At 42.6% G+C, this 141153-nt stretch overlaps 1 protein-coding gene and 1 long non-coding RNA gene across 4 annotated transcripts; one reads left to right on the top strand and one right to left on the bottom strand.

The window, feature by feature from the left end:
* Positions 1-1218: 1218 nt before the first annotated feature.
* LOC141992992 (uncharacterized) lies at positions 1219-69836 on the bottom strand. The gene is made up of 5 exons (XR_012640720.1): positions 69731-69836; positions 68284-68334; positions 63189-63283; positions 60787-60862; positions 1219-1327 (listed from the first exon to the last, which is right to left on the bottom strand). It is a non-coding gene; the product is annotated as an uncharacterized LOC141992992 (long non-coding RNA).
* Positions 5481-73455, top strand: SLAIN1 (SLAIN motif family member 1). 3 transcript variants are annotated; one of them, XR_012640695.1, is made up of 9 exons: positions 5481-6419; positions 10327-10466; positions 52772-52921; positions 54744-54893; positions 58856-59194; positions 62497-62652; positions 64327-64609; positions 69759-69953; positions 73405-73455. XR_012640695.1 is itself a non-coding variant. In XM_074962280.1 (8 exons), exons 1-8 carry the CDS (start codon positions 5914-5916, stop codon positions 69832-69834), a joined length of 1800 nt encoding a protein of 599 aa, XP_074818381.1. In that variant the 5' UTR covers positions 5481-5913; the 3' UTR covers positions 69835-70852. The 3 variants fall into 3 exon arrangements, 2 of the variants coding, with proteins under 2 accessions (XP_074818381.1, XP_074818390.1); XM_074962280.1 differs by lacking the exon at positions 73405-73455 and having other exon boundaries at positions 69759-70852; XM_074962289.1 differs by lacking the exons at positions 52772-52921; positions 73405-73455 and having other exon boundaries at positions 69759-70855.
* Positions 73456-141153: the final 67698 nt, after the last annotated feature.

Consider the following 141153-nt stretch of genomic DNA (forward strand, 5'->3'; position numbering starts at 1 on the left):
ATTCCAGAGAGGGTGCGTGCCTGAGTAGCTGGGAAGTTCCCTAGCTGGAGCCTTCCCATGCAGGGCTGATCACAGTGTCTGCATGTAACTGCAGCTGGGTGTATCCCTGCCTGTATGGGTGCTGGTGAAAATGCAGGCTGGAACCTGGAGAGAGTTTGTCACAGCAATAGAGTGTAAAGGGAGCCCAACCCGGTGGGGTGGGGGGGTGGGGGCTCAGTGGTAACCCAGTTCCAGATGGCACCCCAGAAGGAACTCGTCACATCTTGATGCATCATGTGGCCAATGCTAAATACAGGGTTCTTTTTCACAGCCTAAGTTTTAATTTCTAAATACATGAAGGTTAGTTAGCATTCAATTCTATTACCCTAAATTCACAGGAAAACTGCAAATTATAAAACTAGGTATATTTATCTGAATGGAGGAGGTGCTGACATAATTGCTATCAAAATTGTTCTCAGCTTAATAACAAATATGTTGATTTTATTAAATCAGCTTCCCTAACCAAACACAGACAAAGAAATAAAAAGGAAGACAGAAAAGGAGAAAACAGGGAAGAAAAACGATCACCGTGAGTTGTATGTAGTGAGTTGTATTTTACATCATGATGAAGCAGGGAGCACGTCTTTTGGTTAAGCAGAGGCTGTGGTGTAGGGTTAAGTCAGGCTGAAATCTGGTTTAAAGGCAAAATGCATGGGCTTTAAATCTCTCTCTTTAAGTCTCTCTGTCCAGAGGTAGGCTGTATGGGTTGGTTCATTGTCATGACAGATCATGCATAATCTTAAACATGGATACTCTAACAGTATCAGGTAATTAATGATAAGCTGTAACCCCATCTGTCCCCAAAAGGCACACCTGGAGGATTGTGTTCTTTACTTTTCATGCATCTGTGATACAGGCTCTGTGGGTCAAATTATGCCCTCATTTACAGGTGTACATGAAGGAAAATGCAGCTGCACAAGTGGCCCTGAGAGCGTAATTTGGCTTGTACAGTCTTTATTATTGGTGATGATGATGATGCATGAGAAGGAAACAACCCTCTATGAATTTTAGAATTTTGGTTTTCAGTTGTAGCATTTAGGGGGCGGGTGGGAGGCTAAAGAAATTATTTTAAAATTTGATATGGAATTGATGAGACAAACTAGAACCCCCGATAATCCATTATTGCAATAACTTTTCACAGTGGAACTGTACTTTAAGAATATCAGCAGACCTTGGTCTTACCTTCTATGTTCTGTCTTTAATGCAACACATCCCTTTGTGTAATTAAGACTGGATTACTGCTGTGCCTTCTATCTTGGGTTGCCTAAGAAGCAGCTTCAGCCTGCAGCTATTATGGAAGAGAGCAACATGCTTATTATCAGGGATGGGCAGATGGGACTCAGTCCCCCTGCTGCTTTGTTCTCTGCAGTGGGTGTCTATTGGCATGTGTTTTGATTTAAAGATTTGTACAATTCTACATGAAGACCTAAGTAGTTTAACTCGACCAATGTTTTGACACCCTTTGGGCTAGCTTACTCTTTCAGGATTGGGAGTAGCAGGTGGCACGCACATGTTACAATATTATAAGTTTGAATCAGACAGATTGATCAATAAATTAAAAGGGAGGAAATATGAAATGACAAGGACTTCATTGTGGTATGTAAACTAGCTGGTAACGTTTTTTCTTTTGCCCAACCTTGTTGGCAAATATTGAGTCGATGACCAAAGCTGTTGATCCCTGTTGAGACATTAGTCACGTGAACACTGAAAAAATGTGCCAGGGTAGAAAATGTGTTAACTGCACTGTTAAAGAACATGACGGTAAATATGATTTTGTCATGAGTGTAGACAAGGACATGCGTAGACAAGCACTGAAGCCACCATAACCCCTGCTCTAGCACATGCATTTATTTTTGTTAATAAAAATGTGCCCATCCAGAGCTCTGAGTGCATGCACAATATTATTAAAAATACATGCAAATTTAAAAGAATGGTCACAAAAGAGAAGAACCTCTTTCTTACTCAATGCACCCCTTTAAGGAATGCCTGGGAAAATAAATAGGCTGGCTCTGTAATATTCCTTAATGGTCAACAAATTCAAGCTCCGTCCAAGAAAGGGGAAAGGGTAGGACAATGAATTCCAAACTTGAGGACCCTTCCTGGAAAAGAACCTGCCACAACGCTCCTTCTGTTTAAACTTGGGGGCTTTTACCTCCATTGCCTCTCGCTGTGGTGTCACATGAGGAGGCATCTCCGAGGCTCTATCTGCAATGGTGACAGCATTAGTCCAGTCCAAGGGGGACAATTGGTGTCAGGGCCATACTAGTACCTCTCCTTGTAGCTGAACTAGTGGTAAAAATGGTTGGAAAATTTAGAAAAAGTCTAGTGCAGAAAAGAGCTAAGGTAGTCAGGTATTCAATAACCTATTCTCACTAATTGACTAAATTGCTTTGGTTGTCTGGTTCAAGGAGCAAAGTTCATTTTCTATTTCAGTATCTCTATCCACACACACACACACCTTCCTGTGTGTGCACCGCTGATGTTAACACTGACATTTAGTGTTCGCCATTGACTCACATACACTTCTGGTTGTCTTGTGATAAATCCTACTGGGTTAACACATGCATACTTCTGAATGTTAGTGCTTACTGCTTTTGTTAGTGGTTAAATACCTAATGGCAATTGGTGCGTTCCTTTGTCCTTGAATATATTTCCATTTCTGCTTCTCATAGAAGTGCATGCATAACTGAACAATTTTAATGTTACTTTTTGAGTTAGTGTAGGACAAAGAATAATAGCAAGTATTATAAACAAAGAGGTGCTTGCTTTGGTTCTCATACTAAAAATGGCTAGTTAACACTTTTAGCAAATTTATGAAAATGTGTTGATAATTTCTTAGTAATTTAGTAAATTACTTTGACATTCTGGCCTTAGTAATATTAACACCTGCTTTTCCAGATAGGATTGTGTTTTCACTGATATTGATTTTATGATTTGGACCCTAAATGCTGCAGGGATTTTATTAAAGCAATTCAGTCTTTGAAGAATTGGTTTAAACTCCCTACCTCTCCAACCTCAAGCTTTAAGATGATGAAATTTGTTAACTGTCAGACCAGTTCAAAAGTATCTAAAAGTTAGGAGCAAAGTTCATGACAGTATAAAGTGGATGAGAAAGAAAGACCGTCATATGTGAGATTTCAGAAAAAATAAAACAATATACAATTTGCCTTTTAGAATTAGATAGCAACCGCTGGATAGATTACTTGAAGATAAATGAGAAAATCAACAATAAAATCTATTGCAGTATAATGAGAGATCAGCAATTTGCCTGGGGCTTGCATCTATGCATAGGCAGATATGTAGGAGCTTATTCTTCTTCACCTAACTGGAATAATGATTGTACCTGTTAGTAGCTAAGAAAACTGGAATGTATTATTCACTGTGAGTAAAGATGGCAGAATTGGGGCCTCAGTAATTTTTTATTCTATTAATATTTTGAAATGTCCTTTATGTAATGGGTAGAGAGTACAGGAAAAAAAAACCCTTTTCATTTGCTTGTTTTAAAGGGGATCTTGGTACTGTCCCCTACATTGGGCATTGTATTAATCCTACAGTGAGAAAACTTACAGTATCTGGAAGTCAAAAACGTTCAGAACCTGTCATATCTTCCCTTCCACCCAATTACAGTTACTGTTATTGTGATGCAAATAACAATTGTGCCTAGGAGCCCAAAACAAGATCTGAGGCCAATTGTGCTAGGCGCTGTACAAGCATAAATTAAGACAGTCTGGCTCCAAAGAATCTAAATAGACAAGACAAAATGGTGCTGGACTGAATGAGTCCAATGTCTACTTGGATTTTGGACAGGGAAATTAGGGTTAATCTTCTCTTCAGGTCAAATCCCAGGTAGGGAGTTGGCACTGTGAATATGCAGATTAAAATAAAAATATCATAGTAGTGTATCTGGTGTAAACTGGATTACATAAAGCATGGTTTTGGACATATTTGGCTCTATAATTAACTCCTTAAGAGACCTTGGGCATATAACATCACTACTCTTGCTTTCTCATTCTATAAAATGGGGACAGTAGTCCTAATTTACCTAAGAGGGATGTTATGCTGATTAGTTAGTTTAATGTTTGTTCAGTGATTTGAATGGGTCAAGTGCCATTTAAGTGCAAAGTGTTATTCATTTAACTACTGCTTAATTGGCTATGCACCAGTACTGTTATCTTCACTGTTAAGAGTGAATAACTTGGAGTTAGTTTACTGTTGCATCTGTGTGCTCTTTAAATTTCTGTTATTAGACTCACTATATGATCCTTACCTTCCATCTTGGAAGGGCAACATGCAAACAGACACACTACATTTTCTGAGCGCCAGCATTCAAGTAAAAACAACAAGGAGTCCGGTGGCACCTTAAAGACTAACAGATTTTTTTGAGCATAAGCTTTCCTGGGTAACCCCCCACTTCTTCAGATGTAAACTCCCATGTGGAACAGACATAAGCTTTCAGTCTCACTGCCAGTCGGAAGTGAGTAAAGCAACAATAGTGTTGTTTAAACACTGAACAAATTCAGCTCTATAAAAATTATTAATCATTCCATTATTAAACCAAGACTCAAACTGTAGTACAAGATAATCGAAATGTTTTGAGCAAAGAAAGGAAATCTATCTCGCGGCGAGGGGAGTTAAAATCAGTGACTCTGAAATGTATAAACAGTTGTTTGATTATCTAGTATTTCACTCAGTTTCGATTAAATTTCTTTCCAGCTTCATCTATGGCTCCTGTATTTTCTCGACCACATATTTGCACATTCCTTATTACCAACTCAAAGACCGCAACGCACTACAGGCGCACAAATACATATATTCTCCCACTCACCCACACACATATACATGGCTATAGTGTGACAAATGAACATCTGGTTAACGCATTTATTTCAGAATAAAGGCTTCTATGTGTGATTTTTTCATCCCTACCAAGCTAAATCTGCATAATTATAACCCCCCACGCTACCAGACTCTAATTATATAGTTTATAAAAAAGGAAATGCCAGCATAGGAGCCACCCTATGTAACAGTACTGGTGCATAGCCAATTAGTTCAGAATCAGACTCGGGCAGTAGCTATCACAGCTGGGTAGACAGGCTATTTTTTGAAAGACTCGGGTTTTAATACTTCCCCATGGCCGCGGGGATTAACTGTATTTGAAACTACCAGGTAGTTTGGCCCGAGTGAAGGCTGCAGGCTCAGCGTGTTAAAATAAATAATCATTTAAAAAAAGTGGTGTCCTTCTTCACCAGGCCCATTGAAGGTGGAAGTTTCAGAGGCGAGATACGAGGGAACGGGGGCGTGGCGGGTCAGAAGCTGGGTCACGGACAAATCTCCCCTTCTCCTCACGATATTGTTTTGTGCCCAGGAGTCAGCAGCTGATGTCAGTGTCTGGTGTGTGACTAGGGACGGGGGTGGGGATATAGGAGCCCCCCCCCACAAGGCACCCACCTAGGCTTTAATGGGGCTGCAGCCAGCGCCTTGAGGGCGAGGATGCTGCCGGGCGTGGCTCCCGCTCCCCTGCGCGGCAAGGGGGGGCGCGCCTCTCACTAGCCCCGCTCCCCCTCAGGCGCTCGCTTTGTATCATCCCCCGCCCGCCCCCGGCTCATGGCTGTGGAGCCGGGCCGCTCTTTGTTCCCATTGTGCGGGTGCCTCTCCCGTGCCAGAGTGGGAGGGGAGCCCCCGGGCTGTGTTGTCGCGGCTGACAGGAGGCGCAGGAGCAGCAGAGGCGGCTACCGCCGAGCAGGCTGAGCGCGAGCTGCAAGGGGGAGACGCCAAAGCCGCCGCCGCCAGGAGCGGGACCAGGGCAGGAGGCGAGCGGCCGAGGGAGCCCGGCTGGCCGCGGCCTTACGGCGAGCAGGTGCCGGCGGGGCGGGGCGGATGGAGGCTGCCTGGCTGCAGCCGCCGGCGATGGCGGAGGTGCAGGCGGCTGGGCCAGGGGCGGGCTCGGTGGTGAGCGCCGAGCTGGAGGTGAAGAAGCTGCAGGAGCTGGTGAGGAAGCTGGAGAAGCAGAACGAGCAGCTGCGGAGCCGCGCGGCGGCGGCGGCCGCCGTCCCCCCGGCCCCGGCCCCGGCCAGCCCACACCTGCTGTTGCTGCCGCCGCCAGCCCCGGCCTTCGGCTCCCCCGCAGCGGCCGGGCTGGCCCCGAGCGGCAGCCCCGGGGCCCTATGCATGCCCAGCCCGGCGCCCACTCTCCTGTGCACCGCTAGCCTGGGCCCGCCGGAGCCCTTCGTCTATTTCAAGCCCGCCCTGGCTGGTTTGGCCCCGGCAGCAGGAGGCGGGCACGAGGCCGGGAGCATTCCCGCGGCCGGGGCAGCCACGGTGCTGGACGAGGTGGAGGTGCTGGACCTGGAGGACGGTGACTGCAGCCAGGACGAAGACACATGGTACGTAACCCCCGTATTGTCTGAGCGCCCCAGTCCCGGAGCTGACCGCCCCTGTGCCCCAGGGCAAATCCCCCTCGCCGGGAGCACCAGGGGCCTTGGGAGGGACGGGACGGCAACGGGATCCTCGCCCCCCGTTAGGCATGGAGAACCCGGCTGTAGTAATGCAGCCTGGCTCATCCCCCCCCCCCCAGTCTTCCCTAATTCTTACACAGCTGGTCCTTTCAAGTCACTGATTAGCATTAACCCTAAAATCCACTTGATCTTGTTTTGCTGAATCTTAAATCTGCTTTTTTTAAACGTGTCATCTGGTTTGTGTGATTAACTCTCTCAATGAAAAAGGGCCGTTTCTGAGACCTCTGTTGTCTCCTGCTTCTTAAATCCAGAGTTTATCCCGTAATCGCCCCTTTATGCTCCATGTCCTCTGCATGCCTAATTTCAAGCCTTTCTATATCCCTTGGGAAGAGCAGGACTACAGGCTGTCTTTGCTACTGTATGTACTCAGTAATGATCCAAAAAACAGGGAGCAATATTTTGCACTGAATTTTATTGTTCTTACTAAGCACATTTATCTTCTGTGCTCATCTCTCAGGCTTGACTGAGCTTCTAAGATTTGGTGACTTCACTAGCCATTCATTCAGGACATTACATTAACACTGTCATAAATGTGGCAATTATGAAGTGGTAGATGTCAGGAAGGAAGATTTAAGGTGAAAAATCTGGTTTAGGTTAAAACGTAATTGGGTAAAGAATAATGAAAAGATGTTACTGAAGAGCAACATGACTGATAAGTATATTGGCTTTTAGTCTTGATACTGAGGCTTTTGTTGCTTCCTTTAGAATAGATTTACTACAGTCATTTTTAGGAAGGACTAACAAAGAGATTACAGCCTTCTTTAAAAAATAAGGAATGCTTTCAGTTCTCCTTGTACTGGCTATACTCTCCTTAAAATGCTACCCTCTCTCAAGTTGAAATTCAGCCCTCAGCAATATAGGAGCGCTTTGGACTTTTGGGCATTGTTGCTCAGTTATATTGTTTAAATACGTACATGGTTCCAGAGTAATGTATGAACATGTCAATAAACTGGAAGAAGCAGAAAATAAAATTGAACTAGGGGAATATTTGTGGCTGTTTCTTTATGCCCAGGAAAGGAAAATGATAGACAAAGATATGCTGTGTTGTTGCAGCTGTGTTGGTCCCGGTATATTAGAGAGACAGTGTGGGTGAGATAATATCAAAGAAGAGCCCAGTGTAAGCTCCAAAGATGCGCGCGCTCTCTCTCTCTCTCTCTCTCTCACCAGCATAAGTTGGCCTGGAAAAAGATACTACTTCACCCACTTTGTCAGACCAAACATACTCAGAATTGTCTAGCGTCTTGTAACTTGTATATCTCAACAGCTTCTATAAGAATCCTCAAGTGAGCTAATAAATACTACGGAAAATGACCCGGGAGGCCTATCTGTACTACAGAACTAACCACATTTAAATGTGGTTGTGGCTCAACTGTATTAAAATATGTCAGTGAGAAAAAGAATGTTATAATTATGCTAAAGAGCCATATTTTAGCCTGGGTGTCTATCCAGGTGATGATGTTTCCTTAACATGTTCTAATATAGTTTTAAAATCCATGCTGATAAGAGCATATCATGATATAATGCAGCTGAGCCAGAACCATGTTTAAACATGGTTATTGTGGTAGTATAGGTAGGGTCTTAAGACTCATCAAAATTGATTCTCTCTCTAAAGATTTTTTAGATAACTGGCCTAAGTTTTGAAACTCTTCTCTTGGAAATCACTAACAATTGTAGATAGTTAGTTTATTAGTGATTATCATACTTGACTTATCAGTACCAGGTGATTCTGCAGATGATTAGATTGTGCTGGACAGTTTTGGGAACATGACTGGGATGAATCAGTTTTATAATTTCAAACTTCCTTCATTGCTCATGACAGATAATGTGGTAAGGTGTTGTTTCTCTGGTCTCATTTAGTTGATTGGGGTGACCACTTTGCTTGGTCAGTTGCATTTAATAATGTTTTGTACATGCTTACATTTTAGGGCTGTATTGGATCAGTATTATTGCAAGTCTTGCAGTACAAATGTCAGTCGTGAGTATTTATCAGGTTTGGTTTGCTCTTTGGAAAGAATCTTGCTATTTGGGGGCAAATTCCACCTACGTATGGTATCACTGGGGACTGAACGTATGTATTGAGGTGCGGAATTTGGCCCTTGGTGTTCATCTGAAGGACAGTTACTTTCTTAAAATTAATAAAACTAAGATGCGTTACATATTTCCTTCAGGGATGAATCTCTAATGAACTGCATTGCTGGTCAGTGGTAGTTTGTCTGCTAGCTGCTGTGGGGTTATTGTTAATCTTATGATGCTTTTGATGATTTGTTAAATCTTTTTTTAAATAATGTGTCAAATCTAGAAAGCCAAAGGCCAATGCAGTCCTAATTGTTGACATTTTAATATTGGGGCCCTAACTGCTTTTGTAATATTGTTCTAAAAAATTGCAGTTCAAAAAATAAAAAAAAACCCATGTTACAAAAAAAAGTAAAAACTTTCCCTTGGTTGTCATCTTTCTGCATAAACATCAAATTATTTAGAACTCGTCAGTCACATATTTTACTTTCAAAATACTGCTGAAAGTTAACAGTGGATCTGAGACGTTATTTTCAGTACATATGCGGCTCATCATGTTTTTTAATTCTGAGCATTAATTGTGTAGCCAACCACTCTATTAAGTGAGAGGAGGTCAGCCCTATTGTCAGACAAATTCAGTCCTGGAACTCTGCTGGGATTGCAAACAAGGGTACCAGTTGTGATGAGGACACTTGTCCATTCGGAGCTGGATCGCAAGTACCAATATATCTCCCAAACAATAGACTGTTAAGCAGGCATTACATAGCAATAGCTCGCTATTGAGCAGAGCAGGTTTTGCACAATAACTTAAATGTGAAGAGCTCTGTCTCTAATTAGTAATCATCTGAGACTTAGTCCCTTTGTCTTTACTTTAGCCTTTTTGTATCTGCTAGTCGCATTCCGCTTCCTGGCCAGTGTGACTTTTTGCCCAGCTTCTGATATCCTACTTAAGAGTTTGTTTAACCGGACTGTGCTTTAGAAACAAACAGGGTATGATGTTCAGTGAGGAAGCTGAGAGCTAATGATAGTTCATCCAGGAAGATGTGTGCTTTCCCAGGTGAACCTATGTCTACATGCATGTCAAAATCCGTGAGGACTCCAATAACAATGGACACCGGCTTAGAGAATTTAGCTGTGAAAGCCATCAAGCCCCCTACCATGAGGTGGTTTAAACACCCGTGGAAAAGTAAACTCTACCCCAGGGGCACAGGAGATGACCAGATACTCAAATATTCTTGTCTCTGTGGTCAGCTGCTTATTGTATTCCAAGCCTAGACAAAATAGAATAGCTTCTCCTACACTTCTTTTTCTGCACGTTGGTTCATTTGGCTAGAACCAGGAGTGTAAAAATCATCATCATCCAGCAAACTTTTTAAATTTCCAAAATCTGTACATAATGTACAGTATAATATATAAAGTCTTTGTATCATGTGGGAGAGAGACTGCCTGTGAAAACTGTAATATTATATCAATTCTGACATGATTGGGTAAATCACAGAAGGTAAGAATGTAAAAGATGTTACTATGAGGTTCTTAAATACAAAGTTAAGCACTGCAATGATTTAATCTACAGTGAGTATTAAATATTAACAGAAAATATTATAAAATCTGTCTCTGGGGTATGTGTACTGTCTATGAAAACTGTAGTATTACATTACTTTAGTGTTAGAAACAAATTCTTAATACGCAGTCAATCAAGTATCCAAAAATATAAAGCTTATGTACTGTGTACATGCTAATATTTCTGCATATTTTAATTGAGGTTGTATGTCTCGCCTACTAAGACCCTCACACGGCAAGAGAAATCACTGAGTCCTCTGCAGTGGTGTAGACATATTCTGGATCATCCAACTCCTGAGATAGAAGCTGCAAAACGTTCCCTATGCTTTAGACTGGAACAAGGTAATCCTATGATCTTTTTACTTGTTATATTTCTTTGAATTTCATAACTAATCAGTTAGCATCTGTGCTTGGCATTCAAGTTTGAAGTTCTATATGCTGATCGGTTTCAGCAGCTTTCTGTGTTTAGCAAATGGTAGATTCATAGTTTTGTAATATAAGTATGTACAACTCCCTCTGTTATATGAGTGGCAGCTATATTTTTAGGTTTTGCTTAGTGTGCATTTTTAAGCAATCTCTGTTTCCTTCTCCTCTTCTTTTTCCTCCACTCTCCCAAACCCTAATTTTTAACTATCTTATTAATTTTCAGATGTCCCCATTTCCTCTAAATAAGGGCCCATAGACTTTACTGGGAGAAATCTTGGGCCCTAACTTAGAGTATCAATCCTCCAATGAGATGTGCACAAAGCACCTCTGTAATTGCACAGAGCCTCATACATTGCAGTGGGACTCTACACAGGGGATGGGTTCTAACTGCACACATCTCATTGTAGGTTCAGGGCTTTATTATTTATAGGAAATACAACAAGAAATCTAACTTGATCACGGATAATACTGTGTAGGACTTTCTGTTGCTCGAATATTGGGGGGCTGAGTTCATTGCTGGCATAAAGTTGTTCAATTCCAATTAACTTTGTATGGAGTTATGTCTAACAGTGACAGGTTTCAGAGTAACAGCCGTGTTAGTCTGAATCCGCAAAAAGAAAAGGAGTACTTGTGGCACCTTAGAGACTAACCAATTTATTTGAGCATGAGCTTTCATGAGCATCCGATGAAGTGAGTTGTAGCTCACGAAAGCTTATGCTCAAATAAATTGGTTAGTCTCTAAGGTGCCACAAGTACTCCTTTTCTTTTTATGTCTAACAGCGGTGAGTCTAGCTCCCTGGGTATATTGCAGTTCTAAATAGAAATCAGCTACATTATTATTTAATTATTTTATTCATTTGTTGTATCACCCCCAGGCCCCAGTTAAGATTCCAGTGTGTTAGATGCTGTACAGTTGTGTGGTTCCTGCCCCAAAGAGTCGATAATCCAGTTTCAAGCAAGACTTGACATGAGAGTTCAGAAAACAATTGGGGGGAAGCAGGGAGGAGAGGAGAAATAAGACCAGTTTAATGTTAATATAGCCATATAGTTGTGTAAACAAGCTATGGCCACGCACTTATAAAGCACTTAAGCACATGCTTAAGATTAAGCATGTACTTGTGTGCTTTGCTGAACTGGAGTCTGAGAGTCTGATCCTGTACCACTGAAGTCCCATTGAGTTTTATTTATTCACTTCAGTGGGAACAGGCTAGAGACTCATATTTACAACTTGGCATTTTCCAGTTTGTTTGAAAATATATACTTCTTAAAATTAAATATTGGCTATTCCTGACTATCTTTCAACCTAGCCATACTTAGTTGCTGATTGAATGTGTGTGTGCGCACACGTGTGTGTACCAAAGCAGTAATAAGTCTTGGGGAAGTATTTGAAATAGGAGAGGGTAGTGTTCTAATGGATTAGTTCAGGAAGTTTGTACCCTGTCCAACAGTTTACTTAACAATTCTATTGATGATGTATGAGCTGGAAAGGAATCCAATTTAGACTGCAGTTTTGGGAAAAAAGCATAACAGCAAATTTTAGTAATAGTTTTATTTTTTTAAAAAAATTCAAAATACAGATGCAATACAAACTGTCTTCTGCTGCCATTCTCAATTTTAAATAATAATGTGCAACAGAGGCGGCGCTCAAAGGCAAGACTGCAAATTTATAAGAATGTCATTCACTAAATGGGTAATTTATTTATTTTTTTCCTCCAAGGTATTGTTTACATTTACTAGGAAAGCAATTTGCTTTCACATTTTCCTGTATATTTAAAATTTAAGTAAATTGCTATCTCTCTGGTTTTAGTTTGTACATTTTTCAACATCTGAGAGATCATAGAAAATTTTAATGTATAATGTAATAATTTAGTCAAGGCTACCTGTGACAGTAATTTTTACTACATAATCTAATTATCGTTATTGCTCCATGAAGTTCCATTATTTTAAAAATAATTTGAAGATTTATATTCTCTTCAAAGGCCACGTGTAAATCTCATCTTGGGAGCTATGTGTTAAAGGAGAGAATTGTCTCAAATGTTTTTATTGCAACAGTTTTTATAATAGAATTGTTTTGTTGTTACTAATTAACTACCTTTGCTCAGATATGAATTTTTTTAATTGGGCCATTCCCCTATAAGTAATAGTTAATCAACAAATGTCAGGTATTAAATATTAACATTCATTTCTAATTGTAATAAGGTTGGATTAGGTTTTATAGGAGTCTTCCCCCTGTTTTGGAGCAGGATGGGACAATTGGAACAATTTAGTAAATCTATTTTATAAAGTAAAACTAACTTTCTGTAATGTGTCCTTTCTCATTTTATTTTGTATCCCCGTCTATTGATGATCCCTTTTATTTATATATTACAATTTGATTCTTCCTTAAAAAGTGACTATAAAAATGGCATTATGGATTTCCATAATAGTTGTATTTCAAGTGATGACATATACAGTTTACTCAGTTTAAAGGTAAAAAGTCTTTCCCCCTCAGCTACCAGCCCTTCAAATTCACCGGGTACCAGAAAATCTAGTTGTGCTCTTTCTAGCTTGTGCGTCACCACCAGTAACCCTGATTCAGCTGATGAATATTATTGTGTACTCCATGTGCAGTAACAATGTACAAATCTGTACTCTGAGATAAAGTTTGCTGTTGGAGTTTACTTAGTAATTTTGTTGTTGATCCATGAGCTAGAAAGGAATCCAGTGTAGCCACTCCTAGCTATCTTAGCATTATAGTGGTAACAGGAATGCAAAGCAGCAAAAACTTATTTTTGCCTTGGCTCAGTTGTTCCTTCTGCTCTTCATACAGGCCCCAGTACAGCAAGTTACTTAAGGAAATGCCCAATTTTAAGTGCATGAGTAGTTTCACTGAAGCAAAAACTACCCAGACTGGTGTACCTTGGTGAATACAATGCACAAGATCCAACTGCAGCTCCTGGCTTCGCATCTCACTCAGGCTTGGTAGCAGTGTCTCTTCTATTCTGGGTGCAATGGTTGCAGCTCCTCCTTATAACTTTATATTGAGGGGAAATAATGCTCATGACATTTTATAGGCACTTGGGCTTGAATGCACAAAAGGAGTTAGGACTGGTGATGCTGAGTGTCCTAATGTCTAACTTTCAGGCACCTAGAATATCACTGTGATTCACAAAGCCTGAGTTAGGTGTCTAGGCTCCCATACAATGAATGGGGAGATTGTGATTCACAAACGCCAGCATGCTAGGAAGGGAGCTGCCTACACTAGCCAATGGGAGATGCCAATGAGAGGGATGCATGCTAAACCCTCCTGCCCACAACAGGTGCCTAAGTTTGGGCTGCAGAAAGATGCTTCTCTTCCGAGGATTCTCGGCTGCAAACGCTCTCTTGGCGGTAAGCACCTATGCTGTTAGCAAGAAGCTAGGGGAGAGGAAAGGAGAGGAGGAAGACTCGTAAGAAGCCATTTGGGTGAGAGAGAGAGAGAGAGAGACTGACTCTATAATCTGGGGGTTAGAGTGCTCACTTGGGAGGTGGAAGACCAGATCCATTTTCCCTTTGACAGTAACTCTCTAATTATTTATCCAGAATGCATCAGCTTCAACAGGGGAGATTGAGGGAGCAGCATATCAGAATGGCCCATAGCCCAGTGGTTAGAGCACTCTCTGGAGAGGTGGCAGATCCCTGTTTAAATCCCTTCTTCCCCTGGGGGAACTTGAACCCATATTCCACGTGAATAACTTATAGCACAGTGGTTAGGGTAAGAGGAAAGTCCTCTTCCCCACTTCAGCTATTTTGTGTGAACTCACCTTTGGGGCCTACTCTGTTTGATGCCCTCTGAGCATGCCTACTGGATTGGGCCCTAAATGTGATTTAGATGGAAGAATGTCTGTATTCCCCTGGTTTGTGAATCGCTCTGGGGCTTCTGAGGGGTAGGTGGTTGGACGCCTACAGTGAGATAGCAGTTGGCATGCCCAGAGGCAAAAGTTAGGCCACCAGGGAACTTTTACTGCAAAGATTTAGGCTCTGAGTGAGTTTAGACAGCTCCAGGGATCAGTGGGAGTTTTGTGCATCACAGTTGTCCCAAAACTGATTCTTAGGTGCCTAAAACAGAGGCTTAGGCACCTAACTCCTTTTGTGCTTCCAAGCCTTGCTACCTTTTCACATTTCATAAATTTGATTTATCAGTCAGAAAATTGTACCACGTGGGTGGAGTGGGTCGAACAATACCTTTCCAGGTGAGATTTGCCACTGCGATGCTGTAGCCAAAGTACAACTAAAAAACAAATGCCCCAATTCTGTAGTGTGTAAGAGTGAGGGAAATGTACGGTTCGGAAGACACTAAGGCCAGTAGTGCAGTCATGACATAGGATGTATTCTAGAGTATTTGCTGATGTTTCATATCTTCCCTGATTGCAGTTTGAGGGCTTAAAAAAAAAAATCAATCTTTTGGAGGCCTAAACTTAAGAATTGGCAGTAGATCAAAGAATTTTCAAGCTATGCAGATAAGACTGCTGAGCCTCACTCATGTCATCAAATGTTTATGCTCTATTTGTCTGAGATATGCTTAGCAATGGAAGACTTCCAACCGAAGACTGTTAGAATTTGGGGCCAGATTTCTAGTGGAAGTTTACATGTGGAGCAGAATTATAAGAATCCTGTATTTTCCCCTTCACCTTGCTTTTTCTGTTTTGTATGTGTGTTTGTTTCCTAATTGGGAGAATCCTGAAGTGTTCTTTCTAACCTAGATAGTGGCATACAACACAGAAAGAGCAATAACATGAAACAAATTAGGATTGAACAATTCTAGTGAATTGCATGGTGCTGGTGAAGCAGAGTTTGACTGTCCATTTGCTGCAGTGGGTGGAAAGGATAGATAAGCAAGGAAGAGACATTCAGAGAAACTAGGAAGAGGTAGGGTGAGTGTCATGTTTTCGCAAGAAAACTATTCCTCTTTGATCCTTTGCTTGTCTGAGGGTTTCCTTTTGTCTGGTCTGCAGCAATTTATCTACTTCTAAATTTGTACCCGCATTTTTAACACTGCTCTCCACCTTTTTCATTCTGTTGTTGTATCAATAAAATAAAAACCAGCAGGATCTTATTAAAGGGAAAAGGTAAAATGCCACATTTATTGTGAATACAGAAAGAATCATAGTAAGCAGTTAGTTATAGCTATAACATTCCATTCAATCTCATTTATTCACACATTCATTCATACAAAAACACACACACACACACACAGGTTCTGCAAGGTTGTTATCATAGTTACCAGCCTTAGAGTTGCTCATGCCAAGCCACTGGCCAGGTGGCCTGGACATGAGGAGGGAGCAGGGCCTTGTCAGATGCTCATCTGATGCTCCTGAAAGTTGGTTTGCAGAATCAGACCCCAAAGTTCTCACTTTCTAGAGTCCATTTTTACAGGAATTTCTTCCTATGCCAGTCTATAGGAAGTGCTTCATCATGCTGTTGCTGAATCAATCTGCAGATGGCACATTCCTGACAGCTCCGTGCTGCCAGATGTTATCCTTGAGGCTGTTGGGTGGATTCCAGTCTGCCCTCTGGGGGGGTGGTCCTCTGGTTATTTCCTCTTGGTGCCTTTTTTAGCCGATGGACACTGGATTCTTAGGCTGGCACCTCCCTGATCATTCAGTTATTATCCACACCAAGCATCCATCCATATACATCCTCTATCTCTATTTTAATCGCAATTGTTAACAAAGCGAGATGAATACAACAAAAGGGCAGGGAGTCTCTGGGTGCTGTTTCTGTTGTTACAGAGTATTGCTTTGAGTCTCTCTGTGTGAGTAGTTGTTGTTACAAAGAATTGCTTTGAGAACAGACTCTGTCTTAGAATGTACTAACACAATTAGCAGCTTGCAAGTTTCACACACAGAGGGAGAGAAACAGTACCAAAAACCAAGAGACCTCTTAATTAGTAATACCCTGGAATTTAAACTATGGGGAATCAAACTCATTTGTGATTTTAATACAGAACTTCTTTAATACAATCCAACACTGTCAAGTCAGCAGGACCATGTATTAGCCTTAATAGTGTGATGGAGTCTGTTTTACATTCTGTTAGTAATGATGGGAGGTTTGGAAAACTGCTGTTTAGTACCAAATCCTCTGAGGAGAGAGATCTGATGGGCAAGTTTCCCATTCCCTATGTTGATTTACACCAGCTGAGGATTTGGCATGTAGCTATACTGCAGTAGCATGCCATTGAAGAGCCAAGTAGATAAATTGAGGAACTAAGAGCCATAGCAAGGAGTCCCTCTACAGGAGTTCAGTTAGTTTTCGTGCAGGGCTTGAAACTCAGCCTTCCAGACAGCAGAGCCCACAGGATCTGTGTCATGCCCCAGCTTTTAACAGTCCTTTGGTATAGTGATATGTTTGTGGAAGATTATATTTTGGAGATGCTCCCTCATTGAGCAGGGGGTTGGACTTGATGACCTCCTGAGGTCCCTTCCAACCCTGATATTCTATGATAAGGGACAGTATTATTAATATAGGAGTTCAGAGATGTGCCCTGGAAGCTGGGGTTGAGACCACAGTGTAGCTGTGCACAGCAATTCACCACAGAAATGCTCTTAGTTTGGTTTTTATTAAGTGTTGTTCCTTTCTCCTTCACTGGGTTATTGATTAACCCCAAGATCTTTACACTTGGAGGAACCCCTTCAGTGTGCCAGACCTCCAAGGGGGTCTCACTCTTCCTTAAGGGTAGGCCAGACAGCCTCAGTGCCTCTGAGACTCAGCCTCTAGACTCCAGAACACCTGTTTCTCAACGTGAGTCCAGCTGACAGTGTCTCTGACCAGGAGTCTTTTATACTTCAGGGACCAGTGCACTTCTGCAGTTATTTGTAGTGACATCAGGAGGCTTTTCAAAATACAGTAAGTTTTATTAGTGAACTGGAACATAGCATCAGGAAGTCCTTAGGTTAGCATAGAGAAATAAAGGTTTGGGCCACCTGGCATTGGACACTGTTGGAAGACAGGACACTGGGCGAGATGGACCTTTGGTCTGACCCAGTATGGCTGTTCTTATGTTCTTAAAGGTTAATCCATAGTCCATTGTGGCCAAGCCAGCATTCCACCCAGCCAAGCTGCTGTGGAATCTATTTTTGGCCATCTGTCAGTCCCATGTGAGAGCTCGTCTTTCCAAAAGTTAGCTGTATTCCAGACACTTGACAGCTTTCAGTCCATTGTCCAACTCCTGTAGGTCTGTACAGAGTTCACATGTTCCACTTGCTGAAGTTTCCTTGTTGTTAGAACCCCAAAGATTGAACAATTAACACCTCATTGTCCTTGCCATTTGGATCCTCCATTGATATGGGTCAGTTTCAGCCAGTCCTTTAATGACCCATTCATTCCATCCCAGAGAGTTGTGGCACAACATCTCCTGTCTCCTTCTGTGCTCCAAGTGCAGCTTTTTAACCCACCGCACCCAAGGGAAACAGGCACACATAAGAATAATAAAATTATAGAAAATTCCCACTTTGTCAAAATATAAAATACTGTTTAAAGTACACAGTTCATCCTAGATTTGTTCTCTTTTTGACAAATGTTGTTTCAGCTGTTTAAAAGTAATAGGGTCCAATCTTGGTTCTACTGAAGTCTGTTGTGGAAGTTTTGCCATTGCCCACAGTCTTCTTTTATAGTCTCTGGTTTTTTGTTTTACTTTTTTTAAATGATAGAAACAGTACTTAGTGTATTATAATGAATAATGTGCCTCCAAACTAAAAAAAATACTGCCTGTATGTGATCTTTTGAAGAGAAGGTATGACACTGAAACAACTATTCAGGAGCTTGTTTCCAATGGCTTATGATCTTGCCAGAACCTCTCAATTAAAATTATAGACTTTACATGCATAAATATAGTTAAACACTATGTTGTGTATCAGTTGAGATTGGCCTGAGCATAACATACCTAGCACAAGACTTCAAAAGCAAAGAAATGAAAAAGCTAAGCCGTCTAAGAATATGTAACGTCGTCTACTCCATCCAGCGACAAATATACACCTGACCAGACAATGTACCATGACTAGCACAACCATAATGTACCACAACCATAATTTAGTTGGAATGCCAACCTTTCATCAAATTCATCAAACTTCCTCACACCACAGAAACAGATTCTGCCCCTCCTCTCACCATTATCCCTTCTTTACAGTTTTGGGAAACCACACTCAGGTAATCACACTGCACTTCATATAATTTTGACTCTAAAAAACAAGGCAATATTTGTGAGCTATTAAACCAGTGGTTCCCAAACTAGGGATGCTGCTTGTTCAGGGAAAGCCCCTGGTGGGCCAGGCTGGTTTGTTTACCTGCCGCATCCGCAGGTTCGGCCGATCGTGGCTCCCACTGGCCACGGTTTGCTGCTCCAGGACAATGGGGGCTGCGGGAAGGGTGGCCAGCACATCTCTTGGCCCGCGCCGCTTTCTGCAGCCCCCGTTGGTAGAGAATGGCGAACCGCAGCCAGTGGGAATCGCTGTCGGCTGAACCTGTGGACGTGGCAGGTAAACAAACCAGTCCGGCCTGCCAGGGGCTTTCCCTGAACAAGCGGCACCCCTAGTTTGGGAACTGCTGTATTAAACAGTTTAATGATATAGTTGCTCTTTGACAGCAGAATAGAGCAGAAAATATTGGAAGGGAGCGAGAGTTGTTTTATATGCTTGAACTGAAGCAATGGTGTTTTGAATTGCAAACCATTTTGATATAGATTTAACTGATGTTTTGAGACATCAGGGGTGTAAAATTTTATGGAACTCAGGAATTGATTGAGATTTAATGCCATTTTATCATACATATTTTTCATATGAGATGGGGATTGGAATCCTGCGTAAAAAGTTTTCAGATTATGAAGAGTAGTGTGCTGAAGCATGCAGTTGTCAAGATGGTTGTTTCCATCATAAAGAATACAGAGAATATAATTTGTAAAGCTCTAGAAGCAACTGAAGAAGCTGCAAGACTGATGCAGTTACTTTATTTCTATGGATCTGATACTGAGAGATACCGAGTGCCCTGAACTCAGAACCGGTGCTCAGAGTCTTGCAGAGGCACTCCACATCTTCCAGAACTGGGCCTGTAGTAGTCTCCTGTGTAAATGCAAGGTCTTGTTCTCCAGGCACACATTATATTTTCAAACATCTAAGTTCTCTGTTTAGACTTCATTAATTTGGGAGACCCATTTACTGCATGTGCATAATTGGAGTTTTCACAAAATGCTATATTACTGGATTTTTAAAAGCAACTGTTGAAGCTGTTTTGCTTATTTTATTTATATGAAAAAACTCTATCCTTTGATTTCTACTTAGATGTGTGTTTTTTCCAGTATTTAAAATAGAAATTCTCCAGCAGTAAAACATTTCTACTTTGCAAACATGCTGCAAGATCGAAACATTCTATTGCAAAACCTTACAGCAGTGAATGTGTATAAAATGAGAGATACTGACCTTAAATCTTTCTTCTAGGGCTGTGAAATGATTTAAAAAATTGCAATTAATCACGAGATTTAAAAAGAGTCAATCACATGGTAAAATAACAAATTGAAATTGACTATAAATATTTTGGATGTGTTTCTCCCTTTTCAAATATATTGATTTCAGTTACAACACAGAATACAAAGTGTACATTGCTTACTTCATATTATTACAAATATTTGTACTGTAAAAATTAGTATTTTTCAGTTCCTCATACAGGTAGTGTAGTGCAATCTCTTTTAGGAAAGTGCAGCTTACAAATGTACAGTTTTTTCCCATAACTGCACTCAGACAAAACAATTTAAAGCTTTAGAGCCTACAAGTTGAAGCATGAAGGGGCATACAATTTTTTTTTTTTTTTTTTTTTTTTAAAAAGCATATCCGGCATGTAGATACCTTGCAACACCAGGTACAGCAATGCGATGCGGGCGCCTGTTCTCATTTTCAAGAGATCTTGTAACTAAGAAGCAGGCAACTTGTTTCTTAGCAAGTAGGACTTCATGGACATGTATGAGGTGAATTGGAAAAATACTGTTTCTTTCGTTTATCTTTCTTACTGTGCAAATATTTGTAATCAAAAGTAATATAAAGTGAGTACAGGACACTTTGTATTCTGTGTTGTAATTGAAATCAATATATTTGAAAATGTAGAAACACACCTATTAATAAATTTAAATTGGTATTTTGTTTAACAGTGAGATTAAAACTGCAATCAATCATGAGTTTAATCTAGTTAATTTGTTTTGCATTAATCACATGCATTAACTGCAATTAATTGACAGCCCTACTTTATTCGCAGATACCTTTTCTTCTGATCTTACAATCGTTCTTGCATATCACACCTACTTTTTCATGAAAATTATAAATACAATACACAAACAAATTATTTCTTGTTTTGGAGATTGATAGGTAGGTAATTTGTATGAAAATGTTTTCTTAACCCTACATTTTTCCAACTGAATTTGTGTTTAAAAAAGGTGTTGGATTTGCAGACTAAAGTCTTATATTTACTGGGTGTTACACAAGCAGCATTATAAATTACCTCACACCATGCCCATCCAGTCCTTGAGTGAAGGTGTTTATATAGTGTCCACTGCCAACTGAGCTGAGACTACCTCTTACCATGAGTAGGTCATAGGACAGCCAGAAATTGAAAAGATCTTTGGTATTATCATTGGGTTATGCAGTCACTGTTTTGTTCACCTCATTTAGTTTGAGGACTGTTGCACGCTTTCTTTGAAATAAGAATGTACTCATGCTGTGTATTTTCAAAATGTATAATACGGCAGACAATGGAAAGCAATGGTAATAGGATCAAGCCTATCAATCATCCTGTCTAGGAGTATAGGTAAGATATTATTATACAGTGTAGCACAAACTATGACTTTTGTTTCCAAAATCTACAAATAGCTTTTATGGGGAGAGAGAGAGAGAGAGAGAATACAAATAAAATGGATTTGTATTGGGAGACAGATGCATTTGGTGGCTCATCCCTTTGCAAGAGAAACCATTCAGCTGGTATGGTTCCTTCCAAAACTGAGCTTCATACACTGGGAGCTCATGTTCAGTTAGTTGTCCACTGTGACCGCGAATTCTTTTCAGAGTCATTGCTTTCCAGGATATGGTTCACCATCTTGTGAGACTTGCATTTGTTGCTAGATGTGAGACATTGAATTTGGCCATATTAAATCAATGTTTGCTTGCATCCAGTTTTCCAAGTGATCGAGATCCGGAACATCTGTCATTTTCCTGCTGCTAGAGGGCATGGAAACATTAGTTTCCATAAGGAATTTGGGTTAACCGTGGCATCTGTACTGACGTTGTTAAATGGAGCCCTGAAAGCAATGGGATTCTCTCTTTCACAGTTATAGCAACTTCTTTAAATATTGTTTTGTGTGAAAGTTTCCTGTGCCTGATATTCCAAATGAAACTACTTTAATACAATGTTAAGTTTATTTATTTGTCTGGTCAGTAACTTCTCATCCTGAATATTTTTTGATGGGAGTATACTGAGGCTGGCTTGCATAGCAAGCAAAATAAGTAGGATGAATGAGTGCAGCTGAGTAAGATGTAGGAAATTATTAAAGTCAAGCTTCTTGTTTTTCCATGCATCTCTCAAATGTAATTTTCTTATTTACTTTAAAATGAAAAGCAGTTATAAACATTTCAATTTATAAAACACATTTTACAATGCAAGTATTTACTTTAAACTTTCTCTTCGTTGATGACTTTGTCTGTTGAAAATGTGGCTCTAACATCATTGAATGCCTGAATTAAAAACTTGACACTTGAGATGACTGAGGGGGAGGAGTTAATGTAAATACACCTGTGATACAAAAATTGCTTTTTAGAAGAGAAACCCACATGATTCCTGCTATGAAAAGACAGTTGGAGGCAATTTTAAGGATTAAATTGATATTTAAAATAAACATCCATAAGAAATAGGGTTGCCAACTTTCAGAAAACCGAACGTGTTTGCTTTGCTCCTGCCCTTCCTCAAGGCCCTGCTCCCACTCATTCCATCCCCCCTTCCTCCGTCGCTCCCTGTCCCCCATCCTCACTCGCTTATTTTCACCGGGCTGGGGCAGGAAGTTGGGGGTTGAGGATGAGTGGTTTGGAGTGCAGGAGGGGGCTCTGGGCTGAGGGGTTTGGAGTGTGGGAGGGGGCTCCGGGCTGGGGCAGGAGGTTGCAGTGTGGGAGGGGGCTCCAGACTCTGGGCTGGGGGTGTGGGCTCCAGAGAAGGGCCACAAATGAGGGGTTTGGGGTGCAGGAGGGGACTCAGGGCTGGGGGGGTCAGGGTGCAGGCTCCAGGAGCGAGTTTGGGTGTGGGAGGGGGCTCAGGGCTGGGGCAAGGGCACAGGAGAGAGTGCAGGCTCCCGGAGGGAGTAGGGTGCAGGAGGGGGTCAGGGCTGGGGGCTCAGGAAAGAGGGGGGATTTGGTGTGCAGGCTCCGGACGGCTCACCTCAGGTGGCTCCTGGAAGTGGCGACGTCCCTCCGCCTGCTAGGCTGATGCGCGGCCAGGAGGCTCCACGCACTGCCCCTGCCTGCAGGTGCCGCCCCCACAGCTCCTGTTGGTTGCAGCTCTCGGCCAATGGGAGCTGCAGAGCCAGCACTCAGGTAGGGGCAGCGCGCGGAGCACCCATGGCTGCCCCTCTGCCTAGGAGCCAGAGAGAGATGCTGGCAGCTTCCGAGGAGCCACGCGGAGCTGGGCAGGTACCCTGCCTGCTCTGCTGAGGGCGACCAACCAGACTTCTAATGGCCCAGTCAGTGGTGCTCACTGGAGCCACCAGGGTCCCTTGTTGACCGGATGTTCTGGTCAAAAACTGGACACCTGGCAACCCTAATAAGAAATCAAAAGTTCAAGTTTAAAAGCCTTCTTGGAATCGCTATTTGGGCATTTTGCTGTGGGAGGCCGCAGAAATCTAATACGACTGTCTTACATTGATACAAAGCTGATAGTTTAGATCTTATTTTATTTTGTATTTCCATGATGAAAAGTTGTGCAAAGCCATGTCAGTCAAGACAGTGGGTTAGATTTACTGGTACACTCTGGCCACCTTGACCTCTCCAGGAAAGTAAAGCACCTGTAAACCTAGTTTATCTGGCTTGCAACACCAGTTTAGTTCAAAGCAGGCAGAGTACACTGATGAATCTGATCCATTAATTCTAGTTCTTGTGACAGCAGGGGGTTTTAATCACCTTTTGTAGCTGCAGAAGATTCCACCTTCCTTACCTTGCATAACTAGCTCTGCTTTTGTCTGAAGTTATGTTCTCCTCTGTACAGCCATGGAAGTAGGGTGTTGGGTTGATGATTTAACTATTTGTCCTCTGTCTCAGTATCTTTGTCTGCTACTGGTTTCTTCCTAATCCACTTCACTTTGCCTTTCTGCTAGGCCTTCATTAGTACGCCACATGTTTCTCCAGTCCTTGATAGAACCTTGGTATTCTGTAGTGGGGTGCTAAATAGTGCTACCTTGGGACTATGATTGAATTATTAGAGTACTATAGAACTTTTAGAGAGTGTTAACAATACTACTATAGCATAACTATGCAGAACAGAGATGCTATTGCAGTTTGGAAACTGTATTTGAAATCACTTGAGATAAAGAAATAAAAATATATTTAAAGGCCTTGCTATAAAAAGCACAAAAGTATTTCTAGGCAGATTTAGAAGTTGATTGATGGCTGTTTTATCATTCATTTAAAAAAAAAAGTCATGGCATATAGTTGGCAAAAAGGACACGTATTGTGATAAGTGAAGAGACTTGAACATAGAAGTTTGCATTTACAAAAGCTATCTAACTCAGGATGAATGAGAGATTTTACCATCTCTAGAGGAATTAAAGTTTTCCTAGGGTTCATTTGACCAGTCCTTTTGTGTATTGGCAGTGTTGATTTCCTGCTTTCTATTAGTCTTGCATGCAACCTAGGATTTAACTTGTCAGTACTCTAAGTTCTGATGTGATGTGTTTTGGCAGTGATCATTCATCCAATGATGTGAAAATTCTAAAATATCAAGTGATGGATTTAAAAAAAAAAAAAACCACAGAATCCAGGATTCTCTTGAGACTGTGCAACCTCTAAGCCGAAGGGAAGAGACTTCAAGTTTATTTTGGATTTGATAAAAATAGAATCTCCCACACAGGGGAATTTTGTCTTATGTCCTTTTGGACTATGTTGAGTTCTTAAAGAGCCACAGGAGAAGAGAAGCCAAGGCAGGGAGTGCCTGCAGCACCACACTAGGTCAGGAGAAGGTGCCAAAGGGCACCACGCTCTACGACACTGAGCATTTTAAATGTCATATTGGGTTTGGCCACTAGAAAATTCTCTTCAGATTTTTGTACTATCAATGTGACTACTTCACCTTGGCACAAGCTAGCCTGTGTCCCATGAATGATCTAAATGATGTGAAATGACTTGTTTCAGTTTTCACCCAAAAAGTTTAGTAGTAGTAGCAGCAATTGGACATCTAACATAGTGAATGCCAGTGAAAATGAGGTAGGATCAGAGGCTAAAATAAGGAAACAACAAGTTAAAAAAAAATCACTTAGACAAGTTAGAGATCTTCAAATGACCAGGGCCTGATGAAATCTCTCCTCAATCAGCTCCTTGAGTATTCTAGGATGTATCTGAGCCATTAGTGCTTATTTTCGAAAAGTCATGGAAGACAGGAGATAGTCCAGAGGACTTGAAAAGGGCAAATAAAGTGCCCACCTATAAAAAGGGAATGACAACAACCCAGTCAGCTTAACTTCAATACCCAGAAAGATAATGGAGAAAATAATTAAGCATTCAGTTTGCAAACACCTAGAAGATAATAAGGTGATAAGTAAGTTAGCATGGGTTTCTTAAGAACAAATCATGTCAAACCAACCCAATAGCTTTCTTTGATAGGGTAACAAGCTAGTGGTGGTGTGGGGGGAAGTGGTAGATGTGGTATATCTTGACTTTATTAAGGCTTTTGATGCTGTGTCACATTATGCATGACCTTCTTGTAAACAAACTAGGGAAATACAACCTAGATGGAGCTACTGTAAGGTGGGTGGAAAACCATTTCCAGAGAGTAGTTACCAGTGGTTTACAGTACAGTTGGAAGGACTTATAACATGGGATCCCACAGGAATTGGTTCTGGGTCCAGTTCTGTTCAATATCTTCCTCAGTGATTTAGATAATGCCACAGAGAGTACACTTATAAAGTTTGTGGATGATACCAAGCTGGGAGGGGTTGCAAGTCCTTTGGAGGATAGGATTAAATTCAACATGATCTGGAGAAATGGTCTAAAGTAAATAGGAGGAAAATCAATAAGGACAAATGCAAAGTATTTCACTTAGGAAGGAACAATCAGTTGCACACATACAAAATGGGAAATGACTGGCTAAGAAGGAGTACTGCGGAAAGGGATCTCAGGGGCATAGTGGATCATGAGCTAAATGTGAGTCAACAGTGCAACACTGTTGCAAAGAACACTGTGATGGGGTATGACTCACCACTCCAGCACCGCCTGCTGGCTGTCCTGGAGATCAGCTCTGTATGCCAGTGCGTCCTCCTCTGGTGGTGCATCTTACTGCTGTCACTTCTGCTCCAGGAACCCACATCACTCCCAGGACTACAGTTTCCTCTTAGTGACACAGACCTCCAGCAGTGCCACACTCTGTGCTTCCCTCTCAGTCCATTTGCAGTCCCTCAGTGGTGGGGGGTGGGGACCCAGGCCTGCCCACACTCCAGTTCCTGGCCCAGGGACCCTGTTGATGGCTGCCACTTGCTGCATCCCTTCTGACTCCTCTGTAGACTTCCCTGGGCCAATTCCCTGTGGCCCCCCAGCACCCTCTTTGCCCTTGCCTCAGGGCCTCAGCCTTCAGATTCCTGAAGCCTGCCAGGAGCAGCCGTTAGCTCCCTGGGTCTTTGCCTGCAGCACTGCTATGTCCAGGGTGCTTGCTACCCTCCAACTGCAAGGCAGCCAGTCTTCCTCCTCAAGCTCCAGGGAGTGACTGAAGGTGCTCTGCTTCCCAGCCCTTCTTATATGGGCAAGTCCAGCCCTGATTGGCTGCTCCTTGCAGCCCCTCTCTAATTGGCTGCCTCCTGCGCAAGCTCCCTAGGGCTCTATTAACTCCTTATGGGCCAGTGTGGGACAGATGCCCCATCACAAACAGGAATAACATTCAGGGATGTATTAGCAGCAGTGTTGTAAGTAAGACATGAGAAGTAATTCTTCCACTCTACTCCAGTCTGATTATGCCTCAACTGGAGTATTGTGTCCAGTTCCGTGTAAGTGGGGGAATAGTCCCGCTCTTGTGGGGAACTTTCCTGGCTTCTGTACTACCCCGGTGAAGTGGGCTAGCGAAAGGATCTGAGTCCTCGCTCCCACTTCCTTTACCCAGTGGCCTCCCTGCCCTTGAGGATCCACTCGCCTGTCTCGCAGAGTCCTCGTAACCTCAACAAGGCTGGGCCCAGGATTCCTCGGGGGCTCAACTCCCAACCCTGCTGTGGTCACCTAGGACAGGGGCTAGGGTGTCCCCACTCAGGGGTACTCTCTCTGCACTGGGCACTTCTCTGACCCACTGACCATTACATACAAGTTAAAGCAAATGCAAGTTATTTAATCGACAATTAATTTTAAAAAGAATAAGGAGAAATGGGAAAGGTTAAAGGAAACACATCAACCCGCTCTGTGGCAGGGAACATCACAAACAGTGTCTCTGGAATGTCAGGGCAGTTCACAGTCTGTTCCTTGTAAGTCCCAGGCCTTCTTCTCAGGCCCTGGCTGTGCTGCAGGGATGCTATGGGTTGGACACTTGCTCTGGTGGTGGCCACACGCTCTCAGGCTTTAAGTGGTAGGACCCTTCTTCCCAGTGTCACCCCTGCCCTGTCGGGGTTAGGATCCAAGCCTGGCCTGCAGAGCCTCTTGGCTGAGGCGTCTCCCTGTGCTGGGCCCGCTGCCCAGGGTCCCTCTCGCTCTCCCCAGCTGCTCACCACACCCAGCTCCGGACTGCTCCAGCCACAGCTCCACCACTCTGTCTCAGCGCTGCTGCTGCTCTGCCTCCAGCTCCCTGGGCTGCTTTTCTGGCCCCTCTGCCTCTGGTTGCTGCAGCTCTGCTCCCAGGACAGGTCTGCTCTGCAGGCTGCTTCTGTGACTCTGCTCCCAATACTGACCTGCTTCGTGGGCTGCTTTTCTGGCCCCTCTGGCTCTGGTTGCTGTAGCTCTGCTCCCAGGGCAAGTCTGCTCTCTCTGGGCTGTGCCTCTGGCTTTGGGGCTGCAGCTCTGCTCCCAGGACAGGGTCTGCTCTCTCTGGGCTGTGCCTCTGGTCCCTCTGGATCTGGCACAACTCTGCTCCCCAGCTTAGCTTGGGCCCCTGCTTTCTCCTTAGCTCGGCCCCACTCTCTGTCTGACCCAGGCAAATCCAGCTCCAATGGAGGACAGGACCTCCCTGGCCTCCTGACTCTCTGATTAGCCTGCCCACCCTGTCATTCAGGCTGACCTGGAGCATTGGCCTCTCCCCATTGTTCCTGGGGGCTGTCAGTCTCAGGGTCCTGATTCCCCATCGACCCTTCCCCCTTTTAGTACTGGGAGCTAGCAACTAAAACACCCCCACGGAATGTTAGTAAGGGGGTAACAGTCCCCTTACAGCTGGATGCACATTTCAGTAAAGACATGGACAAATTGGAGCAAGTCCAGAGAAGAGCAACAAAAACAATTAAAGGTCTAGAAAACATGACCTATGTTGGAAGATAGGAAAAAATTGGGTATGTTTAGTTTGGAGAAGAGAAGACTGAGAGAGGATTTTTTTGGTTCTGTGCTATAACTTCTCTTGATCAGTGTGTTTTATGGCTGTTGGCAATAAAAATGGTAGGGCTGGGTGAGCTGTGGCACCTTCAGTGTGTGGATGGCACCCAGATCTAAATGTCCATTTATCAGAACCAAATAGTGCTGTTGAGCAATTTACTCCATGTCTGGCTGGAAGCTCCTTGTCCTTGGATGTCATGTGTGTGTTTATGCAAATTCACAGGAGTCTGTATGTGTTTACTATTGCATGCTATAGGGTGCCTTCACTTGAGGGAGTTAGTATATTGATGGAGAAACCTGCTGTAATTTCTCTGACTGGAAAATAATTTTCTTGTCTCTGTGAAAAGCAAATGTCTGTATTTAATTTTTTAATAAGCATTTGAATTTACAATCAAATGTTGAATGAATATGTCTCTGGAATTTAATTGCACTTACACTGCATGTAGCTGTTGAATGCCTCTTCTATTTGTGTGAGTTTAAGGGAAAGCATTTTAAGAGTTTTTGAAGGGAAAGTTGTAATTTTTTCTAATTATTCAGTCCTGGATTTGGTTAAAAGCTCTTTAATTATTAGTACATTGGCATATGGTTGTCAAGATTTTTGTGTACCAGAATTTGACATAAGGCTATGTGTGTATGCGTTTTTTTGTTTTTTTTTTTAAAAAGCCTACATAAAGGGAAGATCTTGGTTGCTTACTTAAAACTTTAATATTATATTATTATTTGTCATAATAGGACCTTAGTTTTGTTGGCCTGTAGGTTGCTACTACAATATAAATGTTAAATGTGCCTGAAATAATATAAAACTTCTACGCAAATCTTTGGTGCATGATTGCAACATGAGCTATTATTTAATTTTTAGAAGTAGTTGGAATTTGTGTATGTATGTGCATATTTGTGAGTTTGACCTAAGATTTCCTACTATTTCCATCAGCCAACTCAGCCTTTTGTGGGAATACTAGTGAATCCTCTCTGCACACACCTATTCTTCACCCACTTAAATCCACTTCCCAGCAAAGTGATTGATCGTTTTCCCTAGTTGGAAGTGGACTTACACTTCTTTTGTCATAGTGGAAAATTAAAAGCACAGCTATTTTCTGTGAAGCAAAAATGTATTGCTATAAAGCACTAGGGATCAGATCCTGAATCCTCCCAAAAGATGCTAAGCACCTCAGTTCCCAAGACAAGGCAAAATAAAGTGAGGAAAGTACAACAAACATTTTTTTCATTTCAGAATGCTTCAAACTATTTTTATACAGTATTGTAAAACTTTATGATTTTTATCATGAGTCTTGTGATATTTGGCTTTTATCCTAAAGTGTCCTGCATACAGTTGAGAAACTCACTTTTTAATGAAAGCTAAGTTCTAGCCCTCATGGTTGGAGAGAGAAGCTTGAAATTGTGACCTAACAGCACATGAAAGGCAAATAAAACGAGTCCCAAATAAATTATTTTAGAAACTTTGGCTTAAAAAAAATCTAGTGACTCTTGTGTTGGGGTGGGGCTGGGGGGCTAACATATGACTTTTGAATGCTTGGGATTGGCAGTACTCCTTTATATAGTCTCCCAAAAGAACTGCAATTACTTTGAATTAGGCTTGCTGGACTCTGTTTCCCACCAACAGGGTCAAAAGCAAGGAAATAAAGAGTTGTGTTACTGAGGATCCTCTCATCTCCACTCATCTGTTCCCATTCTCAGCCTCAGCTATCTCCTTTCCACCACCCTCAGCCCATATCTCCATACTCCTTCTCAATAGCTAACACGCATCCCCAATTTCAACCTTAGTTTAGTTATATGTTCATGTATTTTGGTGAATAATACAGGGTTAGCGCAGCTTTCAGAAATTACAGTGCACATGATTCTTACATGGATTTATACTGAGGTGTGTAAGTAAATGAGGTGTAATGTTGAAAATAGCAGTGGTGAGATGGTTTTCTGTACTATTTAGGAAGTTCTGTGAATGGATGATCTGTGGTGTTAATGATCTAAATTGGGTATTAATTTTTATGCAGCAATTGTAGATATGTATGTTTTGTTATGGCCAGCATTGCTCTACATGTGTGTTTTGTTATAGTCAGCCAGATATATATTAATTTGTCCAGGGATGAGGGTTAAGGTATGTGGGCGTCGGATGTCATAAAAGATGTAGCAGCAGGCTCTAAGTGTAAACTCCAGGGGGGGAAATCCTCTCCTGCTTCACTAGAAAAAGATGATTGGGAAATATAAGTATTAGTTATAATTAAGCACATAAGATAAAAGGACATGCAAAGAGTAAGGAAGAGAATCTTTTTGAGAGTCTGCTTTGATCTGTTCCTGGACAGCTTGTGTTGTCTCATTTGTCACTTCAGCCCTAGGTTGTTCTAGAATTTAGCACATCCAACATTTAAATCTGGTTTCATAGTTGTTTGTTTTTATTTCTTTTTCAGCCATGGGCATGATATACTTTATTGTACTTGAAAGTCAGTCTTTAAATTAAATATATATTTTGAAGACCTGGTTTTCTGTTTGTAATTGGAGAAACATATCTCCACTGTGCTGGATTTAGTTAAGAGTTTTTTATTTAAGACCTGTTTCAAAGTAGCAGCCGTGTTAGTCTTTATGCGCAAAAAGAACAGGAGTACTTGTGGCACCTTATAAATTTGTTCGTCTCTTAGAGCATAAGCTTTCGTGGGCTACAGTCCACTTCATCGGATGCATAGAATGGAACATATAGTAAGAAGACACACACGCACGCGTGCGCGCACACACACACACACATGGTGGAAGTTGCCATACAAACTGTAAGAGGCTAATTAATTAAGATGAGCTATTATCAGCAGGAGAGAAAAAACATTTGTAGTGATAATCAAGATGGCCCATTTAGACAGTTGACAAGAAGGTGTGAGGGTACTTAACATGGGGAAATAGATTCAATTTGTGTAATGACCCAGCCACTCCCAGTCTCTATTCAAAGCCAAGTTAATGGTATCTAGTTTGTATATTAATTCAAGCTCAGCAGTTTCTCATTGGAGTCCGTTTCTGAAGCTTTCCCATTGCAAGATTGCCGCCCTTAAAATCTTTTACTGAGTGGCCAGAGAGGTTGAAGTGTTCTCCTACCAGTTTTTGAATGTTATGATTCCTGATGTCAGATTTGTGTCCATTTATTCTTTTGCGTAGAGACTGTCCGGTTTGGCCAATGTACATGGCAGAGGGGCATTGCTGGCACATGATGGCATATATCACATTGGTAGGTGTGCAGGTGAATGAGCCCCTGATGGCGTGGTTAATGTGATTAGGTCCTGTGGTGGTGTCACTTGAATGAATATGTGGACAGAGCTGGCATTGGACTTTGTTGCAGGGATAGGTTGCTGTTTTTGTTGTGTGGTGTGTGGTTGCTGGAGAGTATTTGCTTCAGGTTGGGCAGCTGTCTGTAAGCGAGGACTGGCCTGTCTCCCAAGATCTGTGAGAGTGAGGGATCATTTTTCATGATAGGTTGTAGATCTTTGATGATGCGCAGGAGAGGTTTTAGTTGGGGGCTGAAGGTGATGGCTAGTGGCATTCTGTTGTTTTCTTTGTTGGGCCTGTCCTGTAGTATGTGACTTCTGGGTACTCTTCTGGCGCTGTCAATCTGTTTTTTCACTTCAGCAGGTGGGTATTTTAGTTTTAAGAATACTTGATAGAGATCTTGTAGGTGTTTGTCTCTGTCTGAGGGGTTGGAGCAAATGCGGTTGTATCTTAGGGCTTGGATGTAGACAATGGATCGTGTGGTGTGTCCTGGATGGAAGCTGGAGGCATGTAGGTAAGTATAGCAGTCAGTAGGTTTCCAGTATAGGCTGGTGGTGATGTCACCATCGCTTATTAGCACAGTAGTTCCAACGAGAAACTGTTGAGCTTGAATTAATTATGCAAACTAGATACCATTAACTCGGGTTTGAATAGAGACTGGGAGTGGCTGAGTCATTACACATATTGAATCTATTTCCCCATGTTAAGTATCCTCACACCTTCTTGTCAACTGTCTAAATGGGCCATCTTGATTATCACTACAAACGTTTTTTTTCCTCCTGCTGATAATAGCTCATCTTAATTAATTAGCCTCTTACAGTTTGTATGAAAACTCTCTCTGTAAAAATCTTCTTACTATATGTTCCATTCTATGCATCTGGTGAAGTGGGCTGTAGCCAACGAAAGCTTGTGCTCTAATAAATTTGTTAGTCTCTAAGGTGCCACAAGTACTCCTTTTATTTAAGACCTGTGTATGTGAGGAAGTTAGATGGTTGTGTGATTGAATGTAAATATCGCTTGATACTTCTGAGATTTTTGTAGAGATGAATTTGAACAAACATTCCATAATGATATAAAAAGAACATGGCATATATTAAATGGATTAAAAGATGGCTTATTTAGTTGGTCCCAAAATGTAATTGTAAGTGGGGAATCATCCTCCTCAAGGGGGTGTTTTTCTAGTGGTGTCCCACAGGGACATTTTCTTGGCCCTATGCTATTTAACATTTTTATCAATGACCTGGAAGAAAATATAAAATCATCACTGATAAAGATTACAGATGACCCCAAAACTGGGGGAGTGGTTAATAATGAAGTAGACCACTGATACAGAGCAATCAGGCTTGCTTGATAGCCTGGATGCAAGCAAACAATGGTGGACCCCTGGTGGTCTGCAGACTATACCTTAGATTTCTATCAGGGTCCACACCTCTATTAAGATTTTTTGAGAGATCCGCAAATGAAAAAAGGTAGAAAACTACTGAATTATTGGAACAACTTACCAAGGCTTATAGTGGATTCTCCATCATTGGCAACTTTTAAATCAAGATTGGATGTTTTTCTAAAAGATCTGCTCTAGGAATTATTTCTGGGGAATTTCCATGGCTTGTGTTATACAGGGGTTAGACTAGATGATCACAATGGTTCCTTCTGGCCTTGGAATCTATGAATCTATAAAGTTTTTAGCTCAGGCCCATCTCTAGTAATATTGGAAATGTCTAGAAAGACTGTGGTGGTGGTAACTTTTACCTTGAAATAAACTGCAGAGTGGCTTTTATCTCAGCAAATGTCACTGGAGTAAGAGGATTTAGCAGCAGTGCATTAACTATATTGATATACTTCAGGAGTTGGACAGCAGAAACAGTAATATGCAAATGTAACTTTATCAAATGCGTACAAAAGAGTTGACAATGTTCAGTAGCTAGTGTGCTGTTACCACTGCTTATTGTGATGCTCTAATGGTCTGGTGATTATGCTGTGCTCCCCAGCTATTTGTTCTATCCACCTCTTGGCTGCCCTATGATTAGACTGCATGCTTTTTGGGGTGGGGACTGTGTCTTTGTTATATGTTTTATGCAGTGCCTAGTATGATGGGCATTTTGGGCATTGCTACAATACAAATCATGATGATGCCATATCTTGTCTCTCTGATCTACTGTTGTCTTTTTTTCCATAAATGCCAACAGATCCATACTTAAGACTTGAAAATGGTGCCTTTCAGAGACGTGTGTGTGTGTGTGTGTGAGAGAGAGAGAGAGAGAGAGAGAGAGAGATTGAAACCTGATTGTACCCACTGGTATTTCAAATACATTCTCACTAACTTTAGTAGTCATTTTAGCCATCAAGGCTTTTCTTTATCCTAGACTTTCATGATTTTTCACTGTTTGGTGTTTAGAAGTATGAAAATCAGATTTTACAGACTTTATTTCTGACATTTCTAGAGCGGATGTGCATTTTATGCACACTGCCCAGTTTGAGTCTTATGAGAAAGTGTTGAGATTTTTTTAAGTGCTTCATTGGGACACCAGTTATATTTAGCCCAGGAGCCCTGAGGGTACCATAGGGCACTGCTGTATGTTAACCTGGATTTGAGTTTAACTTCTAAATTTTGCACTTTGGTTCAGCAGAGACATCAAGTGTTGTGTAGAAAAACAAATTATGTGAGAAATAGGGTGGCAGACTCGAAAACCCTGCATAGAGTATTCAGGACTCTCTTGCTGTCAGGGACTTAATTACCCAGCATCTTTATGCAGGGTTCATTGTTAAGCCATAAGGGCAGCTGGATCTTGTGGTTGGAGTGTGTCTCTTGAAGGTGGAGGGATCTTGGGACTGACCTGCACAGAAGTTCTAGGAACAGCTATGCTAAGGGAGAAAGCTTATGCTGAGATATGATACTTTATTATTGGAATTACCAAGAAAGCTAAACCCCAGCGAAGGGGTGAGTTTGGATTAGATGCAGTATGTGAAAATATTTAGAGAAGGATGGGAATTCCACTTGCTTACAGTATTATATTGGGGTTCATTCTATAATGCAGGAATTTTACCTTGGGCTCCAGATCCTGTACTGTCTCCCATCTCGCTCCTGTGTTTTTGGGGCAAGCAGGTTAGTCTCATCTAAACTTATGCTTCACTACAAGCTAAGTTAGATGGGCTGCCCTCTTAAGTCACAAGAAGTGCAGAACAGAACCAACTTTTATTTGCAGTGCTGTAGCTGTATTGGTCCCAGGATATGAGAGACACGAGGTGGGTGAGGTAATGGCTTTTATTGGACCAACATCTGTTGGTGGAAGGTACAAGCCTTCGAGCTTTGCAGAGCCAAGTTGGTCCAATAAAAAATATTATCTCCCCTACCTTGTATCTTACATTATCTTACATTCTTTTAGGAAGCCAAGGAGCTCTTCAGAGCCAGCGTGGTCTCAGTTTAACTCCCAGATACTCTATTCCCAGTCTGTTTCCTCTGAGTCCTCACCCTCACCCAGTGCATGTCTGGACCCAATTACCATATATCACCTAATAGATTTCGTTATAAGGCCCAGGTGTAATGTCTTCCTTTTGTATCAGACTGTTTTTTCCTAATCAGCCAGGCAGGCCATCTGGGACCTTGCCCCTGTGAGACAGTTAGACTCATTCAGCCTTAATGGCTTGTGATCAGTGGCCTTGTGACAGTATTTACATGTGGGGGAGTGTGTTTGTGTTTGGTCTTTGAGAGTGGAACAGACAATCTCAGAAGTTAGATACATGAACCATATTGAGGTACAGATCAGTGTTAATTATCAAGCAGTCCCACATTCATCACAGTGAGATTTTTGATGTGCATGTTCCCAGATCATTGGCAGGACACATTTATAATCCTAAAATCAATATAATAACCTAAGTTTTCCCAAAAAAAGGGGGGGGGGAGAGAGACATAGAATTAATTCACATGGTTTTAAACAAAACAAAATCTAGGTGGGGTGTTCAGGGGTGGGAAGGGATGGTGAGTACTGAAAATAAAATCCCCAGGCTTTTGCTAATTACAGAATCAAAGAGATTAAAAAAGAGAAGATTAATTTTCTCAGGGGGAAAACAGTTGCCAGAATTCCTGGGGAAAGGTATTAGAAAAGGGCTCTAATACACATTTCATTTACAATGTAAAGTGGGGGCTGTTTCTGTCCTATGGAATATGTGAAAATTGTTTGCCTGGAAAAGAGGCTACAGTAGACTAATGCTTTCTGTAGTATACCCAACACTGTGCTCCAGTCTATGTACTCTTGTTATACAACAGACAGTCATAACTTTTTGAATCTGAACAAGTCTCCTTACAAATTTTCTTTCTGACAAAGGTTTTGGGGGAAAAAAGATTTGCTTTTTTTCCCCATGGCTTAAATGGTGGTTAGAACTTAAGTACTAGAAATTCACCGGGTACTTAGGGTTGCCAGGTATCTGGTTTTTGACTGGAAAGTCCAGTCAAAAGGGGACCTGTCATAAATATAAAGGGAAGGGTAAACACCTTTTAAAATCCCTCCTGGCCAGAGGAAAAACCCTTTCACCTGTAAAGGGTTAAGAAGCTAGGATGACCTCGCTGGCACCTGACCAAAATGACCAGTGAGGAGACAAGATACTTTCAAAAGTTGAAGGGAGGGAGAAACAAAGGATCTGTCTGTGTGATGCTTTTGCCAGGGACAGAACAGGAATGGAGTCTTAGAACTTAGTAAGTAATCTAGTTAGATATGCGTTAGATTCTGTTTTGTTTAAATGGCTGATAAAATAAGTTGTGCTGAATGGAATGGATATTCCTGTCTGTGTGTCTTTTTGTAACTTAAGGTTTTGCCTAGAGGGATTCTCTGTTTTGAATCTGATTACCCTGTAAAGTAGCTACCATCCTGATTTTACAGAGATGGTTCTTTTACTTTTTTCTTCAATTAAAATTCTTCTTTTAAGAACCTGATTGCTTTTTCATTGTTCTTAAGATCCAAGGGTTTGTGTTTGTGTTCACCTATGCAAATTGGTGAGGATTTTTATCAATCCTTCCCCAGGAAAGGGGGTGTGGGGTTTGGGAGGATTTTGGGGGGAAAGACGTTTCCAAGCGGGCTCTTTCCCTCTTATATAATTGTTAGACGCTTGGTGGTGGCAGCAATAAAGTCCAAGGGCAAAAGGTAAAATAGTTTGTACCTTGGGGAAGTTTTAACCTAAGCTGGTAAAAATAAGCTTAGGGGTTTTTTCATGCAGGTCCCCACATCTGTACCCTAGAGTTCAGAGTGGGGAAAGAACCTTGACAGGACCTGTGCAGTGTATGGTCAGCACAGCTGACCAGACAGCAAAAGTACGGTTACTGCAGTAACTGCAATTGGCCTCTGCTGCTGGGAGGGTGGGAAGAGCTGCTGCTGCTGAAGGAGGAGGGATCCTGACAGTACATGGCATTTGAGGAGCAGGGCTGACAGCTGGGTTCACTGCCCGTGACAGCTTGTCCCGCCTTCTCAGCCTCCTGGAACCCCGGCTCTCTCCAGCCCCTTGCTCCAGAGACTGACCCCTGCTCTCCCCATCAGCTCCTCTGAGCCCAGCTTTGCAGGCAGCATGTGAGTCCCAGAAGAGCAAACGACTTTGAGGGGCGTGAGCAACGGGAATGGGTGGAAGCGAGTGATGGGGGGCCATGTAGTGTCTGGTTTTGAAAAACTGGAAAGTCGGCAACCCTACTAGTACTCCCAGTAACAGACATGTTGAGACTGCTAGTTATGCTACTCCTGACTTCTCCTGCTCTCTATTCAATGCCCATGATTAAAGCTGCTGCAAAAAGGACTTCCCCAAATCAATGGTATTGTGACTACTCATGGTTGCATTACAATGCAAAAGGAATAATATGTACTATATAGAAAATTAATGGGAAAATAAGTACTGGTGGCACTGATAACTCTAGAACTAGCACTCTGGGAAAAATATGAATACTCTGGGGATCATGAAGGAACAGTTTCTCAGGGGATGATAAATAATGTAGCCAAAACTATGGAAAAGGCCGCTACAGACAAAGTGCCATCATTGTAGGTCTAAAAACTGTTTCTTTGGCCGACTAAACTAAACCCATCCAATAAACAGACACAAGAGATTAATGAGGCTTCTGTCTGGAAAAAGCAAATGAACAAAAACCCCTAGTATAGATAAGGAAAAGAGGCCACATACTTCTCAAACTATGGCTAATGAAATGTGGGACACTTGATTCTTAGATATAGAAAGCAAACTGATGACAAGATGAAGACCTCTCCTGGCTTGAAGACAAAAGCACATAAATAGGAATGCAGAGAACAATCCCTTCATGCTTTCTTGGTTGACCCACAGGTTATGAGAGCAGCGTAGTGCCTTCAAGTTGAACAGAAGTTGGAGGGTATCCTGCACTTTGCATAACTGGGCCTCATGTAGCTAAAATTCAAATTGGGTGTCAGACCCTTTTGTCGCCCTTACTAGACCCTGGGCTGGAGCCTAGTGGAATGGAAGGATCCTGGCTCCCATACCACAAACACCTCTGCAGGTCAAAGGGCCTATGCCCCCCATGAGCAAAGACTATCAAAACTTGGTGGAGAATGTGGGCAACTTTCCCACCCCTGGAGAGAGGGTGGACTGATGGATCCAAATGGTCAGATAATCCCAGATCAGAAGACCTGGGTTTGGGAGATCAGTTGAAATGACCTAGAGCGTCTGTTTAAGTGGATGACTGAGAACCAGCAGCAGGAACAGGTAGCCCAGCAGCAGGAACAGCTCCTGCAGTAAATGGCTGCCCAGCAGCAACAGCTGGTCTGAGATTTAGGGGCACAACAGCAGGAGCAGCAGCAACGATTGCACAACAAGTCGTGGCCTTAATGCAGCCCCAAGGTCCTGCCGGGGCTTCCCCTCCCCAGGGGCTATAAGCCAGAGCCAGGGGACCCCCTCCCATAACCATGAAACTCACAAAGATGGGCCCTGAGGAAGACCCAGAGGCCTTCTTAGTAACAGTTGAATGGGTGGCAATGGCAGCCCAATGGACACCTAGCCAGCTTGGCCACGTATTGGCACTGTACCTAATGGGACCAGTCCACTTGCAGCGTCTGTCCCTGGGTGAAAGCAGCTATATTGGACTATCTCGACATCATGGAGGAGACCACCTGAAAGAAGTTCTGGGGGAGAAATACCCCAGGGGAGCCAGACCCTGCATGGTTGCCTAGAAACTGAGGGACCTGTGCTGGTGGTGGTTGAAGCGAGAGATGCAGACTGGACTCAAGGTGGCCAAGCTCATTCTGGTGAAGCAGTTTACCTGTCTGTGGGTAGGGGCTGGGTGCTTAAACACCAGCCAGAGTCCCTAGCCAACATAGTATGACTAATGGAGAATTACTTATCAGCAGAGACAGCCCTAACTGCCTTGCCCGAGCAGCTGCTGGAGGCCATGGGATTCCCTTGACTCAAGGGAGAGTCCAACCTTGGGAGCTGGTGAGCAGACAGGGTGGTGCCTGAAGGACCAGTCTCTTAAGGAGCCCAGTTGGCTACCAAGCCTGCCACCCATAGGAAACCCCAGCCTCTCTGACCCAGGCCTGGACAAAGGACCTTGGGACCATTGTGGACTCCCCTGCATGAAGGCCAGAAGGGAGAGATAGACAAGGCAGCTACGGAAGGGTGCCCCCAGATATCAGGCCCCTGGCCAGTGGCTTCTCAGTCAACTGCAGGGGTATGCTTTTCACATGGGTGCCTGGGTCACCAGTATCACAAATGCTTCTATAGGGAGTGTGACTGTGGACAGGTGTGGATGGCAGAAAGCCATGCCCATAAGCCCACCCCAGCGAAAGTAACTGTCCCTGTGCAGATAAATGGATCTGAGGTTATGGGATTTGTGGATTCTAGATGTGGGCATGCCCTAGTCTGTGACAGCTTAGTCTTCCAGGGGCCTTCAGGGTCTGGAACCATCTTCCTGCAATGTATTCATGAGGACGTTAAATCCTATCCCAGTGCATGAGTGCTGTTGACTATTGGGAAGAACACTAAGTCCCTTGTAGTGAAGCTGGCCTCAACACTAGCCTACGCCAATATCTTGGGTCAGGATTGGGAGTATTTCTTTGAAGTACTGACCATCTCCTAAGACCCCAGAGGAAGTAGCCGAGGAGACCTGGGGAGATGGGAGCCCACAGCTGATGACATTGGCTGGCGTAGGTGAGAACTGGACTCTGAAGAAGGGGGATCCAACCACAAGGAAACTCCGCCAGAAGGACGTCTTAATTACGAGGCCCTGTTAACCCTCCTACAGGAGGGGGACATTCTGACCAGAGAGACAGATGTCATAAAGGATCAGAGGGCATGTAACTGACTGCTGGTAGTTAATTGGGAAGTGATGGACTGGATCTCATTATGTTTGAATTTTGTAATAACAGAACGGTTCCAGAAACACCACTGAATGTATTGCTATGCAATACCAAATAAAGGTGCACAAATATAACAATTTAGTCAGACATTCTGATTATGCCTTTCCAGAAATGCTATATTATGCATATTGGGTCAGATCCTCAGTGGGTATATCCAGGGACTTAAATGGAGGTACACCAGCTGAGACTCAGTTAATTCTGAGGCCTTATACAACAATTTTACAAGAAGTTGACTGGTGTGTAATATATGAAATAACAAACTTCTTCAGGTACTCCCATCTCTTATTTGCTCCAGGACAGGCAGTTTTGGGTGGGTGGGTGGGTGTGTGTGTGTGTGTGTGTGTGTTTTTCAAAAAATGTCTTTGTAGAGTTAGAACTGAACTGTTCTTTTGAAAACTTTTTCTCAGGTATCTTCTAACAAATATTCTTTAGCTAAACTAAAGTTGAAAAGTCATTTAATCAAACATGTTCTACTATATTTGAAGTTGTATTTGACTGTTCTTGATTATATTAAACTAATGCGGGAAGAGGATTTAACTCCCCCCCACCTCACCTCCCCCAGCAACCTTTAACTTTACTTTGATAGAAACTACCCTGGGTACTTAGAATTTTGGAGGTAAATTATGTTGTTGCAAATGAGAGGAAACAAATACAGGGATTATTGTATGGTTCCTCAGTAATCAGACGGTCTGAGAGCCTGGGAAGTCACAGTACTTGGGTACCACAGGGATCGGTGCAATATAAAAGTTGGAGAGAGTTTATTCTTAATAGTTTCATTTTTAACAGCTTTCAGTTTGGGGTTTAGGCTACGATAATATTATTTTCATCTGAGTATACAAAAAGTGCGTTGGGAATACAATTATTTTGATAATTACTGCCAAGAATTTTGTTTGATATTTGAGAAAATGTTCTGTAACACTTTGCTTGCCATTATGTCATTATGACCATTGATAACTATGTATTTGTGTATTCAACTGCAGTACAGTTCTGGGAAAAAAACACAACAAAAGCAGGCTTTAAATGTAGGCGAACTTAACCTGTTGTGCGTAACAAAACAACTTTTGACTGAGCAACTATTTTAGACCAGGTCTTTTAATATAGAAAGTACTCTTCAGTGTAAGTTGCACTGACTAAAGATTGTTGCAGTTAAATCTAATGGGAATTACACTGTCTGTTTAAAATAAAATGCAAATGTGTCAGATATTTTCTCACTGTGTTTTACAGGCTGTTTCTTTGACAATGTTTATGGTCATGTTGGATTTTATAGGTGGTATGCAATTGCTAGGTTGTTCTCTCTTTAAAAAAAAAATTAAGGCATAGAAGAGGAAGGATGGTGCAGTAATTAGAACGCTATCCAGGGCCATACAGACATTTATGGGGGCCTGGGACAAAGTATGAAACTGCCCCCCCCCCACTATTGAAGGGAGGTGAGGGGAGTGGGTGGATTGGAGAGTGAGCTCAACCCACACTGACCTGGCAGTGGCAGCTTGGCTTCTGTCTTACAGGGCTGGACCAGGCTCCACACTCTGGGTGTTGTGACCTGGTGTGCAGCGTCGCAGTGCCACTCAGGTTTGGCCAGGCTGCTCCTCCATCGTGAACTCCACTCTGCCCAGGGGTCCCGGAGACCAGAAGATGCCCGCCACCTCCTTTAACAACCCCATGAATTTTTGAAATGCCTTTTCCTGATTGCCTGGCTTGGCAAGCAAACCTAGAAGCTCTCCATTGTTGTGTGCAGCTGCCCAATCGACCATGCCAGCTACACAGTCCAGATGTGATCATGCCTGGAGTAGACAAGAGGTATTGGATTTCCTGGGCTTGTGGAGGGAAAGTGCTGTGCAGGTGCTGTTACACAGCAGTGGTAGAAACATGGACATCTATGAGCAGATTGCCCAGGAGTTGCAGGCAAAGACATACAACAGGGATCAGCAGCAGTGCTGTGTGAAAGCGAAGGAACTGTGGCAGGCATACCAGAATCCAGTGCCAAGATGCAGACCTGGTGCTTTTACAATGAGCTGCATGCTTAACTTGGTGGAGACTCTTCCAGCAGGCCTCAGAGCACTGTGGGTACCTCAGAGGAACCCGAGACACAATGCCACCACCCCCGCACTGCCATGAATAGCAAGGTGGAGGAGGATGGGGGTACATGCCACTGAAAGGGTCCAGCTATGCCGCAAGCCAGGACCTGTTTGGGACCTTAGTCCTGGCAGTTTAACATGGGCAAGCCTGATGCAGGGGAAGGAACCTCGGGTAAGTATGTGTATGCATTTCCCATTACAATGTTTAAATGTAATGATGGGGCACATAGCATGACATACTTATTGATTTTTTTTTCTTCATTAATTTACTTGTACTAGAAGATGTAGTGGTACAACAAAGAAAGGTAGAGCTGTTATCTGCTTTTCATTCCCCTGTAGAGTTAGGCAGGGTGGGGGATACAGGGAAGGTTGTTTATGTATACAGGAATGTCCGTTGAATCATCCTGAGGGAACTTGATGAAACTTTCATGGAGGTACTCTGCAGTCCTTTCCTGAAGGTTTCTGGGGATGGAAGTCTTACTACTTCCTCTGTGGTAGGACACTTTTCCACAACACAACATGATAACTTCGGCAGGCACCATTGCAGTAAACAGGCTAGTGGCATACGGTCTCAAGTGGCTTCAGGACACCAGCAGCAGCTGTGCTCTCTGTGCCTTTGTTACCCTCAAGAGTGAGAGATCTGCTAAAATCATCACTGCCTATGGAAAACAGTGCCAGTATTCAGAACCATTGCCATATACTTGTATTGTTTCATGCAACTGAAGAATTCCCTCCTCATTTTTCCTCCAATTCCTCCCCTTTTGTGGGCCATACTTATGGCTGGTACTGTGAGTTGTGTGGTATGCAAGCGCTCCATAGCTGAACTGTCAATAAGCACAGGGCCGTCCTTACCCATACACAAATTACGCAGCTGCGTAGGGCACCAGGACATTTGGGGCACCAAATTTCCTGGTGCCCTACTGCTGCTCCAGTGGCCAGCCCAATCCCCCCGGCCGGCTGAGCCGTCCAGGAAAGCTGCTTCCTCCCTGTGCCCACTCCACCCCTTCTTCATAGCCCCTGCCCCCACTCCAGCCCTTCCCCTGGGCTGCGTCCCGGGGGACTGCAGCAGGGGTTGGGCACGCCCTGCACTCACTGAGCAGTGGGAAGTGGAGAGACCTGGCCCCAAACCGCTCCGCCGGCTTGTGCTGGGGGCAGTTTCCCCCTGCCCCCCAAGCCTACTCCTGCCCCCCATACGCCCGCAGAGGCCTGGGGACGCCCCTCTGCAGAGGCCTGGGGCCAGCGTAGGGCACCACAATGTCTAGGGATGGCCCTGAATAAGCATCTCTTGTTTAAAACTTACAGGATCAAGGGAACAGAATTCTGCAATGTTAACTTTCACTTTCTGTTATGACTATACTTAAAATGATACCTCTGTTTGTTTGTTTTGTCTATAGCTGATGTTGTTGTGGCCTTGAGGGGTCCCCCCCATACTCGTCGAATGCCTGTGCTAGATTAGGAGGAGAAAGAAGCGGACTCAGGATGACTTGTTCAGTGAGATACTGAACACCACTGCTGAACAGAAGGCCTGGAGGGTGAATATTTCAGACGCTATGGAGAATATTTCAGACACAGGAAAAAGAGAGGGAGGTGCCCCAGGATGTAATGGGGCTTCTTCAGCAGCAAACAGATGCTGTAGACTCTTGTGCATCTACGGTTTCAACAAGCACAGGTTTGATTCCCTTTGTAGTCACTGGAGAACTCCATTTTAGCACCTCCTTACACTCCACCCAATCCCCATCATTTGATGTGGCATCAGGGATCACATCTCTAACTCTACTACTCCACACCAGTGGACAGAAAGGACAATCACAGTTTCACATAACCTGACCACTGAGCGTGAAGATTGGTATATGTATAGCCAAAATGGATTGAAGTGGACATGAATATTCTTTTGTCTTGTTTAGTTCTGTTCCTTTAATTTATTTCTAAGTTTTGATTGTATTTGTTTTTTTTTAATCATACATAGTTTCTGTGCACTGGTTTTGGTACGCAATTAAAAAAAAATCTATTTTTGGGAATGTAATTTATCTTTATTTCACAACATATGATACAGAATGCCTAGCGCTACTGAAATAACCCACTACTTGATATTGTACAGGTCAACAGAACTCATGGGATTAGTGACACACACAGACTAATAATTCTAAAGGTACAGGAAGCACTGCAGAATTAATAGGTGGATGGCCCTTATATAAATCCATGGTACACCCACATCTTGAATACTGCGTACAGATGTGGTCCCCTCATCTCAAAAAAGATATACTGGCATTAGAAAAGGTTCAGAAAAGGGCAATTAAAATGATTGGGGGTTTGGAACGGGTCCCATATGAGGAGAGATTAAAGAGGCTAGGACTTTTCAGCTTGGAAAAGAGGAGACTAAAGAGGAATATGATAGAGGTCTATAAAATCATGAGTGGTGTGGAGAAAGTGAATAAGGAAAAGTTATTTACTTGTTCCCATCATATAAGAACTAGGGGCCACCAAATGAAATTAATGGACAGCAGGTTTAAAACAAATAAAAGGAAGTTCTTCACTCAGCGCACAGTCAACCTGTGGAACTCCTTGCCCTGAGAAGGTTGTGAAGGCTAGGACTGTAACAGGGTTTAAAAGAGAACTGGATAAATTCATGGAGGTTAAGTCCATTAATGGCTATTAGCCAGGATGGGTAAGGAATGGTGTCCCTAGCCTCTGTTTGTCAGAGGGTGGAGATGGATGGCAGGAGAGAGATTGCTTGGTCATTACCTGTTAGGTTCATTCCTTCTGGGGCACCTGGCATTGGCTACTGTCAGAGGACAGGATACTGGGCTAGATGGACCTTTGGTCTGACCCAGTATGACTGTTCTTATAGCCTCACCGCAGTTCTGGAACCCCATTGCTGCTAATCCATCGACTATGTCCTGCACGTGGCTGATAGTCAATATCCTGCATCGCAGGACATCCTGGACATTTGCATGAACAATGGCCCTTGCTGTGGATTTTCCAACTCCAAAACGATTTCCCTCTAACTAGTTGCAATTTGGTGTTGCAGGCTTCCAGAGTGTAATTGCCACTCAATTCTCAATGGTCAGTACAGCTCTCATTCTGGTGTCCCTGCGCTGGAGGTCTGGGGCGAGCTTAGCCCCTAGATCCAGGAGTGTGGCCTTTCACATCCAAAAGTTCTGCAGCTGCTGCTTGTTGTCCCAAACCTTCATTACGATGCAATCCCACCAGTCAGTGCTCGTTTCTCAGGCCCAGAAGTGGCACTCCACTGTCTGCAGCTGCTCCATTAATGCTACCAACAACCTGGAAGTGGTTTTTGCTGTATCCCACAGTGCTCTCTCCTCTGAGAAATTGTCATGTTCCTCGCTGCTGTGGCGGTTCTTGTGGCTCTGCAAATACTGAAGGATCATGCGTCCTTTGTTTGAAACACTCATGAAAAGATGCAGAGCTTTGTGTGATCCATGCTTCTGTCCAGTATGGCAGACAGCGACAAGTGCTTTGTGGGATTTTACAAAAAAGAGCGAAAATTATGGGATTGGGATGGCATTATGAGATGGAGATGGTTGTATGATGCAAATTTGACTTCTCCCTCCCAGTCACCCCTGCACACTTGTTTCTGCCCCACTATGCATTGCCTGTATTTCCCAAAAGACCGTGTGCTGGATTATGGCGAGTGGCCCACTGGGATACCGACCCATGGTGCAGCGCACTGTGCATTGACACGAGCACTCCTGGCAAGCAGGTGCAATGCTTGTGCAAAGAGGCAAGTATGTACCTGCATGAGTGATACACTGACTGTGGTGGCTTTATGCTGATGTAACTTGCATTGACTGAAGCTTGTAATATAGACATGGCCGCAGATTTAGGTGGCACTGAGATCCACAAAACTCACTGCTTGGCTGTTGCCTAAACTCATGTGGCACCTCAGTTTTTGCTGTAAAAGTTCCTGAGGCACCTAAGTTTCTGCCTCAGGGGAAATGCACTGCTGCCTCAGGCAGGGACATGGATGCCTGTTGCACAGGTAAGGCCCTGTGTGATCCTTAAACCGGATGAAGATACACATTTCTCTGCCTAGCTCTCTGGCAGAGCCTGATTCAGTAGGTGTGCTCAGGGGCCACCTAACTCCACACAACATGGGTGAAGGAGGCTGCCTCCCTTATAACCTTTAGCCCAGGGGTTAGGGCACTCACCTGGGATGTGGGAGACCCCAGTTCTCTCCTCCGCTGCCTGATGAGGAGAAGGGATTTGAACAGGCAGTTCTCACTTCTCAAGTGAGTGCCCTAATCACTGGGCTATAAAGTCATTCGCAGTCTCTGCTGACCCAATTAACATTCAGTTATTTAATACAGAGCAGAACAGCTTCACCAAGAGGGATGGAGGGAGACCCACATCAGACTATCAGATAGAGCAGCTGAGATTTATGCTGGGGTTATTTTAGTTGTTAGCTTTGCACTCAGGAAAAAAAAAGGCACTTTGCATCTTCTGAACAAAAAAGTGAAAAGACAGGAACATCAAGGAAGCCGCAAGGGGGTTGTGTGGGGTGGAGAGAGAGTTGGAGACAATGATAGATTCAAAGTGACTGCAAATGTGCATGAAGCAGTTGAAATGTGGCTCTCTGCTGATGGCAAAGTTCCTACTGCTAACTAGATGGCTGAAGAAATTGTTGCTGTGGTTATAAAAGTACTGAATAAACTTCTAAAACAAAGCATAGAGGCTACCTCATCTGATGATAGTTGAGATTATTAATCTGGAAACACCACCGCACTAGCTAGAAAGTCAAGATACTGATTTTGTAAACATATTGCACCTGATGAATTTAGTATATGTAAGTGCCTCTGCCCAACTTCCAATTTTGTAGGTACAATTTGGTGTCTGCAAATAGCAACTCTAATAATTTTTAGCATGAGTTTCATGATGCTTTTTTTTTTTCTTTAAAGCCCCCGCCCATGGAGGCATTTAATTAGTGAGAATCTAAACTTCCATTTAAAAAAAGTTTCTAGCACTCATGGTTGCAGAGAAAAGCTTGAAAACATGGCTTGAGTGTACCCCAAAATTTAAAAAACAAAAAACAAAAAAACCCCAGAAGGTGTTACAGTCCTGGCTGTCCCCCTTGTGGATGGTGAACAGATTGCTATATTGGACCCAACCTTTGAATTCCATGTGATTTCACACTCCCTGGGTCTTACTCCTAGGCATTCTGGCAATACAAATAATAATAATAATTAATAATGATGTTTACGGCTCCTAGCCCTACCTTTCTCAGGTGTGCTTCCCAGGTGCAGACCCCATGTCTTGACACCTCTTTTGGTTGCAAAACAACATAGCCCAGTTGCCTTGACCCTGGAACTAGTGCTCAGCCCTCCCAAGCTCTCCTCCTCCCCCCCACCCCCAATAGTTTATGCATGTTTTTCCAGAGTTCCACCCTCCGTGACCTCTGGTGTGTAGGTTAGCTCTTTGGAGATAAAGTGGCAGAGATACTGTAAGGAACACACATGCTTTGCAGACGAACTTCTTAAACATATTGTGACAAAGTGCCTGCTCTACCTTGGTGGGTCTTGTGCTTATTGGCGGATTTGCTCGCCTTGGAGCTTCACGACAGCCCTCAGCTTGGCCGTTTTTCTGAATTCACAGTCCAGGTCGACTCCTCCTGTGTCTGACCAGGATTTAGGGGGAACCCCGGGCCCGCCCTCTACTCCGGGTTCCAGCCCAGGGCCCTGTGGAATGCAGCTGTCTAGAGTGCCTCCTGGAACAGCTGTGCGACAGCTACAACTCCCTGGGCTACTTCCCCATGGCCTCCTCCCAACACCTTCTTTATCCTCACCACAGGATCTTCCTCCTGGTGTCTGATTAAAGCTTGTACACCTCAGTTCTCACTCTCAGCTCCTAGTGCCTCTTGCTCCCAGCTTCTCACATGCATCCCACAAACTGAATTGAGCTCCTTTTTAAAACCCAGGTGCCCTGATTAGCCTGCCTTAATTGATTCTAGCAGCTTCTTGATTGGCTGCAGGTGTTCTAATCAGCCTGTCTTAATTGTCTCCAGAAGGTTCCTGATTGTTCTGGAACCTTCCCTGTCACCTTATCCAGGGAAAAGGGACCTACTTAGCCTGGGGCTTATATATCTGCCTTCTATTACTCTCCTATAGCCATCTGGCCCAACCCTGTCACAATATATACACTTTAGTCAGACAGCACAACATATTTCTAGATCTATGAAAAAACAATCACCTGGCTACGACCCTTTCTCTGGACTTCTAACCACTCCCTGAAATCTTGGGAGATTTGGTTCGTGTCCTTCAGCAGGGCCCAGTCCCCCTTGTCTAGAGCTGACTGAAATTCAGAATTTCCTGGGCTGCGTGGCTCTCGTGGCAGCTGGCTCATCAGGCTGTGGGAGTCAAGTAGGGCAGGAAAGTAGCTGGCCTGGGAGTCTGGAAGCGCTAAGGACTCTGGCCCTGGGGCAGTTAGGATGGCTGGGCTGCTCAGAGCCACAGACCTTGGAAGCCTGGAGTCCCTAGCAGTCCACCAGACAATCTGACCAAAACCAGACAGTTCTGATGGAATCCTGCTTGTGGTTTGTCATAAGGTCATAGAACCTGGTATGTTTCCACAAAACTTCTTGGGTTTGATGAATTGGAATTTTCTGATGAAACTCCTGCCTGTTCTGCTTCTCTTGTTAGAGAGCCTGTCTCTTTTTTTTAAAACTAGTCTGAGACACCGTTTCTTTTTCTACCCTTCTGCTGGGGTTTTTCCATCCCCACCCCCTCTCCACTGTGGGCTGCTGGCATAGAGGGTTGTTAACAGTCAATGGCTCTGCCCCCATTGTCCCACCAGGGCAAGGCTAGTCAATTGTTGATAGCCCTTGGATGACTCTCTCATTCAGGGTCAGTGACAGCTAGGCACCAGCCTCCTCCACCCCCCCAGCAGAAGAGAGATGATGCAATCCAAGAGGATGGTTACACAGTGTACAGTGAAGGACGAATCAAAATTATATCCAAAATGGAGCCTGAAATACGACATGGTTTTCACAGAATCAAATTGGGGACACAGACATAGCCCCAAACTATCATAGAAGGCAAATATTTGTTTATTTTATTATTTTATTTTATTTTATTTTTAAATCTCATGATATAAGGTAAACTTATGATTTTGGGGGGCTTGACTCATGACATTTGAATTCTTGGGGCTGCCAATACTGTAAATGTACCTTCAATTTTTGGCTCAAATGACATTGCAAATAAGACGTGGGCAGCGGTTCGCTGTTTCAGGCCAATGGGGGCTGCGGGAAGCGGCGCGGGCTGTGGGATGTGCTGGCCGCTGCTTCCTGCAGCCCCCATTGGCCTGGAACGGTGAACCGCGGCCAGTGGGAGCTGTGATTGGCCAAACCTACGGATGCTGCAGGTAAACAAACCGGCCCGACTCGCCAGCGGATTTCCCTCATGGGAAAGGTTGCTGATCCCTGGTATAGACATAGCATACCACAAGTTTTCCATGTACTAAATATAGCCCAAGACCAAAACCTCAAATCCAAAAAATTTGTAAATTCCAATTTGATTTTAACTTTGTTGTTTGAGGCCACCTGAGGTTATTATCTAGTTACAGTACTTAAACTCCTTTTTCTGTGTGCCATGCAAACAGCTTAATCTGTCAGCACATCTTCTGAACCTTTATAGAGTATACTCAGGTCATTTTTTTTTCAAGCTTTTCTCCATAGTTATGAGGGCTGGAAACTTGCTTTCATTTTTTAAAATGGAAGCTGCACTTCTCACATAATTTACTTTACTCTGGGAGCTGGGGCTTTAAGAAAAATACCAAATATAGCGTAAGACTCATGATAAAATAATGTGTTGGCCACACTCTGTCAATGCAGGATCAGGCCTAAGCATTCTTCGTTTCCTTATTTAACATTTTATCTTATATTCTGGGGTGGAAGACTGTCTATTGGCAACAGTTAATGATGTGCGAATCCTTGCATGCTGTAGTAGCTTTTTATTATGTTAATCAGTGCAGCATCAGAATCAGTCTAGGGTAAAATCATTACCTATTCCAGGTTTTTGGTGAGTTTATAAATTTTTACATTAATTTCACATTTTCTCACACATACATACCCCCTTTCTCCAACCCATCTGTTTATGACTTCAGCTTGGTATGTGATTCTCTGAACCTTGCTCTGTTGTCTTTGTGAGTACTGTGGAAATATTTATTTTGTGTGCTTTGTTTTGATTTGTTTTTAAATTCAAGTGTAATGAAAACTTTTTGTAAATTTGATTCTAAACAGTGGTGCTTACTAAATAAATATAACCCTAGTGAAGTTTAAAGGCTATAAAATGATTTTTTAGCATATGGTGCTTAAACCTTTCAAAACAAGCAACATTAGTTTTTGACCCGTTTTCATCTAAAATATATTTGTTCCCCCGCCCAGCTTTTCCTGAGATCACATACTGAAAGAGTAATGTGGAATCATCTTGTTTGCCATAAATACTAATTGTGTTCTTAATGTGAGTTCTACCCTCAGAGTTACAATAACTGTAGCTTTGTCCTTGGTGGGCCTGTTCACAGTAGTTATTGTACAAAGTAATGAATGCTGTTTGTTTGTGCTGTATTGTTGACCGCATCTGTGGGAGAGAACATGCAGGCAGCAAATTGGCCTGGCCAATGATCAAACTCTTACAAAACAGTATCTTTTGTTAGGCAAGAGAATAAAATCACAAGAATTGTTACTATAGTCCTTTGCTATTGAATGATGACTTTTAACTAGAGGTGCTAAATGTTAGAGTTAAAAAATTACACATACGGCTGCCTTGTGCCTTTTTAAAAGATGTACTGCATAGTTTAACTCCTTTTGAGTGAAATTGGTGGGTTTCAGTAACTAACGCTAAGGACTGATAGCACTGACCTATCTAGAGCTAGGAATGATGTTGCTAGGCATTTTTCAGTGGTCTGTGTACGACACTGCCAGTGCACCTATGACCTCAGAACTTTATTTTTATTTTTTTATTTTTGAGGGGTGGAGGAAGTGTATAATCTTGCAAAATGGAGAGAGTAGCGATAATTCCTAGGGGAGAGGGGGGCAGGATTTCACTTTGTATTATTATGCCCTGATCATTCTCCAGTCTAGCTTTCGCTCACTGAGAGAGGGACTCTTGGGCATTGCAAATCCTTCACTTCCATGCCTGACTGCTTTGTTCCTCATTTGGTAATAATGAGCTGTTTCTTTTTTCTCTGTAGCAATGCTGGCGCTGTTCTGTGCAATAGCAGCCCTAGAGGGAACGGTTCAGTACTGGCCCCAGTGGGTGGTGCAAAAGGACCAAAATTCCCTACATGACCCAAGAATACCCTTTGATGGAAGAAGGGAAACCGGGGGTGAGGAGGAAGAGGGAGGGGAATCCTTTTGGACAGCTGACAAGCCACTTGAACCTGTAGAGTTGAGCAGGGGGACTTGGTACACTTTCTTTCCACCCAATGAACCATCCACAATGGTTATGCTGAGAAGGGGGACCTGGTGTTTCATCATACTACTTATCTACCCTGCAAAATAGTTTCCAGCTGCATGGATCTATCAAGGATAATGGGTGGATGGGCTGAATAGTGTGTAAAGACATTACACAATATAGAGCATAGATATATCTCAGACCTTCTGAGTATCAAAAGGCCCTTTTTCCTCAGTGGGTCTGGTAGAGTCACAATAGGAAGAGGCCTGTGAAAACTTAAAAGGCATATGATCATGGTAGTGCCTCCCCTATCCCTGTTATGTGGCCATGGGAGAAAACTGCAGAGAGAAGCCAGCCAGAGACTCCAGCTGGTAGGAGCAGAAACAGCCAAGGCAGGGACCTCTGGCCATTCAGAAACTTTTCTGCAGTTTTGACCGGATTTTCTCTGCCCGGGGCTGATTGCCTGTTTGCTCCAGCCCTCTCCTTCCCCCACCGCTCCTTCACAGTCTCTTCACCTCAGCTTCACTCCAGACCTGCCCCTCGTACTCTCTTTTCCCCTGCTCAGTCCCACTGAGCCTCCCTTCAGTTTCCAACAACCCTGCCCCCAAACCAATTTAATTCAATTTTCCTGATTACGTTTTGTTGTTGTTGTTGTTTTTTTTTAAGTATACTGAATAAGCCTTTTTTGCCTTTGACTATTGTGGGCTCCCTCTTTTGTTGCTGAGCAGACCAGATACAGTACCTTGCCATCTTTGTTAAGAAATCTGTTGAAAAATAGGTGGCCTGTTTTGTAATTTGCTTGATCCTCAAAAAAAAATAAAATAAAATAAAAAAAAAAAGTCATGCTTATGTAACCAGGAATTTAATACAGTAAACGGAAGAAAAATGTCTGACAAGAAGCTTAAAAGCTTGGAAAGGGATTACAGTTGTTTTTAACACTTGATGGGTAAGTGTGGTTTAGTATTCTGTATCTGAACTCTCATAGCTAATAGCTTAGTTGCATGGCAATTACCAGAAGCAATCTCTTGCAGAAACTCCACAAATCTCTTCAGTAAATTTCAGTTGCTTTATTAATTGCAGTGGATTTGATTTTCTCATGCTGTTAGTGTGTTGACATACAGTTGGCTAAATATCTACTAAAAATGGTATATTAGAAAATTTTAATTTGTGATACATTTGTTAAAAAAAACTCTTCAGAAGCCACAATCCTATTATTAGATGTTGAAGGCTTTTGCTAATTCTCTGTTTTGCTACTGAACTTCAGACCATTTTCTCCTCGTACCCTAAACCAAGAAAAGAGAGTGAACAGATTATGGTTTGACAATTTTCTCTCCCGAAAACAATATTCTATTTATAACCTAAAATTGTTCTTTTCTACATCTGTAACAGCTAGCCGATGGCGGAGCCTCTTCTCTACACCTGTTTCCTTGGCCTTTCCCTATAGTCCTGTTGCAAGACTCACTCCATATAGCAATGGCTTTAATACTCCCAGCTTCTCTAAAACCTCCAATAAAGCAATACTAACACCTGAAAGACCAGGTAATCCTTAACTTTTTAGTGATGTATGATGCTTACAAAATTGCTTTACTAAATCTTATCTTGCTGTACTTTAACTGCAATACATTGTACCTGCTTAGGATGTATAAACTATTAGCTTACTGGTGAGATTTCAAGAATTTTAGGCCTAACGTTTAATTTAATTATAAAATGATCATGTAGTGGAGTTCATCCTCTATTTTATACAATGAGGTAGCTTTCCTCATCATAAGCAGAGTGTCACTATAACTAGCGAAGATTTACCTGACCAAAAAATTTGTCCCCGCTTGTCGCTCCCTTGAAAGGGGCATGGATAATTGTGGGTGGCTGGGGAAGAGGAGCTTGGGAAGGACATAATTGCATTTCCAAGTAGCCAAAGGAGCAAGTGGCAAAATGATAGTGTTGTTCCTTTTTCGGTGCAGGGATCAGGAGTTCTTCCTCTGCAAAACTGCAGGGTGGGTGGAGGAGATAATCCCCTTGGAATGAGAAATTTCACATATTACTGGTAGGTGGTGATAGCTGCAGTCCAAGGGGATTAGCACCAGAAAGGTATGTTGATCTGCACTGGCTCCTCTTTCCTAAGATCCCCCAAATCAGGATCCAGCTAGTGCAGAGAGCCAAACTTGGTCATTGTCACAAGGGGACTGGGAGCAGTAGTTCTTTACACTGAATGGAAACATGATGCATTCCAGAGAGTGACCTCGTACTCTTGCTCTTCATGACTGGGCGCTGGAGAACCATGAGTGGGCCCTAGAAAGATAACTGACACCTATGGTTACACAGGGACAGACAGTAGCCCATTCTGTTGCTGTGCAGTTGTAGGCAGATGTCCTGTGGGTGGCTAAGGCACACGTTCAAGCAGAGAGAATTGATTCAGGCACCTCCTTTGCTGCTTCAGCTGTAGTAGGCTCCCCTCTGGCCCTACTACCATCTAGGTCTGCTCCTGTAAGATCTTTTGCGGGGTTTTTTTCTCCTCTGACCTTCATAGTCCATGTAATAGTTTCCTCTGAGGAAACTAGTCAAGAAAATGTGTAAGTTCAAATTCTAATTTTGGTAAGCTGGAACAAGAGAAGCTAGTTTGAGGCTGAGAACATAGTGGTGATGGTTGACTATTGTTGTTACACAGTGGCAAATAAACTAGCTTTCCCCCACAAAATTCATTATGATGTGTAAGCTGTGACTACAAAGAGATTAATAGACCCCCTCACAAACTCCAGCCAGACTGCACGTAGAAGCATTGAGTATACCCCAGCCACCCCATAGAATCCAGAAGAAAAAGAATCCAGCTTCCTCTCCCGTTGTGCAGTGTTTGTGGAAGGGAGTGTCGTCCTATGTGTTTGTACAGTGCACTATGGGTTCCCAGTTCTTATTGTCTTTTGGTGCTACTGTAATTATAAATAATTTAAAAAACAATAAAATTTAAGTACATGAATGTGACTTGGAATCCATACAAGGAGCCGATCTGTTGAAACTGGTGATGTATTCACACGGTTACGTTTCAGGGTAGAACTACACTTTCAATAAGAAGGGCTCAAATGTTCGAAATGTTTGGGGATGAAAGCTAGCCCAGTCAATCAACCTGTGCTGGGTTAATTGTTTGTTGTCTTTGCTGTACCTAATTTGGGAACAAACAGGGATTTGCACTCCAGGATTGTATCTTCACCTTTTCAAGAGCACTAAATTAACTAGCAAAATGTTAGTAGAAAGCTTTTTGTAGTAAATTTCCAAAAGGTTTCCATATGTACGAAAATATTTGGAATGCAGACCCTTTGTGACATAGCTAATGTACATATTTACTGACTAAAGAATCTATTTTATTGCATAGGTTACATTTCCAGAAGTTCTCCTCTCAGCCCCCAGTCATCAATAGACAGTGAACTGAGCACCTCCGAACTGGAGGATGATTCCATCTCCATGGGATATAAACTACAGGACCTCACTGATGTTCAGATCATGGCTCGACTGCAGGAAGAGAGTATGTGGCTTTTTTTCTTAAATTATTTTTTAAAATTTCAGTTACACAACTTTCTCAAGAGAACTTATCATTTGAGTTGAAACTTTTCATGCTTGGTCTAAGAACATAAGAATGGTCATACTAGGTCAGACCAAAGGTCCCTCCAGCCCAGTATCCTGTCTACTGACAGTGGCCAATGCCAGGTGCCCCAGAGGGAGTGAACCTAACAGGTAATGATCAAGCGATCTCTCTCCTGCCATCCATCTCCACCCTCTAACAGACAGAGGCTAGGGACACCATTCCTTACCCATCCTGGCTAATAGCCATTAATGGACTTAACCTCCATGAATGTATCTAGTTCTCTTCTAAACCCTGTTATAGTCCTAGCCTTCACAACCTCTTCAGGCAAGGAGTTCCACAGGTTGACTGTGCGCTGAGTGAAGAACTTCCTTTTATTTGTTTTAAACCTGCTGTCCATTAATTTCATTTGGTGGCCCCTAGTTCTTATATGATGGGAACAAGTAAATAACTTTTCCTTATTCACTTTCTCCACACCACTCATGATTTTATATATCTCTATTACAGTGGTTCCCAAACTCGTTCCGCTGCTTGTGCAAGGAAAGCCCCTGGCGGGCCAGCCGGTTTGTTTACCTGCCGCATCCGCAGGTTCAGCCGATCGCAGCTCCCAGTGACTGCGGTTTGCTGCTCCAGGCCAATGGGAGCTGCTGGAAGTGGCGGCCAGTATGTCCCTCAGCCCGCACCGCTTCCAGCAGCTCCCATTGGCCTGGAGCCGCGATCGGCTGAACTGCGGATGCGGCAGGTAAACAAACCGGCCGGCCCGCCAGGGGCTTTCCCTGCACAAGCGGCAGAACAAGTTTGGGAACCACTGCTCTATCATATCCCCCTTTAGTCTCCTCTTTTCCAAGCTGAAAAGACCTAGTCTCTTTAATCTCTCCTGACATGGGACCCATTCCAAACCCCTAATCATTTTAATTGCCCTTTTCTGAACCTTTTCTAATGCCAGTATATCTTTTTTGAGATGAGACCACATCTGTACGCAGTATTCAAGATGTGGGCGTACCATGGGTTTATATAAGGGCAATAAGATATTCTCCATCTTATTCTCTATCCCTTTTTTAATGATTCCTAACATCCCGTTTGCTTTTTTGACTGCCGCTGCACATTGCATGGACGTCTTCAGAGAACTATCCACGATGACTCCAAGATCTTTCTCCTGATTTGTTGTAGCTAAATTAGCCCCCATCATATTGTGTATATATAGTTGGGGTTATTTTTTCCAATGTGCATTACTTTACATTTATCCACATTAAATTTTATTTGCTGTTTTGTTGCCCAGTCACTGAGTTTTGTGAGATCTTTTTGAAGTTCTTCACAGTCTGCTTTAGTCTTAACTATCTTGAGCAGTTCAGGATTGTCTGCAGACTTTGCCACCTCCCTGTTTACCCCTTTCTCCAGATCATTTATGAATAAGTTGAACAGGATTGGTCCTAGGACTTACCCTTGGGGAACACCACTAGTTACCCCTCTTCATTTTGAAAATTTACCATTTATTCCTACCCTTTGTCCCCTGTCTTTTAACCAGTTCTCAGTCCACAAAAGGATCTTCCCTCTTATCCCATGACAACTTAATTTACGTAAGAGCCTTTGGTGAGGGACCTTGTCAAAGGCTTTCTGGAAATCTAAGTACACTATGTCCACTGGATCCCCCTTGTCCACATGTTTGCTGACTCCTTCAAAGAACTCAAATAGATTAGTAAGACATGATTTCCCTTTACAGAAACCATGTTGACTTTTGTCCAACAATTTATGTTCTTCTATGTGTCTGACAATTTTATTCTTTACTATTGTTTCAACTAATTTGCCCGGTACTGACGTTAGACTTACCGGTCTATAATTGCCAGGATCACCTCTAGAGGCCTTCTTAAATATTGGCGTTACATTAGCTATCTTCCAGTCATTGGGTACAGTAGCTGATTTAAAGGATGGGTTTCAAACCATAGTTCCGCAATTTCACATTTGAGTTCTTTCAGAACTCTTGGGTGAATGCCATCTTGTCCTGGTGACTTGTTACTGTTAAGTTTCTCAATTAATTCCAAAACCTCCTCTAGTGACACTTCAATCTGTGACAATTCCTTAGATTTGTCATCTGTAAAGAACGGCTCAGGTTTGGGAAGCTCCCTAACATCCTCAGCCGTGAAGACTGAAGCAAATAATTCATTTAGTTTCTCCACAATGACTTTGTCATCTTTAAGTGCTCCTTTTGTATCTCCATCCTCCAGGGGCCCCACTGGTTGTTTGGCAGGCTTCCTGCTTCTGATGTACTTAAAAAATATCCAAGTGTAAATTTAATAAAAAGTGTCTTATTTGAATGGCAGGAGGAGAAGTGTTTTTCACCAGTGAGGAAATGGTTTGAATTTTTTGTTGTGCTTGGATAACTGGAAATGAATCTTTTAGAACTTCAAATTTGATCTGTATGTGTTGAGTGGAGGCTGGCATCTCTGTCTCATTGGAAGAAACTTGAATGTAGGTGTTTTACCTTCTCTTTCTGTTAATGCAGCACAGTGTTGGGGTTTTTATGATGGGGGGAGTTGAGGGAGGACTAAATCATCCCCCTCATGCACAAAATCTGTGGAAAGGGGGAAAATACACTTCACGGATTTTTGGTTACCTTGTGAGCTTCTGAAATAGATTCTCCCCTGACCTTAATGTTTGGGGTATTCAGAGCTGAAGTTTTGGGTTGAGTGCACTGTGGTGATTTATGCATAAGCCCCAGAGAACAGCCTGGTAGTTTTAGGCCACGGGTTGAATTACTAGCAGTTTGGAAAATATGTATATTTTTAGTCACAAATAATAATAAATTTTACATGAAAATCATTGAGAGATAATAAACATAGCCTTGCAACACCCCCGTTTTTGTGTCATTCAAGCTGGGTAGATGAGAAAAAGGGAGATAGAAACAGTAAAAGGTAATGAGAGAAAAAAAGGAGACCGTAATATAGGGAAGAGGTGTGTTGAAAGCCAGATGAGAGTAAAGAATGGCTAAATGAGAACACTCATATAACGCAGATGACAACACTCAATTAAATCTGGCTGGAGCAATGAGACCAAACAGGCAAGAATAATCAGAGTGGTGAAAATAGGAGAACACAATCACCCCTCCAAAATCAGGCCACAGGTAAACATACTGGAAAAGGGAAGAATATATTTTCCCTCTACTTCAATTATAATTATCTTAAGTGTTAGTTGTAACAACAGTAGGTACAAAATTTTCAGACAAAGATGATTTTTATATTGATGGCTGTTCCTTTAATCCTTTGGAGACAGGAGATGTTATGCGCATGCACAAACACACACACTCACTTTCTCACACTCTCTTTCATATTCATTTACAGAGTTCCCATTTGAGGAAGAATGCTCGAGTTGTTGTGATATCAAAGTCAGATGTCAAATCTGAGAGCTCTTCATAAATCTAGGAAAAAGTACTTTTCAATTCCTAATAATCTAAGGAGCATTTACATCCAGCCATTCTCAGAACTTCTTGACTTCCAAAATTGTATTATGATATGTTCTCCACAGCCGGGGTTCTCAACCTGACACTTGCAAAAAAGTGTCAAGGGCTCACAACTACTTTGTCCTACCCATAATGTGTAGAGCTTCCTGGCATGAGTCATGGTATGGAAAAGTTCAAGAACCACTGCTCCAGAGTACTCATTTGGTTACAGATTTAGGAAATATTATTGTTCTGTTAACAATGTGGCTACACTATCTTAATTATACAGCTCAATGATAACCATTTAAAACGTTAAGGACCAGCTCTTCAGCTAGTGGAAAGTGGTAGCCGCATTAACTGGAATGAAGTGGTGCCAGTTTACACTAGCTGAGGCTCTGGTCCTAAGTATAGTTCAGTTACAAGTGTTGATCGTCTAGTTAAAAAACAAATATCATTTGCTCAAAATTTACAGGTCTCAGACAAGATTATGCTTCTACTTCAGCATCTGTATCAAGACACAGCTCAAGTATATCTCTACATTCAGGAAAGAAAGGGACATGCAGTGATCAGGAATATGATCGCTATAGTCTTGAGGATGAAGAAGAGTTTGATCACCTGCCACCTCCACAGCCCCGACTTACTCGCTGTTCACCATTCCAAAGAGGAATTCCACACTCTCAAACTTTTTCCAGTATTCGGGAGTGCAGGAGAAGCCCCACTTCACAATATTTTCCTCCAAATAATTATCAGCAGCAGTATTACTCTCCTCAAGCCCAAACTCCAGAGCAGCAACCAAACAGGATTAATGGAGGTAGGTTACATGCCTTTCTGACTAGTGTTTTTTTCTTTGTCCCTCTGTACTTTACACAATTATCAATACTTTTTTAAAGGTCAGATTAAATAAACCAGTGAAATGTGTCCAAATTGCAGCAGTGATATCTGTCAGTGAATTATTGTGATAGGATATTTGATCTCTGTGGACAGAAATTTAAATCTTTTAAAATCATTGTGACTTTGAATCATTTCAGGTAGATTATTGTTAAATAACTTGATGTAGAGTCTAATTCCTGAACAGGTTGTGAAAGTGGTTGTTGTCTAAAACAGTTTTAAAATGCTGGACGTATAGGCACCAGGGAAGAGGCTGGGAGAGATTTTTATGTTCCCCTTTGATTTGATTTCTTCCTCTAGTTCTATTACTCACTTTCCTTACCTCCTGACTCCGCCTAAAATGAGGAACACTATTATTGCTGTCATTCAGAATTGCGTAGTGTTATCGTAAGACCTCTCTGTTCAGCCCTCTGCTCTTCACTCTGAGTTTCAGGCATGCCGGGGAGCATTGATAAAATGGGTAGGTAAGTGGTGTTCATTACTCCCAAATTGCCAGCAGCCATCACTGTTTTTGTACCATGCCTAAGGCTGATGTCCTCCAGAATCTCTGAAAGAGACTTTTCTGGTGCTACTGCAGTATTAAGTTTTGAAACTCCCTGTTGTTCCTTCTCCCCTTTCTTTCCATCATTATCATGGTGCTGTTGTGTCCCCTTCACCCCGCTTCAAGATAATCAGTGTCCAGTTTCTAGTCAGGATCTTATTTGTAACATCCCAGATTATTTCCCTCCCTTGGGTAAGAAAACAGACATTGTATCCAAAACAGTTAGTTATTTATAGAGTGCCACAGGTACACATGTTACTTTACTGACAAATAATACATGACAGGTCTCTGCCAAAAGCACTTTACATTTAAGTTGGACATGGCACAGGAAGGATAACAGGTAAGTGTGGAGAGTGTAAGGGAAGGATTACAACACTATTAAATGGTGTGTTTGTGCAACATAACACATCTTGTTAATTTCAATTTTATTATTTTTGACAGTTAAGGACTTGCAGGAGTAGGAGTCAGCATTGAAAGGCTAACAGAAAAGGGTGACAGAGATGGAGAGGAAGTGTGTTTGGAATCAATGATGAATGTGCATGGGATGTAGTGCTATGCATATTGAATATGTATGCTCCCCAGATCCCTTGGCAATGTCTGTTTCATGTTCCATGCCAAGGTTAAGGACGTCTCATAAACCACTTACTCTTGAGACACTATAGCAAAGGCTCCTCTATGCCTTCCAGCTAATATGTGAAAACTCACTTGGCAGATGCCAGCACTACCACTTGGATGTCCTTCCTGTCCAAGAGTGTTGATGTGCTGCAAGATCTACCAGATGTCATCCTGTAGATAAGATACAGCTTCAATCAGCTGTAGAATGCGTTACTGTCTCATAGAGCTGTAGATCTGTTGCAGCCTGTATAGTGTGGAACTCTAACTCCTGTTTCAACTGGTATATCCTTCAGCCTATGACTCTTAGGCAATTATAGTCCAGATAAATTGAGTAAATAGCTGTACTGAGAGGCTCTTACCTTTTGGTTGTTTTCTGTTAAGAGGTAAGGGATAATGTTACTTGCCTTCCTTTGTAATTTGATTTGAAATACATAGCTGAAAAGCAATATATAAAAGAGTTTAGTAGTAGTGTTGTGGCCACAGATTTCTGTCAGCATTTCTCAAAATCCTGGCCATGATTTCATTCTCTTACCAGAACTCCAAGTCTTCAAAATTCAAGTAGTGGGCCAAATAAGTGTTTGTCAGGGTCAAACCAGTATCAAACTCAGTATGTGGCATGTTGGTGCTGTTACTGGATGCCAGGAACATTGGGAGAGTGTGATGTAAGGGAGGCAGGAGCTGGTAAACCAGCTACATGTCACTTAGGAATGTGGCAGATCCAGTGCTACACATAATTTATCAAAACTAAATAAGCAGTGTGCCATGTTGCGGCAGGTCGGCGAAGTTGCCTTCCCTCCCCTTGACAAGAGAACTGTGGGGTGACCGATGGCATTTAGCCTCCAATCCAGTGTTTCACCAGGAGTTGGCTGGATCTTCAGCATGATTGATGGTGATGACAAGCAGAGATGATGCTGCCCCACCTGAAGATTGGATTTTAGTATCCAGACTGAAATACCTGGTCTAACTTTAGATCTTTATTTTTGCAAAAATCAATGAATTAGTGTTGGAATTTTTGCCAACAGCACAAAAAGAAACACAGGAACCTCCACCTTCACTGCCTCCTGCCCTCTTTACTTGCACAAACATGAGGATGCTCTGTGTGCAAACATAAATCTTCTACTCTGTGGAAGGATTGTACTTCTGGAAAATTGAATTAGAACTCTGCTTAATGTGAGAACTCATCCTCAGGTGTGGCCTTGGTATATCTGATCCTATGGGGTGGGTTCAGACAGCTGGGGAGCTAGAGGATCTGTTGTGACTTCTGGAACAAACTTTCAGAGCAAACCCACATAGTTTTTTGGGGGAAATGCTTCCATTTGTGACACAAATTTCTACCTGGGAATGTTTTATTATGAAACTAAACTAGTTTCTTTCAAATCAGTTGTGTTTAATGTAACTTTCTTGAGACATTTTTGTTTTTCAGTGGAACTACCCCTTCCTCTTTATAATTAGTACATTTTGATCTGCTAATATATCATTTAAAGACCTAGGAATTGGGAGATATGGAGGAGTAAAGGAGCCCTGTTTTTGAAGTTGTTATAATTGGTAAATTAATAGTTGATACTATAGCACCTGTTATAGATCTGTGTACTGTAGTTACAAAGGCAATAATATTACAGTTACTGTTAGTGACTATTAATAAAGTGGTTAGACAGAACTCCATTGTCACCATTTGTCTCCAGTTAGCAGCTTCGAGGATTAGAAGTGCTCATGCTTGAGCTAAATTGGATCTGTGTTTAAGTGAAGTGATCAGTGGAGACTGAACTATGACAAAGTAACTCAATTCACTATGACTGACCTGGGCTTGACCGTAAATCCTAAAATTCTTTATCTAGGAATCTCTTTACGCTGATTTGGCATGATATGTGAATGGCTTGCTATGTTAATATATTAGTCAGAAGGGTTCAAGCAGTAAACAAATAATATTTAATTTTTATTTTCTCCCATGGAGACAACACATTTCTCATTGTTGAAATAATTTTGCTAAGTTTAATGGTCTGCAGAAGTCAGTCAAATGTTTGTGATGGAAATCTTGATGTGACTATGGAAATGGTTTGCTTTTGCTTCAGATAAACTCAGAAGAAGCATGCCTAACCTAGCTCGGATGCCAAGTACTCCTACCATTAATAACAATGCTAGCTCACCAGTCTCTGTGAGGAACAGTCAAAGCTTTGATTCCAGTTTACATGGAGCCGGTAATGGGATTTCAAGAATACAATCTTGTAGTAAGTATACATCTTTTACTGCTCATTGTTGTGCTGAAACTCACTGCCTTATGCAATTGTGAAATATTTTACCCAAAGCTGTGTGGGTAGTGCTTTGATGTTACACCCTCAGGCTTCAGAGGGTGAGCTGCAGATTTAAAGATTTTATTAAAGCTAATGTTAAAAAATTATATAGTACACAGGTTAAGAAAAGAGTGTATGTACATATGGGTATAGTGCTTAGATTATCCTCAAATACAAAGTTTGTTTTAAAAGTAATAAGATGCATATAATACATAATCAGCAACAACCCAAATTTAACAATACAGTTTAGATATTAGCATGCAAGTATTCAGGTACATCTCTCATGAAAAGTTACAGAGAGTTGGTTGCGGAAAGCGGATATACCAATGAGTGAAGATTGTCCCTCGGTAATTGAGAATTTAGGGTAGGTTGTCTGTTAGAAAATAATTTTTGGTGCCCTAGAAGGAGCCCTGTTAGCATGAGTTTGTGGACCCAGGCTGGGAGGCTTGTACCCATATGAAGTATAGACATACCTTAGATCAGTGGCTCTCAATCTTTCCAGACTACTGTACTCCTTTCAGGAATCTGATTTGTCTTGCATATGCCAGGTTTCACCCCACTTAAACTTCTTGATTGCAAAATGAGACAAAAAAAAGTGTCTCAGCACTGTTACTGACAAATTGCTTTTTCTTATTTTTACCTTATAATTATAAAATAAATCAATTGGAATATAAATATTATACTTACATTTCAGTGTATATTATATAGAGCAGCATAAACAAGTCATTGAATATAATTATAGTTTGTACTGACTTTGCGAGTGTTTTTTATGTAGCCTGTTGTAAAACTAGGCAAATATCTAGATGAGTTGATGTACCCCCTAGAAGACCTCTTTGGACCCCCAAGGGTATGCATATCCCCGGTTGAGAACCACTGCCTTAGATGTTTTAAATACATGAGGCCCTTTGGGTGTTTAGTTTCTATCTTGTGGATCATAAAATGCATGCAGTTGATGCACACCAGAGGGCAGGGTAGTGTAGAGAATCGCTCTCTAAAGCTTTTGGATGTTCCAGCACTGATTTGAAATGATAGTTTGTGTAACATTGTATGTGAAATGGGTTGTTATACTCAGGAGACTTTTTATAGCTTTTGGCTGTTTTTATACATAAAGCATAGACCTGTATGACTTTTTTTTGTAATGCCAAAATAATTGTCTTACTATGGAAAAAGTATCATGTGGTTTATAATGACTGACTTTTTAGTGATCTGGGAAAAAGAATAAATTATAATTTCAGCAAGTCTGTCATGTTAAAACTATAATTACATTAGAGGAATTTGGCTTATAGTTACCTAGAATAAATATTGAATCATTGCAGAGCAAAAGAGGAGTGAGAAGTAGGGGTGGGATTTTTGTCTGATGATCTTATTTTTGTTTGGTAGTGATGTTTTAAAATTTTTACTTAAACTGGACTAACAGATGCAGTCTGTATTCATACTGGATCTAAATATTTAACCTGTTTTACAGCTGGTTTGATTGAAACAAAAGGTCACCTCGTCTAATGACAAGTGCATTCAGCACTGTACAGACTTACTTAGAAATAAGTGCTAATACCTGGTACTATGTGTTGTGTGCTGATGTTGTATACTTCTTTTGTTACCATCCTTTTACAGTTCCATCTCCAGGACAACTTCAGCACAGAGTTCATAGTGTGGGACATTTTCCTGTGTCTGTCAGACAGCCTCTCAAAGCTACAGCGTATGTAAGCCCAACTGTACAAGGCAGCAATAGTATTCCCTTATCCAGCACCTTACAATTATATTCTAACAGTGGAATCCCCATGCCAAACAAGACTGCAAATCCTGGGACTGTAGGACGTAGTGCTCTTCCAAGACCATCATTGGCCCTAAGTGGGAGTAGTATACCCAGGAGTAAAATTGCACAGCCAGTTCGAAGGTAAGAGAATGTTCTTATTAATGAAAAGACTTAAATGCACCTCCTTTACATATGAATAGCATTGGGTTTGAGAACTCTTTTCTTTCTTTTTTAGAAGAGTCTGAATTAAGGCTTTTAAACAGAAACACTTTTACAGGCTACTGATGCTGGGCTGAATTCTGTCCTCTATACATGTCTTTCTCTCTAAGACATGAAAACTGCCCTTTCATAAACCCCAGTGAACCTTAATAATTAATGATAAACCACCCAGCAATGTTAAATAATCACATACAGGTAACAATGTAATTCAGTGAGCCAACAGTAAATTAAAACAACTCCCGTTTTACCTCTCCTCCCCAAGAACAATCTCAACCTTCCCCACAAACCCTGTCAAATAATAGTTTGTGCAATGTGCCCCAAAGGTAATCCAGTTCCAGTTATTTTGAATAAATGGTGTAGCAAATTCAGATGTCCCAGTTCCACGCAGAGAATGGCTTGCTGAGAACCCCCTCCTTTTTAAAACAAGAGGGTTGCACCTCTGACTACAGCTGTGGCAGAATGGCCCAGTGAGAGAGGAAGTGTGTCAGGTAGGCAGCTCCCACATCATGTAGAACTGTGTAGGTCATGACCAATACCTTTTAAATTCCATCCGGAGACCAGTAAGCAACTAGTGCAGACCCAGAGCCCTGATGTCATCTGTTCCCAGAGAAATGTCCTGTTTAGCAAGTGAGCTGCTACGTTCTGCGCTAACTTTAGTTTCCAAATGGTTTAAAGGTATAGCCCATGCAGAGCAAGCTTGAGGTGATAAAGACTACGATGTGATGATCTATAACGGCAGCTGGGGGTCTAAAATAACCATCAGTTATGAACTCTTTTGACTGATGGGGGATGGATTCCCTCAAAAATACTTCCAGCTGCTTCCTCCAACTCACTTTATATCACCTTGGTCTTGTCTGGGTTGAGCTTTGGCTACCTAACTGATCCAGGCCCAAATCTCAACTAGATATTGGCTAGATCCAGAAAAACACTTTTGATTCACAGTTTTGCTTCAGTGGAGTTACTCTGGTTTTACACCTGTGTAAATTAAAACAGTTTGGCCCAGTGTGTTGGTACAAAGGGGACTTCAAAAAACAACTGCCCGTTTCCTCTTTAGTGAAGTGTGTACCCTTAGATTTCCAATATAACTTTTTTATTTTGTTTTGTTTTTTTTTGTTCCCCGATGGAACTCTTGCTCTTCTGGAATAGAAACTGTTTATTGTAGAGGTCTGTCACAGGGCAAGTATACCCCATCACCCTGGGGGGAGCGGGGTTGGTCAAGGGCGTGGTAGCCCCATGGTTAAATCAATATGGCTACCCTCAGCGATGTGTGGCCCAGTGGCTGGAGTCAATAGGACTACCCCTTGGCTGCAGGGAAGTGCGGCCTCATGGCCAGAGTCAATAGGATTCCCCTTGGCTGCAGGGAAGTGCAGCCTCATGGCCAGAGTCAATAGGAGGAGGTCTGGTGGGCTGCTCCCCAAAGGAGGTGGCTGGGGTAGGGGGACCAAGGTCCACTGGGTCCCAGCCAGGGCCCTGGTAATGCCAAATGGGTTCACCACTAAGTCGGCAGGGAATCTACACATAACACACCACCTGCTGCAGGGACATTAGTCCTCCCTGGGCTAATTCCTACCGTGACTTCTACAGTTGAAGTTGGGGTGTCTTCGGAGTCTCCGGGCTTATCAGTTAGCGACTGCAATCTCCCTGGGGCTTTGCAGATACCTAAGCACTTATCCGGGCCTTGGCGTCTCCTGCTCTCACAGTTTGGGATCCTGGCTGCTCCTCAGCTGGAGCCAGCAAGGTGCATCCTTCCTCCTCAGTGGTCAGGACAGACTGAGCTAGGCTGCTCCTTTTATACTGCAGCAGGAATTGGAGCATGCCCATTAGGGATGAGGGGGTGTGGCTTCTGCCACCAAGAGCTGCTGTGTTAACCCTTTTGTCCCCGGTCTGGGGCAAGTACAACCTGTCCCAAGGTCTCTGTCTCCTTTCTAGAATAGTTAGTCATACTTTCCTTCCATGTCTCTTGATAAATATTCAAACAACTTATTATAGAGAAAAGTAAGAGAAGCCACATGTCAAGCTGTCTGGAGTAGCTCACATGCGTGAGTGCCTACCTCAGGCCAGACTGTCAAGAAGGAGGGCACAAACCCCAAATTAGTTGAGAGTTCTATACTTTAGATTTCACCAAGCAAGTAACAAGTGTGAATACTTCAAGCACTATAGCAGCCTATCCATGGAGTCACAGACAGTCTCCTTGGGTGCTCCGGTCTATCTTGCCACCCAGACAAACTTGCCTTTGTAATAGATGGTCCCTTACACCAAAAAATCACAACAATATTCAGGTTACTCTCAGTCCCAAAGGACCAATTGCACCTTAGACCTCACACCAAAGACAATGCTTTAGCCAATCCGATAATAAACTAACTAAAGATTTATTAATTAAGAAAAAGAAATGAGTTATTTACAAGGTTAAAGTATGTAAACATACTCACACAAATGAGTTAATCTTAGATTGCAAAAGTAATAGAAACTGCTGCAATATGCAAGCTTTCTATGTCTCTAGAGCTAACCCAATCCAAGCAGCTTTGGGATCCCTTACTTACGCGAAGAAATATTGCCCTCCCCAAATTCCAAGCAGCATAGTGATATAGTTCCTTCTAGTCACAAATTGTTATGCCCTTTGCCCTGAATTTAAACTGATGGGAAAAGTGTTTGTGCCCCTGTGGTCTTCATGGGCAGGTGTGGGGGGGAAGGCAATCAACAAAGTCTTTGTCCTTTGATATTTCACAATGGCTCATTTGGTTTCAGTGGGCCTTGTTGTGTGCAGGACCTGCGCTTTACATTAATTAATGCTTCTTTCCTATTTGGTGAATTACACAGTTACAGAGGTTTACGGTGCAAACACTCCATATAACTTTTATGCTGTGGGGTACAAATGTTATAAGCGAGATCAATACATGCAGCAATTTTGAGAAAATGAAAGCAGCTCTTTTCTGCTTACAAAAAATGAAAATGTTTTGAGAGCTGCTAGTAGGCCGTTAGTTATGGCAGTAATTTTTCCTTTGAGAGAATTCTGATTAAGTGATTAGTTTCATTACACAAAGTTCCATTTAATAGTTCTGCATGCTTTCTAATAGTGCTGATAGCTTAAGTAATGTGGTGTTGCTAAACTGTACACATCAGTAGTTAAAGGTTGAGTCCCACCAAATAAATTATTTCTCTCTCTTCTACCTAACCCCAATGGTTCATTAAAAAAGAATAGTTCACATAATTCACTCTAAATTCCATCCCCTCTTTGCTGCCTTGTTGCAACATGGACTAGAAATTATGGTGCTGGAAATGCTTAAGCTGCCAGGAAGAGTCACGGGTGACATTGCTTGTGTGTAAGGGACATATCTTCTGTCTGGTGCCCTAAGGCTCTAGCATGGGAACAAGGAGGGAGCATTGAATCCTAGGGGGTTGGGCACTGAGAAGGAGAAGAGTGTGTGAGGGGAGTCAACCGGGTTATGAAAGAAAAGGAAACTGATGGAAGTCCAGTTCCACTTCCTAGTAATGGTATAGGGAGAGCTGCTGCTGCTGTTTCAATCTACTTTTAACCACTAGAGTCACTGACTGCAGAGAAATGCAAGAATCAGCACTGGTGGCTGCTGTTTACTTACTGGTTCCATCTTCCTTGCAGCAGGCTGCCCCCCTTCTCCAGCCCAGGATTCCTGATGGGAGAGGAGCCAGCAGAATCAGCAGTAGTTGTGGCTAGAGGGGGAGCAGGGAAGGGAGAGAGCTAGGACCTGAGAGGATGAAACCTGGCTTTACAAGAAGCAATAGCAGGGAACTGGAGCTGGCTATGGCTCCCCCAGTGCCTGTTGATGGCTGCTGGTGGCTCTCTTCGTAGATTTCATATGACCATATCCACTAGCATTTCCAGCCTGACTCTGGCCCTCCATTTTATTTAAACAAAGTGATGTAGTTAAAATATGGTGGCTGTAAAATGTATGTAGCCCTCCTGAAATTGTTAAAGAAGCAGATGGAGCAGAGTTGGATACAGTGTCAAACTAATTGTCCGAGGCAGGTTTTCTTTAAATCTCATTTGAAACAGCTATCCTCAGTAGCGTTTGGAGGTTTGGGGGATAGTTAATTGCTAAGGAATTTATAATAAAAATTAAACTGGCTGTTCTATTATGGTGCTAATGTTTCCCAGTTTATGTTTTTAAAACATGGAATAGGCCAATTTCAGGAAGGCTTTCTCTCTCCTGGACAATACTAAGCTGCCATTGGCAGAAAAAAACAAGGTGCTATTTTTAGAATGCACTGATTTATTTTTTTCAAATGCATGTTGGGTGCAACAGTTCATGTGCGGGAATGTCCGTTCCCCCCCACCCCCCCTTTAAGATGAAATTATTTTCTGCAGCCTATTTGTATTGGGACATAGCTACTATTTTTAGTGACAGAAATGTATTTGCACTGCTTTATAATCCCATTAGTCCTGCAGAGCCAAAACAGTTAAGGGAGAGGGAGGGAGGTTCTGTTTGATCTTGTGCATCGTCAACAGAATTGTTGTTAAATCCCTCGCCTGTGCCATCTGTGTGAACCTATTGAAAGAGGTGAGATTTCACAGGTCTCACCGAGGGCCTCCTTTGCAGAACTTCTATTACTGCTGTTATGTGAGAAGGAAATAGTTTTTGTGGGCTGGGGGCAGAACAGTGGGGAGAGGGGAAAAACAAGAAATGAGCTTTTTTTTCTTTGTATGGAGAAGAATGGGATGAGCAGGGCAAAACATTGGAGTGAAGAGAAGAGTTGGTGGGGGTAGGGAGGAAAAGAAGGATTGGAGTTTTACATTTTGTGCCAGGCCACATTGTTCCTGCATCAGATCAGAACCACATCCTACAGTTTAGGATTGAAATCCTGGCCCATTGAAGTCAATAGCAAAACTCCCATTGACTTCAGTGTGGTCAGGATTTCACCCCAGGTCCTTAATTATGCCATTTATAATATATTAGCATAGAGCTGTAAATATGCCATGGAAGAGTGTACATGCATGTGTATATGGGAACACCTACAAGACCAGCTTCATTACATATGTGACTGATGCATGTCTTATTGTTCTCTTACCTGAAATGTGTCTTATTTTTTAAAACAGTTTTCTTCAGCCTCCAAAGCCTCTTTCTTCTCTTAGTACTCTACGAGATGGAAATTGGAGAGACGGCTGCTATTGATGTCGGATGCCCCTGAACAACGGAAAAGAAATAATGTGGTTTCTATTACCCAGCTGGCTGGGTAACTATGTTACAGGAAGAGAAGGTCCCACCACACTATTTTCATTGAGTTTTAATATGTAAGAATATTCATTATACCCTGTCATTTAAAAAAAAAAAAAAAAAAAAAAAGGCCATTGTTCATTTGCACTTAGTCATTTGCCTGGAAAACTGCAGTGTTATCAAACTAACAGTTGCGGTACTGTCATTTAGAACTTCAGAAATTTTTATATATGTGAAAAATATCGGACATACTTCCTTCGAGAGAGCTAAGAAATGCCACTATTTCAAACAGCTTTGCCATATAGTAGGATAATTTATTCAGTGTACTCTGTAAAGATATTATGCATTTTGTTGCAAATTTGGGGCCTATGTTATATGCTTGGAATTTTTTTTTTTTTTAGTGTTTCCAAGAATTTAATTTTTTGCACTTAATTTCTTTCGCACTTGCTTAAACCACAGAGAGAAGATTAAATTTTTGTGTGTGCCATAAATAATATTTTTGTGGTCATGTACTATTTTTTAGCACTAGGAACATATCCTTCAAAAACAAACCATGGGCAATATGAAAGTAGTAATTTTTATGTTCCAAAGCACAAAAGAGTAGCATTCACTGGAAACTGCCATACAGCTGGGTCAACATAATTTTGTCATTTTGTTCAAATGTTAATTTATTATCATAGTGTTTTGTATTTATAATGGCAGCATAAACCACATTTCACTTAAAAGGTGCAATGGTCACTAACTACAGTTAGTTTTTCAATACTTTATTACAAAAAATAAAATTGTAATGTTTTAATAATGGTTGCTTATGGGAAATGAATGAGTTTTAATGCAAATAAATCTTTTTGATAGACCTTTTACAAAATCCAATTGCACTAATCAATGCTTTCTTATAATGGCATATGATTTAATATTTGATTACAACTGTGTATACTGCTGTTTTGGATGTTTCAGAAATAAAGAATCTATTTCAGCAATATCATGCTGTTCTTTAGTGTGCAATGTAAACATTGTGTTTGTATCTGGTTTTTTTTCCCCCCATCCATGGCATAACTTTTTATTACAACACTCAGCTACTGAAGATTTTACTATTCAGCCTTCAGAACTCATTGAATTTTTTGCAAGAATGTGCAAATCTCCAAGAACAATAAAAATGGAATCTCTTTTAGCCAAATGTTGCTTAGAAGACATACACATTTCTTAGTGCCTTAAAATTACTTTTGGAAAATATAAAATCTCTTGAGCCAAAGCAAGGTCTGCAAGTACACTATTATAGTTGTCATAATAAGAGTCAGAGTCCTATGTGTATGATCTGGAGGATGGTGTGGATTGCACCCTCAGCAAGTTTGCAATTGACACTAAACTGGGAGGAGAGGTAGATAGGATACAGAGGGACCTAGACAAATTAGAGGATTGGGCCAAAAGAAATCTGATGAGGTTCAACAAGGACAAGGGCGGAGTCCTGCACTTAGGACGGAAGAATCCCATGCACCGCTACAGACTAGGGACCGAATGGCTAGGCAGCAGTTCTGCAGAAAAGGAGCTAGGGGTTACAGTGGACGAGAAGCTGGATATGAGTCAACAGTGTGCCCTTGTTGCCAAGAAGGCCAATGGCATTTTGGGATGTATAAGTAGGGGCATTGCCAGCAGATCTAGGGACGTGACCATTCCCCTCTATTCGACATTGGTGAGGCCTCATCTGGAGTACTGTGTCCAGTTTTGGGCCCCACACTATAAGAAGGATGTGGAAAAATTGGAAAGAGTCCAGCGGAGGGCAACAAAAATGATTAGGGGACTGGAACACATGACTTATGAGGAGAGGCTGAGGGAACAGGGATTGTTTAGTTTGTGGAAAAGAAGAATGAGGGGGATTTTGATAGCTGCTTTCAACTAGCTGAAAGGGGGCTCCAAAGAGGGTGGATCTAGACTATTCTCAGTGGTAGCAGATGACAGAACGAGGAGTAATGGTCTCGAGTTGCAGTGGGGGAGGTTTAGGTTGGATATTAGGAAAAACTTTTTTACTAGAAGGGTGGTGAAGCTCTGGAATGCGTTACCTAGGGAGATGGTGGAATCTCCTTCCTTAGAAGTTTTTAAGATCCGGCTTGACAAATCCTTGGCTGGGATGATTTAGTTGGGGATTGGTCCTGCTTTGAGCAGGGGGTTGGACTAGATGACTTCCTGAGGTCCCTCCCAACCCTGATATTCTATGATTCTGTGCAATGTGATTCTGCTACTATGGAATTTGTCTCAGAAATGTGCATCCGAATATCTGGCTTCCTTAATTTGCTTTTAAAAGGTAGAAATTTATACTTGTGAGTAAAATATACCAAATGTGAAGTGAGTGTATAAAGCTGTATAAAGGAGTCATGTTTTCACACAGCCAAATACAATAGCTCAGACATGCAAAATGCATTTTATCTATTACAAATCCCAAATGGATGAGCATAGAATTTTTACTCACTCACTCATTGAGTTTCACTCAATTTTTTTTAAAGTCATCCTACAAAAGATAAGATGGAGCATGGAAAATTTGGGCTTCAAAGGTACATGTTTTGGAAAACTGAATATTTGGAAACCATCTTGTGAGTTTATTTTAAAGTAGTGGATGACAAATAAAATCTCTTTTTTTTTTTGAAGTAGTAGAAATTGCTTTACAAATGGTAATACTTCCGTTGTACACAAGAGGACAGTATGCACTCTGAAAATACTTTATTTTTATTAGGTAAACCTTGTGTGTTCCCCAGACTATTGGTTTAAACTTTATGCATTTTTTCCAGTGATTGTTGTATATGATGTTATCTAATTACCCAGGTGATTATGATTTGGATTTAAAAAATCACATTAGAGTATGTGTAGAGAACTGAAGAAACAAGCATCACCACAATTATGAAATTTTAAAAAATGGAATAGGGCACTGTTTTTCAATTGTTTCTTGAACTGCTCAAGGTTTATTTAACACCCACAGTTTAGCAATGCATCCCTTGCTCATTAAGGGTTCTCTAACCTTACAAAACTATTGCCTCCTAGTCATAGTTAGTCCTTCAAAGTCTTTTCTGATACTGCCAAATAATACTCACCACGAAATCCAGGTTACAAAAAGTTGGATCTGTTCTGATCTTCACCCCGTTCCAGTCCACAGAAGCCAGCATTACTACTTCTCCCCCTGTAGCTGGCATCTCCTGTGGAACTAGTAATGACTAACCAGGTATTGAAGAGGTTTCAGAGTAGCAGCCGTGTTAGTCTGTGTTCACAAAAAAAAAGGAGGACTTGTGGCACCTTAGAGACTAACAAATTTATTTGAGCATAAGCTTTCATGAGCTACAGCTCACTTCATCAGATGCATGAAGTGAGCTGTAGTTCACGAAAGCTTATGCTCAAATAAATTTGTTGGTCTCTCAGGTGCCACAAGTACTCCTTTTCTTTTTTCAGGTATTGAGGAGTGCACAAGTGTGACAGATACTTCACCCTGGAAGCTAAATGCATGAGATCTGCAACACAAAACCACCTCTGTCACTCTTAATTTTGCAGGAGTCAGAATCTCCCCCAGGCAATGCAGAATGCTAACAGCTTGACCGACCAGTGCTTGCTATCTTAAAAAGTCAACATTTACCAAGATACCACAGCTATTGCCTATTCCAGGTAAGGGAAAATAGTTTGGCATCTTTGTATGGTAAATATTGATGAATGTTACATTTTAATATGAATAGATGTGTGTGTACAATTATGTGGTTTATGTGTTAATTGCCCATTTCATTTTAAGTGGTTTCTTGCAACGTATGTTAACCCCTTATGCTTAACAATCTGTCCCACCTTCTATTTAGCTGTCACAGCTGTCTGGTTAAATTTCCCAGACCTGAAGAAGAGCTCTGTGAAGTTCTAAAGCTTGTCTCTCTCACTGACTGACATTGGTCCAATAATAGATATCACCTCCCCCACTTGCCTCTGTGTACAATTAGGCAATTTAGGGTAGTGCGCACACTTTTTTTTTAAAAAAAAATCTTTGTTATATTTAATCGCAGGGCAGGGAACTATATCTGTAGTGGGAAGTTCTTGGTAAGAAAGGAGAGCCCCTCAGTGCCACAGCCAATGGGACTTACTGCAGCTCCCTCAAAAATTAAGCAGTTAGAGCTGTACTGAATTAATCTGTGCAGAACTAAAGTTAAAAGTGAACTTGAAAAGATTTTTACATACTATGATCTCTGTTCAGAGGTGATGATATCATCTGGAACACACTTGTGTTCTGTGATATAACCAGACTGGCAATTGCTTCTGGGTGCAATTCAAGGTATTGGGTTTGACCTATCAAGCCCTAAATGTGTCTCTTGGCTACCTGAGAGATTGTTCTCTCCTTGTGTGCTACAGCAGCCTTGACAGAGCAGCCCAAGAAGGAACAAAGCCAGTGCCTGGATATGTTCACTCTCCTTTGGTCTGAAAAAGCCTGAGTCAACTGGCCTTTGTGGCAGGCTGCCAGGCCTCATTGTTCTCCCAGGCCTGGAAGAAGGAGCTGGGCTAGGGAGGGTGGTGAGTGTGAATCCTGTCAGATTGAATAGGTGAAAAGAACAAAATCTGCTACTGATTTATTTTTTCTAAGATTTGTAAATAGAAGTAGCATAAAATGTGAACTTAGATCTTGACAGGTAAATAAAAGAACCAACTAGTTTTCAGTTTATTTTGTTTTATGTATAAGTAACTTTCTTAGTTTACACAGTACCTGGATTAGAGTATAAAATGAGAGTTAAGGCCAGTTTGGAGGAGTTGGCATCTTAGGCTATGTCTGCATTTCAAACTGGGGGGGGGAGAAGAGTGCGACTCCCAGCTCGAGTCGATGTACTCGCACTAGCTCTCATCGACCTAAAGTGCTAAAAATAAAATACTGCAGTTGCAGGATAGGCAAGCCTCCCCCACTACAAGCCCATCTGAGATTCTGGGCATGCACTCAGAGTGGCTAGCCTGTCCTGCCACTCACTCTGCCATGGCTACGCTCTGTGAGGTGCCAGCTTGCTGAGAGCTAGCATGAGTATGTCTCCTCAAGCTGGAACCACACTTTGAGCTCCAAGTGTAGACACACCCTTAGAGAGTAGTTCTATTTTTATACGCTCCCAAGTGGGAGTAGAAGCAGGTGCAGGTCTTTTAAAAATGACTCTTTTTGTCAGGAGGAGGCTGGGCTGCATAGACGATTGCAAGCTGGTTGGGAAGTGAATGACGGAAAATGGTGTCATAATGTAAAATGACCTTAAGATGTGGAGGATATGAGATGTCCATCCCTGCTGATGATAACCCATCCAGCAGTTTTAAGGATTGAAAGGAGCTTGTGTCTCTACAAAGCCAACTTGAAACAAATACCCACAAAACCTTAATTAAAAAAAAAATCCCTGGAACTAACAATATGTGTATACATTCTCACTCTGGGTACATCTACAAAGCGCCAAAAAACACACCAACCCTGCGGCAGTGAGTATCAGACCCAAGTCATGGCACTGGGCTTGCAGGGCTCATGCTGCGGGACAAAAAATAGCAGCGTAGATGTTCAGGCTTGGGCTGGAGCCCGGGTTCTGAGACCCAGCTCTGGAAACCTGGGCTCCAGCCTGAGTCCAAATATCTACACTGCTATGTTTAGCCCCACACTGCGAGCCCCAGTAAGTAGCCCCAGGCCCTGAGACTTGATGTTGCAGGGTTGGTTTATTTTAATATGTAGATGTACCCTTACATATCTTTTGCTTTTATGCTATATTCCTTTCCCACACCCTTCAGGTGTTTTTGTCTTTTTAAAGCGTAAGTTCTTCAGAGTCGATACTGTGTCTTCCTCTGCCTTTGGCGAGTACTTGGTGTATTTTGGGTCTTAGCACCATCTAAGTGATGATAATGATCCTGATCCAGCAGTTACTTGGATACACTAGCTCAGACCCTGTTCTGTGGAGAGCTCCACTGAAGAGAGTTAAGCTCCACACTAGTGCAGTCTCTCTCTAGTGGATCCACTTGCAGGAGCAGACCCAATAATGATGTAAAAACTGAAGTGAAAATTAGGAAAGGGTTAATTACAGGGCCAGAGAGAACAAGTTTCTAAATAAAGATAACTCAAGCATATTGTTTTTCTTCCATGGTCATAGCCAAAGGATAACATCCTGCAATGTCAATCACTTGTTCTTTCCACTTCATAGAGATCACTCTCCACGTTTACATATTTAAAGGGTTTTTTTTCTCCTGTTCAGATGGTCTTGATTTTTAAATTTATTTTAATAATGTTCCTGTTTTTTACTTTCCCCACCCACTTCATCATTAGCTTTTCTCGTTGGCATATGTAAATAAAGTGATATTGTTTCACCTCATAACCTGCCCTGTTGGATTTGTTTTAGAGATGGGCCTGAAGCAAAATCCCAGAGTGGAACTCTGGATCCACCTCCAAACTTCAGTCAGAGGCTCCACAAATATTCCCAAGCTTGGGGGTCCGAGATCTGGACACTCAGTAAACTTCCCAAATGGAAAAGCATTAGCATTATTCAGTCCGTGATGTAGAGAAGAGATTCAAGTGGCAAAGACCGATCTGAACCTGGATCCGTGCTGTGATGTCTGCACCATAGGAATGTTTGGAAGCGTTTTTCTGTAGTAGTTGAGGTTGTAGTATAGACAGGGCACCCTGGTGTTTTCTCCTCTGTTTTGTCGAGCCCTGCTTAGAGGATGTTATAAGGACTTTGTTTTCAAATACATTTGGCAATTTATTCCTGAGATGTACTTATTCCTACTTGAACTCTCATATTTCTGGGCTAACAAAAATGATTGGAATTCCGTTTTAGGAAAATCATTTGTGAATACTAATCTCTATATAAGGCTTTGTTGATTTTAAGATTGAGGTACTCCAATCTCAAAAATATTAAACCAATGAATTTTCCTTAATATAATGCTGCTAATGTTACTTTAGGGCAGGGATCGGCAACCTTTGGCACACAGCCCACCAGGATAAGCCCCCTGGCGGGACGGGCCAGTTTGTTTACTGGCTGCGTCCACAGGTTCGGCTGATCGTAGCTCCCACTGGCCGCGGTTTGCCGCTCCAGGCCAATGGGGGCTGCGGGAAGCGGCGCGGGCTGAGGGATGTGCTGACCACCTGAGTCCAAATATCTACACTGCTATTTTGTTTACTGGCCGCGTCCACAGGTTCGGCTGATCGTAGCTCCCACTGGCAGCGGTTCACTGCCCGCGCCACTTCCCGCAGCCCCCATTGGCCTGGAGCGGCAAACCGCGGCCAGTGGGAGCTACGATCAGCCAAACCTGTGGACGCAGCCAGTAAACAAACTGGCCCGTCCCGCCAGGGGGCTTATCCTGGTGGGCTGTGTGCCAAAGGTTGCCGATCCCTGCCCTAAAGTAACATTAGCAGCATTATATTAAGGAAAATTCATTGGTTTAATATTTTTGAGATTGGAGTACCTCAATCTTAAAATCAACAAAGCCTTATATAGAGATTAGTATTCACAAATGATTTTCCTAAAACGGAATTCCAATCATTTTTGTTAGCCCAGAAATATGAGAGTTCAAGTAGGAATAAGTACATCTCAGGAATAAATTGCCAAATGTATTTGAAAACAAAGTCCTTATAACATCCTCTAAGCAGGGCTCGACAAAACAGAGGAGAAAACACCAGGGTGCCCTGTCTATACTACAACCTCAACTACTACAGAAAAACGCTTCCAAACATTCCTATGGTGCAGACATCACAGCACGGATCCAGGTTCAGATCGGTCTTTGCCACTTGAATCTCTTCTCTACATCACGGACTGAATAATGCTAATGCTTTTCCATTTGGGAAGTTTACTGAGTGTCCAGATCTCGGACCCCCAAGCTTGGGAATATTTGTGGAGCCTCTGACTGAAGTTTGGAGGTGGATCCAGAGTTCCACTCTGGGATTTTGCTTCAGGCCCATCTCTAAAACAAATCCAACAGGGCAGGTTATGAGGTGAAACAATATCACTTTATTTACATATGCCAACGAGAAAAGCTAATGATGAAGTGGGTGGGGAAAGTAAAAAACAGGAACATTATTAAAATAAATTTAAAAATCAAGACCATCTGAACAGGAGAAAAAAAACCCTTTAAATATGTAAACGTGGAGAGTGATCTCTATGAAGTGGAAAGAACAAGTGATTGACATTGCAGGATGTTATCCTTTGGCTATGACCATGGAAGAAAAACAATATGCTTGAGTTATCTTTATTTAGAAACTTGTTCTCTCTGGCCCTGTAATTAACCCTTTCCTAATTTTCACTTCAGTTTTTACATCATTATTGGGTCTGCTCCTGCAAGTGGATCCACTAGAGAGAGACTGCACTAGTGTGGAGCTTAACTCTCTTCAGTGGAGCTCTCCACAGAACAGGGTCTGAGCTAGTGTATCCAAGTAACTGCTGGATCAGGATCATTATCATCACTTAGATGGTGCTAAGACCCAAAATACACCAAGTACTCGCCAAAGGCAGAGGAAGACACAGTATCGACTCTGAAGAACTTACGCTTTAAAAAGACAAAAACACCTGAAGGGTGTGGGAAAGGAATATAGCATAAAAGCAAAAGATATGTAAGGGTACATCTACATATTAAAATAAACCAACCCTGCAACATCAAGTCTCAGGGCCTGGGGCTACTTACTGGGGCTCGCAGTGTGGGGCTAAACATAGCAGTGTAGATATTTGGACTCAGGCTGGAGCCCAGGTTTCCAGAGCTGGGTCTCAGAACCCGGGCTCCAGCCCAAGCCTGAACATCTACGCTGCTATTTTTTGTCCCGCAGCATGAGCCCTGCAAGCCCAGTGCCATGACTTGGGTCTGATACTCACTGCCGCAGGGTTGGTGTGTTTTTTGGCGCTTTGTAGATGTACCCAGAGTGAGAATGTATACACATATTGTTAGTTCCAGGGATTTTTTTTTTAATTAAGGTTTTGTGGGTATTTGTTTCAAGTTGGCTTTGTAGAGACACAAGCTCCTTTCAATCCTTAAAACTGCTGGATGGGTTATCATCAGCAGGGATGGACATCTCATATCCTCCACATCTTAAGGTCATTTTACATTATGACACCATTTTCCGTCATTCACTTCCCAACCAGCTTGCAATCGTCTATGCAGCCCAGTCTCCTCCTGACAAAAAGAGTCATTTTTAAAAGACCTGCACCTGCTTCTACTCCCACTTGGGCTGGTTTGTTTACCGGCCGCGGCCGCAGGTTTGGCTGATCATTGCTCCCACTGGCTACGGTTTGCCGCTCCAGGCCAATGTGCTGGCCACCCTTCCTGCAGCCCCCATTGGCCTGGAGCAGTGAACCGTGGCCAGTGGGAGCTGCGATCAGCCAAACCTGCGGACGTGGCAGGTAAACAAACCAGCCCAGCCCGCCAGGGGGCTTACCTGGAGGGCCACATGCCAAAGGTTGCCTATCCCTGCTTTAGGGGAAACTCAAGTTTCTTTGAAATGTACAATTATTAGAATTGTAAGACAGTTGTTGTATTATATCAGTATGAAAATTTAGTTTGGGAGAAAGGCATTTTTCCAAGCAAATAGGACAGTATATATTTTAAATAAATCCATAAAACTCTCTACAGTCATTTATATTGCATTATACAAATTGATATTACAAATAATACATTATATGTATTCATATTATTTGTGAGGATGTGTGTGTGTGTGTGTGTGTGTGTATGGCCTGTCAAGTGACTAAAAAAATTAATAGCGATTAATCGCACTGTTAATAATAGAATACCATTTATTTAAATATTTTGGGGTATTTTCTACGTTTCAAATACATTGATTTCAATTACAACACAGAATACAAAGTTTATAGTGCTCACTTTATATTTATTTCTGATTACAAATATTTTTGCTGTAAAAAACAAAAGAAATAGTATTTTTCAAGTATTGTAGTGCAATCTCTTTTTCATGAAAGTTGAACTTACAAATGTAGAATTATATACCAAAAAAACTGCATTCAAAAATAATACAATGTAAAACTTTAGAGCCTACAAGTCCTAGAATATCAGGGTTGGAAGGGACCTCAGGAAGTCATCTAGTCCAAGCCCCTGCTCAAAGTAGGACCAATCCCCCAATTTTTGCCCCAGATCCCTAAATGGCCCTCTCAAGGATTAAACTCACAACCCTGGCAGGCCAATGCTCAAAGCACTGAGCTATCCCTCCCCCCACTCAGTCCTATATCTTGTTCAGCTAATCGCTGACAAACAAGTTGTTTACATTTGCAGGAGATAATGCTGCCCGCTTTTTGTTCACAATGTCACCTGAAAGTGAGAACAGGTATTTGAATGGCACTTCTGTAACAAGATATTTACATGCCAGATGCACTAAAGATTCATATGTGCCTTCATGCTTCAGCCACCATTCCAGAGGACATGCATCCATGCTGCTGACAGGTTGCAGTGACGCCAACCCCATGTGGGGAGGGTGTCTCAGACTAGCGGCTCGGGCCAGCCCCATGTGGGTGGGGAGGGGGTGGAAGGGGAGAAGAGGGGAGGAGGTTCGGGCTAATCCCATGTGGTGTCTCATTTTCTCTTTTGGGAAATATGATCACCCTAGCCATATATAGGGTACAGGAGGTAATTGTCCGGCTCTGTTCGGCAATGGTGAGGCCTCAGCTGGAGTATTGTGTCCAGTTTTGGGTGCCACATATTAAGAAAGAGATGGACAAATTGGAAAGAGTCCAGAGGAGAGCAATAATAAGTTTATAAAACTTACGAGGAAAGGTTAAAAAAGTAGTATGTTTAGTCTTGAGAAAAGAAAATTGAGGAGGAATCTGATAAGTCCTCAACTACATTAAGAGCTGTTATAAGGAGACTGATGATCAATTATTCTCCATGTCCACTCAGGTAGGATAAGAAGTAATTGACTTTACCTGCGGCAAGGGAGATTTAGTTTAGATATTAACTATAAGGTTGTTAATAGAATAGACTTCTAAAGGAGAATATGGAATCTCTGTCACTAGAGGTTTTTAAGAACAGATTGGACAAACACGTGTCAGTGATGAGGTCCTGCCTCAGCATAGGGGGCTGGACTAGATGACCTCTTGAGGTTTACTTTCTTCAAATATAGATCCAAAATCCACCTAATCTGTTCATTGTTCCAACCATCATGGGCCTTTTAGATTACAAACCCTTTGGGTCAGGAATCTGTCCTTGATTTCGCCCATCTTATCTATCAAATTATGCCATGTGTATAGCAGCTAGCTGCCAGGAGAGGTGCTGTAATAATGTAGATGCAGAGAAGGAGGGCAATTGTACTTACATTAATTGGAAGAAAATATGAAAAAAGGAGATTTTTGTTTGCTATGGACAAGAAAAAAGTGTGTTATCAATATATTTAAAGCTATAATGGCTTGGAGGCTTAGGTGCACCTGAATGAGCAATGCTTGGCACACCTTGGTGTGGGGTATAGCTGGCTTTCCTCCACCTTTCCATTTCCCTCCCTCAGCCCTAGGAGGCGGCTTGGTGCCTGACATGAATTAGAGCAGCCCAAGGGCAGCTCTAACTTGTTTCAGCTAGAGCGGCTCCCATGGGGCTTTTCTGCCAGTCCAGGATTGCCAGAGCACAGCATGCTTTGGCCACACAGCCCCACCACCTCCTCTTAGTTGCCCTGGTGCATCCTGGAATATCTACTAAACTGAAGGATGGGGGCAGAAGTGGGTTGTATAGAGCCACTTGTGCTGTCTTTAAATCACTCAGGGCTACCTGTGTTTAAGATAGCTTCCCGGCAGTCTAAAGGGGTGGGAGCAGGGCTGAGGATCTGTCTCATAGTCTTGAGTTTATTGTTCTATTAAGTTTTGAAATTACAAGTAAAATAAAACGAATGAATTATTGCTGCCTCTTCCCAAGCCCCTGTTTCTGGGGTATGTAATTAACAGGTTTGTGCCTCGCCCATAGAGGCTCGCACTGCTCAGGGGGCCTAGAGAGGGCAAATGGTGACTTTTCCTCTTTGTCACATATGGAGCTGTTCAAAACTTGGCAGCTAGGAACAAAGTTGCTGTGGACTTCAGAAAACCATCTCTCCCACTTCTCCTCAGTGACACGCATGGTATTGTTTTTAGGCTCTTAATCCGCAGAGATAAAGACATGGGTGGTGGTGTGGGGAAAGTGTGGCTGGAAGAAATGACAGATCAGTACTTGCTGTACAAACTTCTGTTCAGTTTCTAATGAGTACCTAAGTTTCTCATACTCTTCCATTCCTGCTGCCCCCACCTTCCTCTTCTGTTTGGCTTATTTTATTCCATGACACAGATATTAGTTTACCCAGTGTACTAGTCTACTAGAAAAAGAATAAAACTCGTGAAGTTCTATGTATTTCCTTATGGATACCTCAAAGATTTTTTCCCCCTGCATAGTCATAGACCATTGCGACCTAAGAGGTTTTGTTTTAAGGACACTAATCATTATAGGAGCCCATCCTCCCTTCCTTTCATACAAGAAAGTTCCTTAGAATTGTATTTAATTATTTAACGACACTTCAGTGATTACACCTAGCTGCAAGCATAGAAAAATGATTATTTGTATGAAAGTAGTACCATGATCATAGCCCCATACTGGTAGGTGCTGTACAAACACATGGTAAGCTCTTCAGAGCAAGAACTATTTGAATGAACAAGACAGATGAAAAAGAAAAGTGAAGTGAGCAGATCAGTTGTTGAGTGAAGAATAGAACCCAGGACTTCTGAGTCCCAGTCTAGTGCCCTGACTCTAGTGGACTCTATTCACCGAGGAGGCAGGATCTCTTTGGAGTTCAGTGTCAGTTGGAACAGCTATTGGCATGACAAGGTATACTCATTTGGCCAAAGTTGTTACCATTAATTTAGGTAACGTACTCTCCTATATTGTAAGCTCTTTGGGGACAGGGACTGTTGTGATATGTTTGTACAGCATCTAGCACTATAGGATTCAACTTGGTTGTAATATAAGCATTAACTGATATTGTACAAGTGGGTGTATTTAAGGTGGGGGTTCACTGTGCTAGTGGGGTTGTATACTATGCATTCATTTTTATTGCTTTCTGTTTGTGAGTCCGTGCCGCTGGTATGCCTCATGAAGCTGTTTCTAGGGCCTTTTTTCCTCCCACAGTTAATGAAAAATTGTTACTTCAAAGCAAACAGACCACCTTTGTGGAATGTAGTTGTAGCCGTGTTAGTCCCAGGATATTCAAGAGACTAGGTGGATGAGATAATCTTTTATTGGACCAACTCTGCTAGACATGAAAAGCCATGGATTGAACAGAGTTACTGGATTTATCATTTATTTCAACAATCTTTAATCCACTAATCCTCTCTTTTTGTCCCATGACTGCAGAGGAGTTAATGGGACACTTCACCTTGAATGGTCCCTTACGATCTGTGCTGACTACTTATGCTAAACAATCTGTTCCATTTTGCTGTGACATGGGAGTACTTTTCCTGTGTGGCTTAAAAGCTTCTCTCTCTCACCAAAATAAGTTGGTCCAATAAAATTTATTACCTCATCTACCTTGTCTTTTCACTGTGGAAATGATGAGACGTTTCAAAATTCAGGCTGAAATTTGCCCTGTTTATTGCTTCAGAAAGGATTAAAGGGGATATAGATGAGATGTGCTATGCATGTCTCCTTGAAGGAGTTGGTCAGTTTTTACATAAATTACCTTTTAACTTGCTATGCATTGCTCGCAGTGAGGATATACAGTAGACAGGATATCAACTGATGCTATATACTGAAGCAGAAAGAAATGAACTCTTTTTCAGCATAACATATTTGTTTTTAAACACTGTTGAAACTATTCTGGTTTTCCACATTTTAATGTGTTTTTTGGAAGCGTACTGGTGCTTATATAAACCTGACAAACTATTATTTATATTTTGAATCATGCCTTGAGCAAAATTCTTGTGCAAAATGTTTGTTTAGTCTATAAGGTTGGTTTAGTGTGTAAGCTTACTCTAAGGAACACTGCTTAGACGTAGTGTGACTGAGTCCTTGTTTATCACCAGTGGCAATGTCTCTGGGGTGTAATACTAACGGTATTGTGTTATATAGTTAACAGGGACTTTTATGAATATTTGCACTGACACTCAATTTTGTTCTGACCAGTAGGGTGTTGGGGGAACCGTCATACTAGCTGTCTTGAAATAGCTTGTCAAAAAGTCAAGTATTCGTCTTTTCATGGAAAAGATGTCACTGAAAATATAAACCAAATGTGAAAGGATAACTGCACTGGAATATTTACTACAAATATTTTGAATTCCAGAAAAAGTCTGATTCAGGAAAGAATATCCTTATCCATATGGTGAATGCTGTTTCTAATAATTTCACTCAAAGCCCTTGTCATGGAGTCACCGGGCGATGCTCCAGAACTACTCCCTATGAAGCCAGTCAGGACTCTGGGGGAGCCTCCTCTCTGTGAGCAGACTGTCTCCAAGGCAAGCAGCTCACACAGCTTCCACCTTCCTGGGTCTGACCTCAAAGCATTCAGCATCCCCTTCCACACCGTGCACTTCCCACAGTGAATCTGCACAGGGTGGGGCTCCTGGGGAAGCCAGAGGGTCCTGCACCCCAATTCTGCAGTCAGATGTAACTCTCAGCCAGCCAATAAAACAGGAGGTTTATTAGATGACAGGAACATGGTCTAAAACAGAGCTTGTAGGTACAGAGAACAGGACCCCTCAGCTGGGTCCATTTTGGGGGGCAGCGAGCCAGACCACCACATCTGCACTTCACTCCACGGCCCCAGCCAGCCCAAAACTGACTCACTCTCCGGCCCCTCCTCCTCTGGGCTTTGTCCCTTTCCCAGGCCTGGAGGTCACCTGATTCCTTTGTTCTCCAACACCTTTAGCTCTCACCTTGCGGGGGGAAGGGCCCAGGCCATCAGTTGCCAGGAGACAGAGTATCGGCCATTTATGTACACTGGCCCTTTGCTCTGCAACAATTACGCCCCCTGATCCCACCACCTAGAGACTTAAGAAATGCATAGGGGAAACTGAGGCACCCCTACAGGATTCAGAGGAAACATTAAGAACAGTCCTGCTTCGTCACAGCCCTGACAGAACATTATGCTGTGAAATACATGTTGAGATCTTACTCTACACGTCTGGTAACAGAATGCATGAAAAGAAAAAGTAGTTAGGCTCCAATTTTCAGGAGTGCTGAGCTGAATGCAATGGGAGCTGCAAGTGCTCAGCACCTCTGAAAATTGGGCCCTTATCTTTTCAAGGCCTACAACGGGCCCTCATTAAATTTGATTCTCTTCATGTGCAAATGCACTAAAACTGTTGACTATGCACATAGGAGCTAGCCTGTCCACAATTCTGATTGAAATCAATGTAGTCTCCACACACGAAACAGCTCTAGGGTAATCTGCCAAAATCATAACTTGGGGACCATCTAGAGGGACTGTGTAGTAATTATGTAGCAGTTGTTTACGCTCTAGCTATTGTAATAATCTCTTGGGATCTTGAAAGTACACTGATGTGTATTCTGATTTTAGTTATGCAGGTTAAATCTGGCATAATTCCACTGACTTCAGCTGATTTATTTCAGATTTACACCTGCGGAAATGAGATTAGGGAACATGTGACAGGGTAAAACAGCCAGGGCTGAGAGGCAAGGTGGAAAGCCGCTGGGGAATGCAGCCTGCTTTAGTCAAGGGACCTGCTTTGTTCTGTGTTATGTCATGATTTTGTGTGTTCGACTAAATTGTACCCGAGGCAAGGGCCAGCAACGGACTCGGGTGTAGCTGCTGAAGGAGTCCTCGGGTATGTCTACATATAGCAATTTAAACCTAGATCTGAGCTTGGGATGAGGGCATCACCCCCTTTCATCCATACTGCAATTGTGCTCACCTAGAGCTTGGACCCAGAGTCCCAGGACCCTTTAGGCCTGGATGGTGCAAGCCCATGTTAAGTCGACACCTAGGGTCCAAGTCCTATTGGTTTTCTGTGTACACGTGGCCCCAGATTGACTCTGGTCCTGGGAGTCCTCCAAGCGAATCCCACAATTCCTGGTGGCAGAGTAGCAGTCCTGCAGGCAGCCAGCGCAGTAGGCTGGAAGTGCCATTACTGCCTGGCTGAGCGTACTCTCCCTTCCAGCTCCTCCTGGGGTGATGGCAGCAGCTCTGGCTCCTCCTCGCTGCTGCATGGAGCTTGCCAAAGTTGCAAAACAGGAGGCAACTCCTGGCTGCTGGGGCATCATCTCTCCATGGGCAAGGCTGAGCTAAGAGCTCTGCTACTCCCACTTCCTGCAGGGCAGTGCTTGGTCCCTGCTCCCATCTCTGGCCCTTACTCCCAAGCTTCCCCTGCCCTCCCTGGGTCTGCATGTGCATGCACTGTCAGGGCAGTGAGTGGGAGCTAGCCTCAGAACTTCCCCCACAGCCTCCTGGGGTGCAGCAGAGGCAGGACTAAGGGATCCCTGACTGGTGCTGGAGCACCCTGTACCCAAAGCCCTGAGGATGCACTCCACTACTCTGCAGTCAGCAGCAGCCAGGCTAGGATGTGTGTGTTTTTTCCCTCCGATACCTTCATTTTATGTCAAACTTCAAAACAAACAGATAAAACCAAACACACCTTCCTTGAACAGCCCATTTGAAAAATTAAGAATTGCAAAGTTTCATTTTAGTAGTTTGACAGCCCTGGAGACTGATGTCCTAAGTATTCTCAGAACAGGTGCACAGAGGCATTTTCCTGCCCATGTGACTCAGCCTCAAGGTGGAGAGCCCAGCTCTCAGATTAGATGGTAGTGCAGAATAAAGCCATCTCAAAGTGCACTCGTTCTACTGAGACAGCCACTAAAGGAGCTAACTATGCAGCTTGTGTACTCATGTGCTCCTTCTGGCACCCGAGTCCCATCAATAGCACTGCTACAGTTAGGAAACAGGGTGGGCCGTAGAGTTTGCCCATAGTGCACCACATTCCTAGGACTAGAGTGTCGACATTGGGGGGGGGGCGGGGGGGAGAGCGGGCACTAGACAATATGGGACAGGGTTACTTTGACTCAGGTCTGCGCACTGCAGCGTGGATGCCAGAGTCCTAGGTTTGAGCACGAGTCAGAAAAGCCCTAACCTAGGGTTAAAATGCCATGTAGACACTCAAGCCCAGGGCTCCCAGACATGGGTCAGCTGACTCAAGTCCCACTAGCCCTTGGCTTACATTGCTGTTTAGCCATAGCGCAAGCAGGGGCGGCAAGTTACATGGGCCCGTGGTGCCCGGGCTCCCAGCAATATTCAGGGCCGGAGGCCCAGCTCCACCAATGTTTGGAGCCAGGTCTCTCCCCTGGCCCCCCCTGCCGCGCGCTTCCCCCCAGCCCCAGAGCGTCCCTGCCTGATTAAACACGGGTGGCTGCCCTGCAGCTCCATGCTGCTCTCCTTTGCCTGCGCTGCAGCCTACGGCTCAGCTCCAGCATGAGAGCAGGCTGAGGCAGCTGGCTGCTGCTGCACCGGAGGAAGTGCGCATATGATTGGCAGCCCTCTCCTCCCCTGGCACCCACCAGGAGGAGACGCCGGAAGACACCTCTGGACCTCACTCACCTGAGCAGCTGCTGGGGCTTCCTCGAGTGTCTGATCCTGTAATCCTGAGCCCACAGCCACGGGGCAAGGGACAGCCCCTCCCCGTGAGGCTACGGTGTGGGGCAGCAGGCTGCAGCAGGGGAGGAAGCCACATGTGATGGCAGCCCCCCTCCTCCTCCTCCTCCTTCAGCACCCACCCACCACAGGGGAGGTGAGAGGGCTTCCTAGACCTGAGCAGCTGGGGCTTGGGTGAGTGTAGTGACCCCCTACCCCCCGCCCACAGTCACTGCTTCTGCCCTATGCTGGGCAAGGGGAAGCCCCATCCCCCACCCCCAGTGAGGCTACGGTGAGGGGCAGCAGCAGGAGTGGGGAAGAGGGTTGGGGAGAGTCCTCCTTTCTGGCCCTAGCCCTGGGGCAGCCTGTCTGCATCCCTGCCCCTGCCCCTGCCCCACCCCAGAGCCTGTGCCCCCAGCCAGAGCCCTCACCCCCTGCACCCTAGCCCTGAGCCCCCTCCTGCACCCCTGTCCCAGCCCAGATCCCTCACCCAAACTCCATCCCAGAGCCCACTCCCGTCCCAGCCTAGAGCCTGCACCCAAACATCCTCCCAGAGCCCGACACCTCCCCCTTCCCACACCCAAACTTCCTCCAGACCATTAAGGGGTAGGGGCATGACTTGGACCCATTCTGGGCACCACCAAAAATTACACAAACCTGCTACCCCTGAGCCCAAGGTACTATTTGACCCTATTCTCTGTTTAAGGATAGAGCTGATTGGACTCAGTTGAGAATTCCTGTTCAGTGATTACTAAAGCTGAAGTCACTGATGAGCAGGTGTAGTGGGCTAAGCCTTGGAGCTGGTGTGGAGAGAGTAATGCAGTGAAAAACAACAAAGAGGGGCAGTAGCCCAGAGGTGCCCTTCAACCCAGCGAAATTGCTGAAAGCTGAAATCACTAAGCGCTGGGCTAAGTAGGGGAACCTCAGAATACAGCATCGCAGAAGGGGTAGTGAGTGGCAAGCAGTAGCAGAGCTAATGGTGGCAGTGAGCAGCAAATGTAACAGTGGAAGTAAAAAGCGAACAGCAGCAGCAGAAATAACAGTGGCTGCAGCGCTGAGCCGGTTGCAGAGGCGGTGGCAGCAGTGGAGGCATTGCTCAATGCCCCCCAGCTTTCTGGGGGAGGAGGTGGACCCATGTGAATGTGCCTCTGAACCCTGGGTCTTTACTGATTAAGGACAACCAACTGTGAGTGGGGGTGCAGCGGAGGAAAAAGGGAGTGGTATGTTAAAGGGATATCTGTTCACTGAACTATCACACTGGAAGGTGGGAAACTGAGGCAAAGGACACTGCCCAATGTACTGTGGTGTGGGTGTTTGTTTATGGCTAGATGCTTTTGAATCGTGGTTGTGATGTTTTCCCAAATTAAGGCTGGGTTCTCTTTCCCTTTTAATAAAAGTTGTTTTTTTTTCTTTTATGATAGACAGACTCAGTGCTTCCAGGAGTAGAAGCATTGCCCCTTAGGCTCCCAGGGGAGATGTTTAATTTTTTCCCAGATTTCTAGGTGGCGGTGTGAGCTGTTTGGTTTTTTTTGTATTGTTAAGAGGAGCCCTAGATCAGAGGTGGGCAAACTATGGCCCGGGGGCCACATCCGGCCCTCCAGATGTTTTAATCCAGCCCTCGAGCTCCTGCTGGGAAGTGGGGTCAGGGTCTTGCCCCACTCCGCATGGCTCCCGGAAGCAGCGGCACGTCCCCACTCCAGCTCCTATGTGTAGGGGCAGCCAGGGGGCTCCGCACACTTCCCCCAACCCAAGCGCCGCCCCCGCAGCTCTCACAGGGCAGTGCGCAGAGCTGGCTGGCCGTGCCTCTGCATAGGAGCCGGAGGAGGGACATGCTGCTGTTTCTGGGAGCTGGTTGAGGTAAGCGCCACCAGGAGCCTCCTCCCCTTACCCTCTCCTGTGCCTCTGCCCCAGCCCCGATGCCCTTCCCACCCTCTGAACCCTTCGGTCCCAGCCTGGAGCACCCTCCTGCATCCCCAACTCCTCATCGCCAGCCCCACCCCAGAGCTTGCATCCCCAGCCAGAGCCCTCACGCCCTCCTGCACCCCAACCCCCAATTTCCTGAGCATGCATGGCCTGCCATACAATTTCCATACCCAGATGTGGCCCTCGGGCCAAAAAGTTTGCCCACCCTTTCCCTAGATATTGACCCCAGCCCTTGTTGCTGCCAACTCCACCTGACAGAAAGGTTACAGAGATGTTAATAACTAGCACCAGGAGACAGACTCTGTGGCTTCTGTCCAGTCTCTTGTCCTGAACATGGCTTATCCTTTTACAGGAATGGTAATTATTCTTCCCACATGTGATTGAGGGGAGGATTGATAGGGCTTAAAAGGAAAAATTAACAGTCTTAAACAACAGCATTAATGGTCTGATTTTGCTATGTTTAAATCTGCATGCCAAATGACTGTATTGCTTTCTACTGTATAATAAACAATTGAAATGCTATAGAAAAATGCAAATACAATCATCTGAAAAACCTTGCCTTTTCAAAAAAAAGTACTTGTACTCAATCATGAGCTGCATCCAGTATTCACAGGGCACAGCTCAGGTTAGGAGCTGCAAAGAAGCTATCTTCAGCTTCCTTATTCTGGGGTGAGTGAAAGGGCAATTAACCAGCTGGTTAAACTATGGCCTGGTAGCCTGGGTGCCTATCAGTTCTATCAGTCAGCCAAGGATTGCTAGAACATAACAGTACTCCAGCCACAACCCTTCTCTTGAGTCCCCTTTACAAGCTCCTGAAAACATGGGGTGATCTAGTTGCCAGTTCTACGAAGCCAGTCGGGGCCTCCCTCATGTCTGGGGAATCCCGGCTGGGGAGATCCACTATCTCTAGTCATTGCACGACAATGGAACATTCATTATTGTTTGCAGAGTTGTTGTAGCCATGTTGGTCACAGGATATTAGAGGGACAAGGTGGGTGAGGTAATATCTTTTACTGGCCCAACTTCTGAAAGAGAGGAGCTTTTGAGCACTTCCTCAGCTCTGTGGAGCTCAAAAGCTTGTCTCTTTCCCCAACAGAAGTTGGTCCAGTAAAAGATATTACCTCACCCACCTTTTCTCTCTCAATGGAATTTTGTCTATTCTAAATAGTCAGCATCCTTTGTTTAAGTTTCTCTTTAGCTTTCATGATCCAATATCACTTGTCACATTTTCATATTTTACTAACCTCCTCCCCTTTTCTGAAGTCTCTGCCACCAGCTATTCTTTTCTCCTTTTAGGGCTCTTTCTTCTACTTTTCTCTTCCTTCTAAGACACTAATGCCTTCTATCCTCAGCAGTGTGCCCTGTCTACATATCACTACCACTTCTCAATGGGCCTTAAAAAATAGCACAAAGGAGTCCTGACAACTGCTGTCTTCTGACTTCAACACTAATTATGGTGGGGACAAATGTTCTCAGTTGAAAACTCACAGTGGCTGTTATGGTACTGAACTGCAATTTAGATGAGTAAATTGTCAGTTAATATTTGGCTAAATCAAATAGGCAACTGTCAACTGATATGCTAAATTCTGATTTTCAGCACACAGCAAGAATTAATGGTGGCTGCTGTAATATAATGAGTCCTAATGTAATTGTCCTGTCTCTGAGCCAGAGGCAATTCGTGGGAGGTCATGTATCTTCCTCCTTCCCCCCACCACCCCACTTTGCTGCTTGGCTTGTACTGAGCATGCTCACATGGACGGAAGCCATAAACCTGCTGAAACTGGCTGCCCTCACTTTGCCCTCCCACTATTGGCAGGCATGGTTCATTTCTGAGCATTCAGAGCTCACCTAGCCTAACCCAAATTCTCATTTTCTTTGCTACGTCTGTGTCTCTGCCCAGATTTTGATGTTTCAACTTCCTGAACCTTAACTGAACTCCACAAAGTCATCTATCAGTTCTTGATGGTACCATTATCACTGCTGCACAACCCTGTCATGACTCTAGAGATGGGATGATCCAAGTGGAAACCGTGCTAAAGAACATACCTCTGCATCTACAAAATCTATTTCTACTGCTCCATGGGAATGAATTTTTGAGACCTAAAATATTGTTTATGGTTCTTCATTCCTGATTTTGGTGAATGTGGTGAATTCAACTCAGTATTTACAGAGCATTTACCTACATTGGTAACAATCCTGAGAGCCACTACCATCTGATGGCTGTTCTGTGGACTCTGTGAACTGATGTAATGGGCTCAGTCTAATTCTCCATGGGCAGGTGTCCAAATTACAAAAAATAACAGCACAACTGGCGCTATTATTATGGAGAAGGTTGTGGCAAAGCAACTCTGGCAATAAGTGGAGTCCTCAAATTTTCTTGACACCCTTCAATCTGCTTTTAGGCCTACTTATGGCACAGATGATATTACACTAGTTTTGTTGGGTGAAATTTGAACACTGTGCTGATGCTAATTGTTTTAGACCACTCTTATTATAATTATTGTTTTTTAAAATTATTTTCTCTGGAGACTGGACTGTGACTGTACCTTGACCAAGAAATTTGGACCTTGACAAAAAATAATTGATTACCCCTGGCCTAGATAATACTTAGTCCTGCTTCAGTACAGGGGACTGGACTAGGTGACCTATTGAGGTCCCTTCTAGTTCTACATTTCTATGATACTTGATTGGTGAGGTTTTTCTATCACGAAGAAAGAACAACTACCAATGCCATTGGAGGACCTCACAATGCTTTACAAGCATTAATGAATTAAGGTGTACAACAGTCATTTGAGTGACAGAGGTGGGTATTATTACCATTTTATGATAGGGGACAGCGGTGCAGAGGTGGTTTGTCCAGCATCATAGTGTGAATCAGTGACAGGGAGGAACAGAATGCTGGTCTCATGACTCCCAGCTCTGTGCTGAGCACTCTGCGTCCTGCAAAAGCTGTATTCACACCATATGTTGCGATCAAATGCATGCATAATATCTACCTGTTATCCTGTTCATGAATCAAAGCCAGGTTCTCAGGAAATGTTAACGTGTCTCTGGCACAAATATGGTATTGATGTAGCCAAATAGTTTCTTCTCCTCTGAGAAAAGTTGTAGGAAAGCTATTAAAAAGTTGCCTCAAATCTTCTTTCAGGAAGCGATGAAAGTGTTGGCTTAATTTTGATCTGATAAGAGAATAAATGTTTGAGTTGAACTGTAGCACAAATGTCCAATTGTTTTTACTACAATGAAGGAAAAGATGCTTTGGATAACTCTTTTGACTTCTGTGTGTATGAGTCTGTTACGTACTAGTTAATTAGATATTGTTGATGAGATTGGTAAACTGAATGCATAAAATGCACTCATAATTACTGCTATTATGCATGAAATAACCAGAATTGGCCATATGCACAATTGTCTCCTACACTGTTTGAAAATCTGCTCCCTAAGACATTGATGATAAACTTTAAGTTCAAGAGTCTTGAAGTAGAAATACAAGCCTGTCTCCTTTGTTTGAAAATATGACGCATTATAGAAACTATGGCTTTTGAAAATTTCCACACAAAACAGATGATGGAATAAAATGGACAGAAAAGCAGCCAAATAATTCATGTGCATGTAACTCAATCAAATGTCTCCATGTTTGTATGAACCATCTACAATAACATTGCCCATTGTCATGGGACACCTTCTTTAAAAGAATCATAGAATCATAGAATATCAGGGTTGGAAGGGACCTCAGGAGGTCATCTAGTCCAACCCCCTACTCAAAGCAGGACCAATCCCCAATTTTTGCCCCAGATCCCTAAATGGCCCCCTCAAGGATTGAACTCACTCCTTGGTGAATTCTGCACCAAAAAATTAAAAATTCTGCACACCAATATTTTAAAATTCTGCATATTTTATTTGGCAAAATAACACTATATAATCATGCCAGTTTCAATTATTTTGATAGTTGCTGACAGGTATTTTGAAATAAATTATGTCTGTAACAATACAGACACACACAAATTCCCCCAAGAGTAGAGAGTTAAAGAAACCCCTACGAGAACCCAGTTCCTGTTTCTCTGCCGCCTCCCTGACAGAGCCTAGCTGGCAGAGGAGGGCAGACACCTGCCCTCCTCCCCCCCCCCCCTCAGAGCCCAGCTATGGGGCCCCCCCAGCCCAAACACTCGCACCCTCTACCCCTCAGAGCCCAGCTACGGGGCCTCCCCCAGCCCAGACACTTGCACCCCTCACCCCCCAGAGCCCAGGGAGCTAGAGGGAGAAAGAGCCTGATGCTGGGTCCCAGGCTTGTGTGGAGTTTCCTGCACACCACCAGCTCCTTCCTCCAGGATGTGCCAGGAACTGCAGCTTCCAGGAATTCTCCAGCTCCCTCCCCACAGACAGTGTCTTCTACAGCAGTGCTATTCAAAGTGGTGGTACTTAAAAAATTGTACATAACTTTTTTTATTGGTATAAATATATTTTTTAAAAACATCAGAGTCAGGGTATTTAGTAAGTTACCACCAATGATTTAAAGTGCATTTTGAGTGAGAACAAGACTGCAAGTTATCTTTTCACAGAGCAAGGGGAACCTCCCTTCCTTTCACACCAGTTACTCTTGATGACTAAATTGTCTTTCTGCTTCCTCCCTTTTAGATTTCATTTTTAAAGCTGCTGAAAGTTAAGATAAACAGGAGTTGTCGCACTAAAATACGACCCATTGATATTTGCAGTGCTTCATTTTCTACTGTTGGGCCTATTTGTGCTGCTAAGGTTTGTTGTTATGGTCTTAAAATATAAACAGCTGGGTATTGCTTCTTAATTAGAATTGATTTGCTCTAAACAGAGTTGCTTCCCAGGCTTACACTTGAGCTATGGTTGTCTTTTTACACCACCAGAGAACTTATGCAGGACTTCCAAATCTCTTCATCCTCATTATGCTTTTTACATTTATATAGTGACTTTCATCCTGAAGGATCCCAAAGCTGATGTATACAATGCTGCAGAGCAGTAAGGGGAGCGTTTTACCAAGCAAAGTTTAAAAGAACAAAGCTCTACTTTTGTGAAATGTGTCACAGGATCTTTACAGTCCACTTGGAATAGACAGGACCTTGTTTTTAATGTCTCATGCACAAGACACCTCACACACACTCTCTCAAACAGATACATTGAAAGTTCTATGTAGTTTATAGTATATCTCAGAAAGATGAAGGGCCAAGTTAGCAGTGCCAGGATCTTAACCTATAGTTCCAACAAGCCAGCATATTTCAAACTTGATACTTATACTATAAATCCCCTCCCCTCTTTGTTTTAGTGAAACTCATAATGTCAAATAAAAGTTCTTTTCTAGACATAAAGGACATGGTGTCATTCCATTAACTTTAATAGGCATGCAGCAGGGTTATATTTGGCCCAATGTGAGCTGCATGCTTTCATATCCACTTATTGAAATCAATCACATTTTCTTAAAGGAGGGGAATATCTTTTCAGACAAATCCTTTTCAAACCCTGTTCTGTCTGAGTTTGGGGCTTGGATTAGGGTAAAATGGCTGAAAATCAATCTAGATAATAAGTCTGGGGTTATGCTTGTTGGCTGGGGAAAACAACCTGATGAAATATTGAAGGTTATATCCATTGCCTTTGCCTAGCAGATTTGATACCCTTTTGCTTTACTTGGATCTGTAGTGTAAGAGCTTTACTGGATCTCAGCTGCTTCTGGAGGACTGCAAAGCAGTGATAGTCGAGTGCTTTTTGTCTTTTCTATGCCTGTGGCATGATTTAAAGCCTACTGAAATCAATGAAAAGATTTCCATTGACTTTGGTAAATCTTGTGACCTAAAGCCCTCCTAGAGAGTAGCGATTTCTGCTCACTACTGGCACCTGTTGGTGAAATGGGAGATGTGTGACCCAGAGTTTCTTGAGAATTCCAGTTGGGCAAGGGTTCTATAATAGAAGGGGCTGGCGAGCAATGGGAAATGACTGAATGGGCCAGGCTTCATTCGCATTTCAGTTATGTGACAATTTGGGTATTTTGGTTAAATTACAGTTAAGTTGTGAGTCTGGGTGCAATAAAATGCTGTAGTCCCTATTGGGAAATGAAAGGACAAGAAAACTGCACCAAATATGCCCAGCCTGAGGCTGTGGTTGGGCACAGTTGGGTAGCCATGCCTGGACAAAGCATGAGTGAAGAGAGAGAAAAGAGAGGAGCACGGGGTTCTGATTTTGTGTTGGGAGTGCCTCTCTGGTGACCCTTTCAACAGCAGTGAAGCAAGTGCAGACATATTTGTGGGAGAATTAGACAAGTGGGCATTCAAGGCTGATATCATTGGTGGCAAAGGGGGCAACACAATAATGCTGTGAGCGCTTCTGGACAGACATCATCCTTCTTAAATGTTTTGAAATGTGCCTAGCAAATAGTGGACACTGTTCTGTTCTATATAGATTGTTACACTGTGCTCATCATCAGAGTATCTGAGTGCCTTCTAGTAGTGCAATAAGCAACGTGACTTTATATCTGTCATGGATTGTTTGTTTGTTTTCTCATCTTCTCCCCAAGGGGAGAAGTGTGTGAAGTGGAGTGTCTTGTTTTGGTAGGGTGTTTTTTTTTTGTTTAAGTATTCTGTTGCTAGAGAAGAGAGGTTTTGTTAGAATTTGTTTGTTAGAGAAGAAAGGTCAAAGAAATGCACCTCGCACTTGGGGTAGAAAGTGGTGAGATTAGTGATGGGCCTATGCCCTGGTCTACACTAGGACTTTAGGTCGAATTTAGCAGCATTAAATCGATGTAAACCTGCACCCGTCCACACGATGAAGCCCTTTATTTCGACTTAAAGGGCTCTTAAAATCGATTTCCTTACTCCACCCCTGACAAGTGGATTAGCGCTTAAATCGGCCTTGCCGGGTCGAATTTGGGGTACTGTGGACACAATTCAACGGTATTGGCCTCCGGGAGCTATCCCAGAGTGCTCCATTTTGACCGCTCTGGACAGCACTCTCAACTCAGATGCACTGGCCAGGTAGACAGGAAAAGAACCACGAACTTTTGAATCTCATTTCCTGTTTGGCCAGCGTGGCAAGCTGCAGGTGACCATGCAGAGCTCGTCAGCAGAGGTGACCATGATGGAGTCCCAGAATCGCAAAAGAGCTCCAGCATGGACCGAACGGGAGGTATGGGATCTGATCGCTGTATGGGGAGAGGAATCCGTGCTATCAGAACTCCGTTCCAGTTTTCGAAATGCCAAAACCTTTGTCAAAATCTCCCAAGGCATGAAGGACAGAGGCCATAACAGGGACCCGAAGCAGTGCCGCGTGAAACTGAAGGAGCTGAGGCAAGCCTACCAGAAAACCAGAGAGGCGAACGGCCGCTTCGGGTCAGAGCCCCAAACATGCCGCTTCTATGATGAGCTGCATGCCATTTTAGGGGGTTCAGCCACTACTACCCCAGCCGTGTTGTTTGACTTCTTCAATGGAGATGGAGGCAATACGGAAGCAGGTTTTGGGGACGAAGAAGATGATGATGATGATGAGGTTGTAGATAGCTCACAGCAAGCAAGCGGAGAAACCGGTTTTCCCGACAGCCAGGAACTGTTTCTCACCCTGGACCTGGAGCCAGTACCCCCCGAACCCACCCAAGGCTGCCTCCTGGACCCAGCAGGCAGAGAAGGGACCTCCGGTGAGTGTACCTTTTAAAATACTATACATGGTTTAAAAGCAAGCATGTGAAAGGATTACTTTGCCCTGGCATTCGTGGCTCTCCTGGATATACTCCCAAAGCCTTTGCAAAAGGTTTCTGGGGAGGGCAGACTTATTGCGTCCTTCATGGTAGGACACTTTACCACTCCAGGCCAGTAACACGTACTCGGGAATCATCGTACAACAAAGCATTGCAGTGTGTGTTTGCTGGCGTTCAAACAACATCCGTTCTTTATCTCTCTGTGTTATCCTCAGGAGAGTGAGATATAATCCATGGTCACCTAGTTGAAATAGGGTGCTTTTCTTCAGGGGACACTCAGAGGAGCCCATTCCTGCTGGGCTGTTTGCCTGCGGCTGAACAGAAATGTTCCCCGCTGTTAGCCACAGGGAGGGTTGAGGGGGTAGCCACGCGGTGGGGGGAGGCAAAATGCGACCTTGTAACAAAAGCACATGTGCTATGTATGTAATGTTAACAGCAAGGTTTACCCTGAAAGAGTGTAGCCAGTGTTTTATAAAATGTGTCTTTTTAAATACCGCTGTCCCTTTTTTTTTCTCTCCACCAGCTGCATGTGTTTCAATGATCGCAGGATCTTCTCCTTCCCAGAGGCTAGTGAAGATTAGAAAGAAAAAAAAAAAACGCACTCGAGATGAAATGTTCTCCGAGCTCATGCTGTCCTCCCACACTGACAGAGCACAGACGAATGCATGGAGGCAAATAATGTCAGAGTGCAGGAAAGCACAAAATGACCGGGAGGAGAGGTGGCGGGCTGAAGAGAGTAAGTGGTGGGCTGAAGAGAGGGCTGAAGCTGAAAGGTGGCGGCAGCGTGATGAGAGGAGGCAGGATTCAATGCTGAGGCTGCTGGAGGATCAAACCAGTATGCTCCAGTGTATGGCTGAGCTGAAGCAAAGGCAGCTAGAGCACAGACTGCCACTACAGCCCCTGTGTAACCAACTGCCCTCCTCCCCAAGTTCCATAGCCTCCACACCCAGACGCCCAAGAACGCGATGGGGGGGCCACCGGCCAACCAGCCACTCCGCCACAGAGGATTGCCCCAAAAAAAGAAGGCTGTCATTCAATAAATTTTAAAGTTGTAAACTTTTAAAGTGCTGTGTGGCATTTTCCTTCCCTCCTCCACCACCCCTCCTGGGCTACCTTGGTAGTCATCCCCCTATTTGTGTGATGAATGAATAAAGAATGCATGAATGTGAAGCAACAATGACTTTATTGCCTCTGCAAGCTGTGATCGAAGGGAGGAGGAGAGGGTGGTTAGCTTACAGGGAAGTAGAGTGAACCAAGGGGCGGGGGGTTTCATCAAGGAGAAACAAACAGAACTTTCACACCGTAGCCTGGCCAGTCATGAAACTGGTTTTCAAAGCTTCTCTGATGCGTACCGCACCCTCCTGTGCTCTTCTAACCGCCCTGCTGTCTGGCTGCGCGTAACCAGCAGCCAGGCGATTTGCCTCAACCTCCCACCCTGCCATAAACGTCTCCCCCTTACTCTCACAGATATTGTGGAGCACACAGCAAGCAGTAATAACAGTGAGAATATTGGTTTCGCTGAGGTCTAAGCAAGTCAGTAAACTGCGCCAGCGCGCCTTTAAACATCCAAATGCACATTCTACCACCATTCTGCACTTGCTCAGCCTGTAGTTGAACAGCTCTTGACTACTGTCCAGGCTGCCTGTGTACGGCTTCATGAGCCATGGCATTAAGGGGTAGGCTGGGTCCCCAAGGATACATATAGGCATTTCAACATCCCCAACAGTTATTTTCTGGTCTGGGAATAAAGTCCCTTCTTGCAGCTTTTGAAACAGACCAGAGTTCCTGAAGATGCGAGCGTCATGTACCTTTCCCGGCCATCCCACGTTGATGTTGGTGAAACGTCCCTTGTGATCCACCAGAGCTTGCAGCACTATTGAAAAGTACCCCTTGCGGTTTATGTACTCGCCGGCTTGGTGCTCCGGTGCCAAGATAAGGATATGGGTTCCGTCTATGGCCCCACCACAGTTAGGGAATCCCATTGCAGCAAAGCCATCCACTATGACCTGCACATTTCCCAGGGTCACTACCCTTGATATCAGCAGATCTTTGATTGCGTGGGCTACTTGCATCACAGCAGCCCCAACAGTAGATTTGCCCACTCCAAATTGATTCCCAACTGACCGGTAGCTGTCTGGCGTTGCAAGCTTCCATAGGGCTATCGCCACTCGCTTCTCAACTGTGAGGGCTGCTCTCATCTTGGTATTCATGCGCTTCAGGGCAGGGGAAAGCAAGTCACAAAGTTCCATGAAAGTGCCCTTACACATGCGAAAGTTTCGCAGCCACTGGGAATCGTCCCAGACCCGCAACACTGTACGGTCCCACCAGTCTGTGCTTGTTTCCCGAGCCCAGAATCGGCGTTCCACATGAACCTGCCCCATTAGCACCATGATGCATGCATTGGCAGGGCCCATGCTTTCAGAGAAATCTGTGTCCATGTCCTGATCACTCACGTGACCGCGCTGATGTCGCCTCCTCGCCCGGTATCGCTTTGCCAGGTTCTGGTGCTGCATATACTGCTGGATAATGCGTGTGGTGTTTAATGTGCTCCTAATTGCCAAAGTGAGCTGAGCGGACTCCATGCTTGCCTTGGTATGGCGTCCGCACAGAAAAAAGGCACAGAATGATTGTCTGCCGTTGCTCTGATGGAGGGAGGGGCGACTGACGACACGGCTTACAGGGTTGGCTTCAGGGAGCTAAAATCAACAAAGGGGGTGGCTTTACATCAAGGAGTATTTCAGGCATGACTTCACGGAGGGTTCCAATAAGAAATGGTGCACCTAAGTTATTGTTCTTATTGGAACAAGGAGGTTAGCCTGGCCTCTGATTGATACATGGCTAGATTTATCTCGCTGCACCTTCTCTGTGAGTGACTGCAGTGTGACCTAGAGAAATGAGTCCCCAAGATGGGGGAGGAGGCAAATGAGTACAAAACAAATCTGGTCTATTTCTTGTCTTGATCCACTCCATCTATCTTTTACATCTTTGGCTGGCGGCAGACGGTGCAGAAGGACTGCATGCCATCCACATCTCATGGCTGCTCGGCAGAAGACGGTACAATAGGACTGCTAGCAATCCATATTGCCTGCCTGCTCACCATAAGACGGTTCAATAGGAAATGACTGCCGGACTTAAGAGAAATGACCTGGTCAGGTCACTAAAAATTTAGTCCCTGCGCCCATGTCTGCCCAGGCGCTCCTGATCGACCTCACACAGGCGACCAGGAGCACCTCGGACATGACGATGACGGCTACCAGTCGTATTGTACCGTCTGCTGCCAGAAGGCAATGGGTTGCTGCTACTGTGTAGCAATGCCGTACCGCGTCTGCCAGCACCCAGGAGACATACGGTGACGGTTACCTGAGCGGGCTCCATGCTTGCGGTGGTATGGCGTCCGCACAGGTAACTCAGGAAAAAAGGCGCGAAACGATTGTCTGCCCTTGCTTTCACGGAGGGAGGGAGGGAGGGAAGGGGGGACTGACGATATGTACCCAGAACCACCCGCGACAATGTTTCAGCCCCATCAGGCATTGGGATCTCAACCCAGAATTCCAATGGGCAGCGGAGACTGCGGGAACTGTGGAATAGCTACCCACAGTGCAACGCTCCGGAAGTCGACTCTAGCCTCGGTACTGTGGAAGCACTCCGCCGAGTTAATGCACTTAATGCACTTAGAGCATTTTCTGTGGGGACACACACACTCGAATATATAAAACCGATTTCTAAAAAACCGACTTCTATAAATTCGACCTTATTCCGTAGTGTAGACATACCCTTAGTTGGTTTTTTTGGGGGGGCGGGTCATTCTACAGTTAATGACAGCCTTTCCCAAAGCAAGTTCTGCCTCCTGCACAGATGAGTTTAACTCTTCTTGTTGAAAGTTCCATTGTGCCAGAGGAGGGGAGTTGTGGATCACAGTCTTCATCCTGACAGGTTTCAGAGTAACAGCCGTGTTAGTCTGTATTCGCAAAAAGAAAAGGAGTACTTGTGGCACCTTAGAGACTAACCAATTTATTTGAGCATAAGCTTTCGTGAACTACGTCTCACTTCCGCTCACGAAAGCTTATGCTCAAATAAATTGGTTAGTCTCTAAGGTGCCACAAGTACTCCTTTTCTTTTAGTCTTCATCCTGTAGTTTTAAACTGTCTTTTGGGTATCCTGATATGGGCCCAGCCCATGGAGTGCTTTGAAGATAAGGACTGAGCTCTTGAACTTGATTTGAAATTCTATGGGAAGCCAGTGTAGAGAGCAGCTAACTAAATAAATAGCATTAATGATAAGAGACAAGAGAAGGGGAATAGGTAGGGGTAGAGTTGTGGAAGGTGTTGAAGGTGGGGAGAAGCTTGTGCTTGATACTGTGAAAAATGGAACCGAGTGGATTAATCAATGGGGGCTTGGGACAAACTCAGAGTGACAGGCCAGGAATATGGTCTTAGTAGCTGCATGTTTCTTATCTGAAAAACATTGATTCCTGATTTCAAGAGATTAATTTCAACCTTGAATGACCATCAGTCCATGTTGCTGGAGTTCCCACATCAATCAGCTCTAACAGAAGCTGGGAGCTTACTGTCCGATCCTAACTGAATAACAAAGGGTTAATTTATCTACTTAAATCAAAGAATTTTTCATTTTACATTCAAACTCTTTCAACTACTGTCTTTTGGAATTACTCCCAATAATACTAACAACATTCCCTCAGCTCATTCATCATTTAAACATATAAACCAATTACACATTAATTTTGCCTAGATTTTGAACTACATTTCTCTGTATCTTTGTATGTAGTCAGGCAAATAAATAGTTGAAAGTCAACAAATACATCTTTTATGTTAATATATGCAGTGTTTAATATCTCCAAACACTGAGAGAAATGAAATATTGCACCATTTCCCCACTAGATTGGGAACAATGTAATTTGCAAATGTAATTTGAGGTTTAATTAGCCATTTCATTTCAGGATGCAGGAATGATACAAAGAAGACACTCATTTTTGTATTGTTCCCCAAAGTAACTTTGTCAAATTAACTGACATGAAAATAAAATGAGCTCATGTGAGAAATGTAAACTACAATGAAAAGATGGAATCCTGCTATCTTTTAGCCTTTAAAGTATCCATTGCTGTAGTATCTAGATTACCATGCAGTAATATAGATTACATTTTTTTCCTTGATTCTTTTCTGCATGCTGTGATAGAATTGCATCTTGTGAAAGAACTCTTCCAGACAGAGAACTGGCTGTGAGGGACATTGTGGACAATAGCATCTTGTGTTTACATGTGCCCCTCTTGTAGTGAACACCACACTTTGAGGAAAGGGAGAGAGATTTTTCCCCCCCCTGAATATGGGGCAGGGTTTGTGTGTGGTCCTTGCTTTCTTTCTGAAATGCTACTGACTGAGTTATCCCACAATTTTCCTTGCCTTTAATATGAGACTAGAAATTACAGATGTCTTGAAGTCTCCTGAAATGACTTTGCTAAATAAACCATATGTTTACAAATATATTTCCACACTGTATTTTTTGTAGCATCATATGATTCATATTCTCTCTTCTCACACATTTGTTGCGATCTAGAAAAAAAGCAGATATTTGACGTGTGTCCGGCTGACAAAGTGAACTGCACTCATGGGCTGCTCCTGGATGCCAATGAGGAGGTAAACATCTTTTATGTCAATCTGTTTAACTGTCATGGAGCTGTCCTATTACAGACAGCTGGGCTACCTATGTATCTGCTTTTACCTATGTATCTACTTAGCAACCAGGTTTAGATATAAACCTTTTCGGATAACATATGTCTTTGCCAATTTATGACTGACTTTCTACCTTCCTTGCTCTTTTAGGTTGTTTTCTAAAAGCACAAACTGTTAACATTTCACCATGTTTCCTGTCTAAATGGAAACTTAAAGTAAGGTGCATCCACTAAATTTGTTCAAGAAAGATTAGATTAGATCTCTCGCTATGTAGTATCTGAGGTGTGCCAAATAACCAGCAATGATAAATGCAGGGAAAAATCTGTGTAGAGGTGGTACTCATCAGACTGGATTGCACTGCAAGAAGCTCACTTGGGAAATAGATGCTCGGAAACACAATGATGAAACATAAAAGAGTAATAATAAAACACTAAAATGAGAGTTAGACGAGGAAGACAGGTCCATCTGGAAACTTCTGGACACATGAGCCAGTTCAACAATATACGAGTCACCATTGTGAGAAACCACAAAGGGTTGTCTGTTCTCATTAACAGTAATATTTTGCATGTATGTAGCACCTACCCTCACAGGATCTCAAAGTGATCACAATGTTAATGAACTGAGCTCACAACATCTCTGCAATGCAGGAGATTGCTATCCTTACGTTAAAGGTGGAGAAACTGAGACATAGCGCAGTCCATAACGATTTGTCCATTATTATACAGGAAGTCTGTGGTAGAGCCAGGAATAGAACCTACAGAACATTTCCCACTTCCCAGCCCCATGCCGTAACCACAACCATCCTTGAAATGTGCGAACTCTTAAACAGTATGGGCCAGATCCTCAGTGGTTGTAGACTGGCATAGCTCTATTAACTTCAATGAAGCTATGTTGATTTACGTTAGCTGAGGGTCTGGCCCTATATTTCCATAGTGATGTACTGCATTCCGCCATGTGGATGACCTCTCTCGCTCTCTCTCTCTCTCCAACATTTGTCTAATGCAACACTACAAACAATAGACCATCTCTTTTGTTTTACTGAGTAAATACATAATATAAAATGAAATCATTATTTGTAGAAGGAATTGGATTTAGGGAAATAGTAACGGCACATAGTGGCTTTCACCTCTTGGTCTCTGGTTAAGCTTGGCCCAGCCTGGTAAGAAATCAAAAAGCATTTTGGTAGACATCTGGTAGACTTTCAGTGACCTATGTGACATGAGATGGTGATTGGTGCTTGATCAACAATGGCATTAAAATGCATCCTTCTAAAACAGAATCTGTGTAGATTGGACATACATTGAATGGACACAGGAATGAGCTAACCACCAATCCAACACCCTAAGGTACTTCCGCCTCAGAAATGAGACCCATTAGTGGCATGGGGGAGATTCCACTGCCACTGAGCATGCTGTAGCTGTAGCTCTTCTATGGACAGAAGATTCCATTTTTCAATATTTTTTCAGCACTTTTCCTAAGCACTAAATCTGCTTTAGAAGATCAAAGAATAAACCTTTAAATTCTGCTTTGGGGAATTCAGACGTCTGAGTTTTGTCTTTTTTTTTTTTTTTTGGCTAGCTCTGATATAGCTCACATCAACGAGTTTCTATGCAGGTTTCAGGCACTTTAATCTTGTGACTGTTCCTTTTAACTCCCATTTAATTAGCATCCTCATTTTTGTGTAGTTCCCCTTTTTGAACTTAAATATTACTGTGGTGGATTTCTTTGGCATTTTGCCCCCTAGAAAGATGTTAAATTTAATTACATTATGGTCACTATTATCAAGTGGCGCAGCTATATTCACTTCTAGGACTAGATCCTGTGCTCCACTTAGGTCTAAATCAAGAATTGCCTCTCCCCTTGTGAGTTCCAGGGCTAGCTGCTCCAAGAAGCTGTCATTAATGGTGTCTAGAAATTTTATCTCTACATTCTGTCCTGAGGTGGCATGTACCTAGTCAATATTGGGATGGTTGAAATCCCCCATTATTATAGGGTTTTCTGTTTTTACAGTTTCCGTAATCTCACTGCGCATTTCATAATCACTGTCACCGTCCTGCTCAGGTAGTTGGTAGTTTGTTCTTATTGCTATACTCTTATTATTCAAGCATGGAATTTCTATCCATAGAGATCTTTTAAGATTTTTACTGTATATAATTCTGTGCTTTCTTTCGGTTATAGTGCCACTGCCCCCTGTCCCCACAGCATGACCTACTATGTCATTTGTGTATATTTTTGTACCTGGTATTACTGTGTGTGACAGAATGTATCCCTGTATTCGCACCCTACACACTATTGTAATAACCTTTATACAAAATATGTGTTGTGTGGTATGATTTTAAAACTCGTAATTTGCTGGTCATTCTAAAATATGTGTGGCAACATTGTGTGTGAAATCAGATTTCACTGTATAGTGATGATAACACATGTTCCAAACAGAATCTGGCAAACCGGTCTGTCCTAAACAAAGGAATGTATGCACTGCTTAATTTGCATTTAAGCAGTAAACAGAGTCCTCAAGTAGGATGGGAAACAAAGAAAGCACAAACAGGTGAGGAAAAAAGCAGCAGGGAACATCCTGCCACACAGGCTATGTCTACACTACGGATGTCACAGCGGCAAAGCTGTACCACTGCACCTGTGCCCCTGTCAGGTCTCCTGTGTAGCCATTTTCCTGACAGTATAATTAAATCACTCCAAATGAGTGGCAGTAGCTATGTTGGTGAAAGAGTGTCTCCTGCTGACACAGCACTGTCCATACTCATGCTTCTCTCGGTGTAACTTATGTTGGTCAGGAGGGGTGTTTTTTTTTTTCACACTCCATGACCAACAAAAGTTTTGCAAACAAAAGTGCTAGTGTAGACAAAGCCTCCAACTGCCTGACCCCTTGCTCCCAGCTGGAAATGCTTCTCAAGGTGGGACAGGACTGATACCAGAGAAATTCCCCAGCCTCCATTTTGTATTCCTGACCTTCGTATTGAATAAGCAAAAGTTACACCCCTATTGGAAGCTGCAGGTTACATTGTCAAAAGTAGGCTAAAGGTTGCATAGTTACAATGTAGGCTAAAGGGCCTTGCAGTAAACAGATCATAACACTGAAGTAAACCATGATTGGAAGCTACAGATCACAAGTAGGGGAAAGGTCATGAAAATGGTCAACAATGATTGACAGATAATAGTTAATGGATTATGATTGGAAGATAAAAATAGGTAGCCAGTGGAATGTTTGGTAGCATGTGCAGTAAAGATAGGTGTCTCGAAGGTTCTGACAGTACACTGTAAAAGGCAGATAGACAGTGGGCAGCCTATAGAGTTAGGAGGGCAGGCGTTGAGAGGTAGCTGGGTGGGGCGGGGAAGCCAAGGAGGAGCTGGAGGAAGATTGGGAGAGAAGCAGAGCTGACCATGAGAAGTTGGAGTCTGGGTCAGAGAGCTGACAGAAGCGGATGGAGGAGAAGCAGCAGCAGCAGCAGCAGTAGAATAGAACTGCAGGGGAGGGAATCCTGCTACAGACGTGAAGTCAGCTGATAGAGTAAGCCTGCCAGTCGTCATTTTAATTCTAGCATAGTATGGTACAGTGTAGTGTAGTATTTGTATGTGTGCGTTAATAAAGATGTATGAGTTAAAAGGGAAATAATGTAAAATACACGTAAAATTTAAAGTATACTTAAGAATTGCTGTCAGCAATCTATAACAGACTGGCCATCTGTGACTGAGTGCAGCTTAGAATCATATGAGCTATATGCTGTTATGGTTTAAAATGCTCTTTAACTTGTAATAAGGGATTTGTGTTTCTAGATTATTATTGTATTACTCATATTGATTATTGATTATGAGCAGTATCAATAATAATTATTGAGTTATGAGGAGAGGCTGAGGGAACTGGGGATGTTTAGTCTGCGGAAGAGAAGAATGAGGGGGGATTTGATAGCTGCTTTCAACTACCTGAAAGGGGGTTCCAAAGGGGATGGATCTAGACTGTTCTCAGTGGTAGCAGATGACAGAACAAGGAGTAATGGTCTCATGTTGCAGTGGGGGAGGTTTAGGTTGAATATTAGGAAAAACTTTTTCACTAGGAGGGTGGTGAAACACTGGAATGCGTTACCTAGGGAGGTGGTGGAATCTCCTTCCTTAGAAGTTTTTAAGGTCAGGCTTGACAAAGCCCTGGCTGGGATGATTTAATTGGGGATCGGTCCTGCTTTGAGCAGAGGGTTGGACTAGATGACCTCCTGAGGTCCCTTCCAACCCTGATATTCTATGATTCTATGAATTACTACAAAAAGAAGGGGCAGATACCCCCAAGGGACCTTTTTCTCTCTCTTTCTGCCCATCGATTCACTGTACTTGAAGGGACAAAGAAAGCAGTGGTTGGGTTGCGGGAAAGGTCCTGACCTAAGAATTTTTCTCAGTAAGACTGCTAAAAGCATGTGGTTAGAAAACTTTGCTTTTAATTTAACCTTGTTTCTTAAGTTAGGCACCTGTAGTGTTTTATCTTTCTTTTTCTTGTAACCATTTCTGACCTTTATGCCTCATTACTTGTGCTCACTTAAAATCTCTCTCTTTGTAGGTAATAAACTTATTGTATTGTTTTATCTAATCCACTGTATTTAAATGTAACTGACAGGGAAACTTCATTTGCGGTGACCAGTTGTGTGCATTTTGTTTCTTTTAAAGAAACAATGGGCCTAATATAACTTGTCTTGGAGAGGGCTGTGCAGTACAGGACATACATTTCTGGGGGGAAATCTAAAACTGGGGGTGTGTTGGGGTCATTCTGAAGTATAAGTGAAGCTGGAGAGAGTCTGAGTCTAACATGACTATGGCTGGCAGGCTGCAGTTGCGCGCACACACTCAGGTGCGGCTTGCATGCTGGAAGGTTATTTGTGAGCAACCCAAGCGGAAGCTACTTCAGCAAGGCATTGTAAGGCACCCAAGGTTGCAGGGTAGGGGTGACACAGCTGCTTGTTAGTCTGAATAGTACCCTGGTATGTCACACTGTGTCCCATTGATTATCATCATTCCACCAAGTTTCTGTGATGCTAATTACATCAATATCCTCTTTTAATATCAGGCACTCATGTTCACCCATCTTGGTATTTAGACTTCTTGCATTTGTATATAAGCTCTCATAACATTTGTGAATATTTACTTGTCTGCCTTTCAGTGATATAACTGAATAGGACTCTTTTTTTCATTTGACTGCTTCTCTTCAGTTCCTACCTGTACTCTATCAACTTATATTGTCTCCTTTTTACTAGGATATAGAGTATTCCCTTTAATGGAGAGGATATGTTGTCCAAATCATGTGCTCCTCTACACCTACACCTGTCAGCTTTCCCCCAGTTCTTAGTTTTAAAACTCCTCTTTGACCTTTTAAATGTTACATACAAGCAATCTGGTTCTGTTTTGGTTTAGGTGGAGCCCATCCTTCCTCTATAAGCTCCTACTTTCCCAGAAGGTTCTCCAGTTCTTAGTAAACATAAATCCCTGCTCCAAACACCATAGTCTCGTCCACTCATTGAGACACTGTCTAACTGGCTCTGCATGTGGAACTGGAAGCATTTCAGAGAATGCTGCCATGGAGATCCTGGACTTTATTCTCTTTTTTTAGGAGCCTAAATTTGGCTTCCAGGACTTCTCTCCTACCTATCCGTATGCTATTGATACCTACATGTACCATGACCACCAGCTCTTCCCCAGGACTGCTCATAAGTCTATCTCGATGTCTCTACTGGCCCACAACCTCCACACCTGGCAGGCAATTCACTATGTGATTTTCCTTGTCATCACAAACCCAACTATTAATTTTCCTAATAATTGAATCCCCCATTACTATTACCTGACTTTTCCTAATAACTGGGATTTGGGGTCTTTTTTGAAGGGGTATCCTCAGTTTGAGAGGAAGCCATGACATCATCTGGAAGGAAGATCCCAACTATGGGATCGTTTCTGTCTGCTTCAGCTTGATATTCTCCTTCCCCAAGACTTTCCTCCTCCTCAACAGCACAGAGGCTGTCAGACTGTGGGTGGGATCCCTCTACTGTGTCCCAGAAAGTCTCGCCTATGTTCCCGTCTCTGTCTCCTGTAGCTTCTCCAGTTCAGTCACTCTAGTTTCAAGAGCGCTACTTGGTCTCTGAAGACCATGAGTTGTGTTGTAAATATAAAGGGAAGGGTAAACACCTTTAAAATCCCTCCTGGCCAGAGGAAAAACCCTTTCACCTGTAAAGGGTTAAGAAGCTAGGATAACCTCGCTGGTACCTGACCAAAATGACCAATGAGGTGACAAGATACTTTCAAAGCTGGAGGGGGGGGGGAAACAAAGGCTCTCTCTGTCTGTGTGATGCTTTTGCCAGTGACAGAACAGGAAAGGAGTCTTAGAACTTAGTAAGTAATCTAGCTAGATATGTGTTAGATTCTGTTTTGTTTAAATGGCTGATAAAATAAGCTGTGCCAAATGGAATGTATATTCCTGTTTTTGTGTCTTTTTGTAACTTAAGGTTTTGCCTAGAGGGATTCTCTGTGTTTTGAATCTGATTACCCTGTAAGGTATTTACCATCCTGATTTTACAGAGGTGATTCTTTTACTTTTTTTCTTCAATTAAAATTCTTCTTTTAAGAACCTGATTGCTTTTTCATTGTTCTTAAGATCCAAGGGTTTGGGTCTGTGTTCACCTATGCAAATCAGTGAGGATTTTTATCAAGTCTTCCCCAGAAAAGGGGGTGTAAGGTTTGGGAGGATTTTGGGGGGGAAAGATGTTTCCAAGTGGGCTCTTTCCCTGTTATATATTTTAGACGCTTGGTGGTGACAGCAATAAAGTCCAAGGGCAAAACATAAAATAGTTTGTACCTTGGGGAAGTTTTAACCTAAGCTGGTAAAAATAAGCTTAGGGGGTTTTCATGCAGGTCCCCACATCTGTACCCTAGAGTTCAGAGTGGAGAAGGAAACTTGACAAGTTGTAAGCACCGAATGCACACACATGCAACCTGCCCACAAAGGAGGTAAACATACCTATGCTGCATTTAATGCAATAAACTGGATAGCTCCCGCTCTACTGCTGGACTTCTGCTTGCATTATGTTTACTCTTGCAGGGGTAGTAATAAAATAAATAAATATACATATATTTAATGTAAATAGTGTATACAAACTTTTATATAAGCTGTTCAAGAAGGGCTACCAAGTGAAGAGCAGAAAAGTGGAAACTGTGTAATTCTGAATGTAGGGGGGGAAAAACCCAGAAATATTGTCAAGATGCAGAAATGGTACTCAATATTTACTGAATAACTCCTATTTTAAGAACTCCTCTTATTACACATATGTGTGCTCTAGATATTCTGCAGGGTTTGTACATTCAGTGCCTGGTATGCAGGCCTGTTTTTATTTTTCAATGTACTGTCTTATAACAAACACTGCATGTGTTTGCACAGTTTTGTTTTTGTTTTTCACTGTGGGAATGAGTCTCTTCTTTCCCTCCACCCCATATGCATATTGAATAGTACTTTATCCAGGGAGTATCCCCTCGACTTCAGTGAGACTCCATGTGAAGTAAGGTATTGCTCAGCATGAGTCAAGGTGGCAAAATTGGACCCTATATGTTTAGTTCATATAAGAAGGCAATTGTATAAAAAATGTTGTTTCTTCTGTATTTAAAGTGATTATTATGACTAGCCAATGTAATTTACTGCTCTCACTGTATTTGTAATGATATGTTTGGTGGCTGATAGAAATAAATGGGAACAGAGGTTAGCATACAAGACGACCAGTTATTTTCATTTTTAAAAAAGTAACTCATTTTAGTTAGAGGAGAATAATATAACTTTTTTGTTTCTGAAAAAAATAAATCTCTTATATCCTCTGCAACTTGTAAACATATGCTTCCTGGCTGGAGAAAGCTGACTGAGATCACTTGTGTCCCCATCTAACAAATTGTCAGTGCTGCGTTCAATGGGAATGTCTACAGTGCAGCTGAGAGTGAGTCTCCCGGCCTGGGTAGCCGGACTCACGCTAGCGAGGTGTTAGCTAGCACACTAACAATAGCAGTGAGGATGTTACAGTTCAGGAAGCAGCTTGAGCTCTCAAGCTCACGCGTCGCTCTGCACCAGAGCTCAGGCAGCTAATCCGAGTCTCCTTGGGAGCCACATGAACACCAATTGCATGTGAACTGTAACCATTGGTAACAATAAAATATTGTTGATACTCGCTGACTCTACAGCATTTTCCCAGATTATTGAAAATTACATTTTATTTTGTTCAATATAAAGATGTAATCTGACCTGCGTGTACTTTCCAGCGTAGAAAGTATTGTTGATACAGAGCAACTTTCTGAACATAAATAATCTGCTTCTTATGAGACTTGCACTTTGGTCAGCGATTCAAGAAAACGCATTTGTGGGTTTTCCATAAACGTAGTTGTACTGTTGAGATGCTGGCATTGTGCTGTGGAAAAGTTATTGGACTGGAGATATGTGAGAAAGGGAATCACAGGCCTTATCTACACAGAAGCCTTTAGCCATGGTATAGCCAAGTTAGAGCATAGTTGCAGACAAACATAATTTGAATCTATGACATCATGGTTCTGCTATGGTTACACTCCATGCATTAAAATAATATTTTAACTCTGATCTGTACAATAGTTTTTGTGCTACTATTGTACTCTATTACTTCTATGTACATGGGAATGCAACACCATTTCTGTGTAAAAGGGCTAGATGGTCTTTCTAATTGCCTTCTCTTTCTAGGAGAGGTCATCCCATAGCACCGTGAAATGCTTCTTATGGCGAGTGCTTGATAAACAAGTCCTCCCCCAGGACTCGATCCCCCGTGTCAGCCATGCCACAGGGAATTCTGCCTGTATAAACAAATAGGACTTTGCCAATTTGTATTTTCTATTCCTTGTTGCAGCTAGAGCTAGCTGCTATGGGTATGCATATCCTGCACGCTAAGCCCTGGCTCTGACTGGAATTTGACGCCAAGCCTCCCTTCTCTCCACACACAAATCAGTCTGACTTGGATCAGCAAGCACTCAGGACCTGGGTCCTAGGACCCCACTAAGGGGGTGGTCGGTGCTCGAGTCCTGATGTGTCAAGGGTCTAAGCCCTGTTGTTTTACAATGTAGATGCAGCTCAAGCTGCAAACTCGAGTCAGAATGTCTGTGCAGGGCAGTATGGATGCATTAATGTGGCTGAGACACCCAGGTCCAGCAATTGTAAGCCCAGGTTTACAAGGCAATGTGGATGCTCAAGCATGGGCTTGGAAACACGGAGTCCACAAGCCTGGGTTCCACTTGGGGTTAGAATGCAGTGTAGACATACCTATTATGTGCTTCACTGCCAACAGCCGCTTCTGGCTGAACTGTTGTGTTTGTTTCAGGGATGAGAACTCTTACTTTCTGTGAACATGTCTATGATCCAGTCCATGCTGGTGTGAGGCCTCTCATTGAGTCTGGGGTGAAAAGATCTTCCAGGTTAATAAAATGTTTCTACAAGGACTGTATCTGTAAGAAGAGAAATTCACTGATGGGTGAATAGTCATTCACCATCGGACAGTGACCAAAACCCTGGTAATTAATGAACCATCAGTTCACTTTATAATGAACTGGATGCTACTATTGACACTGCTGATCCAGCCGATCCTTTGTATTAAAGAACTGTGTACTCTCCACTTTTTGGTCCTGTCTAAACTAGGACAAATGTGAGTTAGCTACCATTTTTTAATTAAGTAGTGTTTTTAAAATGTGTTGGCACCTAATGTAAGAGAGGATTTATCACTTTTGCAAACTTGTTAGCTGGTCATGGTTATTCCTAGGATTGTTAACTTACAAAGCAGTTAAACAATATGTTCAAGAAGTCTCTGGGAAGTTTTGCACAGTAGCATGATTGCTACATTGGCTTCCATGTTGAAATTCCCTTCCATGGTTATCATCACTTGACAGATTCTGAGATGAACATTAATTTTCCCAGAATGTTAAGTGAGACACACAAAACGTCCACAATCCCATGCCCCAAATACAGACAACAGAGACACTGCTCAACTGCTACCCAGAATTCCTATATATATAATATATATGGGACACAGGTGGCACACTGTTATGCCAGAAATAGTGTTGGTGAGACAGATCCTCAGCTAGTGTAAATCAGCCTCACTGATATCGATAGACCTATGACAATTTATGCCAGCTGAGGGTCTGGCCCAATGGCTAGATGACTAAACAGAATTAAAATTAAAATCAACAATTGTAAAGCACTGTTACAGTTAGGTTTAAGTGGCTGAGTAGATGGGGCCAAGGATAGAGATGAAGAAATATAGTAGGAAGAATATCACTGCTCAGACTTGCAGTGGGGGAAAAACAGTGATTACACGAAACCTCTTCATCAGTTGGCAAAAATAATAATTATCAAACTATCAGGATAAAAATGTATGATGGGGAGTATCTCTGGGGTTTGTTTTTAGTCATTTAACAGCATTTTGGTTTATCAAAATGTTGTTCAATGAATATCCATAATAGGTTTACTGTAGTAGAGATGTACTGGTTCTGAATGCATTATCTATTTCATAGGGAAGCAATATTTGCATCTTGATTAATTCGTCTTCTGGTTGGACATGATAAAGATCTGAATTAACTGACAAAAGACAAATTGCAGTAGGCATGTAACAGCCACTCCTATCTCTATTAAACCTTTGTTAACGTGTGAAAGAGTAACAACAAAGAGCTACTGTGCTCATTTTAAAGCACCCTTAAGGGCAGATGCAGCTTGTAAGAAACCATTCTTTTGCTAATGGAGGCTGAATTACTGAGAAAGCCCAGTGTTAATAGTCTACTACAAGGATCTAGTGACTTTCTAATGACTGTCAAAGGTTTGCAGCCATCAAACAAATGGAAGCTTTGTAATGACAAGACACAACACTGGGGTTATATCTGCCAGGAGCATAACTGTGATGAGCCATAAGCGCTCCAATGACTTCATAAACAAATTAGACTCATGATTCAGAGTCACTTCACCCTTACTGCGTGACTTTTTCTTTTTTGGGGTAACTTGAGTGTTATTAAGACAACATCTTGTATCGGTCTAAATATTTTTTTTCCAGTAAAATTGTCTAAGCTTTTCAAAGTCCTCAGCATTCTCTATCATGCTAAATCTTTTTTCATCTGAGTCAATACATATTACCATCAACTTATCACCTACAAAACATAATGGCTTTAATCTTCATCACACTTAGCCATACATTTGCTATGTGCATCTAAGGTTTATGTTTGGCCTTTACAGTATCTGAGAGGTGCTACCTGCATGGTTACCCAAAGAGGAATTTAGTCCAAGATACATGTTTCATTATACTCTTCAAAAGAAGACATTGGGTAGCATTCATTTTCACCACCTAATGAAAAGGCAGACCTGTCTCTATGCTAGTTTAACATGTTGTTCTCCTCAAATATGGAACAGATGCAAGAACAACACTGTAATACTTCCTCAGTGTGTCATTTTACAATTTACAATATATGAGTCACATTATCACTTAATCCCTATCTGACCTCAGTTAGCTACAAGTCATATAACTATCTCACTTGCACATCTGGAGTTCCATCCTGCAGCCCCTACTTGGGCAAAACATATTGAAAGGAGTTTAGGCTACCCAAAGAATTCAGGATTAGGATCTCAGTTTATAATGTTCCTTCCCAGAGTTGAATATTCAGCATCATCCTTTTCTAGATATAATATTTCCAAATATATATATAGTATGGTTATAGCAAAATCAGTGGGTAATTATGCCTAGGGAAAGATCTTAAGACCATGCCCAAAATTACACTAATGCATATAAACACAGATAACATGCCAAAATAAAATAATAATAATACAAAAACCTCAAGATATAAATTGGAGTATTTGCAAATACTACTAAATGTCCAAAATTTTGTCAAAAGGTTTGTCATGGTTCCAAAAGACTAATTGCAATGCAGATCTTATGTTTCAGCATGCATTGAAGCAATAGTGATGTTGACAACTTTAAGTGATTTTTTTGGGGGGGGGTGGCGCGGGAGGAGGACTAGATTTAAAAATAATAATAAAAGAGCTGTTGAATAGTGTAAAAACTATATCAGTTTATTCTCTTCACCCCAGGAGGGGTACAGTCATCTGATGGTATTGACAGCTTTAAACTCATCTCTTTTTCCCATTAGCTGGCATCTTGGTTGCCAGGACTGGGCTAAAGTTTTGTCCTGCAGCAGGCTCTGTTTCCTTTCTTCCCTGGGTAGGAAATGGCCCAGCAAGCAGAGTCTCCTCTCCTCTCCATGGGTGGTGGATATTAAAGGCCAGGGCAGGCTAAGCCTCCCCTGACCCTGGCCGTGGCCTTTAATCTTTTACTGAGTGGCCAGAGAGGTTAAAGTGTTCTCCTACTGGTTGTTCAATGTTATGATTCTTGATGTCAGATTTGTGTCCATTTATTCTTTTGTGTAGAGACTGTCCGGTTTGGACAATGTACATGGCAGAGGGGCATTGCTGGCACATGACGGCATATATCACATTGGTAGATGTGCAAGTGAACGAGCCCCTGATGGCGTGGCTAATGTGATTTGGACCTATGATGGTTTCACTTGAATAAATATGTGGACATCTGCACAGTCTCTACGCAAAAGACTAAATGGACACAAATCTGACATCAGGAATCATAACACTGAACAACCGGTAGGAGAACACTTCAACCTCTCTAGCCACTCAGTAAAAGATTTAAGGGTGTCTATCTTGCAACAGAAAAGCTTCAAAAACAGACTCCAATGAGAAACTGCTGAGCTTGAATTAATATGCAAACTAGATACCATTAACTTGGCTTTGAATAGAGATTCGGAGTGTCTGGGTCATTACACATTGAATCTATCTCCCTATGTTAAGTATCCTCACACCTTCTTGCCAACTGTCTAAATGGGCCATCTTTATTATCACTAAAAAAGCTTTTTTTCTCCTGCTGATAATAGCTCATCTTAATTAATTAGCCTCTTACAGTTTGTATGGCAACTTCCACCTTCTCTGTATGTGAGTGTATATATATCTTCTTACTATATGTTCCATTCTATGCAACCGATGAAGTGGGTTGTAGCCCACAAAAGCTTATGCTCTAATAAATTTGTTAGTCTCTGAGGTGCCACAAGTACTCCTGTTCTTTTTCCAATGAGAGAATCCAGACTCTGTGAAAGCTACATCTGTATTCTTAGTCAAAAGTAGGTTTGTGCTTCAGACGTGTACAACTGTAGAAACCAAGTACTCTGTCACTAGCTTCACAATGATGGAGCTATTGAAAATCATCAAACCAGCATGAGCAGAAAGAACAGCCTTGTTTTCCAAAACTACACCGAGGGAAAAACTTCAATCCTGGTTGATGAGGAATCTCAGAAATGCTAACAGTATCAAGCAGCAGGCTTTGGCTCCATATGAATTTGGAAATTGAACCGGTGTCTGACAATTACAGTAGTTATACCAGTTTTATACCAGTGCAACTCCATTGAAATCCAGCTGATAATAGCCCACCTTAATTGTTTTGTCTCATTAGAGTTGGTATGGCAACCCCCATCTTTTCATGTTCTGTGTGTGTGTGTGTGTGTATATATATATATATATATAATCTTCCTACTGTACTTTCCACTTCATGCATGTGATGAAGTGAGTTTTAGCCCACGAAAGCTTATGCCCAAATAAATTTGTTAGTCTCTAGGGTGCCACAAGTACTCCTCTTTCTTTTAGCATAAAACTAGTATAACAGAGTAGAGAACCAGGCCTCTAGAGTTCAGTCACAGCCTTGCCCCAGCAGGTAGCCAGTCAGTCAAGGGAACATCTTTCTTTTAAAAGTGCAATACACAGAAAACAGAATTGTAATATTGTCATGTAACGACACATCCCACAATAACCTGCTCTTGCCTAGGTGGCCTATGAAATTTGCCCCCAGGTTATAATATCATGCATTCAGGCCACTTTCTCTAAAGCGTCTGATATTGGCTGCTATTGGATTCAGGACTCCGGTCTAGCTAGGCAATTAATCTATTCCACTATGGCAATTCATATGTTCTTAATTTACAAACATAAATATCTGCTTCTTTACAAACACAAATCCTTTTGTTACATTCATAATACTAAAACCTAGGTATACTTAATGAAATACAACCTGGACTTGCAATTTTACCTTAAAACGTTTGATCCATATTTTGTTTTCCCACATTCTAATTTTTAGTATAGAGTTTGGCAAAAGAGCAGGTAAAACATTTCAAGCATTACGTTTTTTTACTATCTTAATAAAAAACTGGTTTAAATATTTTTTTTGTAGAATGTTCATGTTAATATCTCAAAACAAAATGTAAAACAGACCTTTACATCATGCCTATTCATTTTGCTGTAGTTAAAGCCAGACAATTCAAGAACTTCAAAGCAGCCTCCCACAGCATATTCTAGCTTTTGGTGAATTCCGTCCCATTTATAATCTATTAAAAAAGAGAGTAAAAGAAAATTTGTCCATTAGCAATTCTCTGTTTCTCTGATGCCAGATATGAACATGAGCTTTTTGCTCTCTACACAACATTAAGAATCACGGGGTAGCCGTGTTAGTCTGTATCCACAAAAACAACAAGGAGTCCGGTGGCACCTTAAAGACTAACAGATTTATTTGAGCATAAGTATCTGAAGAAGTGGGGTTTTTACCCACGAAAGCTTATGCTCAAATAAATTTGTTACACATTAAGAATGTGTATTTAGAACTCATTTCTATCATGCCTTACACTTTGCTACTTAATGAAGTTTGCTCTAATTAATGTATAGATAGGAATATCAATAGCAGTAGATTATTAATTAATTTCAGAGTTAAATGTTTTTAACAGATTAATGATGCCCTTACTATATTACTTTTAAATGAATCCTTGAGTGGGTACTATTTTGGCATTGAAAACTAAACTGATTTTTTCATTACTTTTTGTATTCTTTGCACGGAAATATTCCAAATTATTGTCTATTTTATTTTATTTTATTCAGGGCTTAGAGTGTACAAGTTAATAAAAAAATGGAAATCATGAGAGCAATAAAATGCTCAGTCTTGCTCTAAATGTCAAGACCAATGGTACATAATGATTTGTGAGGGAAAATGTTTTGATGGACTGGAGGTCATGTTCACATATACTGTGTTTTCTTCCCCATTATTACCCTGGAGGTATAAAAAATACTTCTTAACATTATATGAAATGGTGCCTGATCCAATTCCCAGTGGAATTATGCCACTGATAACACTGGGAACAGGAATTGGGTCCATAGTTACCAGAATTGGTTATATCACATTTAGCAGTTCTCCCCTACGACAGAGTTTCCGATAGACAAAGTCCAACATATTAAATCGAAATATTTTTCATCCGTCATTTACCTCACCATGGTGTGCAGTGATGCATAAATAATGTGTGTGTGCAGCACTTGTACTGATTTTTGCTAAATCTGATATTTAAAACTGTGTTTGTTATGATGATATTTGCATTATCTACTTTCCCTCACTTAGATGGTTGTTCAGGATGGCATGTTCCCTTTAGCAAAAAAAGAAAAAACAGGTAGAACCAGGGGGAAAACTTTTGTCAAACATTTTGACAAAACCAACTTTTTTCACAAAAGTCACATCGATTTTGGTGAAATTTTGTGTAGAAAAAAATTGGAAAACAAGTTTCAAAAATGTTGCAGTGTCTCATTTTGACATTTTTGAAACAAATGGTTTTGATTAGGGCTGTCAAACAATTAAAAATATAATTGCAATTAATTGCGAGAGTAAAAAAAGAAGAGATTAATAGCAGTTTTAATCGCACTGTTTAAACAAAAATAGAATACCAATTTAAATTTATTATAAATATTTATGAATGTTTTGCTACTTTTCAATATATTGATTTCAATTATAACACAGTATACAAAGTGTAAAGTGCTCACTTTATATTATATTTATTACAAATATTTGCACTGTAAAAAGGATATACAAAAGAAATAGTATTTTTCAATTCACATCATACAATACTGTAATGTAATCTCTTTATCCTGGAAGTGCAACTAACAAATGTAGAATTTGTATTTTTTTTACATAATTGCACTCAAAACTCAATGTAAAACTTTAGAGCCTACAAGTCAAAGCATGAAAGGGCATAAGAATGTTTAGCATATCTGACAAGTAAATCCCTTACTATGCTGGTTACAACAGTGCCATGAGAACACCTGTTTTCAGTTTCAGGTGACATAAATAAGAAGTGGGCAGCATTATCTCCCATAAATGTAGACAAACTTATTTGTCTTAGTGATTGGCTGAACAAGAAATAGGACTGAGTGGACTTGTGTGAGGTGAATTGAAATATACTATTTCTTTTGTTTATCTTTTTACAGTGCAAATATAAAAAATAATAATATGAAGTGAGCACTGTACACTTTGTATTCGGTGTTGTAATTCAAATCACTATATTTGAAAATGTAGAAAAACATCCAAAATATTTTTAATAAATTTAAATTAGTATTCTATTATTGTTTAACAGTGTAATGAAAACTGCGATTAATTGCAAATATATTTTAAAATAGTTAATTTGTTTTGTGTTAATTGCAAGTATTAACTGTGCTTAATTGACAGCCCTAGTTTTGATTTTTCATTTCAAAATGGCTTTTATTTTGAAATTTATTTTATTCTATATGAAAACATTAAAAATAAAAAAGACTGAAATTATAATGAAATTTTCAAATTTATCAAAAGAAAAAAGTTTCAATTGACCCAAAATAAAGTTGTTTTGGTATTTTGTTTTGTGAAAAATTTTAAAATTTTGGCTTTTCATCTCCATTCAAGCCAATTTTTTTTCAAAATCTCAAAACTTTTTGTAAAACAGAAAATTTGTTTCCAGACCAGCTCTAAAAACAGGAGTTCTTAGAAGTTGTGAATAAAGTGTAATCTGTAGTATGATCTTGCTCAGGCCAAGGTGCAAGTCATATGAACTTAACTGGAAACTGATGACTGTTTTCCCCTTGGGGACTAGTATGGAGTCATGGAAGGCTTGACCACTATGGCCTATTTCTCTGTCATTTTGCTCCTTGTTTTGGAGCTTCTTCCTATCAACAGGAGTTGGAATGAACAATTCCGTTTCAAATCAATACTAGTGGTATTATTTAAACCCCTGGTTTAATGGATTTAATCTGATATGTCATTTGTTACTTTAGTCCAATTAGAAGGTCTATTGCTGGCAATCATGTTTGCATCAGATAATCCTGGTTCATGTCAGTTTAGATTGTAAACTCTTTGAGACAAGAACTTTATTCTCATATGTGTTTGATCACCACCATTCGCAATGGAGGCCCCATCCTAAGTATGGTCTCTGGGCAATACTGTAATATAAATATTAAATAAAAGATGATGAAGCAAATGGGGATATGACTTTCACTGGCTGTTGAGGGAGCAAGGAGTTTAAACATTCACGAAATGGCAGGATCAACACAGTGCTATAAATCTAACCTTGAGGTGACAAATGTATAGTTAACAACGGTGAAGTTTTTATCAAAAAGAAAAAAATATTTTGCCAAATGCAGAAAAATAACCTCCCTATGTGACCTGTGAGTCCCGATAGTCTCTGGGAGCTAAAAGGACCTTCAGGCTATGAGACATAGGAACCCCATTAGTCAGCTGTGCAAATAGAATTTATACCCTTTCTGTTAGTTGCTTCCACTGTCCTAAAAGTTTTTCTGATTGTAGTCTTATTATTATAGCAAACATTAAAATACACATTAATTAATACAAAGCTTTATTTGTTTTTGTACTGTTTACTCTTGTTATGAATTATTTTTCTCAGCTCAGAGACATTCTAAAATATAAAAAAGTTTGTAAAATATTAAAAATTGATTTTAAAATGTTCAGGAAAAGATTCCCATAGTATCATGTAGAAATAGGAATGGCCTATGAGATGATTTTTAGTAAGCGGGTAACGTGCTCTCTGGAGTATTGGAGGATATGACTGATTTAAGCTTTGTAATGAAACTGCCCTAGTGTTGCCCTGGCAACCCTGACTCACATGACCAGTTCTGAATCAGGTAGGTAAAATTATGCCCATCCTTAAATGTTTGCAGGATTGAAGTTTTTAGTCCCCGCTCCTGCATAACTTTTCTCACATTAATAATCCCAATGGTTTAAAAGAGAGCATGTTTCAAGTGGACTATTCATGTGTTTAAAGTCGCGCATGTGCTTAAGTGTTTGGAGAGCTTGAGTAGCTCCTCCTTTGATTTTTCTTTTAAATGTGCTAGATCCTGGCTGACACTAAAACCAGTAATCCAGATGCACTGACATCAAAGGGAACAGAACAGAAGTCTTTTTGTGACAGGAGGGGTGGGAGAGGCAGAGTGGAAGGAAGAGGAGAACTTTCAAGATGGGATGATAACTCTGGTATGTTTAGATTAAGCAAATAGGTGTGTCTCTTTCTGTATCCTGCTGGTCTGCACATGAGGATATTTGAAGAGAGGGTAAAATAAAAGGTAGTTTCCAGTAACAGGGAAGAGAATTAACAATGTTAAAGTCATTATGTGAAAACAAACAATGGAGGGGACATTAACATTTTTTAGCAAGGCTGTGATGTGAAAAAGGAAGCATGTATATTTAGAATTGAGAGAGAAATGTAACTGTTTTTCAAAGCATTGCTGGTTATAATTTATTTGTGGTTGAACTACATGGAAATCTCTAACAAATATAATGCACAGATGTTCAGCTGTTGTTAACAGGTCATTTTCTGCAGTCCTTACTCAGGCAACACTCCCATTGAATGAATGCAATGGCACAGGAACCAGCAAAAAGAGCTGAAAACCAGGGGTGTTTGAGTGGCAATCAGCTGGAGAAAGGAGGTAAGCCTCTGTTCCTTCAGGGCAATGAGTTCTTGGGTATGTGTGTGTGTGTTGCTTACTGGTTTGTTTTCAGTTTGCAAAGTCTGACGGGGGCAGTGTGCTATGTGAGAGGCAGAGCCTTTGATTACAGCTGAACCTTGATAGGGGGTGAACCTAATCAGCAGGCCTGTGAAGGCAGCCGCCTGACCAGCCAGCAGCACAGGAGACAGCAAATAGAAATGAAAACAGGGGAGTTTGAGTGGAGGTTTGTAAGAGCATGGCGACACCTGCAGATGTAGAGCGCTTTGAGTTAAACCCGCCTTCGTACAGCACAGTAGGGAAAGCGCTGCTGTCTGTCCATACTGATAGCTCCAAGCGCACTGGTGTGTCCACGTTTGCGGCACTTGCAGCGGCACTGGGAGCAGTGCATTGTGGGTAGTTATCCCACAGAGCACCTCTTCCCATTCTGGCGCTGTGGCTTGTGGGAAGGGGGCGGGGGCTGCGGGGCATTCTGGGTCCTGTCCCAACACTCCATGATACATCGGTTCGCATCCCAGCAATCCCTGTGTCTCCATCCACAATTGGTGCCATCTTTCAACGTTTTTTGTACTGTGCGCTCTGTCTGCCCTTTCGGTCTGCGGGAATGGAGCCTGAACTGCTGAGGAGTATGCTGACGAGTCTCGCCAGCATGTCACGTTTGGCAGTCAAGTTCTTCCTTAAGATCCAAAGTGACAGTGAGGGCTCCAACGATGACATCGACGCGAGTAATGCATACGACACAAGATTGCTTGTGGCATTCACGGACACGCTCACCACTGTGGAATGGCGCTTCTGGGCTTGGGAAACAAGCACTGAGTGCTGGGATCACATCGTCATGCAAGTCTGGGATGACGAGCAGTGGCTGCAGAGCTTTCGGATGAGACAAGCCACTTTCACGGGACTGTGTGAGGAGCTCGCCCCCACCCTGCAGTGCAAGGACACGAGAGCTGCCCTGGCAGTGGAGAACTGGGTGGCTATTGCAATCTGGAAGCCGGCAACTCCAGACAGCTACCAATCGGTCGCTAACCAGTTTGGAGTGGGGAAGTCAACCGCTGGAATCGTGTTGATGCAAGTTTGCCGGGTCATTAATCGCATCCTGCTCAGAAGGACCGTGACTCCGGGTAACGGGCATGACATTGTGGCTGGCTTTGCACAAATGGGTTTCCTTGACGGCGATAGATGGGACGCATATTCCAATTCTGACCCTAGCCCACCTAGCCTCCGAGTACATTAATCGGAAGGGGTATTTCTTTATGGTTCTCCAGGCACTTGTGGATCACCATGGGCGTTTCATTGACATTAACGCAGGCTGGCCTGGAAAAGTGCATGACGCACGCATCTTTCAGAACACTGGCCTGTTCAGGAAGCTGCAAGCAGGACTTTTTCTCAGACCAGAAGATCACCACAGGGGAAGTGGCTCATGAAACCCTACACAGGGAGCCTTGACAGCAGCAAGGAGCAGTTCAACAACAGGCTGAGCCGGTGCAGAATGACGGTGGAGTGTGCTTTCGGCCATTTAAAGGGCTGCTGGCGCTCTCTGTATGGGAAGCTGGACCTGGCCAATGACAGCATCCCTGCATATATCTGCGTCCTGTACCCTCCGTAACATTTGTGAAGGGAAGGGTGAAAGATTCACTCAGGCATGGAACTCAGAGGTTCAACTCCTGGAGGCTGAATTTGAACAGCCAGAGAGCAGGGCTATTAGAGGGGCTCAGTGTGGGGCTGCTAGGATTAGGGATGCCTTGAGGAAACAATCTGAGGCTGAAAGCCAACAGTAATGTCTGGTGCCCTGCACGGGAGTGAAGTGCAGTGGTTCCAATGTTAGTAGGAATCTGTGTTTGTTACATATGATACACTGACTTGCAGTGCCTGTTGCTTTCCTGGGCTAAGGTATCTTTTATGTTATGCAATAATAAAGAATGTTTTCAAAGCAAAAAAAATCCATTTAATGAAAAGAAAATGCATTTATTGAAAAGAAACACAACTGCTTGGTAAACACAAAGGGCAAGTGGGTGGGGTGGGGAACGGTACAATCACAGATTTGCGTATGCCCTGTTATCATACTCAGCCCTCCTGTCTGGAGTGCTGTGCAATGAGTGCTGCATTTCAGGATGGCTATACAGCATGGTGATGGGGGTTGAGTGCAGTGGGTAAGGGTTGTAGTTTTCAGGGCTGGGTGATGAAGCTACAGGTGTTGGAGGCAGCTGGTGGTGATAAAAATCCGGATGTTGGGGAAAGTGGGTTGGAAGTGACATGGGGGCACAAGGAAAAGAGTTTTGGGACAAGGGCTGCAGGTGGGGGTGGCGGGGTAGTGCTCCGCCTGCATGGCTACAAGCGCCTGGATCAAGTCTGCTTGGCGCTCCATGATGCTTATCAACTGCTCTGTGCTTTGGTGCTGGCGATCCGCATTTTGCTGGCAGACCCTCCTTTCACTCTCCCGCCACTCCTGCACTTTTTGATTTTCATTAAGGGAGTGCTGCATGACTTCCGGCATGCATGTCTTCTTTGCTTCTTCGTGGCCTCTTCCTGATTCTTTGCAGCTTCTTGGCCGGTGATAACACAGACGGCTGAGATCTCAAGGTTACATCTGTAAAGGCAAAACGCAACACTTAACAGAGGCAACATTGTTGACACCAGACAGAGCAATGATTCTCCTGTACTTAAGGAAGGCAAGAACAGTCTACACAATCGCATAATTTGCCTGTCCCAAAGCGAGCGCACATAACCCCCGGGAGCCCCAAAATGGTGAATAAGCACAGGGTGAAGGGGGACTGATTCTTTCATGGCTGTACTGTCCTCTGGGTTTCTGTGCCTTGGGGAGACCCAAGAGCTGCAGGGGACCCCTATGCTTAACACTGTGCCCACATTTTCCACAGGAGTTTGTCCTGGAAGATATCTCGCTGCTGAGGGTGACTGGGAAGCAAGGGAGGGTCTTCTACTACAATGTGGCTTCCACACTGGCCCATAGACAGCTTGCCTGTGTGCAGCAATGGTCTCCCCACCCCTCACAGCACAGCGGCGCGGACATGTTAGTCTGACTGGGACAAGGACCACAGTGGCTCCCCCATGAAACCTGTGCAAGCGCATTGCCCAAGTTCTGGATGAGACCTTTGAAGAGATCACTGAGGCCGATTACCGCGATGTGAGAGAGGACATCAACGCCCTATTCTGCATCTAGGCATGCATGCAGCCCTTACCCTCCTCACCCCAAGAGCCCGCACCGAATAACTTCCTTCCCAAAATAAAAGCCACTTACTGGGAACCTGCTCTGGTGTTTGTCCTTCCCCAAGCACCAGCCACCATGACTGGCTACCTTCCTCCTGGCTTGAGAACAGCTCCTGGCTGCATGCATCTAGGGATGCCAGGGTGTCTTCCTCCACCTCAGCACCCTTGCTCCTGCTTTGATCCTCCTCGTCCTCCTCCCACCTTGTTGGACTGGGCTCTGAAGTGTTCATGGTGGTACTCGGAGTGGACGTGGGGTCACTCCCAAGTATCATGTCCAGCTCTTTGTAAAAACAGCAGGTTGTGGGGGCAGCACCGGAGCGGCGGTTTGCCTCTCGGGCTTTGCGGTAGGCATTCCACAGCTCCTTCACTTTAACCCTGCTCTGCAGAGCGTCCTAGTCATGGCCGCTTTCCATCATGTCCCTTGATATCTGCCCGAAGGTATCGTAATTCCTATGGCTGGAGCACGGCTGGGACTGGACAGCTTCTTCCCCCCCAAACACTGATGATGTCCAGCACCTCGCCATTGCTCCATACCGGGTATCGCCTAGAGCGTGGAGGCATGGGCACCTGAAAAAATTAGTTGAGAGTACTCCATGCCTGGCTGAGCAAACAGGAAGGGGATTTTCAAAATTCCCAGAGAATTTAAAGGGTAGGTCTGACAGTTGGTCACCTGAGGGCAGGGCAGTAGAGTTCAAAGTGATGACCAGAGTGGCTAGAACAGGCATTGTGGGGCACTTCTGGAGGCCAATCAGAGTGCATTAATAGACCAGGGCATCCACATGGGCACTGCGGCTCTCCAGCGGGGGCGCACAAAATGTTATTCCACTCGCCGAGGTGGAGTACCAGGAGCACTCTAGCCACGGAGTCAGAGTGCTCTACGTGCCTTGACAGGACGCATCATGAGTTAGAGTGCACTGGGCTGTTTTAATGCGCTCTAACTCGCAAGTGTAGCCATGCCCTAAGAAGAGTTTGGGCGGTGTGTGTGTGTGTGTGTGTTTAGTTTTTTTCTTTTCATTCTTGACAAGACCTTAGAAGGCATGGCTGTGACAGCTACAGTGATAGTGACCCAAAGAATGGGAGAGACAATGAAGATGATTGGAAATAGAAGCTCTGGGATGTACATTATTCCAAAGAGGGTACCTGAAAGGTGTTTCATGTGTACACAGAACTGCCTGTAGGATCTGATGGAAGAGGAGATCTGAGATTTGGAGATGCAGCTAGAAACTATTGTTGATGTTTGAAGGGGATTTGAGGAAATGATGGAGGGAAGGAGAGAGGAGGCTGAAGAGAAACCTCAGACTTGTATATGCATGCCGGACCAGAGAACGGTCAGGGTAGACTGCTTGGATGAGGAAAGTGGCCAGTGGAAATATGTGATTATGAGAACAAGGCAGAGGAAAAGAGCAGCTAGTGAAGAAGAAATAGAGCTTTGGAACACCTTCACTGAGTTCAAAACTGAAGGGGAGAAGCAGGCTGTAACAGACAAGGGGAGATGAAGGAAGAAGAGAAGAGTGGCTAGTCCTACAAGAAGAGGGGAAGAGACAATGGAAATACCCAGAGTTCAGAGCCCAATAAGGATAGAGGATGAATCGCAGAAGACTGCAAGTAAGAACAGAAGACAAGAAGACTTGCCATCACAAAAAAATAAGGGGAAGGCCAGAGAATCTCACCAATACCAGGAAAGGGCAGGTCTACATGTTTGGGGACTTCCTATTAAGAAGAACAGACAGGCCTTTAACCAGAGCTAATCTGAAAAACAGAAGGATATGCTATCTGCTGGGAGATGAGATAAGGGTTGTGGACCTGAGACTGAAGAGGATCATAATGGGAGCAGGAAAGAATTCACTGTTTGATCTTCATGTGGGAACAAATGATACTGATAGATTCTTGCTGAGATGCATCAAAGAATATTACAACAGTCTAGGGGAGATGCTTCAATAAATGGAGGCTCAGGTGATCTCCAGTGGTGCTTTAGGGTCTTTGGGATGTTCTAATGTGGTAGACTACACCTGAGTAGGAAGGGAAATAGATTTCTGGGATGTAGGTTGACATTCCTAAATTAAACTAGGAATTTAGAAAAAAGAAAAGGAGTACTTGTGGCACCTTAGAGACTAACCAATTTATTTGAGCATAAGCTTTCGTGAGCTACAGCTCACTTCATCGGATGAAGTGAGCTGTAGCTCACGAAAGCTTATGCTCAAATAAATTGGTTAGTCTCTAAGGTGCCACAAGTACTCCTTTTCTTTTTGCGAATACAGACTAACACGGCTGTTACTCTGAAACCTAGGAATTTAGAGGAGATGGTTGGGAGACGCTCCTGTAATCTTTACATTTGATTCTAATACTGAGCAGGAGGAAAATCAAGTAAAAAAGGATACAGGAATGGAGAAAGGATCAACAAAAAGTAGGAGAATGGAAAACAAGAGGAAAGATAGTGCTAATGCCACTGACAGTAACAGTCAGGTAGGCAATACAAGCAGTAAAATGACTGTAACTAATCAGGCAAGGAATCTGGGTGAAGCCAAGCAGAAACAACTAAGATGGCTGCATATCAAGGCAAGGAGCTGGGTAACAAAATGGAGGAACTAGAACTACTGGTGCAGGAAGTGAAACTAGATATTCTAGATATTAGGGGGCCCTTGGGAAGAGCCAGAGCAGGGACTGGAGCAGCACGCAGCTGTGCGGGGCACCAGGACACTAGAAACTAGTGAAACTAGAAGTGAAACTAGATACTGGGGCAGGAAGTGAAACTAGATAGGATGACAGAAACATGGTGAAATGATAGTCATGGCTGGACTAAGGTATTGAAGAGTATGTGCTGTTCAGGAAAGACCAAAATAAAGGTTAAAGGTAGTAGAGTAGCATAGTATATTAATGATGAAGTAGACTCAGGGCCGTCCCTAGCAATTCTGGGGCCCTATGCAGCTCCCCTGTGGGGGCGGGGGGGGGGGAGCAGGTGGGCTGGCCCCCAGCCTCCGCCGGGGCCAGGGGGGGAACAGGCCCCAGAACTCTGCGGGGGGGAGTGGGTGCCAGGCTCCAGGCCTCTGCGGGGGGGGAGGGGGGAGTAGAGTGGGCCCCAGGTCTCCGTGGGGGGGGTGGCTTGGGGGAGCAGGAGTGCAGGGCTGGGGTGGGTAAGGGGCAGGGCAGAGCAGTGGCAGAGGCCCTGGGGAAGAGCTGGAGCAGGGGCTGGAGCAGCACGCAGCTGCGCAGGGCACTAGGGAATGTGGTGCCCCAAATTTCGTGGTACCCTACGCAGCTACGTACTTTGCATATGGGTAAGGATGGCCCTGAGTAGACTGTAAAGAAATTAGAAGTGATGGAATGGATAAAACAGAATCTGGATCAAAATCAGTTTGTGTGCCTCTATTGAGTGACACTTCCTTTAAGTATTTGTAATAACAGCAATAAAAACAAATTATATGTGCATATAAAACTGTATATAACCCTCTCTCCTCACTTGTCATTTATCTTTTTAGGTCACAATCTGCAAAGATTTATAACTGTTAGTACCTTTAAAGATGTAGGTAGTCCCCCTGAACAAAATGGGACTACTCACATGCATAAGTATTTTCAGGGTCAGGCTTTTAGATTATAAAATCTTTGGGCAGGGACTATGTCTTTCTGCACGTTTTTACAGTGCATAGCATACTGGGGCCCAGATTGGGACCTCTAGGTTACTGCACTATAAATATGAATTAATAATAAATATAATTTCTCTATATAAGAATATTGCCCTAATTATTGCAGCCATACTTTTGTATACTGCTTTAGTGTATTTGAAAGAAACACTCAGAGAACATATGAGATAAGATCAAAATTTCTGATAATTATAAAGGATGACACAGTACTGAGCCTGTCACTTTCCCAGAATAACATTTTTTCATCTGGGTTTTCTCCAAGGGGAAAAAAAATGGAAAAAGTTAAAGAAATACAAATGAATCCTATTTTTAAGTTAGAGCCAAGTGATGGTTAACCACAGTCTGTATTAAGAAATTATTAATTTACTTTCCTATACGAAATAGTGGCTCCCCATGTTATCTTTGGTGCATGACCCCTGAATACCTACCAGCCATTAAATACTCCTGCTAGCACTTTATAAAGTCCAGACCTGATCTACAGACTGCAGAAAGGTAATAAAGGGATTCTAATCATTTAGAAGTGTCTGTACAGTAGAAATGCTTCCCACAGAGAAATATTTCTCCTGATCTCACTGTTTGTATTTGACACAGGAGATGACAGTATCCAGTTAAACAGGTATGAAACTTGATGTTTGAATGATTTAAATCTCTACATTGAACTGGAATGGTGTCCCTTTACATATCTTTGTGCATAAAGCAGGGGTTTTTTTATTTGTTTTTTTCTAGTGGTGAAAGTGGTGGGGTGAGAGAATTTTGAGATTTTTTTAAAAAAATAAGGGAGCATACCAGGCCATTGATTTTTTTTTTTTTTTAAAGGAAGAAGTAATATTTTTTGTTAAGCAGAAAAAAAAATTATAATTGAACCTGATGAAACTATGACTTAAAGATGGTACAATATGGCTCCAAATTAAGAAACAAAAAAAGACTTTGTTTAGGTAGCAAATATAGCCTGAAATACTGCCAGACTTCTTTATGTTAAAAGAAAATAAGCTGATCACCAAATTCATGGCCATGATAATACATGCCGAATTAGAGAATCCATAGGCTGCAGGTGATGAGGGAGAAGAGAAGAAGGTATGGGTGCAAAGGAGCTAGACGGAGCTCCTGATTTTGAGAGGGCTAGTTCTACATTGTCTCTGGTCCTGGCATTGCCTAACAGTGATTCTAAACTACCATGACTGGTTGTAGTCATAAAGGGACCATGTTGGGAGCAGCCAGCAGTGATATGGTCTTATGGGTAAAGATCAGCAAAAGAGCTGCATTTCTGATCTTTTTAAAATAAGTTGCAAAGGATTCTGGGATGTGGAGAAAAATATTATGAGCTTCAAGACCACAAGTGAAACAAGGTTGGGAACTTTGTGCTATCAATAGATAGACTACAGGCTTTACAAACATAAGTAACAAGTTCCTGGCCCTAAGGAACTTGCAGCTTAACTCTTATGGTATACTATACAACAGATAACAGCTCAAAAACAATGACATGCAAATGTTATTGAAGAGGTCAGCATAGGAAGGCATTGTAAAAGAAGTATACTTGAATACAATGGTGACTAGTGCATTATAAGAACCTGGGAAGAACAGAATTAAGAAGGGATTTGAAGAAGGAAAGCGAGTTGACCTGACACACAAGAAGTGGAAGACAGTTCTAAGTATGGAAGAAGCATGATGACAAGATTGGGTAAAGAACACTAGAATGGAAGCTTAGCAGGGTCACGGAACAAGGGGAGTAGGGAACAATTAAAGCAGAGATGTAAGTGGGGAAAGAGTTGTGTAGAGTCTTTAATGTGGGGACCAGGAACTGAAATTTGGTGTGTGATAAGAGGAAATCAGTGACAGGAATTATAGAGTGGAAAGAGATGTTTGTAGGGAGTGTTAGAAGTATGTTCAAGATCTCTGAGTATAAGTTAAAGGTATTGTAGATAAAGCGGTTAGTAGGACTGATAGAAAAAACTGACGGAGGCTGAAGGAAGATTTTTCCATAGACATCTTGCTCCCATATAAAACACTATTTGTATGTTTCAGCTGTATCTGGGGACAGTTTAAAGGGTCAGTCTTATGAAGGCAAATTTTCTCTTCAAGACAAAGTTTAAAAATAACAGGCAATACATTCCTTTCTTATTAAAAATATGCCACTTCTGATTTTTGTATATTCGTTTACAAAAGGAAATCTGGAGACTTTAAGCCCTGCTTAGTCCCCAGTCACCTGTATCAATAACATTCATCCCTTTTGAAAGAGGGGAAGGAGTAAAAAAATATTTCAAATAACACACAATTCGTCTCCTTATCAAGTCCACAATGAGAGATTCCAGCACTGACTGATTTCATTCTCTAAACTTTCTCAGACACATGTTTTACATTGAAATCCTTCTGTATTGAATACAATTGTCACAATACCTGCCGAGTCAGTTTGAAAATAGGCAGGTGTGTGTGTTGTCAGGTCCAATGAGCTCCCAATTCAGCAGATAAACAGAACCCTTCGTACAACAAAGACCCATTGTAGGAGGATAAAAGTGCAAATTTATGTAGTCTGTTCATAGAGATACAAGGAAGACAGAAGAAGTGGAAATTATGGATGACTTTTAAAAGCTGTGCACAATATTTTAAAATATATACAATAAAAGTAGTATGGCAGCAATGAAACGATATTAACCGTCCTCCCAGGCTTAGTGGAGGAATTTTCATGACACGCTCTGAAGGCCTCTGACAACAGAAGGGAGGTGTTACAGAAGTGCCCCATTGCAATGGCTATTAGCCAGGACACAACGCAGTTGTCAGTCAGTTGGATACATGAGATGTTCAGAGGAGGGACCCAAACTGGATCTCAGGACAGAAACCCAAGGCTGCCACTGCTTTAAATTAGTGCCATGACTGTTCCTGCTGAGATCCGTGGTGGTTTCAGTTGCAGGGAGAAGATGATAATATGGTGAAGGCACTGTACTGAGACCCCCTCCTCTCCTCTCCAGGTTTCCTGAGCTTTCTGCAACTGAACTGTTTGGACGCGAGCAAGCTTTTATGTTAATTTGACTCTTACCCCTCTTTCTCATCAGCTAGTTGCCCAATTACCTTAATAGTAGCACTTATTATTAAAGGTACTGTATTCTAAGACTTGAAAAAGTATATATATGTGTCCTCATCTCTTTCTCAAAAATAAATCTTTTAGACTTAGAATAAATCGCAGCTGCTGAAGCTCTAACCTTTGAACAAAGCACAACTGTAGTCCTCACTGAGAGATGAAAATCCAGCCACAATTTAAGAAAATCAATTTTGTATTTTACCATTATGAAATCATGGGTTAGCATCAGATCTCATTTACACCAGTGTAAATCAGGAGTAAAGCTATTTAAATAAATGGGGTTATTCTAGATTGATGGTGATGTTACTGATGTCAGATTCTGGCCCTATGAGTCTGCTCATTTACAACAGAAGATGTATCATTCATTTCTTTTAGGCTGCAACATTTTATGGCCACCACAAAATAGTTAAGAGTCTTTCGGTGCAAAAGGGTTTCCTATTTTGTTCTTCTTTTCTTACAAATTCCTTCATAGCTACTTAGGAAAATGGAGTAAAAAAATTTTTAATCAAACATCAGATCTGAGAAACTAAGCACCCCAAGCCAAAGTTTCTTACAGCGATGATTACTCATCCATGCTGCACAAATGATATATTATTGAACAATATATTAAGGTTTACCCATATACCTTTCTTTAACAGGTACAAAATTAATCTATATAGGTGTTACATTGTTTAGTTAATGGTGATTTAGAAATTTAACTCTTGAATTCCAGGGTTTTTGTGGGCTTAATTTCTCATTGTTAGCAGTGCATTCACATAAGTTTTTGGCTGTTTAGAGCAGTGTTTCTCAAATGTGGCCACCGTGACAAAGCAGCGGCCCCTCCCTGCTGCATCCAGCCGTTGCTCCTGGATGCGCTGCCTTGATGTTTGCTGGCACCATCAGCAGGGGATCGGCACCATTCACCATGCAGCCCACTGTGGACTCCAGGTAGCACATCTGCAGACATGTGAGGCCAGGGTATGTGCTCAGTGAGGGAGGAACCCTCAGCTCTGCAGGCAGCAGGTGAGTTCCTGGTCCACCTTCCACAGGGTGGAGGGGCTTCTGGGTTGGGCTTCTGGCTTCAGAGCCCCTTCTTCTCCAGTTTCAGCCCTGGGGTTCTGGGCTTCATCTTCCTCCCACCCAGCTACGGGGCTCCAGGCTTCAGCCTAGGGCAGTGAGACTCCAGCTTGGAAAAACTGTTAGAGTGGCCACCAGCAAGAATTGGTGGTCGCACACTGAGGCCACCAAAAAATTTGTTAGCGGAGCCCCTGGTTTAGAGCATGTGCGATATGTTGCTTAGTGACAATGACGTTTCTTTTCATTGCTTTCCGTTTCTATGCAGAGTAACAGTGGATGGGATATTTTCAGTTTCTCAGCCCCCATTGGGCTGAGCAAAAGCACATTCATCTTCAGAATCATGAAACTGGCAGAATGTCTGATGCATCTGAGAGTCATGACCCTTGAAATGTAGCATGGCTTTCTCTGTTTTATTTGGGTGCAAACACTGAGGTTTATCATTGATTGTCAAATGTACAATTCACTGTAGATCATGTGCAGGTGCCTTTTGCTTGTTCTAAAATAAATTGGACACTCCACAAAGTGCTTGATCCTTCTAAGGAAAGGAGAATCTCATCCTTGCTGAGATGCTGTATTTTCCTTGCTGTATTTTGACTTTTAGCATTTTGAAGTGATTTATGTATCTGATGCTTTGTGAAGGCTTAAACAGTAGAGTATATATTGTTCCCTTCGTACATCAGCTACATTTTGATATATTATCTCTAATTTTCTTAGCTGAATATTGCACTTGGGCTCTGATAAATGTGATATTCCTACTTCCAGGAAGTATTAGTTTAGGAGAAATACTTGAAGAGAGACTGCAGCTGATGGGGCCACATCACTTGTATTCTAGAGGAAATAACTGTCATGTAAATGGCCAACTCTTTTGTGAGTAACGGTTTAAAAAAACAAAATCCTTTGCACATTTGTTGTCTGTAGCAAACATCTGTAGATAAGAGAGTGCACCAGGATATTTCTCTCATTCCCTTTCAGCAGCTGATTGTGTCCACTTCACAGTTGGATAACATAAAAGGAATTGTTTACAGGATGGGAATCTCATCCTGCTAAGTATCTTTGGTTTCCTTGGAATTTTCCAGCTCTAATGCTCTGGTTTCATCTTACTTTATTCTGCCTGCCCCAACCAGGGTTTCCAGATGTTATAGTCACATGGACCACATAAAAAGTCAGTATATAAAAATAAAATGAAAACTCATAATTAAAATTACAGATAATGATTGCCTGGGTATTACAGAACTCAGCTTTGAGAATTCCTGGGTTACACTGTGTTCAAATAATGTATTCACTGTTAGGCACTCTGTGTAGACAGACAGATGACAACCACCACAGAATAAAGAAAAGGAGTACTTGTGGCACCTTAGAGACTAACCAATTTATTTGAGCATAAGCTTTCGTGAGCTACAGCTCACTTCATCGGATGCATACTGTGGAAAATACAGAAGATGTTTGTTTTTATACACACAAATCATGAAAAAATGGGTGTTTATCACTACAAAAGGTTTTCTCTCCCCCCACCCCACTCTCCTGCTGGTAATAGCTTATGTAAAGTGATCACTCTCCTTACAATGTGTATGATAATCAAGGTAGGCCATTTCCAGCACAAATCCAGGGTTTAACAAGAACGTCTGAGGAAGGGGGGGGAGCGGGGGGTTAGAAAAACAAGGGGAAATAGGTTACCTTGCATAACGACTTAGCCACTCCCAGTCTCTATTCAAGCCTAAGTTAATTGTATCCAATTTGCAAATGAATTCCAATTCAGCAGTCTCTCGCTGGAGTCTGGATTTGAAGTTTTTCTGTTGTAATATTGCAACTTTCATGTCTGTAATTGCGTTACCAGAGAGATTGAAGTGTTCTCCGACTGGTTTATGAATGTTATAATTCTTGACATCTGATTTGTGTCCATTTATTCTTTTACGTAGAGACTGTCCAGTTTGACCAATGTACATGGCAGAGGGGCATTGCTTAAACATGATGGCATATATCACATTGGTAGATGTGCAGGTGAACGAGCCTCTGATAGTGTGGCTGATGTGATTAGGCTCTGTGATGGTGTCCCCTGAATAGATATGTGGGCACAATTGGCAACGGGCTTTGTTGCAAGGATAGGTTCCTGGGTTAGTGGTTCTGTTGTGTGGTATGTGGTTGCTGGTGAGTATTTGCTTCAGGTTGGGGGGCTGTCTGTAGGCAAGGACTGGCCTGTCTCCCAAGATTTGTGAGAGTGTTGGGTCATCCTTCAGGATAGGTTGTAGAAGATCCTTGATAATGCGTTGGAGGGGTTTTAGTTGGGGGCTGAAGGTGACGGCTAGTGGCGTTCTATTATTTTTTTTGTTAGGCCTGTCCTGTAGTAGGTGACTTCTGGGAACTCTTCTGGCTCTATCAATCTGTTTCTTCACTTCCGCAGGTGGGTATTGTAGTTGTAAGAATGCTTGATAGAGATCTTGTAGGTGTTTGTCTCTGTCTGAGGGGTTGGAGCAAATGCGGTTGTATCGCAGAGCTTGGCTGTAGACGATGGATCGTGTGGTGTGGTCAGGGTGAAAGTTGGAGGCATGTAGGTAGGAATAGCGGTCAGTAGGTTTCCGGTATAGGGTGGTGTTTATGTGACCATCGTTTATTAGCGCTGTAGTGTCCAGGAAGTGGACCTCTTGTGTGGACTGGACCAGGTTGAGGTTGATGGTGGGATGGAAATTGTTGAAATCATGGTGGAATTCCTCAAGAGCTTCTTTTCCATGGGTCCAGATGATGAAGATGTCATCAATATAGCGCAAGTAGAGTAGGGGTGTTAGGGGACGAGAGCTGAGGAAGCGTTGTTCTAAGTCAGCCATAAAAATGTTGGCATACTGTGGGGCCATGCGGGTACCCATAGCAGTGCCACTGATTTGAAGGTATACATTGTCCCCAAATGTGAAATAGTTATGGGTAAGGACAAAGTCACAAAGTTCAGCCACCAGGTTAGCTGTGACATTATCGGGAATAGTGTTCTTGATGGCTTGTAGTCCATCTTTGTGTGGAATGTTGGTGTAGCATTGTCTACATCCATGGAGAAAACCTGGATTGGTGCTGGAAATGGCCTACCTTGATTATCATACACATTGTAAGGAGAGTGATCACTTTACATAAGCTATTACCAGCAGGAGAATGGGGTGGGGGGAGAGAAAACCTTTTGTAGTGATAAACACCCATTTTTTCATGATTTGTGTGTATAAAAACAAACACCACAGAATAATTCATGTGCTTCTTTTAAAGGATCTTGAACTGCCAGTCTACACACACAGAGTGCTGGTATTGTTTCCTATGTGGCTTATGTGTAGGGACATGGTTAAAAAGTTCTGCTACACTGAAGGGGAAGGAATTGATATCACTTGTCAGGTAGGGAGGCTTTCATGTGGAAGTCCTTAATTAAAATGGACAACTTATTCCCTCCACCTGTATAATTGATGGTAAAGAATGTGTTTCCTTATCTCCATTAATTGTTTTTGACATCTGTAGGTATAACCATGTGTCTCAGAGCTGCCGTCCTGCTTTTCATGAAGTATGGTAAAATCAAAGGATTACAAACACTCGAATTACTATTTGAAGGTCCCTGTAAATGCCTGCATCTCTTTATTAGATGAGGGTGTACATTGCTTCCAAATGTATTATTTTGCTAGTTTTCCCCGTTATGAGTATATATCTTCTCTGTTCATGTTATTTAAGTTAAATTACAGAAAAAATCCTTTGATAAATGAAATCTTATTAAATTATCTCTCTATACCAGGGATTGGCAACCTTTGGCACGCGGCCCGTCAGGGACATCCGCTGGTGGGCCGGGACAGTTTGTTTACCTGCAGTGTCCGCAGGTTCAGCCGATTGCAGCCCCCACTGGCCTGGAACGGTGAACCGGGGCCAGTGGAACCTGTGATCGGCCGAACCTGCGGACGCTGCAGGTAAACAAACCGTCCTGGCCCGTCAGCGGATGTCCCTGACGGGCCGCGTGCCAAAGGTTGCCAATCCCTGCTCTATACTTATCTGTGTACTAACATCATCAGTGGGTAATAAGCGTAAATCCAGGGGGATTTTCTTACGGGTGGTAGGATAGATCAGAAGCAACAGATAAAGCTTCCCAGGAACAGAAGATGATGGCTTTGTCTATTTATTTAAACATTTTAAAAAGTCTACTCAAGGTTTTGAGATGTCATTAAAAGCAGTATCTGTAGCAAAAACAATTTGCAGCACAATAGCCAACAGGCACACAAAAGACAGTCAGCAAAAATATAACTAAACTTTCCCAGTTCCACCTCATCTCTCACAAAATCCTCAAGTCTCCCACAGCTCAACTTCCCTAGTGACCTGCACAAAAGTACAAACATGAAGGATCTTTACAAAAAAAACCCTTTGTCAGTGACTCCTTCTTCTGCACACCAAAAAGACTTTTCAAGCCCCTCCACTGATTTCAGCTGTACTAGTGTCACACAGGAGCAAGTTAGTCTTTTACGTAGGAAAGATCCTAAGTGATATAGAGCCACATTTTCCAACATGAGCACTAATTTTGGTTGCCTCAGATTTGCGGTACCAGCTTCAGACACTTTAGCTCTAATTTTCATTTCCCACTGACTTGTGTTGGGAGTTGTAGATGCTCAGCATTTAGGGCTTTAAAAGTGTCTAACCCAACACCACAAACTCCACCTGGAAACAACATGCAGCCAGTGCAGATATGAGGATGTAGGAAACATATGCTCATGCTGATCTAGACAGTTTAGAAAGTTAAATATAGTTTAGATATAGGTAAAATAATTGAGTATCTTAAAATCCTTTTACACATAACCACCCTTCCAGACTCTGTCAAGCAACTAAAGGTGATAGTACAAGCCCATCTCATCAGAGTCCTTAACGCCGTACTAGAATTGGTTGGAAACCAGAATTTCCTTTCCACAGGAAATTCCAAAATTTTGAAAAAAATTCTTCTGAATTGGAACAAATAAGCCAAAATTTTCCTATGGAACACAAATTGTGAATTTTTTTTTTTGTTCAGAACCATTGACATTTTGTTTGGATAATTTCAATTAATTTTGTTTTGACTTTTACATTAAAGTATTAAAGATTATATTGATCATTAAATATGAAATAAACCTAAAATCAATATTTTAAAATACTATCAAAGTTAAAACAAAATCAATGATAAAATCAGGACAGCTTCGATGTTATCAAAACAAAACATTTCAACATGAATGAAATTAAACTAGAAAGTAAAAAAAGAATCGTTTAAACTTTTCACATCTAAAGTTTTGTTAAAATTGACACTTTCCCGTGAAACATTTAGACTTTGACAAAACTGAATTTTCTGACAGAAAACTACTTGGCCAAATTTTTTTTTTGACCAGTTCTACCAATTACAGAACATTACCAGGACAGAGGAGTGATCCTGCGAAATGCTGAGCATTTCCTGTGAGGTGATGAACAGGATCAGTATTTCTAATATCTTGAGCATCTCAGCTTTATTTTAGGGATGCCAGTGTATAGCTCTCGAGAAGTCAGTCATCAAGAAAAAATGAGATTGAAGCTTTACATCATCCCATTAATGCCTGGCCAAATGCTCAGTTTGTGGAGCTCAGTAAACACAGTGGTGCTTCATTGATTTACAATACTTGACAATCCTGCCTCCATGTCTTCATGTGACCGCTCTTATTGGGGGGAAAACTTTGGGGCAACAGCCTGCAATGGGCTCCAAATGCACTGAGCACATACTGAAGAGAGGAAAATAAAGAAACTATCAGGGGCAGTGTAGAAAATGGCTGAGCAAATGGAACCCATGCCTGTTTGGCGTGGCACTCTGTCCCCCTCTAGTGGCACGTATACCAGCTAGCGATTGATGAGCCTGATACAGCCTGGGCTAAGTGACGTGTGTTTTCTCCTGCCGTAGAAGCTCATGTATTAAGCTCCAGAAGTCCCAGGTTTGATCCCGGCCGACAACAACCAGGGTCTGTCGGCGTTACACAAACACTGCTGAAAAGGATCTGAATAAAGATGAGATTCTGTCCTGTGACATTAAGAGGTGCAGCACAGAACCCACAGCCTGAGTAGTCTATGATGGCTTTAACCCATCTTTGCAGCCACCAGCTCCTGGACTGCTCTGAGAGTTAGGTAGGCCCCTGGCATAACTTAAGACAGCCGTTACAGCAGACACCTTAAAATGCCGTATGAGCTGCAGTGCTGCCCAGAATCTCCACAGTGCTGTTTGCTGTGGCTCTGCCCTGATGTGCCCTGTTATGCCAGGGCTTGTGAAGTTATCCTCAGAGGACAGCTTTATGGATGTCTTCTACCTGTAGTGGAGGAATCCTCACCCAGCTAGCTTTGGAGGTTTTAGGTCTCCTTTACACTACTCTGCCCCTCTTACCAGTGTAAAGGGACCAGAGCCAGGGTGAGGATCTTGCCCCAAGACCAAAGGAAAGAAAAGTCAGGGAAGCTGATAGAAATAGTCATGACTTAAATCTGGTTGCCAGAGGAGTATTGTTCTGTATAGTTTTAGTGTATTATCAGTAAGGCTACAATTAGTCACGGGTATTTTTAGTAAAAGTCATGGACAGGTCACGGGCAACAAACAAAAAGTCACAGCCCGTGACCTATCCATAATGTATACTATAAATATCCCTGACTAAATCTTGGGGATGGGGGGGTGCTGCTGCAGGGCGAGGCACCCCAGGGGGCTGCTGCTGGGGGGGCCCCGGGGCCAGCAGCACCAGCTGCAGGGGCCACCGAGCAGTGGCTGCTTCGGCTGCCCCTGGGGACCACTGCTCGGGTGGTCCTCTAGGGCCGGCTGCCCCAGCAGCGGCTGGCTCTGGGGCCTCTCCAGCAGTGGCCGGTGTGGCTGGCTGTGGGGCTGCCCGAGTGTCTGGCTGCGGGGCTGCTCCAGCAGGGCTGGTGTGGCTATCCCCGGGGCAGCCTGAGCAGCTGGCTCTGGAGCCAACTGTTTGGGTGTCCCTGGGGTCAGCCATACTGGCTGCTGCAGAAGTCACGGAGGACACGGAAAGTCAAGAAATCTGTGACGGAGCCCTAATTATCAGTTGTAGTTGTCCATCAATCCACAACCTTTACAGCAGCTGTAATTGTGCTGAGGTTGGCCCTAAAGCTATAATATACCAAATTATGTTAAATAAATCCAATTAAGGATTTAATTATTCTTTAATAATTTTGTGATTTTTTTTTTTTTGGCATGAGCTGAAAGATTTGGAATACAATTATACTTGTTGGCATCAGGATGAACATACTGGTTTTCAAGTCTTTCATTTGCAATTAAAGTCAAGTTGAAATCCAAATATACCAACTGATCGTTTTGGCAATGTAAGATCCCGGAGAGTCTGTTCTGACAATTGTTATATCTATTTTTCTTTCGCAGTATCTTTCTTTGAACATCTACAATATTTTCTTGATCATTAATAACCCAGAGCACATTTTTATGTTGTTGATTAATTTAACTTTTTAAAGTAGAGGCGGGCATAATATCAGATTTTTCATTTATGAATATCAAAATACTCAACTTTTTTGTAAACTATTTATATTCCGTTATTTGCGATAAAATGTTTAATTATTCACACTTTGTGGGAATGGGAAAAAACTTAAAATACCATCTGATATTTTTACTGTCCTTTATTATAATTTGACATTGTGGGTTAGTGTTTTAGTCATTAAGTCAATAAAATATTCAGGTGTAGCCTCTGAGTAGAAGGTACATTCAATTTAAATAGTTTAAAGGCTATCCAAACTCTTTAGTTTTATTTGATGTCTTTAGGTCATAACAAATCTTTCAAGCTCTACAACTGAAAGATACACACAAACTGAAACTGGAAGTCTTCTTAAAGAACATATTTATAAAACTATTTAACAGAGCCAGGAATTCAGATCTAGAAAGAGAAGGTGGTGAGGTAATGTTTTATTGGAGCAATAAATCACATTGTGTAATTCAGAACTAGTCAACATTGTGTTGACATATATTGAAAAAAATGGTGAGGATAAAATAGCACTAATGATCTTACATTTAATTTGTGCCTTTGCCACACATGATATTAAAACACTGTGATTTAATTATTAACCAATCAGGATGCTTTCCCTATGTTATTAACCAGCTGTAATTGATATAGTAATACTTAAAATTAGTCATTTTGCTGTGAGAATAATGTAAACTAAGTATTTCCCCTGTCATACTGTTTAAATATGAATACATAGTACTACAGTAAATGAAACAACAAATTCACACGACTGTGGGTCTTTTGGGTAATGTTGATCTCTAATTTGGCTCCTGAACCACTGCCATCTGATGATCACTGCCGTGGACAGTTTAAGTTCAAAGGGTCTCTAAGATAGCCTCTGGAAGTGCTCTCTGTTCCATGCATAGGGGAAATGAAAGTCCTGGGAACATGGAGAAGGGAGGACCTATATTAATGGAATAGGCAGCCCTTTAAACACAGGGGAACCAAATTGTTTGCATAAAAATAAAAAAAGAATAGATTTGGGGAGTATAGGAGTGGTGAGCATAGGAATTTATAAACATGAGTAAACCCGTGGAACATCTAAAACTATGAAAAATATTACACCACCATCG

The sequence above is a fragment of the Natator depressus genome, chromosome 1 (genome assembly GCF_965152275.1).
Source record: "Natator depressus isolate rNatDep1 chromosome 1, rNatDep2.hap1, whole genome shotgun sequence".
NCBI classification, from domain to species: domain Eukaryota; kingdom Metazoa; phylum Chordata; order Testudines; family Cheloniidae; genus Natator; species Natator depressus.

Coding starts and splice junctions, on each gene's coding strand:
- SLAIN1 (XM_074962280.1), top strand. CDS start 5,914: ATGGAGGCTGCCTGGCTGCAGCCGCCGGCGATGGCGGAGGTGCAGGCG. Junction 52,922..54,743: donor ACTAACACCTGAAAGACCAG/GTAATCCTTAAC, acceptor TTTATTGCATAG/GTTACATTTCCAGAAGTTCT. Junction 64,610..69,758: donor ATTGCACAGCCAGTTCGAAG/GTAAGAGAATGT, acceptor TTTTTAAAACAG/TTTTCTTCAGCCTCCAAAGC.